This window comes from Brachyhypopomus gauderio, chromosome 7, assembly GCF_052324685.1.
Source record: "Brachyhypopomus gauderio isolate BG-103 chromosome 7, BGAUD_0.2, whole genome shotgun sequence".
Classification (NCBI taxonomy): Eukaryota; Metazoa; Chordata; class Actinopteri; order Gymnotiformes; family Hypopomidae; genus Brachyhypopomus; species Brachyhypopomus gauderio.
In genome coordinates, this window is record NC_135217.1 from 13,221,810 (window position 1) to 13,359,903 (window position 138,094).

General features: G+C 42.7%; 14 protein-coding genes and 4 non-coding genes across 35 annotated transcripts in view; 13 read left to right on the forward strand and 5 right to left on the reverse strand.

Annotated features, from left to right (window-relative positions):
* Positions 1 to 2,333, forward strand: part of LOC143518938 (ubiquitin carboxyl-terminal hydrolase 2-like) — a 7,927-nt gene extending 5,594 nt beyond the window's left edge. Inside the window, exons 10-12 of the mRNA XM_077011868.1 lie at positions 168 to 275; positions 471 to 591; positions 1,155 to 2,333. Coding sequence (XP_076867983.1) covers positions 168 to 275; positions 471 to 591; positions 1,155 to 1,239 — 314 coding nt within the window. The 3' untranslated portion in view covers positions 1,240 to 2,333. The remainder of the gene's footprint in view (positions 1 to 167; positions 276 to 470; positions 592 to 1,154) is intronic.
* Positions 2,334 to 8,793: 6,460 nt separating this feature from the next.
* Positions 8,794 to 26,353, forward strand: tlcd3a (TLC domain containing 3A). 2 transcript variants are annotated; one of them, XR_013132315.1, is made up of 6 exons: positions 8,794 to 9,384; positions 18,748 to 18,834; positions 19,886 to 20,105; positions 21,512 to 21,607; positions 22,267 to 23,865; positions 24,627 to 26,353. XR_013132315.1 is itself a non-coding variant. In XM_077011883.1 (5 exons), the coding sequence occupies exons 1-5, from the start codon at positions 9,263 to 9,265 to the stop codon at positions 22,573 to 22,575; spliced, it is 834 nt and encodes a 277-aa protein (XP_076867998.1). In that variant the 5' UTR covers positions 8,794 to 9,262; the 3' UTR covers positions 22,576 to 26,353. The 2 variants fall into 2 exon arrangements, 1 of the variants encoding a protein (XP_076867998.1); XM_077011883.1 differs by having other exon boundaries at positions 22,267 to 26,353.
* A 594-nt stretch (positions 26,354 to 26,947) lies between these two features.
* On the reverse strand, positions 26,948 to 29,303 carry timm22 (translocase of inner mitochondrial membrane 22 homolog (yeast)). The gene is made up of 4 exons (XM_077011884.1): positions 29,017 to 29,303; positions 27,785 to 27,981; positions 27,466 to 27,538; positions 26,948 to 27,375 (listed from the first exon to the last, which is right to left on the reverse strand). Exons 1-4 carry the CDS (start codon positions 29,273 to 29,275, stop codon positions 27,299 to 27,301), a joined length of 606 nt encoding a protein of 201 aa, XP_076867999.1. The 5' UTR covers positions 29,276 to 29,303; the 3' UTR covers positions 26,948 to 27,298.
* Positions 29,304 to 32,714: 3,411 nt separating this feature from the next.
* Positions 32,715 to 38,004, reverse strand: ptges (prostaglandin E synthase). Its single transcript, XM_077011896.1, has 3 exons — positions 37,437 to 38,004; positions 37,131 to 37,213; positions 32,715 to 34,209 (listed from the first exon to the last, which is right to left on the reverse strand). The coding sequence occupies exons 1-3, from the start codon at positions 37,542 to 37,544 to the stop codon at positions 33,960 to 33,962; spliced, it is 441 nt and encodes a 146-aa protein (XP_076868011.1). The 5' UTR covers positions 37,545 to 38,004; the 3' UTR covers positions 32,715 to 33,959.
* Positions 38,005 to 39,005: 1,001 nt separating this feature from the next.
* usp20 (ubiquitin specific peptidase 20) lies at positions 39,006 to 60,098 on the reverse strand. 2 transcript variants are annotated; one of them, XM_077011887.1, is made up of 27 exons: positions 59,701 to 60,098; positions 58,145 to 58,249; positions 57,824 to 57,877; positions 57,557 to 57,619; positions 57,319 to 57,453; positions 56,855 to 56,957; positions 56,578 to 56,647; positions 56,307 to 56,420; positions 56,018 to 56,096; positions 55,044 to 55,491; positions 54,656 to 54,802; positions 54,423 to 54,535; positions 54,138 to 54,310; positions 53,329 to 53,423; positions 52,298 to 52,331; positions 52,112 to 52,157; positions 51,834 to 52,014; positions 51,560 to 51,686; positions 51,302 to 51,471; positions 50,950 to 51,031; positions 50,692 to 50,800; positions 50,156 to 50,258; positions 49,275 to 49,343; positions 49,008 to 49,166; positions 46,180 to 48,826; positions 40,247 to 40,326; positions 39,006 to 40,159 (listed from the first exon to the last, which is right to left on the reverse strand). In XM_077011887.1, the coding sequence occupies exons 2-24, from the start codon at positions 58,223 to 58,225 to the stop codon at positions 49,012 to 49,014; spliced, it is 2,751 nt and encodes a 916-aa protein (XP_076868002.1). In that variant the 5' UTR covers positions 58,226 to 58,249; positions 59,701 to 60,098; the 3' UTR covers positions 39,006 to 40,159; positions 40,247 to 40,326; positions 46,180 to 48,826; positions 49,008 to 49,011. The 2 variants fall into 2 exon arrangements, with proteins under 2 accessions (XP_076868002.1, XP_076868000.1); XM_077011885.1 differs by having other exon boundaries at positions 39,006 to 40,326.
* Positions 60,099 to 60,156: 58 nt separating this feature from the next.
* c7h9orf78 (chromosome 7 C9orf78 homolog) lies at positions 60,157 to 63,816 on the forward strand. The gene is made up of 9 exons (XM_077011890.1): positions 60,157 to 60,376; positions 60,684 to 60,743; positions 60,933 to 60,984; positions 61,136 to 61,206; positions 61,322 to 61,399; positions 61,476 to 61,673; positions 61,833 to 61,969; positions 62,294 to 62,392; positions 62,861 to 63,816. Exons 1-9 carry the CDS (start codon positions 60,297 to 60,299, stop codon positions 62,953 to 62,955), a joined length of 870 nt encoding a protein of 289 aa, XP_076868005.1. The 5' UTR covers positions 60,157 to 60,296; the 3' UTR covers positions 62,956 to 63,816.
* Positions 63,817 to 63,892: 76 nt separating this feature from the next.
* Positions 63,893 to 68,504, reverse strand: med22 (mediator complex subunit 22). Of its 3 annotated transcripts, none has more exons than XM_077011892.1 (5): positions 68,382 to 68,504; positions 67,930 to 68,079; positions 67,753 to 67,833; positions 67,278 to 67,486; positions 63,893 to 64,492 (listed from the first exon to the last, which is right to left on the reverse strand). In XM_077011892.1, the coding sequence occupies exons 2-5, from the start codon at positions 68,056 to 68,058 to the stop codon at positions 64,315 to 64,317; spliced, it is 597 nt and encodes a 198-aa protein (XP_076868007.1). In that variant the 5' UTR covers positions 68,059 to 68,079; positions 68,382 to 68,504; the 3' UTR covers positions 63,893 to 64,314. The 3 variants fall into 3 exon arrangements, with proteins under 3 accessions (XP_076868007.1, XP_076868008.1, XP_076868010.1); XM_077011893.1 differs by having other exon boundaries at positions 68,388 to 68,479; XM_077011895.1 differs by lacking the exon at positions 63,893 to 64,492 and having other exon boundaries at positions 65,064 to 67,486; positions 68,382 to 68,503.
* Positions 68,505 to 68,519: 15 nt separating this feature from the next.
* Positions 68,520 to 71,514, forward strand: rpl7a (ribosomal protein L7a). The gene is made up of 8 exons (XM_077011891.1): positions 68,520 to 68,538; positions 69,190 to 69,310; positions 69,553 to 69,702; positions 70,033 to 70,173; positions 70,423 to 70,502; positions 70,789 to 70,919; positions 71,113 to 71,182; positions 71,357 to 71,514. Exons 1-8 carry the CDS (start codon positions 68,536 to 68,538, stop codon positions 71,459 to 71,461), a joined length of 801 nt encoding a protein of 266 aa, XP_076868006.1. The 5' UTR covers positions 68,520 to 68,535; the 3' UTR covers positions 71,462 to 71,514.
* On the forward strand, positions 69,397 to 69,469 carry LOC143519800 (small nucleolar RNA SNORD24). The gene has a single exon (XR_013132542.1). It is a non-coding gene; the product is annotated as a small nucleolar RNA SNORD24 (small nucleolar RNA).
* LOC143519799 (small nucleolar RNA SNORD24) lies at positions 69,827 to 69,899 on the forward strand. Its single transcript, XR_013132541.1, has one exon. It is a non-coding gene; the product is annotated as a small nucleolar RNA SNORD24 (small nucleolar RNA).
* LOC143519798 (small nucleolar RNA SNORD36) lies at positions 70,580 to 70,652 on the forward strand. Its single transcript, XR_013132540.1, has one exon. It is a non-coding gene; the product is annotated as a small nucleolar RNA SNORD36 (small nucleolar RNA).
* On the forward strand, positions 70,970 to 71,041 carry LOC143519797 (small nucleolar RNA SNORD36). The gene has a single exon (XR_013132539.1). It is a non-coding gene; the product is annotated as a small nucleolar RNA SNORD36 (small nucleolar RNA).
* Positions 71,508 to 74,280, reverse strand: surf1 (SURF1 cytochrome c oxidase assembly factor). Its single transcript, XM_077011889.1, has 9 exons — positions 74,083 to 74,280; positions 73,747 to 73,816; positions 73,324 to 73,445; positions 73,164 to 73,246; positions 72,890 to 73,081; positions 72,722 to 72,794; positions 72,327 to 72,489; positions 71,915 to 71,996; positions 71,508 to 71,821 (listed from the first exon to the last, which is right to left on the reverse strand). Exons 1-9 carry the CDS (start codon positions 74,143 to 74,145, stop codon positions 71,755 to 71,757), a joined length of 915 nt encoding a protein of 304 aa, XP_076868004.1. The 5' UTR covers positions 74,146 to 74,280; the 3' UTR covers positions 71,508 to 71,754.
* A 4-nt stretch (positions 74,281 to 74,284) lies between these two features.
* On the forward strand, positions 74,285 to 77,224 carry surf6 (surfeit 6). The gene is made up of 5 exons (XM_077011888.1): positions 74,285 to 74,554; positions 74,672 to 74,781; positions 75,242 to 75,436; positions 75,541 to 75,623; positions 75,843 to 77,224. The coding sequence occupies exons 2-5, from the start codon at positions 74,688 to 74,690 to the stop codon at positions 76,551 to 76,553; spliced, it is 1,083 nt and encodes a 360-aa protein (XP_076868003.1). The 5' UTR covers positions 74,285 to 74,554; positions 74,672 to 74,687; the 3' UTR covers positions 76,554 to 77,224.
* A 285-nt stretch (positions 77,225 to 77,509) lies between these two features.
* Positions 77,510 to 83,023, forward strand: kyat1 (kynurenine aminotransferase 1). 4 transcript variants are annotated; one of them, XM_077011900.1, is made up of 14 exons: positions 77,510 to 77,611; positions 77,967 to 78,058; positions 78,169 to 78,227; positions 78,422 to 78,569; positions 78,738 to 78,887; positions 79,090 to 79,176; positions 79,310 to 79,435; positions 79,591 to 79,711; positions 79,914 to 79,990; positions 80,396 to 80,485; positions 81,017 to 81,203; positions 81,695 to 81,771; positions 81,870 to 81,956; positions 82,252 to 83,023. In XM_077011900.1, the coding sequence occupies exons 2-14, from the start codon at positions 77,984 to 77,986 to the stop codon at positions 82,309 to 82,311; spliced, it is 1,344 nt and encodes a 447-aa protein (XP_076868015.1). In that variant the 5' UTR covers positions 77,510 to 77,611; positions 77,967 to 77,983; the 3' UTR covers positions 82,312 to 83,023. The 4 variants fall into 4 exon arrangements, 3 of the variants coding, with proteins under 3 accessions (XP_076868015.1, XP_076868013.1, XP_076868014.1); XM_077011898.1 differs by having other exon boundaries at positions 77,559 to 77,615; XM_077011899.1 differs by having other exon boundaries at positions 77,569 to 77,815.
* A 103-nt stretch (positions 83,024 to 83,126) lies between these two features.
* On the forward strand, positions 83,127 to 95,928 carry prkaa1 (protein kinase, AMP-activated, alpha 1 catalytic subunit). Its single transcript, XM_077011897.1, has 10 exons — positions 83,127 to 83,343; positions 86,069 to 86,210; positions 89,214 to 89,307; positions 89,619 to 89,763; positions 89,921 to 90,008; positions 90,160 to 90,384; positions 90,499 to 90,648; positions 90,823 to 91,171; positions 91,863 to 91,989; positions 92,520 to 95,928. The coding sequence occupies exons 1-10, from the start codon at positions 83,247 to 83,249 to the stop codon at positions 92,825 to 92,827; spliced, it is 1,725 nt and encodes a 574-aa protein (XP_076868012.1). The 5' UTR covers positions 83,127 to 83,246; the 3' UTR covers positions 92,828 to 95,928.
* Positions 95,929 to 96,490: 562 nt separating this feature from the next.
* On the forward strand, positions 96,491 to 110,210 carry kank1b (KN motif and ankyrin repeat domains 1b). Of its 9 annotated transcripts, XM_077011904.1 has the most exons (14): positions 96,560 to 96,628; positions 97,077 to 97,159; positions 97,258 to 97,758; positions 97,876 to 97,918; positions 98,284 to 98,364; positions 101,534 to 104,053; positions 105,049 to 105,151; positions 105,430 to 105,564; positions 105,682 to 105,769; positions 107,264 to 107,483; positions 107,774 to 107,916; positions 108,279 to 108,479; positions 108,693 to 108,791; positions 108,915 to 110,210. In XM_077011904.1, exons 5-14 carry the CDS (start codon positions 98,328 to 98,330, stop codon positions 108,969 to 108,971), a joined length of 3,603 nt encoding a protein of 1,200 aa, XP_076868019.1. In that variant the 5' UTR covers positions 96,560 to 96,628; positions 97,077 to 97,159; positions 97,258 to 97,758; positions 97,876 to 97,918; positions 98,284 to 98,327; the 3' UTR covers positions 108,972 to 110,210. The 9 variants fall into 9 exon arrangements, 8 of the variants coding, with proteins under 8 accessions (XP_076868021.1, XP_076868017.1, XP_076868016.1 ...); XM_077011906.1 differs by lacking the exon at positions 97,077 to 97,159 and having other exon boundaries at positions 96,491 to 96,628; positions 97,683 to 97,758; XM_077011902.1 differs by lacking the exon at positions 97,077 to 97,159 and having other exon boundaries at positions 96,521 to 96,628.
* Positions 110,211 to 112,563: 2,353 nt separating this feature from the next.
* LOC143518961 (SWI/SNF-related matrix-associated actin-dependent regulator of chromatin subfamily A member 2) lies at positions 112,564 to 119,502 on the forward strand. 3 transcript variants are annotated; one of them, XM_077011910.1, is made up of 6 exons: positions 112,564 to 113,009; positions 114,927 to 115,156; positions 115,504 to 115,612; positions 115,854 to 115,955; positions 116,476 to 116,608; positions 118,233 to 119,502. In XM_077011910.1, the coding sequence occupies exons 1-6, from the start codon at positions 112,926 to 112,928 to the stop codon at positions 118,382 to 118,384; spliced, it is 810 nt and encodes a 269-aa protein (XP_076868025.1). In that variant the 5' UTR covers positions 112,564 to 112,925; the 3' UTR covers positions 118,385 to 119,502. The 3 variants fall into 3 exon arrangements, with proteins under 3 accessions (XP_076868025.1, XP_076868026.1, XP_076868027.1); XM_077011911.1 differs by having other exon boundaries at positions 112,566 to 113,009; positions 115,507 to 115,612; XM_077011912.1 differs by lacking the exon at positions 112,564 to 113,009 and adding an exon at positions 113,396 to 113,600.
* The last annotated feature ends 18,592 nt before the right edge of the window (positions 119,503 to 138,094 follow it).

Consider the following 138,094-nt stretch of genomic DNA (forward strand, 5'->3'; position numbering starts at 1 on the left):
ACTCTGCTAACCAGGCCCAAGCTGCCAGCCAGCGAGGTGGTCCTCCATAGTATAAGTATAGTGTGTGTGTGTGTGTGTGTGTGTGTGTGTGTGTGTGTGTGTGTACAAACGTGTGTGTGTGCGCGCGCCTTTGTTTGTGTCTGCCCTTGACTCTTCGTCTGGCTCAGATCTGAAACGTTTCTCAGAGGCCCGAGTAAAGACCGCTAAACTGTCCACCTTCGTCAACTTTCCCATCAGAGATCTGGACCTGCGCCAGTTCGCCGCGGACAACAGTGGTAAGTAACGCCGCCTTCCAGTTTGAACCCCCACCAGCCTTAATTGCCCGTGACAGAGCACCTTGTCATTTACTAACCCCAGTCTACAAACAAACCTTCAGGAATTATATTCTACCCACTAACTTGACTCTCCTCCCCTTCTCCCTCCCTCTCTCTCTCTCTCCCTCCCTCTCTCTCTGTCCTTTCCCTCTGTAGTGAACGCCATCTACAACCTGTACGCCGTGTCCAACCACACGGGCACCACTCTAGGCGGCCACTACACGGCGTACTGCCGTAACCCTTCCACGGGGGAGTGGTACACCTACAACGACTCCCGGTAAGTGCTGCAGGAACCCGGGCCATGATGTCATCGCTCGCCACTGTGCCCAGCAGGTGTCTCTCCAAGGACAATGTGTCCTACTTGGCCTGCTGCTGTGTAGTGTCTCATGTGACAGAAACTTAAATGTTGTGGTCCAAGCTCGCCCATATGCAGAAGGTTGCAAACGATCATCACGCATTTTTAATTATACGTTAATGTTTTTGATGTGTGTCCTATTTACGGCAATTACTTTAAATTTGACACACAGATCTTACAGGTTGCCGTATGCATGATTTTTAAGGACAGATGTATGTTAAGTAACTGCTTAAAATTTGTTTAACATAAATTTTCTTGTTCTATGCCACATATTTATATGTATATAATGTGTAGTTATTATAGGGTTTCACAGACCATTTGCATATGGGGAACATTAGCAAGCATAAGCTCAATTTGATGCTGTATTGTAAGCATTTCTACATCTGCAGATCACTTACCTCTCCCCCCCTCTTTCTCCCTCTCCCTACTTCCCTCCCTCCCTGTGCCTTTCTTGCAATCTCTCTCTCCCTCCCTCCCTCTCTCAGGGTGAGCCCCATGTCATCCAGCCAGGTGCGGAGCAGTGACGCCTACGTGCTGTTCTATGAGCTTGCCAACTGCTCGCGCATGTAAACGGGCCCCATCTCGGCCTGTGTGAGGACCCTGATGCCTGGGACTTGGCTACAGCCGTTGGCTGCTAAAGGACACTACAGCCCTGGGGACCAGCGCCAGGTCCTGGGCCTACGGGTGCCTGCCCGCGGGCCTCATCCTGGGAGGGAGCTTCAGTGGAGGCCTGTGCTCTGAGCCCCGTACTGAGACTGTTTCAAACGCGAGGTCATGGACAAATGACTCAACATGTAGTCAGATTAAAGGTTTAGGCCTGCTAATTTCTCAGAAGCCTGGGACTTGATTTTGAGACACGGCCCAGAGAGAGCATCCATGTAAGGGCTTCCCCATCCTGTATTATGCCACATGGAGATTGCTGCTGTTTAAGGGTTGGGGATAAACAAAGAGAAACTGGAACACTACCTCTCATAACTGAGTGGGACTGTACGAGTGTGTGTGGGTGTGTGCATGGGTGGTGTGTGTTTGCACGTGAGCGTGCAGACAGATGTCAAAAATCTCTATGCACTATTAACCTGGAGCTCTCTTCTGCAGGCGGTCACCACGACAACATGCATTAATTTATTATCATTCAGAGGGTTTTATGTTTTACACTTGGGTTTTTGAAAGTGGGTCGCAGTTTGACCTCAAAACTTTATGACCAAGGAAATATTTGTCGCCCCCTGGTGGAGAGATGCTACATGCAGCTTTGCAGGCACTTTGCAGGCAAAAAAAGAACTGGTTTATCTACTGGATTAATTTTTTTCTACCATGGCATTCAGCTTAATTTGGAAAAGAGCTTTCACAGCACAATAAGCCACCTGGTGGTATGTCTGTGTGTCCATTTTATTGTTTCTATGTGTGTATGCGTGTGTGCGTATGTGACTGCATATATTTTTATTTATGAAGTGCGAGTAGTGAATGTATGAACCCGAGTTGTGGTGAGGCAGCCAGGTCTGTTTATATGGAGAGGTTTCAGAGGACTGAAAGTCATGTGATTCATACAAGAGAATCGCGTGCTTCATACAGGCGAATAATCCCCTTCATGGGGATCTGCATAACAAGTACCTTTTGACTTTTTACAAAGTCAGATAGTTCAATGTAAATAAATGAAATAACTTTAACTTCTCCAGCTTTTTGGTGTCTCTCTCTTCATATTTTTTTCTTTTTTTTTACTTCATCTTAGGTGTTTATTCTAATTCAATTTGCAGACCCGTCCATAGTCTGACTAATATAAAAGCTACCACAGGGGGGAGCTACTGCGTCCTCGGGCATACAGATAAGGGCCAATATGTCCGTACTGTACACATGGTCTTGTGTGGGATCTATAAGATACACCTATCGTGACGCTAAAGGCGGTTCTTCGTGCTCAGAAGTTATTTGATTTACAAGTTTTGTATAAAATTTCTCCATGTTTCCAATGGCGTCTTTCATGAAATCTGCAGGTGATTTATGTTTAGGTACTTGTTTAGGTACCGTGTTTGTTTACACAAACAAAAACACACTTACGGACATATATAGCGTATCTAGTACAAGTACAAGTGCACAAATGTGTATTTATAAGGGTGTATATATAAAATATAGCGCCAGGAAATGTTAACACAATGTACACGGTGTACAGGTTTCTGGCACAACGGGTGATGTGAATTCAGAGTACAACATCCAGCAGTAATGGACCAGAGCCGGTGGAACCACGCCCAGACACTGAGGGGATGTGCACATTCAATCCCTGTGAAAGTGTGTTGTCTTTTGTTGACTGTTGGTTTTGTTAGGCATTACTTCTGACGGTTTCAACCACTGACAGTTAAAAGATATCAGTGAACTGAACTCAAACTTTTCCTTCTCTACAGCGGTGGAAGAACAAGAATGACGTTAAACGTCATCTAGTTCAGTTCACCATTTTGTCATTTTTAAAATACATTACCCATGGTGAGTTAATATAGTGAGGAAATAGCTGAGCTATAAGCGGTGTAAAGTCCTTCTAGGTATCCGGTTATGCAGATTTAATGGAGTTGGCGGAGGAACTCAACTGCACTCTCACGTTGAGGCGCTTTACCTCCGCCTCGTCATTCAAGTTTTCCACTGCGTCCCCTCGCTGTGGTCCAGCCTTCTAGTCAAGCATATGAATAAATCACTGAATGCTGCTTTCATCACGCTTTGTTAGATTTCTAAATTGCTTCCACGCTGGTTATCCAGTTAGGCTTAGCTATGGTCTGTTTGTGCCCCTTAAAAGAAACCCTTACGCCCCTGATTACAGCTATAAAACGTAAATCAGCCTGCTAGGCGTGCAGCGTAGGCAGAGTGGAGCAGTGCTGTATCCGCTCAGTGGAGAGGTGAACAGCACCGTGACCTTGGTGTTGCTAGCACCTCGCCCTACCTCTGCCAGGTCAGCTCCAGGAGTATGTACACATATCTGGACGCTGCAACAGAGAAGCCCAAAGCCAAGACGGAGCAAAAATTAGGGATCTGTAATCTGTGCAAGCGCGGCGGTCCCAGCGCCCTGTGCTTAGAGGCAGCGAGCCAGCGTAGGGGCTAGGCGCACGAGCGTCTGCGCGTGTGTGCTCCGAGTGACTCTGCAGATTATGTTACCAGACGAGGACAGATGATCTGTTCGTGAGGAGAGGAGGGATGGAGCGAGCTGGTAACCCAAGCCTCCGTGCATTTCCCGATCTCACTGTCTGCAGAGCGGCGCGACGAACGGCTCTTCTTCCCACCAGACCTCGCTATCCACCAGCTGCTCACACGCAGGAAACACGCTGGAACACCATGGCACAGTGCTCAAAGTGCTGCTAATGTTACCTTGGTATAGATAATGCTTATGTGAGTGTGTATGTATAAAATAAAACTGGAATAATTCATCTCCTCTGTTTAACAGTAGGGTTTGTTATTACACTATCTCTGTTTAGAAACTTGCTCTACGAGGATAAGCATAAATATTTGATGCACTGTTTTAGAGAGAGAGAGAGAGAGAGAGAGAGAGAGAGAGAGAGAGAGAGAGAGAGTCCTGTGCAATATTTCTGGGTTCTTTTGTCCTTTGATAAGACTAAACTCAGGTCATTGTGTATTCATGTAGTGTTCTGCTTTTATGCTTGGAACTGGTGCATCATAAAATAACTGGTGCTTTTCTGACATCCAGTATGAGACAACTCCAGAAGTATTGGCACCCCTCAAATACTAGGAAAAACTATATAAATAAAATGAACAGTGCATATAATGATTGAAATTATTATTTTTATTATTTTATTTGGATAAATTGGTTTCCAGAAATAAATAATAATATTAGAAATCACTCCTACAACAGTGTTTTATTTAAAAGAATAATGTATGCTTTCAAAAACATGATTATTTCTTAAATAATATATTAATACATTTATTTGTATATTTTACATGAAACCAAAGACATTTACATCTGTGGGTTAAAAAAAAGTTGTGGGAACTTCAAATTCCACGGGCAAGTGCTTCCTCCATTACCAGAAACTTTTTGGAGATGTTTTATGAAGGAGACCTTTCATCAGAGTAGCCACGCACCCGAGCTCTGCACAAACTCATTGGCACCACAAATGGAATAAAGTGATGTGGTCACATGAGACAGAATCTGAGCTGATTGGTCATGCACACCATAGTCACAACAGAAAAAGACCTGCACAGAAGGAAAAGCACCTGATACCCACTATCAAATATGACGGTGCCTCACTTATGTTGATGACTTCACAGGAATGTTGTGAAAATCAGTGAGAAAATGAATTCCACTAAACAGGAGATTTTTATCACAGTCTCTGTCTACCTCTGTCCAAAGGCAGAAACCTGAAACCGGGATGTGAGTGGATCTGTCAGCAAGATAATGATCCAAAACACATAACATACCCACACATTAAACACCCACAGATATGGTCACTGGCACACAAAGTCAAACGCTTGCAATGGCCCTCAAAGTCTAGAGATCTGAAACCAAATTAAACCTATGGGGTGTACTGAAGGGAAAGAGTAATACCAACAGAAGCAGAAATGGTCTGGATGGACCATCTCACATGTGTCCTCCAGTCTTGTTATGCAGTAACATCAGCTAATATTGATAATATTATTTAAACCTATGTTTTTTTTATTTATGTTTCTGGGGAAGATATTTTTATTTCAAATATAAACAAAAATATGCAGCTTTAGTTTAAGTCAAATATTCCATGTGTGGTTTATTTAATTTACTAATTTTAACTTATTTTCATGAAAGGAATCAAAAACCCACTGACTGGCCAATACATAAATTATATACTCTTAAAATAACATTACAAAATCCAAACAATTAGCAAAAATTACACAACAAGATCAGGGATGCAACATTTAAACATGAACAACATTCAGAAAAAAACATGTAGAGTTTTGTCAGTCATGGCGTGGTGATTAGGGAACTGGTCTTGTGACCGGAGGGTCGTGGGTTCGATCCCCAGACCTGAGGCCATGACTGAGGTGCCCCTGAGCAAGGCCCTTAACCCTCAATTGCTCACTTGTATAAAAATGAGATGAAAATGTAAGTCGCTCTGGATAAGGGCATCTGCCAAATGCCATAAAAGTAAATGTAAAATGTATGTAAATGTAAAACTTTCAAATTCATGCAAAAATATGTAAAATTATACCACTAAGTCTCATACCTTTATTTTATTATCATATAAATCAATGTCAATCAATCAATATTAACTGAAATAATTACATGCATATTGCAGAATAAGAACACTTCTCTGCACTTTGTGTCATACCAAAGAACAGATATGGCACCCTCACTTTTCAGTGCAAGACCCTGTGTTAGAACATTCTACAGTGAACAGTGCCAAAGCTAGCCCAGCCTCCCACGGAGCGTCAAGCCTGCAAATATCCCTCCACCTTGTGAACGAGAGAGATATTTATAGAGAGAGATTTATAGTTCCTTACCAATCAAACAAATCCAAAACAAATGGTTAGAGTAGGTGCTGCCAACATTTTTTAGAAACATATCTGCTCAGTGACTTGACAAAACTGTGTACCAGTTTTACACAACTCTATACCACTGTTTTACACAACTCTATACCACTGTTTTACACAATTCTATACCACTGTTTTGTTATCTCATAAATGGGAAGGTAATATTTGATGCATAAGACAACATGCTCATAAAAGTATTTTTTCAATTAAGCTCTCAACCGGAAATGAATAGTCAAGCAACTGCATATTCTGGATATTGTGCTACTTTACTGTGGCCATGAAACCTCGGTTTATGAGCTACTGAACTCAATATTTATAGATGTTGGACACCACCCCCTTATTTTATCCAATTTCCTTTTATTTTATGTGTGTGTATTTGTATGTCAGCGTTCACTCTGGTGAATTCGCTATGTGCCAAAACCAGTGTGGGCATTGTCAGTTAGTCGTGTGTGTGTGTGTGTGTGTGTGTGTGTGTGTGTGTGTGTGTGTCTCCACGACTCACACAGTATGGAAACCCCTGTGTTATTCACCGTTGCCACCTCCTACAGCCTCAGCTGGACTCAAGCCCACTGTCCCTGGCTCCTTCCTGCCCCCGCTAAGATGGGCCTGGGAAGGCAGCTGGGTCTGTCACCCTTGCCAGCACCTGAGAGGCAGTGGCAGCCACACACCCCTCGGCGGGTGTCCAGTGTGCTGGTGGGATTTACCACTGTGTGAGTGAGAGGTAAGAGAGTGCAAAAAAAAGCTCCACCAACGTGAGTCTCAGAAACATCCAGTATGATAGTTTAAAGTGTGCTGCCGTAGCACAGTGCTTATCACAACCCTAGTGATATAGTGCAGTTTTGATTTATATAACCCTAGTGATATAGTTTGGGTTTTTTTTATGTAACCCTTGTGATTTTTTTGTTGAAACATTGCATTGTGTAGGAGTTGTCAGAAAGTGCATTGGCTGTTGCCAAACATAGTGAGCATTGCCAGTGTTGGGTATCGACGGGCAACCACTGGAAGCAACATTGATGGGCTTGGTGCGGTTATACACTAATAGCAGCTCAGGCGTGTACAGTGACTAAAGAGAGACAAACATGGTGTACCTTCTAGATGTCATTCTGTAATGGAGATGAAAGGCAGATCATACCAGGTCATACCAGATCATACCAGATCATACCAAACAGAAATAACAAGAAAAGATGTACAGGTGTCCAGACAAAACTCATGCAGACAGAACGTCATTCAGGAAGAAAAAGTAGTATTCACTCTCAAAACAACAAACACAATACACAAAAATCACTAACGTGGTTCAGTGAAGCAACCACTTCAGGTCATCCCTTTACAGAAATCGGTTTTAAAAAATTCAACAAAATTATTTATAAATGAATGTACAGGAAATTCACATTTGCACACCCAGCTGTTGTAGAGGGAGCTTCTTCGACTGCATGTGACCCTTGCAGTGGTGTGACATTTGACCTCTTCCCTCTGCTGGTTACTTGCACACGAGCATTGCATCTCTGCAAAACAGACATGCGATTATGGTCATCAAAAGGTCTAATAACTCACCCAGTCTCAGTGATACTCTTCTGGGAACACTTGGATCACCAGGTTCACTGGGCTGACCTTCCGCAACACAATAACCGCACCCTATTAGGTAGCCGTAATCTTCTAATACTGTGTACGTTTACATAATGATGGATGTCCATTACTTCTACCCCACTGTTTTGAACCTAATTTCATATGCATTATTTAATAAACTACTTTACACATAAATTATTTAATACCTTACTAAAATATACTGATGTACAGTTACAATTATCATGGTTCAGGGGGCTTTTGGCCATATATAAATATATAAAAAGATTCTTTTGTATGTAAAAACATACATATTTGCTTCAAAGCAAGCAATAAATAATTTGTTACGGTTTACCTTTATTACATTGTAGGCCTACAATATGTTTTCACATTGATAAATTATTGTGGGAAAAGCATTAGCAAAAAAGTGAATATCAGAAAAATGTAAGATAATTCCTGGAGGAATACATTGATGAAATAAAAATGTTAGCAAATATTTCTACCTGATTAAGGAGAGTAGCACCCAGAGAGTTAACATAAAATCTGACAGAATTTATAGGTGTTTTATGTACACTTATGAAGTGGTGTTGTTATTCACACAAATAAATCGAAAACAAATAGCAGAAAAACAGAAAAAGAAAATTTCCTATATAGTACATTTATTTATTACTTACTACTCATATTAATATTCAGAATATACGTTGGATATCAGTTGAATTGCACTTCAGTTAGCAATCCATAATCTAACTGATCCATGATTGCACTTCAGTTAGCAAAAACGTTTAATATCGTTTTTTAGGGTGGAAACCGTGAAAAGCTCGTCAAAATGCACCTCTGGTTCCTGTGAGAAGGGCCTTCGGGCTGCAATTCTGACTGAGGCGGGTAACTCGTCTACGATGCCCTCAAGCGCTGATTTGGGATCCCTTTAAACTTTCACTTTGTGATGACTAATTTTAGGATTTGCGAAGGGGAAACTGGCTCCAGGTCAGTATCTAAAGGGAGGTTTTAAGCAGTGTGCTATTGGTGTATGCCTTCAGATGTACACCTAGATGGCGCTCTCGAGTAAAATGAGCGGTGACAGAATTGCCACAAACCGCTAATACTCCAGTCTGCGTAGGACACAACAGGAATTAACAACGCTCGCCGAGTGACGGAACACCGTCGCCTCCAGAGAACTTGTCGCCTTCGGCCACTTCGTGTGTGGGAAAAACAAGGTTTTATTGAAGGATTTTAAGCGAATTGTAGCTAGTCAGCCGGGACGTCATTGTTTCTCCCCAGAAATGATATGTAGCAAGTTACTATGCTAAGCTGCTTGCTGGGCGCCGGGTTTAGGCAGGAGTGAAGACCAATCAATCCCCGGATACCTCCCCCGCTACTTCACGTCCACAGCGGCGCTACACGGCGAGGAGAGTGCGGTGGGCACCGGCGTCCGAGTGTGGTGGTGCAAGCCCTCATGCGCTCGAGTTATCGTTCAAAGATAATCACCTCCTGCTGAATTGCACATAATAAGGGTTTTCGACAGGCAGACTCGGAGCCAAAAACGATGTGGCAAGTGTTGGTAAGCGGTGTCGTGGTGTTCCCGGGTCTGTTTTTTGCTTTTCGAAAAGTACTCCCGTCTATTTTCAGCCGATGGACCGATGCCGACGTCGTGCTAGTCAGTGAGAGGTAAGTTTTGGTAGCATAAAAGCAAGCTGTTTAGATTCGTTGTTTAAACACTCTTTCTTGCCTTATTAGGCCACATTATTTATGTGCACCTCAGACTGCACGCCATATATCCAAACCTGTAACAATCTGAGGCGCCTTCGTTAATTTATAATAAGCAACAGTTGATGCAATAAAGTTAGGCTCCTTATGACTTTCCTCTATAGACCTTCAATATGATGACACACACAATTATTTTAATCCTTTTGTTGTGGGTATGTCAGTGCTGCCCTATCATCTTGATAATCTCTCTCTCTCTCTCTCTCTCACACACACACACACACACACACACACACACACACATTAAAGCCTTAGTGTTTAGGGTTAAGGAACCTGAAAAAGTTTGGAGAGTCCCATTACTAGCCACGAGCCGTTAAGTGTCTTGTTTGCTGTCTACTGCTTAGTGTGTTACTTATCTAGAGAACTGCCATTTCTCAGAGTGAAATGGTCGCATTATTAGTTGGAGTAACTGCAGCTTCACTCACTCACGTATTCAGCGCCCATTTAGCAGCTCGCGACCTCATTGGCCGAACGTGGTCGAATGACCGCGAGGCGTAACCCAAGTGTGCTGTGTGTAGCTGCGTGGAGGGTGGGGGCTGCACACTGCGTGGTCACATCATCCGGACCGACCCGCGTGTCTCATTAAAAAGGCGCAATTATAACTGTACGAGTTCGGCTCTCTTGCAACTTCAGCCTTGGAGCGAGAACGGGGTGTTTGGGAACGTGCATGGCTTGTATGCTGTAGGATGGAGCTCTTATCAGAGGCCATGCATGCAGCTGCTCAGACCTCTGTGTTTCTCTACAGATAGAGGTCTTGTTTGGGTTTGAGCAGCTGCGATATGTAGCCGAGAGATAAGATGATGCTGACGCATACAAACAAACACGTTGTGCATATTGTTACGCTGTTTCTGCCTTGCCCGTTGACAAAGCTGCCCGCCACCAGGCCCATTTTCAGCTTTATTGTACTTCATCCTCGTGCGTTGGCCTGGCTTCGGAACACAAGCCGACTGGGCCCTCCGTGGCTGTTGTTAATCTAATCGCCGCTCACCTTGTGCGACCATAGCAGCTGCATCCGCTGTTCCGTTCGCAGCTACACAGCACAATTCTGTGCATTGCTTCGGATTAGGATTTGATGACGGGCTCGACTTAAACCTGCGAGCACTGACTTGGCCGTTTGGGCCCTGCGCCTCTGGCCATCTGCTCGTGTCCACGTGGTTTTAACGGGACTCAGCGTTCTGTGAGGAGCATCGATCAGATGACACGAGCCGTTTGAGTGGCGGGGGTGCCCGACTGAAACCCTAGAGTGAACAAAATGGAAAAATGCAGAATTCAATCTGGTTGTATGGGGGGAAAAAAGTTTTTCAAGACTGGCTGCTGTTTAATGAAATGAAAAATAATAATGCATTGGTAAATGTAACGAATATGCATCTATAATGCTGTTTGGCGGATGGTGATTCCAAAAATGGAATCACCATTTAAATTAAATCTAAATTAGCCCCGACTTCCGTGTCTTTACATCCCGTTTTCCCCTTTCCCCTACTTCTTGCTGATTCTGTTTGGCATGGCCACCGCTTTTGCCCCTTCAGTCCAATCCGGTCGGCACTGTGGGAAATTGTTACCATGGGTACTGCGTTGAGTGCTTCGTCCTGTATGCACAGCAGCGCTGCACGCCTTTGGGTCGGGCCTACTGTTAGCCTGAGCTGGTACTGCTAACTCCTGCAGCAAGTCTGTGTAACCCACAGCTGCTTACGTGCTGCAAAACATCAGTTTTGATTTTAAAAATCTGATTTCTTCGTGTTTTGTGTTGTCAATACGTGTTTGTATTGTCTGACAATAAATCAATTTTTCAGGGAATCTTTCATTAACTAGATCACATGGCTCTTTGTGCCACAGAGAGGTACAAATACTTGTCCACTCCTGTGCAGGCTCATAGCCATAGCAGCTAGACCAGGGGTGGGCAATTAATTTTTACAAGGGGCCACATGAGAAACCTGAATTGTGTCAGAGGGCCACACAAACGAAAATGACGTCATCGCGGTGGCTCCGCCCACATCGTGCGAACTTCCGCGAACGGCGGAGGCGTTTATACTTGCCGCATCACATTCTGTGCAGTGTTGTCTGAAACGATATGTGTTAGTGTAAAGAAACACCCCTCAAAAACAGGGGAAGGAACATTTACCTGACCAATTTTAATGTTGCTTTTTGTTTCAGATTTGAAAAGTGCTGGAATTTAGGCTAAATGCTTGAAATTGTAACTACTTCGTTTCACAACAAATCTGTCTGACTGAACAGTTTTCTTGTATTACGTTAACAAATACGAGCCTCTTGTAATTCCAGGATGAAACATGAGAAAGCGAAGACGTTAAGACGTTTTGAAAATAAACCACCATTAAATAATGTGATTAAAAGCGAATTATTTCGAGTATATGTATAAATATTTAACTTAAGTTTAACGTGCTGGGAAATATTGAAATGGACCTTGAAAGTGACGTACAAGTGCTTTAATTCCACCTTGTAAAGATGTATAAACCCTGCAAACATGACTTTGTTCTAGTGATGTGTCGGTCGCGAACGAACCGGTTCAAAGAGCTGGCTCTTTTAAGTGAACGACGAGAGCTGGTTCCCCTCTAAGATCGAGGCGGTTCCCCTCTAAGACACCCCCCCCCCCCCCCCCCCCCCCCCCCCCCCCCCCCCCCCCCCCCCCCCCCGGTCAACAAAGTACGTTCGCCTCGCCCTCAAATAAGGAGTCATTTGGGAGCCGAAGGAGCCGTCTCTTTATGAGGAGCTGAGCCAAAAGATCTGGCTCCCTAAAAAGAGCCAAAATTCCCATCACTACTTTGTTCATCGACAGCGCGCGAGGCCCTCGCACACGGGCGGAGTCACCGCGATTACGTAATTTTCGCTGCGCAGATCCTCGCGCCGCATCAAGTATAAACCAGGCTTAAACCTACCTTTAAATCACTTCTACGGCACTTTCAAGGTCCATTTCAATATTTCCCAGCTGACTCAGTTTCTCTCTAAGCTCGGTTTCTGGAACGGAAAACCCTGAGTTTTCGTTAACTCTGAGTTTACTTACCCGGTTTCATCACTAAATCCGCTTTCTGGAATTACCCCCTGTTCAGTCAGCTATTTGTTGTGAATCGAAATACAGTCACAATTTCAAGCATTTTCAAGTACTTTAGCCTAAATTCCAGCACATTTCAAACCTGGAACACAATGCAACATTAAAATTCGTCACGTAAATGTTCCGCCGTTCGTGGAGGTTCGCGCGCTACGTTCATTCGCGAAAGTATAAATTCAGCCTTAATTTGTCGCTGATCACCTACCTAACCCTACTGTTTCTTGCACAGCTCACACACGCGCACGTACGTCCACACGGAATTAACACAAACATAGCGATTTCAAAATAAAAGCATCACAGTTGTATTGCACGCACGACATAGATATTTGTTTCATTTATGATTGACCTCTCGCGGGCCGGACAGGGACGCACAACGGGCCGGATGTGGCCCGCGGGCCGTGGTTTGCCCAGGTCTGAGCTAGACTAAGGGAGGGGAAAGGGAGCCAGATATCCGAATGGAACGCAGTCGCGAGTGGATTAGACCCACGATTCCACCTAAACATCATGCATGCGCCATAGACCCCCTGTGCTAAGCAGGACGGGGGTTTGGGGGGATCTGGATGACCTTTGACCTGGAAGTAGAGCCAGTCCTGGCCCTTGGACCAGTTTTGCATAACTCTGATAGAACTAGGTTTTATGGAGTAGACTGGTTTTCTCTAACATTAGAGTTTCTAATATTAACTCTGCATGCAGTATTCCATGTGGTTTTTTTGTTCCTCTCTGAACATGGCTGTGCTTTATCAGGGTCAGAGGAAGGTTGTTCTTTCCTCAGAGTTCAAAAAACAGGAACGGGACTATTATGGAAGTGATAATGAAGATACACATAGTCTGGACATTGACAGTGAAGTGTTGTTGGCCTGAGAAAGGGGGGTGGCATATTTTCAGGCCCCTGTATGAATTATATTAGTGTGTGTGTTGAGTGCCTGTCTGAGTGCTCCAGAGTGCGCTGTTAGTCCAGACACAGAAAGGCAGAGGGAGTCTTCAGACCTCTCATAACGTTCACCGACATCTGCCTCCTCACAGCGGAAGGAAGTAAAACACAGAGTATGGAAGTTATCAGAGAGAGCGACAAAGTGTGAGAAAATGGCTGTGTTTGAAAGCTGGACGTTTGTAGAGAAAGGGAAGAGATAAGTGTTTCAGTGAGAGAGACACTGGTGACAGGACCTCTCAGTAGGGGTGGGCGATATAATATCGTTCACAAAAATACCGGTACATTTCTTTATTCGATAGGATTTCGCTATATCGCGACATTATGACGTAAGGATGCAGGTTGTGCATGCAGCGCGCAAAATAAACATGGCCAACAGCGGAGAGAGCAGCAGTGCTCACACTGTGAATGATTTAGTTCCTAAACGAGGAGCTACATCAGTAGTGTGGAAGTATTTCATGAACAGTTCACGTTCAAAGTTCACAATTTTAATTATGAACTAGTTCAAAGTTCAGTTCATTTTACTTTTTTTCGTGAGATATTCAAATACTTTTCACGATTTGGCTGTTGCGCAATCAAGGGGCGGACACAAATGCGAAGTAGATAGTACAATCTCATTAGATTTTATTTCACATCTTACATCTGCAGACGACACGCGAGTGGACCGCGAATGACGTGGCATGATGAATAGAGAACTAACGCTTAATACACTAAAAGGCAGCGGAAATGACAAGGGCACAAAACTAGACCAAACAAGAGTACAACTAATTGTTACATACACTGACATGAACACAAACACGGGAAGCAAGTAACGGCCATACATGAACATGAAGTCTAACAGAATATACATGTATTGCCAGGCACGATATCACGTTAGAGAACACGGAGACCAAACATGAACTGAAAACCTAAAACACTACGAACCTGAAAATGGAGCAGAGACTTTAACCATACACAAACACGAAGCTAATCAAAACCACGAATCACAGATAAGGCGTGAATACCGTGCACACCCAACTAGGAAATAAAGAAACGACAATGATCCCCAAAGGTATAGTCTGGACATATACACACCAACTAGGAGATAAAGAAACGACAATGATCCCTGAAGTTATAGTCTGGACATATACACACCAACTAGGAGATAAATGATCCCTGAAGGTATAGTCTGGACTAGGCCTGTGTTGAAAAAATTGATTTTCCGATTCAGAATCGATTCGCATATGATGATCTGATAATCGATTCGTACGTCCAAAGATCGATTTTTTTGTGAACTTTTAACCCCGCCTCGTCACTGAATTCACGCAGGCGTGCTCGGTCTAACTAACTGTAAAACGACTTGGCGTCGGACAGTGACGGTAACGACGATAGTCAAATCGGCAATCTAAAAACAGAAGGACAGTTTATCCAGTGTCAGTGACTATTTACAGTTAGTCCATATCACTGACAGTTTACCCAGTGTTTTTACAGTTTAAAAAAGTTTAAAATGCTCTTGTAACGTTGGGCGCAAGGCGATGGACGAGACAGAATCCTTTGCACTTTCCAAATCATTACGTTTATTACATTTACCGAAGCGCAGACAGGGCACATAAAACACGTTTACATAGAACATGTGTGACTCAAACAACGAGCACAGGACGCTGCGCGAACGCACATTAAGTAGACAAACCACACAAACCCCACGTGATGACGAGACGAGCCACAGGTGAGGATTATCACAAGACGCACCCGCACCCACGGAGATACACAGACGCAGGAGTAGACGTTAACGTTAACACACGCCCAACAGGGAGGGGTCGGGGACCGTAACGTGAGAGTTCTGTTCTTATACTCTCACTTTAAAGAAAAATACACGTTTACATTTTATACTTTCAGTTTATTAAGTGTGAGCACTTTTAAAATAAAAATGCATTTGGTAGCAACAGCTTTTGGGTGACTTCTTAATTATTTCAATCATAATAATAATGCACTGGTTAGTGTCCCAGTAGGAGTCCACTGTTGCAGATATAGACACCTCAAAGATGTCCTCTGTTTATTGTCCTGGATTACCTTTCTTGAAGGTAGATTTATGATTACCCTTTTCACCAGTCTTCCAGCCATCAGTAACTACCAACTACCAGTAACTATTTGCTGATTAATATTGATATAATACTAGTTTTAACATGTTGCTTCTGTACATAGTCAGGAAACAGCTCAAATAAATACATTTTTAATAACACTAAACCCCGAATTGGATCGAATCGATTAAATCGGATTAAATCGAAATAAATCGATTCTTAATCTTCAGAATCGGAATCGGATCGATTCTTGGAATTTGAATCGATACCCAGCCCTAGTCTGGACATATACACACCAACCGGCGCAACGCGAAGTGAGCGATTTGAGCGACGCGAACAAGTTGAGCTTGGCTCAACTTTATGCAAATGAGCAGTGACGCGCGGCGGCGACTACCAATCAGAAAGTATGTTTGCACCCTCCTCCGAAACCGCACCTCTGACTTTGGTTCCTACTGATTATTTGATTGCAAAATGGAGGAGAGATTAATAGTGGCTGTCTCTGGATGTCCCGCACTTTACGATGTTTATTTTTGGAGGGAATACTGTTCATTTGTTAAAAAACATCTGCAATAAATTAGCGTATACCCTATTATTGGTTATGATTTTTTAAAATTCCTGTTTGATCTTCGGGTCTGGGGTAAAAAGTAAAAAAAATACATAAACATTTTAGGTTTATATACTATATGTGTTTTATACACACACTATGTTTTGTACACGCACTCCTTTATAATCGTGTGTCCTGTAATTAATAGATTAAAATAAATACTGCGTCCTGCTTTAAAAACATGATTTGCATATCTGTCACGTGCTGCATGCAGGCGTGATGTTGGACACGCCCCCACGCGACGCTGGCGACTCGGCGACGGAGAGCGATTTTATCGCTTTCGGTGTGAACGCACAGTAACACGGAACAGCTGAAACAGAGGGGCGTAACAAGAACAAGGAAAACATAAAAACGACGAGACTAAAAGGGGGCGGAGCCAGACGTGACAAGTACAAGCTAGAAATCACTATACGTTCTTATATGTGCTATGCCTACCCCGCTCTGCTGCAATTCATCACGGGTAACGTCGTGCGGAAGCCAGTATGTTATTAACTAGCCAGTATGTTAACTATTCTCATGCGGACACTACGTTGCCCACAATGCATTGCGCACACAACGTCAAAACCATTTCTGTCTGGTGCTGCATGATTTAAGCGGCACCAGCGAGAATACAGGAGGGAGGAAATTTCTCTCGTTGCGTTTCAAAAGAGAAAACAGATGTCACTCAGTTTTCAATGGAAACAAATTCCAACGTTCATTTACAGTGATGTCTACAGTTCATGACACATAATGTGAACTAATTCACGTTCAAGTTATTAAAAAATGTGTTTCGTTCAGTTCAACGTTCACGAAAAAATGAGCGTGTTCAATGAACGCATTCTTTTGAACTCGCACAACACTGAATAGTGAATTTACTTGAGTTTCTCTTTTAACAACTTCCGCCCTGTCCTGCCTCTCTTCTTCACGCAACTCATTTGGGACGTAGATTTGACTTATTACTTTGTTATTACCTTTTGGGAAGAAAAAATTTCGAGATATATATCGTATATCGCCATTCAGCTAAAAAATATCGAGATATTATTTTTGCTCCATATCGCCCAGCCTTACCTCTCAGTCTACCCCTCCGTTTCCTGACGGGAGGATGAGGGAGGCCATACAGACAACAAACCCAGAGCACAGGGCACCTTTCCCCCTCAGCCCCGCCCCCTCTGCTTCACCACAGGCAGAGACATACAAAGAGTGGATTGTGGAAATCCGGGTCTCATGACAATGTTCAGCCTGCAAATCTCCATGGACTGGTGTGTGTGTGTGTGTGTGTGTGTGTGTGTGTGTGTGTGTGTGTGAGAGAGAGAGAGAGAGAGAGGAAAGCGCCATTCATCCGGTGACCCACTCGAGCATAAGTGGGCAGGCCCAGGTCACATGGCTGCCATTGTCATGGCAAAGGACTGTCACTACGGCGACACACTGCTGCTCTCCGACCGTTACTGTCATTCTGTTTGTCTGTAACCATGTTGTGGGAGAAACGCACAGCACCCCAAGTGGATCACATCTTCTATTTATGTACTCCAGCCTTCATTTGTTCATTAAATGGCCCTTATCATGGGAAAAATAATTTATCTTTATTGAAATTAAGGGTTTTGGAGCAATATATTAATATTGATAAAGTTTCAACACAGTGTTCACTACTCCAGTTCATATAGACCATTTATGACGTCTGAGCTGCAAAAATGGCCTGTTTTGCGATCAGTGCTTCTCTGATGTCACAAGAACATACTCATTTACATAGCTCCGCCTACTCAGCCTACAGCTGTTCAGTTCCACTCACTTACACTGCAGTTTTTAGGTGCAGTGCAGTTTAGCTCTGAGTGCTTTTTGAATGAGAAGCAATACAGGGCAGCCAATCAGAACCAAGCTCATTTATCTTATATCTGTCATAAGACACATTAACGAAAACAGCCTGTTTAATTCTAAAGAATAAACGGATGATTGGAAAATGTCACATACATTTAAATAATAAAAGAGCCATTTTAGCTGGGCATAAAAGGATAATATATAATAAATTGTAGGATATTTAAGTTATTTATTCACACATTGTCACTGTCAGATGGGGTTTATTTGATTTTTTGCTGTAGCATTTGGACCTTACACCTTACGGGCACATATACAGGCCTTGTGGGCTTTCTATTCCTGATGTGCATTTCAGGCATTACTGACACTGATATGGTAATGGAATATGTAGAGGGTGATGTAAAACATTTTGAAAATGGTTTTACCAGAGCTGTTGCTAGTCTGAGCCACCTCTCTCTCTCTCTCACTCACTCACTCACACACACACACAGAGGAGGGGAATGTCTCTCCTATCAAACCTTGTTAGCTTTGTAGGCACTTTGAGGATTCAGTTAGCACCTGGGCCCTTTACTGCTTTCACTGGCGTCAGTAGTGGAAGGGTCTGTTTGCGTGTGTATGTGTGTGTGTGTGTGTGTATATATATTTATGTATGTATTTGGGGAAATAATGATTCTGGTTTGTGGGAATTGATGAGTCAGCCAATAGTGTTATCATAGTTATTATGCAGTAATTAGCACTGTAACTAGCACAGACTAGTTTTGGAATGAACAAGACTGTGTGCGTGTGTGTGTACATTGAATGGGAATTAACAGACATATCTCCACCCCAGGGTGATCTCCTCCATTCATGCCATTATGGCCACCGTTGCTGGAATCATCGTCGTGTACTCATGCAGCAGCAACGTGATAACAGACAGGTAAGCCAATCATTGGGTCTGCTATACTGAACCTGTGGAAAGTATACGCATACCTTCTGTCACCTACACTAGGAGAAATTACAGTAATTTACACCACTTTCGACTCCTCATCGATTCTGTGTAGCTAACCTCCACCGCACATGTGAGTTCCACGCATGCACACACATGCCTTAGTGTTTTTAGTTTGTGCACGTTAGATTAGGGTTATTGTTGAAAACCCATGTGCAAACAAACACCCTACATGGCCCCATGCTGTTCACTGTGTGTGCGCGGCGTGGACCCAGCAGGTCATCGTCTGTGGGATTGCAGAAGTGCTCAAGCCCTCACGGCCAACTATATCATCCTGTATACTAGATCATCCTGTAATCATTGAAAAGATCACCACTCACCACTAATCTGTGTGCTCATGCGTTTATGTCAGTGTGTGAGTCTGTGTCTGTACGACCGGAGGGCAATTAGTTGATGCATATTATATGAGGGGTTTTGTACCAATAAGTCTACACACCACAACTGGGATCTGCAGATCACAAATTTCCACTAATGTGTGGGAGGGTGTGTGCACATGCATTTGATAATATACCTTTAAGGAGGAATAGTAGATATAGATATAGATGCTCAAATATGGTGCATTCAAAGGGTGTGTGTGTGTGTGTGTGTGTGTGCGTGTAGGATTTGCCTATACAGTTTACTTGTACAAGCATCTTTAAAAACATTTTTTGCTATGTGCTGTTCTCATAACCAAGTGCATTATTTATTATGCAAGTTTGCTATTAAGCCCTCCCTGTGTGTATGTGTGTGCGTGCGTGCATGTTTGTTTAAATATGATCCAGTGAACATTACTGTGAGGAGGAATACTGTGTTGATTCCAATATGTTTATTTATGCAAATGAGACAGCTGTAATAAATAAACTGGCTCAGTACCAATGTTTAGAAAGACATAAAAGCATTTGCATGACTGAGCGAATTAGCACATGGTTTTTATAATTTACTATTCGTTTGTTTTTGTTTGTTTGTATTTGCATCGTGACCTTGTACCCGGGTTGTTTTTCAGGCACTGGCTCGCCACTGACTTCGTCATCTGGTATGGCGTGCCCTATATGTCATATGACATTTTTGCCATGTACCTCAGCCACTATCACCGCTTCCGGGTCAAAGGCCACAAGGACCATCAGGGGCACTCTCTGAGGACGGTCAGGTCTTTTGTGCAGAAGGAGTTCGAGCTGGTCCTTCATCACATCGCACTCCTCACCCTCCTCTTCCCTTTCACAATGGTGAGAGATAGATCCAAAGAATGGGGTGATGTTTTTCATAATTTATAGAAAGTGTATACATTTGTCCTTTTCTGTTAACATCTGGGGTTTCACCAATGAACACATGCATCTCCTGCATCTTCAAAGTCTGCCATGTTGTTGGTGCTTTGGTTAGAAAAATTTGATCCACAATCCTCTGCTTTGATCCACAATCCTACTGTGGGATTAAATAAGCCCAAGGAATTGTGTGCAGCTCTATCCAGAAAGTTAATTTCAGGAGGTGCCTGTTCTTGGTCCCATCAGGATCTGATGTGCAGGAGACACATCACAGGGACAGCTGTCTCGCTGCCTGTGCTGGTGGACACAGACATGTACGCCCATACCTGCACAACCGTGTAATGTTGCAGCAGGAGCACACCGGTGTGGAGGAGACATGTGCTTTTGTTTGGGACTGCTCTGCTGTCATTTGAGACCCATGGCTCCATTATTTACCTGCAGCTGATCTTACACACACACACACACACACACACACACACACACACACACACACACACACACACTCGAGGAGAAATGAGCACCTTTCTCTGCCGACTTGCTAAACCGAAATGCACTAGCGCACACATTTTAGATGTGTTCACGCTTAAGCTCAAGAAATCTGAAACCTTTCACCATTAGTCCATCTCGCCTTTCATGTGCACACAGCTCTTCTCAAGTGTTTAGACTTGCATTACCCAGAATGCACATCTTCAGGGATTTTAGGGATCGGTTAAACCTTTTCCGTCTGACCTTCAGTGATGAACCTTCTGTAATTTTTAAAATTCATTCTATAACTGAAATCCAGTCAATTCTTACATTTGCAGTGCAGTGTTGATCAAACACGGTTAAAGTCTGGTGCTATTGTAATTCTGTAATTCACTAAGCGAGTGTCCGTCTACACAGAGCAGTCTCAGATGGTGGTCTAGGGTTACACTGAGAGTGGTCACTGTCCATTGGCTGCTCCAGCTTCTCATTTATTCATCACCTCGCCCTCTCTGCACACCCTACACACCTGCGTGTGCACACACACACACACACCAGTGGCACACAGACACACGATCTGGTCACGACGACTTGACTTCTTAGTCTCTTGAATCGTGCTGCTGCGTGTGATGGCCACCGTGCGCCCGTTGGTCTCCTGTGCCTGGGTGGAGGTCCTTCTCAGGGCGGAGGCTCTTGGCGTGTAGCTCCCAATGACCTCTGAGCTGCCCCAGTCCACTCCACCTTTCCACTCCGTCATCGCATTACAGCTGCCAAGGGTTTTAGGGGCCAAGAACTCTGTGTGCTTATAAGCCATGGGTTTATATCCATACCATTTTTGCATTGTGATCTGTCTGATATTGGAATTGTGTGTGTGTGTGTGTGTGTGTGTGTCTGTGTCTCTGTCTCAGTTCTTCAGGGATGATCAGGGTGATTTCTTTATCGGCTGCCTCTTCCTTACAGAGATCAGCACACCTTTTGTTTCACTAGGAAAGATCCTCATCCAGGTAACACACACACACACGCACGCACACAAAAATAAGTTGCACAACGCTTTTTGATGATTGGTCACTCTAAACTTACTCAGCTCAAGATTACTTGTTAACCGATCTTTGTTTTTACAAAGAGTGTTATCTCATACCCATACACACACATTATAGCGCAGTGTGTGTGGCGGGATCTGTGTACATAATTAACCTGAGCAGTCAACCTGAGAGTCATTCTCAGAGTGTTTTCTGCTCAGCAGTCAGAATGCTGCGTCTGCACATGCCTGAGAGAAGGTGCAGGCTGTCAGTCTGTTCTGTGGCCTGTTTTTAAGGCGTGTGTACAGCCATCGCCAGGATACAGATGGAACACACAGCACACCTACAGCTGATCGCTCCCTCGGCTGTGGCCTGCGATATTTCTTCTCCCCAACACACCTCTTTCTTCTCCGTTTTCTTTCCCTTTTCCCTCTGCTCCTTCACTTCTCTTCATGACTGTATTTCCCCCACACTCTTGTTCTTGGCTTTGCGACCGGTTTTTCACACAGCGCCCTCTTGTGGCTCACTGGGACACTGTCTTCTGAACTGCATCTCCGGCATTGGTTTCATGTACCGTTTTATACTATTTTATTCATGCGGCAGCTCTCTCTCTCTCTCTCTCCCTCCCTCCCTGTCTACCACAGCTGGGTAAGCAGGACTGCTGGCTGCACAAGGTCAACGGTGTCATGGTGCTACTGAGCTTCTTCCTGTGCCGCATCACGCTCTTCCCCTTCATGTACTGGGCGTACGGCGCACACTACGGCCTGCCGGTCTACGCCGTGCCCCTGCACATCTCGCCGGCGGCCAACCTCGGCAACCTGTGCATCCTCAGCCCGCAGCTCTACTGGTTCGTCCTGCTCTGCCGCAAAGGCTACCGGCTGTACAAGCGCAGTGGGAAGAGCCGCGGCACGCTCCCGGCCAATCAGCTTTCGGACCGCGCCAAAGAGGAATAGGGGCGGGGGGGATGGGGATGGGGAGCTCCGGCTGAACCCCCACGTCGCCACCGGCAGCTAGGACACTCCAGCATTGCTAGTAGCCAGACTGCTTCTGCTATTACTTAACATATGAAGGGACTGCTAGTGTTTCTCTCCGACCTGCATAACACACACATAGACACACACACACACACACACACACACGACTGTTACAGTCCTGCAATGCTACTCCTGATTGGAACATATGCCTGGGTTTGTGGGCCAGGACAATACTGGGACTCTCCCATTGTCTTTATGTTTATGATGGGCAGATATGGGGAGGGGGTTGGAGACGAAGGGAAAGGACACTTGGAGGGGGGGTTATAGGTGAAGGGGCATGACCCGCTCCCATCTGTTTCAGTACCACGGATTGGAAGATTCAGTTTGGTATAATGTCACTGGAATTCTGTTTTGATTTCCTTATTTTATTCTTCCAACCCCTTAGATGTTGCTATGTGGTGCCTGTGAGGGGTTCTCCAGTGATATATGTATTTAGGAAGATTCAGGGTGCATGGGGTGAGCTGAGATTGACAGACAGCTGTGTGTGTCCTTCACTTCAACCTTTCCTAGCACTCCTTCCTAGACTCTTACATGTAGACCTTTTAACTGCATTATTTAATCTTCCTTTCCCATTGTTTGGCCTTACTGTCATGGTGTCTAGTGGCAGCTGTATCCTCAGATACAGCTCTGCTGTTTCCTTTATGTTTATGGAGAATCGTGGTTCCTTTGACGTTGCCACAGGTTACTCTGCTGTGATTCTTCACCCATTCTTCACTCCAACCGCTTCATGCCATTTTACCCTATACAGAGCTTTGAGTCCTCTAGTCCATAAAAGGGCAGAGTGTAAGGCCTCAAATTAGCTGTGATGGTACTGACCAAGGAGTAGGTGACTTGGGTGAGAGGAGTTAATCGTCAAGGGTGGGGGGGGCGGGGGCGGGCACGATCATCTCAGGGCAAGAGTTAAAGCAATAACACTAAGCTATCATAGAATTACCTGCTTGTACATATTCTGTTTTCAGGCGTGGTGGTGTTTTCAGGGTCGTTTTGCTCTCTCAGAAACTAAAGCTGTGCTGCAGATCCAGTTGGTGCTCTGGACCATCAGCTGAGCCTCCAAGCTGGCACTGGGATTCACATGCAGAGGCACAACAAGAAACGAGCTGTGGTGCTGCCCCCTTTCAATGAGCCAGTGGCGGCTGACCGGCTTTACAGGCGATTCTGTGCAAGTTCGCTTCAGCGAGAGTATGGTACTCCAAAACATTCTGAGCAAATGTAGGTCATTACATTATACAGACTATGCTGTTTTATTTCGATAACACCTAGACTCTTCAAAGCCCTTTCTGCACCAACTTTATGAAATTACACATTTCTTAAGCAGGACAGCTTTCACGTGTCATTTAAATACATTTCTAAGGAATTTCTATAGGAATACTTTGGCACCTAGACTACGCCCTGCAACAAAGGTCTGGAGATACTTTTGTCTGATGTAGTGTCCGTCTTGGACTGGCGAGGGGTTATACTGCTATACAGTTTTACTCCACCTGTCCCAGGCAGCCCGTTTCCCATGATCAGCAGAGAACAGGTCGTGTTCTCGCGTCATCTTATCGCTTCTTCCGTTGGTCATTTAGTTGCTGCTGCCTCTGTTATGGACACCCGTCCTGCGCAGTGTCTTAGTTCTCCTGTTCTTCCCTATTCACTTCTGAATCTGCATACGTAGGCCAGTTTTTCTGTTCCCAGTGACGAGACCCCTTGCTGGTGCTTTCTCTGTTACCTCAGATTTAGGGCTAGTTTATTGAGTGCACATTAGGTCCAGTCCTCTACAGAGACCAGATGCAGTCTGGGAAACTGTCCCCTTCTATATCATTCAATTTGCTGTGCATAGTAAGAAGACAGTCAAATTCCACTTACATTCATTGAAATAAACCTGCATATAAATGAATATGGATGAGTGAGTGAGGCCCTTGTATGTTCTGACTTACTGTCTTATGGAAGGTCCTTTTGTGATCCTCTTTCATTTGACCTTTGGTTTGTAGGTCAATGTGTCGTTTAAGGACAAAAGGTGCCCACACCTTGTCTGTGCTGCGATTCACAAATCATACACAAAGGAGCGTTGAATGGGCGCACATCTCAATGAAGTCTGTGTTCCTGGATGCAGAGTGTCGAGGGTGGCTGTGAGCTTTCTTCCTGTTAGCCGGCTTCCTGCTGTGGCCTTTAGCATCGGTCTGGGACCTCACTCAGCAATAACGTATGACTGTAGACCGAGCTGGACCCGAAACACAGCCCTGCTGCACTCCCTCGATCCACACGTTCCGGCAGTGCACCGTCACCAGTGAGATGGTCGAGTTCGAGAGGGTGTAAAGGTATAAAGGCAACCAGTGTCTTCCATGGTCTACCTCTTTGTTCCTGCTGCAGTTTGAGTGAGACGCTGGTACATCTCTGAAGGTCTCCCCCGTTCCATTGCATCCTGGGGCTCAGTTCTGTGATGTTCCTTCTAGTGGACGTATGGTCTGGAGGTTCCCTCAATGTGCCAGGAACCTCATAGTAAATAAAAGTACTGTATATACATGGATGTCAGTGTTAGTTGGTTGAGACTGCCAATGCAAAGTTAACAGTGAGGTACCGTTTTCAGGGCCTGAGGTGAACCAATGGGAAAAGACAGTTGCTGTGGTTACAATTATCCACACTTGACAGTAGACCTCATCATATTTGGTTGGAAGGTTCTGTCCATTTTGAAAGACTAGTTGAGGCAGTTTGATTGTTTTTCTCCTCTCTATTCATTTCTCTATTAATTTGATAAAACAGGGACAGGACAAATTGCAAATTTATGCTGCTCGTTTGGTTTAGAAATATTTTAATATATGCTAATCTAAAAACTTATTCTGTCCTAGTAATACATTATTTTTCTTTCAGACATTGTCCAAACGTAAAATTCTAGATGCGCATATCAAACTGAAAGTGCCTTGTATTTAATATGTTCACATTATCTACGCAAACCTTGTATAAACCCTTGTATAAACCCTGCTCAGCCAGTGTTCACAAGTTACAAAGTCTGTTTTGAACATGAAGGGCAAGCTCACATTTTTAGAATCACATTTCTCTTGCCTTGCTGGCTCAGAAAGGAATGAATGGGCAAAGATGAGGGAAAATTGTTAGGCAAATCTGCCTCGTTTGATATGTTAAAAGCCAAATCTTGTTAAACCTGATCAGTGAAACTATCAAAAAATAAAAATGAAAAAGTCTTGAAAGAATGAATGTATCGATACTAAATATTTTATTTTAAGCCAGCAACTTTAATCTTGATTAAACCCACAAGTCTTAATCATTTTAAAACAAAAATAGATGTAACTAAATTAAACCCAAAAATGCATCCGTTTTCTGAACTGCTTTCTTGTTCTTTGTGGCAATATGCACAATGTTTAGGGCTGGATTACCTATGCAGCCAATGGCTTAATGAGTGAATTTACTAGCAATGCATGAAGGCAGAGATAGACTTTGCCATCCTACTTGAACTACGGTGCAACAGCTTCCTACTATGCAAGATGAAGACCGCACAACAATGGTGTGACGGTGTCTTCAAACGCATTCCTCTCTTCACAGATCTTTTCTCGCTGGTCCTATTCAACTGCACTATCCTAGAAACAAGTATGAAAGGGAAGACATGGAAGTTCCATGTAGTGGCTGTGGGCACAAGTAAAACAAACATTTCTTTTCTTGCGGGTATGCATTTACTCACCGTTTCTTCATATTGGGTCAACCGTTTCACACACCAATCCTAATCAGCAACCCTTTAAACACTCCACTCCTCTTATTTTGATAACACTCTGATTTTTCAACCATATTTATATAGGAGATTTGATATATACATAAAGGTTTTTGTTTGTAGTGTGAATATATTATAAGAAGTGTATTGTTTGAAAGATTGGGCAATTGCATGAAACTAACAACTAAGTGGGATGAATTTATTTTTTCAATCTTGTAACTCAAGACACCCCTTTCAGACAAGTAAATATTATTTGCTGAAACTGAGTGGCTGCTTGGTGCCTTTTTTCCTTCGGGCGTTTGAGACAAAATGCATTAGAATAAAAAGTACAGAATTCATGAACATGTACAGCATACTGGACTGTTTTCTAAAGCGTAAATGAGAGGCAGAGTACCCAGTGGGCACCTCTCTACCATTTACCCAGCTGTACTTACTTTACTTAACCAGATAGTACTTGCTTTTACAAGTCCAAAATGCCATTATTCATTCACATTTTCACTTAATGCTATGATGCCTCCGCATACAGCTTTATCCGTTTGAGTTGTATGGTATTTATTAGTTCATTTACAGATCTTTCCATTTATGAGTTGAAAATTCAGTGTATCCTTTAATGGACGATCCTTTATGCATCAGCTAAAGAATATTCATAACATCCATCACTTTCAAATTGTCTTTTTTGCCTTACCTCTCCAGTCACCATGGCAATCATGATGCAAGGTGAAAATGGTTTGTGTATCATGTGTAGATCAGCATTCTTAAGCCAAGGGGCAGTTGGTAATGCAGTACTAACGCCTACAGGCAGGACATGTCCACATGCTCAAACACACACAATACACCTGTCCCAACTGGTCCAGTGAGGAAGTTCTCACAGTGAGATGACCGCTCATGGTAGCAGGAGCGTCCCAGTGGGACAGCACCCAATCGGTGAGGAGGTCCAGCAGACCTTCATCGTAGGTAGTACTCGATGGCAGCTGAGAAAGCCGCGAAACCTCCACAGCCCAGAACCCCAGCCTTCAGCCCAGCTATGAGGAACGAGGAACCTTGGTGAAGTTATGAACAAACTGCCTCTAACGTAAGATAAAAGTTATAAAGACAATTAAACCGATTCCTACCTCTGAATCCAATTGCCCCTCCAGTAATACAGCCGCTGTATACTGCATTCTTCCAATCGGATTTACCACGGTGCTGACACAGAAATTACATCTACATGTTAATACATACGAGAGCCACTAGATGGGGCCGTTTGCAACGCTGCCATCATGATAATCCAAGATGTTTTGTAGACATTTTGCAAAATACATAATTGGACATAAAATTGTAATTAGGAAATAGCTGCCAAAGTCATGCTTGAAGCTACATATGCATTTGTGGTTCAAAAAGCATAAAAGCAGGGCAGATGGACAAACAATAGTGATGGTTAAAAATACGTACTGATTCTATGATGCACTCTGTACACGAAAACATGGCTCCAACTATAGCAAAATTTTTTGCATAAGACATTCCTCTCTGCCCCATGTCTCTCAAGACTTCTCTCGCTGTGGGAGTCTTCAGTGGGTCTTTTGGATCAAACCCAACATTAGTGTCAATACCAGCTGTGAAGACTCCAAAAGCGCCTCCTAGCACAAAGCCTAGAAGGAATAAAAACAATGTAAATTACAACAAGTAATTCCAACAAATGCAAATTAAGCTGTTGTTAACAAACAAAATTATTGAATTAGGGCTGAAATGATTCCTTGAGAAACTCAGAAAAAACTATGCATAATCTTTGGATCAAAATTTCTCTTCCATATAACTTAATCCACGACATTCCTACTCTTATTGTGCCTTGCATGAAAACTTTACACATAAAACATAAGACATAAAGAAACTAAAGCTAAATACCAGACCTGGGAGAATACAACAACAAATGTTCAAATGAGGCGACACTGTGTTCTAATGTAGAAGTGTGGGTTAAGTGACCAAAAGCATTTTTTGCATATTTTCTTGAACCATTAGCAAGCCAAAGTAGGAAATGAGTCAATGAAAAAAGGAAATGGCAAATTACAGTAGTATCTGGTTTATATTTTGAAATAAAAAGATAAATTGGTGATCTACAATCACAGCATCACTACATCAAAATATTTAACAACTCTTCCATCCACAGATGTTACACACATGTTGAAAAAAATGGAAAAACTGACTTTGTAATTTGAAATGAATTTGATTTTTTTTCCATGTTTTGCATTTCAGAAAATGTTTTATGTCAAACTCAGAAAGCACTAAATTACGTTTCGCTTTGAAATATATTTTAGGCAGCTTTAGCAATGAAAATGTAGATTTTTACAACCGATACAAATCTGTTCATTTGAAGAGTCTTATATTCTCTTTTGGATATTTATCATTGCTATTTAATAAAGGAAATCGATGTCATGTCCGATTGCTCGATTAATCGGCTGAGCAATCGGCCGAGAATATTCGATTACTCATATAATGTATCGCTGTAGTCCTACGTTGCACAGTCCAGCTAGTCTAGCGTTCATTCGCCCCCCAGCATTTCGAGCCGTGCTCTTCACCTCTGACCATGTCCAAGTTAGTAACGTGTTTCGACATCATTTCACATTTCAGATGCAATTATTAATTCACGTCCATCCGCAGCTTGATATCCTATTGTCTCTACTAATTACCTCCAATACATGCCAGCGCTGCTTTGAAAGCACAACTTTCCATTCCCCGTTCAATCATTTTCTGTTCGTCTGTTTTGTGTGGACTCGGTAGGGCCCCCATAATACCGGGCCTCAGGTCTTTAATTTGTCTCTTCTCGCCGATAAGATGTTCCAAAAGAACACTATATTGTAGATGTACATTTTCCGGTGTAGACACTACAGTCGACTGACCAGAACTGCTCGAAACAGACGTACTGCTACTACCCACGGGCGCCGCCATGATGGTGTGCTCTGACAGCCTGGTAAATATGACAACATAATATATTTCTCGATTCGAGAAAGCATCAAGTGAACATCACAATTCGTCGTATAACTAGTGACAACTACATAAATCTTATGCCTTATATGGTAGCGTTAACTGGTGCTGTGATTAATAATTTTATTTACCATAGTTTATAATTTTATTTTATTTTATATTTTATTTTTACAACTGCAATAAATTTACAACCGCCGCAGATTCGCCACTGTTGAAGTACTGACCTTGTGCGTTTCACGCGCCCCCTGACGGTCAGTGGCAGTTATTGCAGTGACTCGGTCTACGCGTCAAGGAATATTCAGATCGCTAGATACTGGTTTTGGTTGCAGGCATGTTACATTTTTAACGTGGTTACAGAATACTCTGATTAAACCAAGTGCCTAAAACAATACTGTATAATTCATAATTAAATGACAAAAGGGTTTTTTTCATGTTTTCCCTGAATAGTTGGTGGAGTTCGACATCTTTGCATGGGCCTGGGTGAGTTTACTCTTCAGTTTGTCCAGTAGGGGGTGCTGTATACGAAGGGTGGGGGTGCTGTGTTCCCATGAAACAAGCGTTTTTTAATCTCAGCCTATGAGCATTAACACATACAATGAATTACGTATGTGTTCAGTTCTGTATTACTAATGATAATGTGTTACAAAAATGTTGCAATAAGATTGGTCTATAATGTAATTCATCAACAAATGTAAAAAGTCAGAAAATATATTGTAAAACAACCTTTCTGAAGGTCTGACTGTAAACCAAAGATTGATTGCTCAGCTTCTGCTCAAATGCACACAATCTGTCTAGTGAGGTCATTGTCCCTCTCCAGTGACACTGTCCAGTTGTCCAGTCACTGTCCCTCTCCAGTGACACTGTCCATTCATTGTCTCTTTCCCTAAAACACTGCCTAAAATGCTCAAATTGACCATTCTAGGATGGCAGCACTGCTGACATGTCTGACCGAACCCCTCCATAATCTAGAAACAGAAACAGTGCGTCGGCCATTTTGTAACTCTGTTTGAATTCTCAGTGATAAATAATGAACTATATGTTGCACTGCAAGAGATAGTGGAACATTCTTATTTATTTATTTTTATTAACTCTACCCAAACTAAAATAACACAATTAAAGGTAAACAAGACCCAACTACACTACAAACACTGGCATTTAGAGTTTGACATTTAAGCTAACACAGAAAATGTGAGAAGGTTCACTCGCTCCAGACTCTCCGTCTCTTCCTGGCAGTGGCTGCCACTGCAGTATAAATGTACCGTCATCCTTAAAGTCTTCTGGCTACTCAGCTAGTCCGCAGGCTGCATCAGCTGTTGTTCTACTGATTAAGGTTTTTATCAGTCATGAGCAAACTACTAAAAGGAATTTTCTGGAAGAATTTAGCAATTCTCTTTTATCTCAAGATTAAAGCCTTGGCCACGTTTAGGTGAGCTTTTTCCTGTTGGCTGAAGCATTGCTAAAGTAAAATCAAACATTGTAAATATGAGTGATTTCAGTAGCTCTGCATGACAGTAATAAACCCAGAAGAGTGTATGTAGAGTCAAATGTAGCTGTAGTTACTGGTTGATGCTGATGTATACAGTTAGTTAATATTCCACCTATTACACTGAATGGAGCTTACTCATCTACTCCTACAATGTCAATGGGATTATTAATTTTAAATCATGTTAGCAGTTACGAAGTAGAATGTTTCTCATCCTGTACGTCGGCAGAACTGGTTTGAGCTGCAGTGGACTGTGAGAAGCAAACCCTCATTTTCGAATGGTGGTAGAATAGAGTGTGTAATTATTTGATTTGGATTTGTGGTTGAGGCACGAGGTGAGGTGATTGGCTTGACTTCATTTCCTAAATGAGAATGATGCACTTCCTGTATCCCCTGCTCTGCTCATCGCCTCACCACCTACCTTTGTGTGTTGGTACTTTGGACAACTGTCTGTGGGAAAGCATGGTTCTGGGACTACTACATGGGATTAGAACATGACTTCTACAAATCTGTAAGCTGCACATGGCAACAGCTCATGATAACTGTAATTTCACACACAGGTGGAATTTTCTAAATCTCACAGTCCAGTTATCAGGGACCTCCAGTCGATCCGCATTTTTACACTATCCTAGTTCCATATGAAAACAGGAGCAAGGAAAACTTTGACCTGGTACAGGCACATTGAGAGCTGTGATAAAGTCAGCGGCGTGTTTACATCTATATTATTGCAGTCATGGCCTGGTGGTTAGGGAACTGGTCTTGTGACCAGTCGTGGGTCGTGGGTTCGATTCCCAGACCAGTGGCCATGACTGAGGTTCCCCTGAGCAAGTGTGAGATAATGAGATAAAAATGTAAGTCGCTCTGGATAAGGGCGTCTGCCAAATGCCGTAAATGTAATGTAAATATTAGCCACTGGGTGGCAGTGTTGGATAAGCCCTTTATAAAAATGAACTCATGAAGAAAAACCTAGTCTAAAATGGGTTGCCGGCTTCTGGTTCGTTTTATGATGCACGTTACATGGTCATAAGACCATCACAAGACAAAATGCATAATGTTGCATATACAAGTGTGAACATTTACTGTGAAAGATATTTCATTCATATTTATTTAGAGAAGATTTAGTACAGCATTAGTGCATCCTACAGATAACCTTGAAACAGTGAGCTGTAACAAAATCTAAAGAACAAATATAATGTAAATAGAATTATCTGGATTTTTACTTTGTTGAGGTCACATGGGTATGTGCAATAAATCCCAAACCTGTCAAAAATGTCAACACCATTTAAGAAGTGTTTTAAACTGTACTGTCAGCATGAGAGTAGATAATGGTAGTTTATAGCATGTGTCGTGCATGGACTGTAATTACTTAAACATGTCATCTGGTAACTTGAGATTGAGGATGTTGCCCAAGATCCTTTTCTTTTTTATTCTTTTGTGTCCTGCTCCTTCTTTGAGGGGAAAGAGAGAGTGTGAGAGAACATAATCTTCATTTAATAATAATTTCATTTTCTGTCTGGGGCCTGACACTTGAACACGCCAGTGTGGATGCCACAGGCGTGTTCTGGCACATCCGTGTGTAGGTACTCTCCCCTGAGGAGGCTGAGCGTGCAGGTCAGTACCTGCATGACACCAGGGCTTCACATGCAATCTCAGAGCCGAGCACTTCCTTTCACACCAATGTGCAGTGATAATGCTGCATCTACCCCTCTGCCTACCACACACTTCCCCCAGAGCCACTAACAGGGGTGTGATGATAACGTTACACAGAGTCGCTTAGATCATGTTAGATATCTACAGCCGGGTCTCTAGCATAGGGTTAGGGTTAGTGATTTAGTGATGCTGCAACCAACAGTGCTGGAGAACAAGTTTGTAAACTTTGTAAAGTTTTACATTTATTTAGAACATCACTCTAATCAATGCTCAATCAATCAATCAAAGTTTATTTGTATAGCGCTTTTAACAACTCAAGTTGTCGCAAAGCAGCTTTACAGGGTTTACAAGGTTAACAATACTATGGGTCCAGAACCCTAATGAGCAAGCCAAAGGCAATGCTAATGAAATGCAATAAGCACTTGTGTTTTCATCATAGTTGTAGTAATTGTAATTGGTGAAAGGCCTTCACCATTGGTGTTTGAAAAGTGTGAACGTCAGCTGATGGATGCATGGAGGTGTTCTGTCACTATGCTGCCTCCTCCATCTCCTCCATCTCCTCCATCTCTTACTCTTGCATAACTCCATGGATTGTTGGTATGCGGTGCACAACCGCTTGATGAATTGGTTTTGGTCCAGTTAGGCTGTTATCTACCACCAAGGCAATACTCATTTAACCAACACCGACAGCACATACACACACACACACACACACACACACACACACACACACACACACACACATTTACAGTGCCTGAGAGCCTGGATAATATCTTTATTATAAACATTCATCTTCAAGTATACATTTGATAATATCTTTGCTACAGAAGTAACATAATTCTAAAGTAATCTTAATAATTTAATATGCAAATACTCTCTTTAAAATACTGCCCTACAGGAGCTTGTCATTCCATTACTAAATGGTGGTAGTATTAAAAGAACCCAGAACCCTTTGATATGATACACATATTGCAGTCCAACACTACTGTCACACAGTCCAACATGTACTGTCAGTACAGTTTGCCTGTCAGTCTGTTTATGGCAAAGACAGCCCCTGCTAACCACTCTGCGTGCTAATCCAGGCTCACAATGACAGGCGGGACTCGGAGGGAGAGAGAGAAGCTGGTGTTTGTGATACAAACAAAGCCCTGTTATACGCTACAGTGCTTCTGAAAGGCCTGGACCCGGCTTGGCTGAAGCGCTGATGGACCATCCTGTCTAGGAGTGGCGACCTTTGCAGAACGAGCTTGTCGTCTGTGAAATGACCTTTAATGTGCATGCACGTTTGAAAACGACGGAAACACAGCTGCTTTATAAACAGCAGGTACTGGAGGAGCAGGTGCTGTAATGTTCAAACCTCTGACCTGATATCTGTAGCCTTCATTTGGATCTTAACACTTCAGCTTGGCCTACAGGTGAAATGTTCATATTTGTGTTCCTTACAGCCAGACAATGATGAGGAAACTGGTTACAGGCTGCAGTCAACCCTGCATCTGATGCGTGCCCTGGACGTTGTCATGCATAGGAAGCCATGGCGACAAGTATCTGTATCACCATGGAGATGCAGGGCAACTGGGCAATGGTGTACGCCACCGACCGCATAGGTGCTCTCAGGGCCAAGAGGTACGCCGCACTGTGGACAATGCGGGCCATGAAGAAGAGCAGGAAATGACATCGTGCTATCAGCAGGGACGGCTCAGTGAAGGAGTAGATGGAGCCAAGGAACAGGAAGGGGAAGATGTTCTCCATGTCATTGAGATGAGCCCTGAAACACAAGTGCATTACCTGTAAGTACACACGGATACACAGTGACGTGAAGTCCGAAAAAAAGACGATGGAAACTAGAAAATACGTAGACAGAAAATTGCTCACATTCCCCTTTGAAAGGAGATTACAACACACATGGAATCATTCACCCACTTGCAATGTGACCCAGAAAACTATCACATCTGGCTTAGATCAGGGGGTTGATTATGAATTGACTTCATTTGCCTTGTGGCATTGAGCCCAGATGTTAAAGTTTGCAAACATCAGGCAGACTAAACTTTTACTCAGTTCAGTTTACTTTATACAGTCATTTGCAGGTCACTCGCACTACAGAGAAAGTGATTCTAACCCTTAGGCACTGAACATAGTGCTCAGATATGGTTGTCTTTTTGGTGAACTTCTGACAACTCCCCGTGGAATTTCATGAGGCTGCCTTCACACTACAGACTGGTTCAATACCATAAAACCCAACATTAAGAAACTGCACACACTCAGAGAGGCCCCACCGCAGTTCCTGAAAATGTTCCTTATATCACTCTCCTCTCACTTTCAGGAAAGGAAATGTCTCTGATTCACTTCCTGTACCCGTTTCTTAAACAGACCTCAGATAGATCAGACTGGTTTATTACATTTACATTCTTACTCCATGCCCATATTTTAAGAGGATGGAAATATGCATATTATCTATTTTATTAGTCTCTAATTTCCTGTTTATTATTTATCCATTTCCTGTTCATTATTTACCCATCTACCATTTTTCTCTAGTCCCACATATAAGCACCTGATATATGCAAGTGTTCTTGTCCCTCTTACTGTTAACAGGTTGTAAGTACCCTTTAATTGCCCCCCTGCTGCATGGACTCAGGTACCTGCTCCTCATTTCTAGAAGGTTCCTATGCTAAAGTAATGCAAGACGGGTCATGTGTCTTCAGAGGATCCACTTCCCCATCAACCCACTGACATGCCCAAAAAAGAAATCCTTAAATGTCCTTCTACAAAGACGTGGTGAGCCATGTTGGCTATTACAAACATTGTGGACAGCTGCAGTACCCAGTGTACTTGAACCCTTGCAATTACTTAAACCAGAAACCAGTATTCATTCCACACATGCTACAGTATGTGTGTGTGTGTGTGTGGGGGTTTTTTTTTAAAAGCTGGATTGCAGCTTATTAACAGAATTTTTTTTTCTTGTATCTCTGTTGTTATGGTTAGAGTTACCATTGAGTTTCAGAGATAATGTAATGCTAAGATCAAGCTTATGAACAATATCCTATCAAGTGCTACAGTCCATGTTAGTGACACCAACCTACCTGTTCAGCTTTCTCCTATCTCCATTAGTGAAGCCTGGATGTCAGCAGCAAAACAAATAGAACAAGTCCAAAGAATTTACGGCTTTGTTCAGTTTGTCTGACTCAATGGAAATGGATGAGCTTTGATTGACAGCAGGCATGAGCTGTATGTTCATTGCTTTAACTCAACTTTAATGTAGTAATTCTATTCATGACTACTATCAGTATTTTATTTTTATAGTGTTTCAAGGAATGATGGTGGTCTCCAGTGAACAGCTCTTTTAAACTATGTCTTGTAAAAAGCTGAGCTACTATCTGAAGCCCTTTATAGGTTAGTTTCATAGACAGGAATGTGCACCCTCATTTTTATGCATGTTTTTCTTTTTAAAATACAGAAAAAAGAAAGGGCTACACAATAGCACAAGGTGGCGTGGGAACATGGCTGGTAAATCCTTCAGCCTGCCAACGGGAAATAAAGTGACTGAGTGATAATAGAAGTTAATAACAGAGGACAGAAGAACGGAGAATGGAGTCTGCTGAAATCTGCTCAAATCCTCTGTAACTGAGGAAGGAAAGGCCCGGGTTTAACCCACCACGCTATATGGAGGTGTTTCCCGCCTCTGACATGAGAGCCAACACAAATATTAGCCTTTGCTTAGATAAGTACTCTAAATGATTTTTGTTCACCTATTATTTGCTGGTACCGATAAGCATCTATCCATTATTTTTTATTTGAATTTTAGGATTATGTATTTAGCCAATCAACATCGTTTGTTCAGCAAATTATTCCCTTATAATCCAAAGCTTCACAGCAAAACTTGTGTGGAACATCTGAAGCATTAATATAAGTCCAGCCAGGAAGAGCAGGAGCAGATCCAGAATGTTCTGCTGCTCATTCCTCCTTCCAAATGTTCAGCCCTGGCCTCTTATTGCTTCTGGACCCACGGGTCTAAATTCTTCCAAGCATGCATGCACAAACACACACACACACACAAACACACACACACACACACACACACACACATACACACACGCACACGCACGCACACACACACACACACACACACACACACACACACACACACACACACACACACACACACACACATTCCCTGCCTGGACAGCTAAGTGGAAATGTAAAACATACAGATGTTCACTTGCTGTGCAATGTCTGATAATTGTCTCTCATAATTGTAACTTTCTAACTTTTTATAAAACTGCTTCTGTCGAGATGCTGCATGAAAAATAGTAGATTTTTTCCATAGTTCTCTGAAAAAAGTTTTTGGAACAGGTAGAGGGTGAAAAGTTTTTGTACATGAAATATAATGTACACACCACACATAAATCTTAAACAGCGACCAATTTAGCAAACCACTACATTTACAATTCTTGAAATGATCGGCATTGAATGACTTAAAACGTTTATGGATTTTTTTTACTTTTAGCATATTCTATTTTGCATTAACCATTAGAAACGTCTTTCCCCTGCTGCGATGACTACACTTCAAGTATTCCTTCTGCGTTTTCCTGCGTTGTACAGGCCTTACGTAAAAGATTTTTTGGAAAGAGCGGTCGTTTTACATACCAGCAACGAGTGATAAACATCTGGTAAAGATGTTCACTTGCTTACCTTCTGCACCGCTCCACGTCCGGGTCTGTTCTGCAGAACCGATCTCCTCCATGCCTCGCAGCGTCCTCGGGATTAACAAAAGCCTGTCCACACATATGAGAGGTTCCATGTCATGAAAATATTCTGTTTGACAAACCGAACAGAATTCTTTATATCCCTTCTGTACGTGTAATTATGGGCGTAACATTGCAATGCCTTCTGGATTTGAGGTGCTGCGCAGGGCACATAATCTAACTGAACTTGCTGTCAACTAAACTTTTCCATGTTATGGTCATATTCCGTTTTTAAAAGCATTTCCACTCTTACCTTTTTCCGCAGCCTTAACTGTCCCGTGATGATAGCGATAATGTACATCTTCAGAATTAACAGCGTGCTGTAGAAGGCGAAGCAGGAGAAGACGGGGCTCCAAAGCATGGTGTTCTTATTGTAAACTGTTTATGAAACGTGAATGATTCCGTCGTCGTTTTATAAGCAAAGACTAACTGGGCAGTACTGACTCACCATTGTTACTTAGCAATAGTCCACACGTAGTGGGTCTCCGGAGACCACAACTTGCACTGACGAGTTTCCGTTTTTCCCCTCCTTTCTCCTGCGCCTCTCGCATGTTGTAGTAATTTCTCTGTTTCCACATCTTAATCTAAGGTGACTCAGATTGGAAATGTGGAAAGTTTCTGAACCATTGGGTAATGATTTTTTTGCCAGCCCAGTTCAGTGTGTTGAGATTACGGTAATTCCAAACTATCTTTGTCTTGGCCGTATTTTAAGGCTGAAAAGTTTTAAATAAAAGCGGTTTCTGCAAAGAATACCTTAATATCACGTTAAAAAGTTTAACAATCACCGATATGATATGTTGTTGTCCACATAAGAGCTATAGAGTGCATAAATGTTAGCCTAAATATTTTAAAGCTGTTAGAAGCTGTCATCAGATGATTTGGAGACTTCCAAATTTGGAGATGTTGCGTAAAACGCAGTGCATACCAAAATATTAATTACATTACATGGAAGCAGGGCCGGAGTGGGCCCCTTTTTGGAGTTTACACCCACTTTTTTCCATGAAGGAGGAATTTGAATAAATGAAACATCCAACCGGTCCAAACTCGAGATTGGCATGAACACCGGCCCACTGGGAATCTCCCGATTAGCTAATCCGGCGGAGGCATTCTGGAGTGATAGAGGGATTAGGCTATATTCCAACCACATAATTAGCCAATGAAACATTTTATTATCCATTTGATTAGGTTTTCGTGTTTAGATATTAAGATATTAGTCTGGGATTATGATGCGCGAATGGTTACCAAATCTTTGTGTGATTTTCCTGAAGTGACACATAGGGTTTATGAGTTTGCCTGTGGTCTTCCTAAAGGCAGGATGTAAGCAATCGTGATCCATGTGCAATTTTGTAACATTCTTCAGCAAGACAGATCATGCAATATTTTTGAATTTATCAATTTATTCTCTGCCTCCCGGATGCGGGCTGGCACCAGCAGGGTAGCATATTTTACGCATTTACCCTTGATGACTAAGATATATACCTGACATTAAAAAGATGTTGCTCGCATATCCTTGTGTTACGTCCCAAAACTCAACTCATCGTGCACAGCTGTTTGCATATTTCAGATATAATATCCATTATTAATTTACCACGGCAGTACTTGGCTGTGATTTCAGACAAGTGTATTATGATTGCTGAGAAGACAGCTTGAACTATCACATTGCTAATCAGCTCCATTACTTTTATTAAATCCACGATATATGGAATATACAATATATTTTAGATTCCTAAGCTTGAAGACAGAGAATGAGCACACTTTAGGAAAAGGTAACCAGCATTTTTGTGGTTGGTTAGTGCAAATAATACTCAGGGCACCAAAGGAATTCACATGCTTGTTAAATGTTTATATAACATATGCTTATAAAGAAATAACGTCTTCCAGTGCTCTTTCCTCCCTTACGTATATCATAAACAAAGAAGATCGTTCTACGACAGAACATTTTTTGAGTAGGCTACATGCATCCATGTATGCTGTGAAATAACAGCCGTCAATCGTCTATTCCAAAATAGTCCGATGAGGAGCTTGTACTTGTTCCGTCGTCGCAGCCGTCGTCCAAATCCGAGAGATATGAGGTACAGTGCGGGCCGGCCAGTCTGCGGTAGTCCTGCAGCGGGACTTCAGCAAAGCCGGTGAGGTCCATGGCTCGCGGAGCGGCCTGTGAGGCAGACGCGTTCCAGCCGCCGGTCAGCCGCGTGCATATCGCACAGCCCATTGCTGCGTTCAGCTTCAACCCAGCGTGGTCGTCACATAGGCACCCCAGACATGATCACGGGCAAATGATCTACTTGTGCCGGCTCTCAGACAGTGAACTTTTCTCAGGGAACGTTTCAGGCTGTTCACACATTTGATTTGAAAACAACAGCAAAGTATTTTGGCACACGTTTAATCTTGAGGCCAATTGCATCACATCGCACTACACATATAAAGGCTCTGCTTACTCTATAGGTACCGACTCATACCTGTAAACCATCTATTAATGTCAGACCTATTAGCTTAACAAATGCAGTGCTTGGATTTGGACAATGGCATTTGTCTAACATGTGGCAGAAGTGTTTGTTTGAGGAGAGCAATAGCAGTTCCCCACAGGACAGTGAGTGAATGACTGTCTGCATGTGTTCCAAGCAGACAGAAACCTTTGGAATGTGTTGGTGTGACTGTTTGTTAGAAACCTGGCGAACCCTCGCCTGGGGCTAGTGACTATAATAACATGGCACAGAGAATAAAGTAAAGGAGGAAGTGTCTCAGGTGTCTGTGAATGGCAGTTCATGTGTTATAGGGTAATGATACCACGCCCAGTTCAGCTTTGACCTACACCACTGAGGAGGAACCGTAGCAATCTAGGTTCTTTAAGGCACATCTGCCTTTAAAGGTTCTTCAAGGAATATCTGCCTTTAAATGTTCTTCAAGGAGCATCTGCCTTTAAGGTTCTTCAAGTCTATTCAACCACTCTGGACAGGGTTGTGTTTAGCTCCAGTCCTTATTAAACAGATTATATGAGTCAAACTAGTTATGACAGATATCTGAATTGCCAGTCATGGAAGATCCTTGAAGGAATGTGCTGACCTGCAGCGTCAGTTGCTTGAATATGCTGCTGTGAGCTCTAAGGTGCCATCAGCTCACAGTCATTCAGCTTCCTGGCCTGCCTGTGGAGAGAATGGTGATACTGAGCTCAGTCTCTGGTTCTCAGGGTGGGATAGCTGGTTCCCAGTATCAGAGGTGGAAAAGAGTAAAACAAATTACAGTTCAGTAACCCCTTATAAGCCCACATTTTAGATTGTTATTTCCTGGAACTTATTTTGCACGCTTCTGATACTTACAGTGTAATCTCCAAAGATTCCAGGTGAGTAACTGCAGTATACTGTAGTAAAATATGTAGAGATAGAAACAGCCTTTCATAAGCTGTGTGAGCTGTCTGAAATGTCCTGTTCTCTCGAGATCATGTGTAATTCACTGTAATTTTGACACTCTCAACACATGTATGACGCGCAATAGTAACACTAGCTTTTGCCCTACACCTATGGCACTTGTGATTGGCTGCTGCCTCACACACCTGATTTATTTTGCTTAGGACTTCTAGGCCACTGTATGATTTCGAATAAGAACATGTCAAGAAATGACTTTAAAGTTTTTAAAATGAGCTCCTAGCTGGCATGTAGTCTCACGCTGCAGACCTCATAATGGCAGGCTGGAGTAGACAAAAAACCCAAATGCACAGCTAAAGAAGACTAATGTATTAATATACATATAGAATATACGTATATTAAATATATAATATACAGAGGATTTTCTCTGTACTTAAATAACCAGGAACACACTCGATTCCAAACACCAAACCTTTATAGTAAACAGTGGGACAACCAAATTTTGAAAGTTGGACACAATATTTGATTTAAACAGATTGCGGGGGCTGAAATAACCCAATGTAATGCAATTATTTTCTTATAGATTTACATTTAATCACATTCTATTTACTATTTCATATTTATCATGGCACCTAATCTCAGTAAACAATCTACAGTCACATAAATCACATATGTTCTGGACATGTCTGATGGAGCCATTCTTCATATATCTCACACTTTACCCACTCTTATCTTCTTGGGATCCTCTGCCACTCATGTAACCCTGTGATCCTCACAGATGTCACCGCCCTCTCTTCTTGTGATTGGCTCATTACCAAATGTGTTTTCTTTGTTTGTCATATGATTTTGTGATTGCTGGTTTTAATTTTACTATGTATGAGAAGTATTAATCACTTGTAAGGTTAAAGGTAGGTGGTTTGGACCACTTTCTTGTCTGGCTTCTTTGCCTGGTGAGAACAGAGAACAGGTTAAGAAGGACAGAGATGTGCTCTTCCCTTTACTCTTCAGTGTCGGTATCTGTCAGTTGGACAAAGGCATTCCGGTATGACCATTTCTGCCCCAACCCTCTATCAGCAAATGGGGGTGGTGTCTCTGGCCAGTGTCATGTCTGTTGTCAGAGAAAGTTCAAACAGTTCAAGTATTTGAAGGACTTGTCAGCTGGTTGGTGACAGTGGGTTATATTTGACAGATTCCACATCACAGGACATTGAAGGATTTCATAAGCTGCAGGAACTCCATGTTGTACACTTGACTGTCGTGCCAGCCCAGGGGTGTGTGTGGTCTAGGGTCTGCTTTGTCAAGCATTCTCACAAACTGCTTCCCAAATCCAGAAGTTCACCAAAGATCCATCTATTTTCCAACACATGCACAATACATGCACAAAAAAGAATGCTGGGGAGATGTTATAAAGCCTTCTGTTTTTCACTTTTGCATTCAAAATGGCCACCTGTGGCCCATAATCCCCAGCAGCACTGAAGGGAGCTAGTGCCACGATGGCCTCACCTTTCTCTTCTGATGTGATTTCAATACTTGGTTTGCCCACCATCACGCTGGCTTTTGAGGACAAGAAGTGGTCTTGTCTATCCAGTACTGACTAGCTTGTTTTGTTGTCAAGGCAGTTCCAAGGCAGTTGCCACTGCAAAGTCGGTCTTAGGTTTCTGTATATATTTGCAGTGCAATGGGAAACCTCTACTGGCCGGGGGTTTGGGACCTCCTGTGCTAAGATAAAGCAGGCTTCCCACCTGGTGTGTGTTTAAACCCTTTCACTTGAACTTTGACCCTGTGCTGTAGCGAGCTAGCAGCCATAAGTTTGGCCTGCTCTCTTCTACAATATCCTTCATTTCATTCTGTCATCATCTCATTCATGTAGGACTGCCTCACCTGGTCTTCATTCTTTATTAGGGTTCACACACACATAGTGTGGGAACCCTATTGTAATTGCTGGTATTTTTCTTATTCTTTTGCCCATTTTTTGACATAAAATGCATCGTGCAGCCTAGACCGTAATGCCTAGAAAACCCAATCTTGGCAAAAAGGTTCAGTTACCTCCAAGGACCAGATTCCCATACAGGGACCCCAAATTGGCCTGATGGTGGCGCTATAGCAGACCATATTGACTTTTTGTCCATATCTCCTACACCGTAGGTACTAGAACCAAAATTCCAGTTCCTATGCATTCCTTGACTAAATTCAATAGGACAATTAATATACAACCATTAAGCTCCGCCCACTTAGATTTCGAGTTAATTTGCATGATGTGCAAAATCACACACATCTTTGAGCGCGAACTAGTCCCTGGATTTTTCACATACGTGCACATATGTGGTATCAAAACGTTCAGAAGAGTCTGAGTCTAGTTTAAAATGTATCCAACAAAAATGCTAATTTCTTCACTACCTAGTCAGTATAAGCCAATCAAATGAGGGGGCGTAAATTCAATAGTAAATTTTGCACATATGGAACTCTAACTTAAGAAAACTTGCATGTAATGAGATGGCACTTCACAGACAGCTTCCGTGTGAGGGTCTGGGGCAGCTCGCAGTGGTTGCCATACCTCACCTGCTAGGGGGCGCTATAACATGCAAAAATTTGCCCCATGCACTCAGATTGGCCGATCCACATGAAACTTGACAGACATCATCTATGGGCCTCTGGAAACCAGGTCCTAAAGCAGACATGCCATACTTCCAAAATGGCTGACGTAATCGGCCAATCAGTGATCGGCACGCGTTTGACAGGCTTACCATTGGTCGATCTGCACGAAACCTCTTGGGTGTGGACAAGTGCACGCCCCCTATGACATAATCCAGCCGGGTGTCGATTGGCCACTGGGGGGCGCTATTGCAAAAAAAGCAAGTGTATCCCCTACATAATTCCACTTGGGAACATGCAATTGGACTCTTTTGATTCCTTGCAGTAGTGCGAACAATTTTCCCATTACATGTCCTATTAAAAAATGCACAGTTTATTTACAGTTAATAATAGTTTGAAATCATCATTTTTCATACTCCTCCTAGGATTTTCATACTATCATGTCAAGCAAAGTCTTATAATACTCTACAGAGTGTGAAATCAAAAAACAACCCAAAGATTTTGAATTTGAGGACACTTATACCTGCTAAATATTTTTTTAATGGACAGCATCGATACATATAATATTCATATTCTTAAAGCTCTTTCATATTTTACCCAATTCTGACCAAAATGCACAAGCCCATTCAGAATCCCATCCTGAACAAATTTGTCAAGTTTCATCTAAATCGGTTATCGTATGGCTCTACAGTGCAGTATTATATACAATGCATAAGAATGCATGTAAAGTCCCTCTGTCACCTTCTCCTTCTCACACGCACGCAAGCTGAAACTCACACTCTCAGTCTCTCTCACACTCTCACCCACATTCCCCCTCCCATCTCTGTGCCCTAAGTAAACATTGCTCTGGCTACCTAGATCTCTCTGTGTCTATTAACCAGGCACACACACATACAGGCACAAGCAGGCCTTCCTATAGCATTCACAATGACACTTCCCTAGCCATACCCACCCATATCTCAGTGACTAACACATGCTCATACAAACTGATATTTGGCTTCTTTTTTGTCTCTCTCTCTCACACAAACACACAGACACACACACCTTTATACCTATATGTATGTATAGTTTCTATGTATACTTATGTATGTATGTATTAGTATATGTTGTCATAGTTTCAGTACATACACTACCACACACACACACACACACACACACACACACACACACACACACACACACACACACACACACACACACTTCTACCTAAATGTATGTATAGTTTGTATGCATATCTGTCCAGTCATAACAGTCATGTCAGTCCAGTCATGTCAGTCATTTCAGTCCAGTCATATCAGTCATGTCAGTCCAGTCATGTCAGACATAAGTCATATCAGTCATGTCATTACAGTCATGCCAGTCATGTCACTCATTCCAGTTATGTCAGTCATATCAGTCATATTACTTTTGTTCATCATGCCAGTGATGTCATTTCAGTCATATCAGTTATGTCAGTCATGCCAGTCATGTCAGTCATGTAATGCCAGGCTTTGCAGACTACATTCATACTTTGAATACACGGGCAGTCATGTTAGGCGTGCAAGGTGTGCAAGGAGTGAATTAACAAAGCATAGTCTCTGGCACCCTCAATCTCTCTCTGTCTGTAATATACAGGCCCAATCATGTATAGACACAATATAGGCCTTCCTATATTGTTCACATAGATGCAGCCCTAGCCAGATGTGCTATTTCTGTGTCTCCCTTTCTGACACACGCAGATGTCATCACACACTATCTGTAGAGCACACACTGGCCAAACCCAAACAGCTTCTTTTCACTTTTAGGTCTAAAGGACCTTTTGGGCTTCCTTTTGCCTATTGAGGCCAAAATATGCCTATTTGTGTGTGAACCCGCCAATCGCCGCTTGCGGCTATATTTTTGCCATTGGACTCTGAAATATTTTTTTCAGACAATGAACTACAGATAATGCAGATAACACAAAAGCATACCTAACCAGTAGCCTAGACAAAATACTTCTATGATTTGATCTCACATTTTATAGACCAGAACTCAAATCTATGATCAACAACATACATTGCATACATGGTATATTGCTTGAGGAAGTAAGGCTAAATCAAATTCCTGGGCAGGATTTTTAGCTTTACAGTCTGAAGTACAGGTGTAGAAAATGCACACCTCGAACATGTAGCGCAGGGTTTTAAACACCTCTGGTTGTGATGAATCTCGCCACTGAAGCCAAGCATTAAGCATTAGAACGCAAAAGATCAATTAAACGCAAATCCCAAATCGCCTTGAGCGGAAGTAGGCCTACCATTTGATATGCTTAGAGAAGTTAAATGTTTACTACCGCATGTTTTTATAGCGATAATTTAACGGAAAAATGATCTTGGTCATTGGAGCTCCCCAGTTAAGCGAAAATAAAGTCAACGCATTACATTCACATTACAAATGAAATGGAAGGAAAACGTGTTTAGACGTGAACCAGTACTCTAGATATGCGATGTAAACATGTACAGAAATTTGGGAGGTGGGTTAAATTATTTAAATTAAATTGCACATAAACCAATGTCAGGGATATCAGTAATTAACATTAAAAATGAAGATGTGCTGCCCCACGTTTAGCAGAAATTAATGCCCAAACTGAGGATTCTACCATTCAGACGTGACGCTATTTGAAAACCATGATCCAGTTTTTAATTTATCGGTATTTGTCAACATGTCTACAACACAGACCGTAAGGTTTCTGATATACACAACGGTCCCGGGAGATAGGCTTCAGTATATTCTATAGGTTACAAAACCGCAAAGAGAGCCAATATGGAGGGAATTACATTCAGCTAATCGGTTGCCAGGCATATTTGATCACTAGGATCCAACAAGGTGCTGGTCTAACAGGCCTGTAACGGAGCACACACCCTTCTTGCAGAAAGCGCCCGGAGAGGTTTCCGTTAGCCACGCCAGCGCTGCACGAGCAGCTGTTTGCCGGAGGACAGTGGGAGCAGCTGTACACGCCACCGGCTGCGCGAGGACACACAACAGCCTGCTAATAGGATACTGATTACGTTAAATACAAACACTTACTTTGGGAAACTGCAGAAGACCAATGTCCAGCCGCTGACCTCTCTTATCTCGGCTTCCCATCGTCTGCCTGTAAAACGGAACGGACGGGACTCGAACCTTGATATCACTACTACTCCTGTCTCAGTGACAAGCGGGAGCGCGCGCTCACGAACGCACGCACGCTCCCGGCGGGGCGACGGTGTGGGCCGCGTGCTGCGGAGCGTTGGAAGGGACCGCAAAAGGAAGGAGAATGAGAGAAGGATGTAAGCGTGACGAATAAAGGATGGAGATGGGATTAAGGTCGGATGCTAAGTTAGAGGCTGAAATCTCTTTACTGGGATATTTGGAAAGCAATGGTAAAAAAAACAACAACAGTAGGCCTATATTTCCATGATATGCCAGATATAAAGATGAGATAAAAAAAAAAATAAGTTGTCATTTGTATCAACACTTCAAAAGCAAACATTCAAATCGATGGTACTTAAATATTCCAGACAAATCAGACAGTGTTGCACACCTTTAATAAAAACGTGAGATATTACTGGTGCTTGGTTATTAGAATGTCTGAACCTTAGATGCTTTTACACGTTGTTCTCCTTTGGTAACGTTTGGAAATAAACGAGGTGAAGAAAGAACAGGCTTTATTAGTTAACTTGTCAAGTGCACAATACACTTGAGAGACATTTATACACTCAGAATCTGAGACTGGAAAAACAACACCAGCACTAAGCTTGCAATGTGAAATGGTGGCAATTAACATCACAAGCATTAACAGACTTATCTTTGTTCCGATGTTATTTATCATTGTTGTTATTATTATTAGGTTTTGAATACCAGCTAGCAAACCATCAAGCTGTCAGTAACTGGTCCACATAGCACAACCTTTTGCTCAGGTTTATATAAATAAAATTGTGAAATGAGTAAATATTGAAATATACATGATTCAAACACGGATGGGACTCACAATTGGATCAAGCTGATACGACAGTGATGTACGGCTTGTTTCATCTATCCAACACTTACCCAACATCTCATCTGAGATGCACAATATCATGTTAACATTATATTCACCATCATCTGTAGCTGATTCGTCAGTTTGAACTGAACCGTATAATCTCCTCGAGCTGGTCCGCCTCCTTCCTTCACCTGATTGCACATGCCCATAACTGATAATAGAAACCCAAACTACCAATCAAGCGTCTAGTAATGTCGGGTTGGGAGGGGTCTGGTGTGACCAGGTCAATGGTCAACTTTGGTAAATTCAACGATGGTAAAAGGCAGGGTTAGACTGCCCAAATGTCTTTGTCCATTTCCACTGCGGGAAGCAAATTTTTGGACGTGTAGGCCTAACAGAGTCACCAACAATAGTAAATGCTGCCATGCAAACAAATATTCACTGGTTCCCTTTCACATTACGGTAACCTGGACCAAGAACGTGTAGGACAGACTACTTTAAGAAATTAATATTACAACGCAGGCCAGCTGTAAAAATGACATGTATCTCTGTGACCACCAGAGTCAGTTACAACTAAAGCAGTATGTAATATTTCAAAGGTGGCAGCTATAATGAAAATCACTGTTATTCCCTAAAATGACACCTGCCAAACCAATCTTAGTGAGCTGACAAAAATGGGTGGGAAGAGATGACATCACTTCCCTTACAGTAAACTTTAGATTTCCTATTTCACTTCTGATGTAATATGTTTGATATAGTCTGGTTCATCTTGGTCATGTGAAACATAAGTGCACATGGAATAGCATTCAACATGATCGTGCCACCGATAAATCAAAAATGGTTCAAATAAGAACTTCGCCCAACACCTTGACATGACTTAGAATGACTCACCTGAAGTGCAGGTTATTAACTATTGACTGCCAAGAGGTTACTATACAGAACAACGGCATTAGTTGCTATTAGAAGGAATCAATTTGAGATTGAGGAGTGACTCTTGATCAGCTGTAGCCGACACTGAACCTGTTCACATCTGACGTCAAGGTGAGCTCCAGAGTCCCTTTTAATACGCAGCTATTTCCAGTTTCTACTGGTTTAATCACTTTACATTAAATCCTAAGGAAGTGAGGCTTAACAGTCAGAAGACATGGGAGGACTCCACCTATGGCGGCTGACTCTGAGAGGATTTCTCTGGCTCCTCTGTGTGTGGGTTGGGGCAGTGTGTTTGCAGAACGGGAGCGCAGATGAATGCAGAGCCAGCTTCAAACATACAGTGAGTAATGCTGCTCTTTTGGAAGTCTGGTCTGCTAAATCTCCCTGGCAGTAAGTGTCTACAACCTATCGCGTCTCCTCTAGGCCACATAATGCATGTCAAACCCATCTCCCCTATTGTCAGAGAGCCGGTGTGTTTATATACACATGTATAACAGGAAAATTGGTAGGGGGTAGAAATAAGTTGTGTTTTTGAGCGTGCTGTCAGGGGCATTGAGGTAAAGGGAAGGAACCCCATTCTCCTGACCGTATGAGTGGGCTTACTCTGCATTACTGTCCAGTACAATCACCTTCTAGTCTTCTACTCTACCAGCTGTGCGTTACTAGACGTCCACGGGTTCTACAGGTGACGGGCCGCGACATTGGGGGCTCGCGCCTGCCGCTTGCGTGAAAAGCAGACGTACACATGGCGCGAACACGCTGTTCCACATTCCGGACATCCACCTACACAGGAAAGGTGAGAGGATTAGGGAAAGTCTACACCAACTACTCCTATTCAGGAATTCAAATTTCCAAACAGAGGAAGGCAAGTCAGCACTGCCAGGTATGTGCCATGGAGCATGCACGCTGAATTATTATTCTGCATTTTCCTCGCCGTGCCTACGGCCGCGCGGGGGTGTCTTACTGTCTCAGAGGGCACGGGTTTCCGCCTCGATCTTCCTTTCCCCGTGGCCGCTGGGGTCGGGGGGGTTCACGCTCTGCCGTGCGGAAATCTCCGGCCCACCGCCGTAAATCCCCAACAAGTACTGCCACGTCTCTGCGGAGATCTGTCCGTAGTCGGCCCCTGCGAGCGCGCGTCCCGGGGGGGGGGAGAGTTATTAGTGCTGCTGGCTACAGCAGAGGGGCCGGTGCATTTCTCCGATTTGAAGCGCGTACATCGAACCAGCCTCACCCTGTTTGAGCTGGACGTGGCCGGCCTTCATCACGCCGATCTTGCTGTTGTCGATCGGCCCCGGAGGCTCTTGAGCGCATGATGGAGGGAGAGAGAGAAGAGGCAGAAAGGAGATAGAGGGAAGACATGGGCAATGAGAAGGGACGAAATCAAGAGGACGGGAGGCTGTTTTAAGCAAGGAGGAGGCATAACATATGTGGGTGGTCCTGGCAAACTGGTGGTCTCAAAATGTTTGCATTATGGAAAGGGAGTGTGTGTGTGTGTGTGTGTGTGTGTGTGTGTGTGTGTGTGTGTGTGTGTGTGTGTGACTGTGTCAGAGCAAGAGAGAAATTCAGCAGGGACGGCAGTGTTTGGAGATAACAGTGCGGCTGCTTATAGTTCACTTAAGAAACGCCGATGCTTCTGCCTCCTGGGGGCCTCTAGGCACAGTATTCTAGCGCAGGGTATAGCCATACAGAACCAGAACTAGACCTATATTCTCACATGCAGTGCATTTGAGGCCTAGCAAAAACCAACCTGCATTCTTCACATTTAAGAGATTCCTGCTATAAAGGCACTGAGTGAGAAACCCAAATGCCCTTGTTGCTCTGATAATCTTCCAGTTCTTCCTATTATTACTTTCAGTGCTTCCTGAACATAACTATATCTATATTAAAACATCTCCTAGTTATACATCCAACAGTAAACCACAGGTGGACTGACGTTCAGTCGGTCAGAGCAGCCATGTGCGCTGGTCCCGCTGACACCCGAGCTTCAAGGGCACTGCACACTCTTCCTGTGGCTGTGCAGAGGAAGGGCCCGCTTCACTAAACACGGGTCCTGCTGCCCCGAGGGCCTTCATGGCGATTCACGCGTGACCGAGATGCCGTCGGTGCGGGTACCGTTGTCTTTGCCCTTGACGAAGCTCTCCCACTCCCGGAACCACTGCATGCTGATGCACAGGATGACAGCTGGGGCTTCCTCAGCCTGGAACTCCTTATTGAGCTGGAGAGAGAGAGAGAGAGAGAGAGAGAGAGAGAGAGAGAGAGAGAGAGAGAGAGAGAGAGAGAGAGAGAGAGAGAGAGAGAGAGAGAGAGAGAGAGAGAGAGAGAGAGAGAGGGAGAGAGAGAGAGAGAGAAAGGGAGAGAGAGAAAGGGAGAGAGAGAGAGAGAGAGGGAGAGAGAGAGAAAAGAAACCAGAGATATGGAAGGTTTATCTGATCCTTTCCACAAACCGAGGAAAACGTACACAAATAGATGGAAGACAAACAAACACCACATACTCAGGCATACAGTTTCCCAAATGTGTTTGAATAGGGGTGAGTGTACACACGTGAGAACATTCCTGTGTTTATGTGTGACAACGAGACAGTGTGTGTGTGTGTGTGTGTGTGTGTCCTCTTCCCCTCACATCCATTCTAAAAGCACTCTTCTCTCACCTTGATGAACGTGTCGATCTCCACCTTCCTGCGCTTAGCCACCGCCTCAATCTCCACTTGGCAGATGGAGCACACATACAGGTGGTTAACGGCGGGCCCGCCCCCGAACCTGCGCCAGAGGAAGCCACATCCGCGTTAGTCCCACCCACCCAGCCCCCCCCCCCCCGAACCTGCGCCAGAGGAAGCCACATCCGCGTTAGTCCCACCCACCCAGCCCCCCCAATCGAGTGACACTAGTGTGACTCAGTCACCACTCACCTGTTGTAGAGGTATTCCCACACGTTCTGGGGCAGGATCACAACCAGGTCGTCGATGTAGTGATACTTGTTAGGGGGGATTCCTGCAAAACATGGCAACTCCCGTGAGCATCTTTTCAACAACTTAAAGCAACTGGATATGAGATTCTGCTTTTAACGATGAAATATTCCAATATTCTTCCAGTTGCATCTAAGTTTTGCTAAAACCTATTAGGTCAATGCAAGCAAATTTCATTAAAACATCAAAGACAAGTGTGACATGGATGCTGAGTAGGGGTGTGTGTGTGTGTGTGTGTGTGTGTGTGTGTGTGTGTGTGTGTGTGTGTGTGTGTGTGTGTGAGCTACATCTGTACCTCCGTGCTGACACAGGAAGGTATGGTTAGAGATGGGTCCTGGTTCAGTGAAGGTGTTGAATTTGTTGAGCCATTCTCTGGAGATATAGAACTGCAGGAGACTGGGCTCTTTCAGATTGGCCAGAGCTATGACCTTCTGTCTCTCCCTCACCGACTCCTCACTGCTCTTTCTGAGAGAGAGAGAGAGAGAGAGAGAGAGAGAGAGAGGATTTTAATGGGAGGTCGGGTCTCTGGGGTCCGTCTGAACCGATCCCTCACCTATAAAAGAGCACGTAGGCCTCGGCGTTCTGCACCACCGTTTCGTGGACCTCCGTCACGTACTGGTCATCAAACTCGTACCACTGGCCGTTAATGACGTTCTGACAGTACGCTGTGTAGTGTCCACCTAGGGAAAAGAAAAGGACGCCTCAGCACGCTGCGATCTAGCGCCCTCTGGAGTTTGCAGTCACCCTCCAAGACACCTGCATCTCACGTTCCCACTACATTAAACAACTTTCGGGTTCTGAGAAACGCCAGGAGGGGTCGGACTCACTGCCTGCGGTGCCATGGTGACAGATGACGGAGAGCAGGTCGTAGGTCGTGACCTGCGAGGAGCTCTCCTTGGCCAGGAAAGGTCGCAGCTCCAGACCCTCCAGGGGGAAGGAGACATGGCTGCTGATCTTGAACGAGTACATCACCTCATGGCGGAACCGCTTCAGGTGGACACACAGAATCTGCGGGAGGGAACGCAATGTTTAAACTGGTGTGGCTCTCTCAGCCTCAGCAAGTAATAATACATTTTTTTTACCAAGATCGAAAGGAGACACTCGCCTCTGGTAGCCGCAGGACTTTACAATACTTCACGCCATTTCTCAACCTGCGGAAATGAACAAATTCATTTTGTTTTCAGATGTTCTCACTTTCTGACAAATGAACGTTTAAAAACGTTCATTTGCTACATTAGTACAGTAAACCATGATTACAAAACGAATGTGTTACGTTTATGGAGGCACTCACTTTTTACACCGCTCACAGCTGTACATGTTGTCCCCTTAAAAGAAGAACATTCAGAGCTTTAGAGGCATTTGGTGTGAGAGCAGACAAGCAGGGCAGAGGTGTGTGGTAGAGCAGAGGTGTGTGGTAGAGCAGAGGTGTGTGGCAGAGGTGTGTGGCAGGGCAGAGGTGTGTGGCGGAGCAGAGGTGTGTGGCGGAGCAGAGGTGTGTGTTAGAGCAGAGGTGTGTGGCAGGGCAGAGGTGTGTGGCGGAGCAGAGGTGTGTGGCGGGGCAGAGGTGTGTGGCGGAGCAGAGGTGTGTGGCGGGGCAGAGGTGTGTGGCGGGGCAGAGGTGTGTGGCGGAGCAGAGGTGTGTGGCGGAGCAGAGGTGTGTGGCGGGGCAGAGGTGTGTGGCGGGGCAGAGGTGTGTGGCGGAGCAGAGGTGTGTGGCGGAGCAGAGGTGTGTGGCGGAGCAGAGGTGTGTGGCGGAGCAGAGGTGTGTGGCAGGGCAGAGGTGTGTGGCGGGGCAGAGGTGTGTGGCGGGGCAGAGGTGTGTGTTAGAGCAGAGGTGTGTGTTAGAGCAGAGGTGTGTGGCAGGGCAGAGGTGTGTGGCGGGGCAGAGGTGTGTGGCGGGGCAGAGGTGTGTGGCGGGGCAGAGGTGTGTGGCGGAGCAGAGGTGTGTGGCAGAGGTGTGTGGCGGAGCAGAGGTGTGTGGCAGAGGTGTGTGGCGGGGCAGAGGTGTGTGGCAGAGGTGTGTGGCGGGGCAGAGGTGTGTGGCAGAGGTGTGTGGCGGGGCAGAGGTGTGTGGCGGGGCAGAGGTGTGTGGCAGAGGTGTGTGGCGGGGCAGAGGTGTGTGGCGGGGCAGAGGTGTGTGGTAGAGCAGAGGTGTGTGGCGGGGCAGAGGTGTGTGGTAGAGCAGAGGTGTGTGGCGGGGCAGAGGTGTGTGGCGGGGCAGAGGTGTGTGGTAGAGCAGAGGTGTGTGGCGGGGCAGAGGTGTGTGGCGGGGCAGAGGTGTGTGGTAGAGCAGAGGTGTGTGGCAGCTGGAGTCTGTTTCACCTTTGAGCTCATCAGCAGCGAAGAACGCAGCCAGACAGTCCTCCAGCGTTACCATGGGACCCCAGAACCAGCTGGGGATGCAAGACACTACGAACCTGCACAGGACACACACGTGTGTGCGCACGCACGCACGCATGCACACACACACACACACACACACACACACACACACACACACACACACACACACACTTTAAGGGAAAGACACTAAAATTATTTTAATTATTGTACCGTCTCTCATTCTCTGTTTTACCTCTCTCACTCAGTCTCACCCCCATCTCTCACTCCCTCTCAGTCTCACCTCCATCTCCCACTCCCTCTCAGTCTCACCTCCATCTCTCACCCCCTCTGTCTCACCTCCATCTCTCACCCCCCCTCTGTCTCACCTCCATCTCTCACTCCCTCTCAGTCTCACCTCCATCTCTAACCCCCCCTCTGTCTCACCTCCATCTCTAACCCCCCCTCTGTCTCACCTCCATCTCTCACCCCCTCTGTCTCACCTCCATCTCTCACCCCCCCTCTGTCTCACCTCCATCTCTCACTCCCTCTCAGTCTCACCTCCATCTCACCCCCCCTCTGTCTCACCTCCATCTCACCCCCCCTCTGTCTCACCTCCATCTCTAACCCCCCCTCGGTCTCACCTCCATCTCTCACCCCCTCTGTCTCACCTCCATCTCTCACTCCCTCTCAGTCTCACCTCCATCTCACCCCCCCTGTCTCACCTCCATCTCTAACCCCCCCTCTGTCTCACCTCCATCTCTCACCCCCCCTCTGTCTCACCTCCATCTCTCACTCCCTCTCAGTCTCACCTCCGTATTGAATCCATGATGTAGGAGATCCAGCCCTGCGTGGCGTAGGTGTCTGTGCACACCCCCGTCTTGGCCGGCGTGCTCTGGTGTATGGAGGAGTGGAGCTTGGCCAGGTCCTCCTTCCCTGGGATGGGCAGAGACAGATCCTGAAACGTCTCCACCGTGGTGGACACCTGGAGAGATGGACAATGCCATTAATGTCCCAAACTAGCAGTGTTTTAGGGTCTTATGAACAAACGTTGGTGCTGCCCTCTAGTGGTCAGCGCTGCATGCACCCTCACTCACCCGGTCGCATGTCAAACACTGCACCAGGCTGAGGATGGAGCCATCAAAGATGTCTGAAATTACACTGCGGAAACGGGGCTGCTTCTTCTTCTTGGTCCCCAGGGGCATCTGAGCTGTGGGTTGAACAAGAGAGTGGGGCTGTGGGAAATGTAGTGTGTGATAAGAACTACAGAGTGTTTTAAGTTGGTCTGGTGTAACAGTATGTTTATAACACTGAGCGTAAATGTGAAGACCTTTCTTGAAGGTGTAGGCAGGGCTGGCTCTCAGTGGGCTGGACCTGGGCGGGGTGCTGGACAGTTTTGAGTGAAGTTCCTGCACACTGTGGGCGGGGCTACAAGGACGGGAGGCGGGGCGATGCATGGAGGCCTCATTATCAGGTTCTGCCAGAAGAAAACAAGAATCAGCTACTATATGAGTATATCTCAAGATACTCAGGTCCTCTTGGTAGAAAACATTACTTAATCAGCTCTAACAGAAATTATTCCATAAGTATTATGATGCGAATGTGCTTCTTTATTCTAAAAGATTTACAAAGCAGTAGAACTGCTATAGCCAAATCCTTTCATGTGGTATGCAGTGTAACTGGCTGTGTAAGGCCTACATGTGTGAGTGTACGTGTACCCGTGTGTCCGTCAGATCGTCCAGGCCTGGCTGGCCCCGCCCTCTCCCCGCCCCCATCCATCTGCTCGTCCTGTGCGGCGGTGTCCACATCGGCGTCCTCGTCCGGCTCGGCCGTCCTCTCCTCGCTGCCCTCCTCTCTCCTCCTGTCCTTCAGCCTCTCCTTCTCGGAGATCCCGCCGCCCACCCGCGGCCCCGCGCACTCGTCCTGGATCAGGAGCTCCGCCTCCCCTCCGCTCGCCCCGCCCCCTCCCCGCTCCCCGTCGCCCCTCTCGCTCCCCGAGCCCGAGTCGCACGAGAGGAAGTCGTCCTCGGAGGGGCTGCGATCGCCGCCGCCGTGTCCCCGTCCGTCTCGCTCGGGGTCGGCATCTGCGGCGCTGCCGACGGTAAGAGGTTCCTTCAGTTCCTCGTGCAGCTGGTCCATCAGACAGCGCAAGAACTCCTGAGTGTCCTGCAGGACAAACAGCGTGTCAACTCCCTGCCCTGACACGCGTATGGGAGCCACTGTGTGTCAAGCAAATGCTGACTGGCTATCTGGTAGTCACGAGAAAATAATCAAACCTGACCCAAACCAAACTAGTGAGAAAACCAAAAAGAGCAGACTGTGGATCCGTCATCAGAAGAGGTTCAGCATTACATTTATATATTCACACGAAGCTTGTGATGATTTTCCCTACACTGCCTCCAGTACTCAGTTAGGGTTTTAGTCATTCTCTTCTCAGATTGTCTTCTTTGCTCATTTCTTGCACATTCTGATTGGGACGCTGCCCTTCTGTGAACTGCAGACATTTGAGGATGCTGGCTGACAACTATGGGACATCTGCGTGTGCATATCTGTGAACATGTGCAGAAGTATAATCCAGGCTTTAGTGAGAGTGTGTGTGTGTACTGAAGAACAAGTTAGTGTGCCTACACATGCCAGATCTTGGCTTTGTGAGAAAAACTGTGCTTTGCGCTTTTGTGAGTTCCTCACAAACCTGCTGAGCGTAGCCTCGAAACATAGGATTCACCAGTTTGATGCCATGAAACAGATTAGTGGGGACCACATAACTGGGCCTAGACAGAGAGGAGAATGACACAGAACACAGAATGAAGCAGTAGACCATGGAGCTTAAAAAAGGAGACTGAAAGAATGAGAACATGTGGGTCAGAAGGTCGCAACGCCCATTTATTATGATGATCGGTCTTCATTAGAGCACCCAAATTAGAGCCCTTATTAACCCTAGGTGAATTGTATTACTCTTGTGTGTATGTGTTGTACTCTACCGTTTCTTGTGCCAGAGCTCAGAGATGAGTTTCTGATAGCTTTTGCACAGTGCAGGCTTCTTATCTGTACGAACCAACCCACTGCAGTCCAGGAAAAACTGAGTCAAAGGTGGGCTATAGTAGGAAAGAGAGGGGAGGCACACGGTTATCATCATACGTTTCAGGCGCCTTTCAAACAGAATGTAAAATGATCTGTTGTTGAATTCCAATCTATCAGGTCCAGTTTGTTCAGCTGGGATCCCTAACGGAGGATCAGCGGAGGGGAACCGACCAGTTGGACAGGGCCTGCAGGGCTGCGTTCATGTAGCATGAATTTCCGATGTTCTTCATCCCTGTAAGACCTGAGGAAAAGAACACGGGTAGAGGAACAAATGGTGTGGGTACGGCAAAACCAGGAGGAGCATGAACAACTCTCTCTTTCACTCCCTCATCCCTCACTTCACCTTCTCTACATTCAGTATAAATCACATCTGCTTTCAGGAACATCCTGGGTACAGGAGGTAGAGATTTTTTAATCTAAATGTACATTTATTACAGGGTGTCCCTACCTCGTGGCTTCAGCTCGTCTTCCTCAGACTCCGAGCCGTCTTCGTCGGCCACGGCGATGGGCACCGCCTTCAATGGGTGACACACGTTCTGGGGAGGAGGGTCCTGGGAGGGAAATTAAATCAAAATGCTACTTGTACATCAGCACCATGTAATGCCACCCACCTCCACAAATGCACAAATAAATACATAAATAGTCAAAATAGTCAGAGAAAAAACATGCAAGACTTCCTGGTCTTTCATAGCTCTTTAAAATGTTCTTAATTGGGGTTTTCAGAGCAAATAGCATTTGGAAGTCTCACTGAAGGTGGTAGTTACAGGTGTGACCTTTTGACATGAACGCAAATGATGAAATGATAACTTTGTTTTTAAAACGATTTCATATTTGCAGATGAAGGGCACAAAAGAAATAGGAGACATTCTAAAAAGCCTCACAGGGGCTCAGGCACAGATGGGCAGCCTGTACCTGGTCAATCACTTTGTGGCGATGAGTCACCATCACTGGCACCATGGGCCTCTGCTCCAGGAACACCTCCCTCTCACACACGTAACACCACACCCTGAACGTGGTCAGGTTCACCGTCAGATTGTGCTTCTTCACCTACAGACAGACAAACAGATAAGCAGTCACCTGGATCGCTTAAACAGCACCGAAAGGCAGGCAGAGCAATGCATGAATGGCCACGTGCATTGTTTGGTGTTACCTGTGCGTGTGTGGTGCTGTGATCTGAGTAAGACTCTCCACAGCCTACATAGGGACAGTCACACTATAGGAACAAGAAAACATTACTTATCAACAATAGCAATATGATAAATTCTATTTGTACTTAAGTGCTAGTGTAGTGTGTATTATATATAAGCGAAATGAAAGTACAACATAGCAAAATCTTAGACAAACTGTGGCTATGTCTTCAGTGTGTCAAAGGCCAAATATTTACTTCTAGAACCAAAACCTCCATTTACTTCCTCACCTGCAGACATGCCCAGAGGTTGGGACCGCCCACTCCACATGATTGACATGTGCCCTTAAGCAAAAGAAAAGCAATGGATAACACTGAAATTTATATCACATCCATGCCCTCTGGTTGGATCACACTGCTGCTGCTTGTAGATTAAAAAAGAACTTGATTTGAAGGCTTCAGTACATTTGATCCATGTTTTTGTAAATACTAAAACATTTCTAACCGACTGAGCACTTGGTCATGGCACCTGTCTCCTAGGAAAGGGAGAAGAGTTGAAGACGAAAGATCTGCAGGAACTAATCCTTTAGGAACTACGATGAAATATTATACCTTGGATTTCTGTAGAAGTTCCTCCTTGGTCACTTCACCTATGGAATCCAGGTGAGGGCAAACATCTCCGTTGTCCGTCATCTTGTGGTTCTGATGTGACTCAATCTAAATGGAGAAACAAAGCACCACGATTAAAGAATAATGTCGCATGACAGATCATCTGTAAGAACTCGGTCTAACTATACTCCAGTATTTGGAAAGGCACCATGTGGCCAAAAGTATGGGCACACGCTTAATTAATGAGTTCAGACGATTCAGCCACACCCATTGTAACAGGTGTATAAATTCAAGCACCCAGCAAAGCTATTTCCATCTGGCAGTAGAGCAGGTTGTAGTGAAGAGCTTGGCCACTTCAGTACGGTGCTGTCATGGGGTTTGCCATAAAGTTAATTTACAAACATTTTGCCCAGCTAGATGTTCCCTGGTCAAATCCAGTCCTACCATTGTGATGTGGAAGCATTCAGGAGCAACAACACATTGGGATACCAAGCAAAGAGCAGGACAGCTGAGTACTAAATCAATAATTCTTGCCTTTCTCTGAGATATCACTCATTACAGTGTGCCAAACTGCCTTGTTTATGAAATTGCCTTACATGGTGGAACCACTGTAAACAACCCTATGAATACTACACACAATGCCAAGCACTGGCCGGAGTGGTGAACCCTAGTGACACCACTGGATTCTGGGACAGTGGAAATGTGTTCTCTGGAGTGATGAATCATGCTTCACTGTCCACCAGTCTGGAGCTAATCTGGGGTATCATGGGATAATGCACTGGGCTTGTCTTTCACAGTTTGGGCTAGGCTCCTTAAAATCAGTGAGGGTTAATGTTAATGCTACAGCATTTAAAGGCAGTTCAGTCAGTTTAATGCCTCCAACAGCAGTTTGAGGAAAGCCTGACATCAAGATGTCCACATACATTTGGCCACATAGTGTATGATACATTACAAACAGTGTGCACCCATATAGCAAATGGACGCAGGCGTTACTTTAAAAGTGCTGTTTCATTCGCCTGGCATGGTTACGTAGTGCGGGGAGCGATGAGCACTGGAACCATAGACAGCTTCCATTTCTTAATGACACATGACGTGGGCTACTATATGTCAACATGTACTAACAATTAATTACGTGACATAAAAGATGGAAGGGAAATATTTATATCTGGTATATCTGGTAGATATTGCTGCTCCTGGGTGATGACACTGATAATAAAAGCACACTTGAAAATATAAAGCTAGCTACCTAGCCATCTAACCAGCTATGTCACGTATACGTAACTACGAGCAACGTTATTACTAATTAGCTACGTAGCTAGCTTAACCAAACCAGCTATGTTTGACAAAGTAGCCACCTGTGCTAAACGACCAACTGGAGCTTTAGCTCACCGAAATATCTTTAACCTGGCTAGTTATTTACCAACACTACCCCAAATCCCTTTAAAACATCCAAACAGCAAAAGCCATTAGTTAGCTACCCAGCAAAAGCCTCTCGTAGTGAACATAAAACACGATGACACTCGTCCTCAGACACGTCGTATGTAAGACGGAGCAGTTACCTCCTCAGCGCAAACCGTCGAAACACTCGTACGCGCTCATTTTAGGCCAAACGTCAGATTACTTTAGCCTCCTGTAGCGCTGGCCAGCTAACTAGTTATCTAACCTAACGCGGACTAGCAACAAAAGCGAAGATGCCCCAGCCCGCTCCGCCTCCTCCCGGCGGCGGCAGCATGGTTTACGTCAGGCATGTTGTGCTCCGTGTCAGCTCGCTGGCATTCGCTGGAGCTTCGCCGTCGTTTCTGTCGAGTGAAATGTTGTCTACTATCCCACAAAACATGACTTTGGGATCATTTAGGCACATTTCAAATTAATACGATTAATTATCTATATATGCAACGACCTAGGATCGGCCGTATTCACTTCTGAATTTACAGCCATCAGTACGTAACGAAAGTATGACAGACCCAGGATCAGTTAGTTTGGGGGGAACGAGACTCATGCGGAACCAAATGTGCACGCCGTTGTTTTGGGGGAAGCGGCACCAAGGCGGACATTGTTATCGTAACGCATACAAACTGCTGCAGGAAACGTTAACCTATCTAGCTAACGGCTAAAGTTTGAAGAACCTTCGAGAAATCCAACATCTAGCCTAATCATGCCAGCCGGGAAGAATTTCAGGAGAAGGAAAGAGTCTTCAGATGAAGATGAATCAGACGATGTAACTGCTGAAGTCAGGTGGCAAGCTTTAAATAACTGCTACAATCAATAATCTAAAACTGCTATAACTATAATCTATAACTGCTAGCTAACTAACCTTGTTAGCTAAGTTAATTAGGTTAGCTAATTACTTTCCAAGTTTTGCTAATTACATTTTGCAAGCTAGCGACGTAGCTAACAAAGTCAGCCAAAATGTGGTGCGTAACTACAAAAATCTAGATGAGTTAGTTAGATCTGGTTAATTAGCTCATTGAGAAGATCGCACTGACACAAAGTGATCGTGTGTTATTCTCTCTGGTGTTTGTTTTAATAAATTCGACCACAGAGCAAAACTGGATGAAGCAAAAGAGCTCCAAAGTTTGCGGAAGAGACAGAGCGGCGTGAGGTAGGAAACACATCGAAAAAGCAAGCCTAAGCTAATATAACGTTAACCTTAAAACGGTAAATTAAACCTTTTCGACAGTGGTTCATGGATATGGCATGTACCACTTACTTAAAAATGTTAATATGTGCGACGGGGTTACGCAGTTCGAGCAAAATAATGTATTGACATCGGTTGATCTTTTTATTACAGTTTAGTATCGTTGTTGGTTGGAGAGAAGCTACCATTAGAGGCGGAGATAGAGGTATGCGTACTTTATGTATGAATGCATCAGTTTTACGTTTGGTGGTCTGTGTTTTTTGGTTGTTGTGTGTAAATGTATCGTTTATGCTTGATAATGTGTCAGTGGTGAGGTGGTTGAGCGCTCTCTCTCTCTCTCTCTCTTTGTGTTTTAGGATGATCCATTTAAACTTAAGACCGGAGGTGTCGTGGACATGAAGAAAGTTAAGGACAGAAACAGAGATAGGCAAGTACCTACATAGAAAAACTGCTTTCAAGCAGTTGGTCTTCAGGCTTTTGTTTTGCCACCCATCATGGAAGTAAATGTATATTAACATGGCTGTCCCCACTCCCCCATCTAGGATCGAGGATGAAGACGACCTGAACCTGGGGACCTCTTTCTCTGCGGAGACGAACAGAAGAGATGAAGATGCAGATATGTATGTATGTTCAACTGACTCACACTCCGCTGTTGCTTTTGCTGTTCTATTACTGAAATGGTTTCCATCCATTCAGGATGAAGTACATTGAAACAGAGCTGAAGAAAAAGAAGGGATTGGTAGAGGCAGAGGAACAGAAGGTGAAGGTGAAGAATGCAGAGGACCTTCTGTATGAGTTGCCGGAGAACATCCGTGTAAACTCTGCCAAGAAGACAGAAGAGATGTTGTCCAATCAGATGCTCAGCGGCATCCCGGAAGTGGACCTGGGAATTGAGTGAGTCTTGAATATTTACCTGTAATGCTGAAATACTGTTTTGTTCATTCACAGGTTGTCAGAATCGAAAGATTGTGAGTTTAAGACAAATGTGTATCACATGTAGCTTAAACCTTTATAAATGTATTCTAATGTGCCTTTTTGTGTCCCGTGCTTCAGTGCGAAGATAAAAAACATCATCAGTACAGAAGAAGCCAAAGCGAAGCTGATGGCTGAGCAGAGGAACAAGAAGAAAGACAACGGCACCTCCTTCGTCCCCACCAACATCGCCGTGAACTACGTCCAGCACAACCGCTGTGAGTGCTCAGTGCTCCAACACGTCCCCACTCACGTCCATACGCTCTTCGATATACTCGCACTGTGTGTGTGTGTGTGTGTGTGTGTGTGTGTAAGTAAACGTATAGCTCTAATGTATTTGCAACATTGTGTTTATAACACTCAAACAGCACTTTGTTATACTTAAATATTTTTATATCTACAAATAGTTAAAAATGTGGACATGAACATACTTTTGATGAGCTTGAATAATACTATATTTATTTAATAATAAAAGTACTGTCAAGTTAGTCTTTTTCTCAATTTAGTTATGATGCAGTAGCTTACATTGTCTCCCTCTTCAGTCTACCATGAAGATGTGAACGCACCCCACAGACGTCACAGAGAGGAGCCTAAAGCCAGGCCATTGCGTGTAGGAGACACAGAAAAACCAGCACCGGAGAGTAAGAGTCAAAGTGCACACTGAACAGTGGGACAGCTTCACACACGCCTTAGTGTCTGATCTTCCACCACTCTTTAAATCTGAAGTTGCAATGGCTATAATGACACATACTACTCCTATTAGTTAGACAAACTATAGAGTCTACACTTTAACTATAGAGACTGAATAAAATACAATAGAGCAATTGATTACAAAGAGAGCCTTTTCATTGTTATATTTCACATACAAAACACAGCCAACGTATTTTAAGTTTTGACCAGACTGGATAATTTTTTTCCAGGTTTGTGTGTCAGTTCCTTTGTTTATAAATGTTTTCTAGAATAATTGAGTGCATATGCATAACTGACATTTTTGGTACATTTTCTTCCAGTCTCTGTTCATTTGGTGTCTAGCAATACATTATGGAGAGTCATTTAATAATTCATGATGTTCCTGTTATAAACTGTTATACTGTTCATTTCCCTCCTAGAATCACCACCCAACTACCGCAAAAGACCAAACAATGAGAAGGCCACAGATGACTACCACTACGAGAAGTTTAAGAAAATGAACCGAAGATACTGATTTGAACTCTGTGACTCTTTGAACTCTGTGATGCTACATTTGACTGCCAGTGAGCAGCTGTGAATCTTCAGTGTGTTCATTAGCTGAAGTATGATACCAGTCATGGAGCTGTGACAGAATGGTCTTCAGCAAACACTTCTAAATAGTGCTGTTTATCCAGACAAATTCGCTGTACATCTTCTGATTGTTATTGTTGGGAACTATTCTCCAGTCTGCACTCTTCAACGTAAAAGTTGTTACCATGATGTCCATTTTTCCAACTTGTAAATATACACATAATAATTTGTAATGTACAAGTTCATTGGGCATGCTGAATGTTCATAGCATCAAGTTTCTTTCCGCTTAACGTAAAGGTACATTACTTAGAATTTAATTAAAAACAACCGCTACTAACTTCAATACAAGAGTAGTTGTTTTCTACATTTGTGAGCTTTTAATAAGAGCTGTACTGACATGCAGCTCTCTGAGGTCTGGACCGTAAACCCAAATTACAGTCTTGTACGTTTACTCACTGCTGATTGGTTTATATCATACAATGCAGGTGTTTTGAATCATTCACCCTCACGTATTAGGTATCATGAAACCAGGGTAATTCTGTTTAACTACTAGCGTTCACAACATCCATGTCTGGAAATTTGATGCAGGGTCTAGGATTGAAGACCTCTGGCTTATATAGTTTGAACAGGATGACTGTCTAGTTTATATGGTTTATGCTACATACTGCACCTTTAAATTATATTATGATGTGAATGAATTTTTTCTGAATTGTTCTACTTCAATATGCAGAGCTGATGTATGTATTTAGTGTAGCAGCTTTCAGAAATTGTATTGTTTTTTAAAATAAATTTCTACAACAGTGCATTTCATATCGTCTCCTACATCAACAGCTAAACAGAATTGAGAGTCATTTTGACTTATTGATGGAACTTCACATTACTTACTTAAAATGAACTTTATTTATGGATGTAACTACTGATGAAGTAAAATCTTTAGTGTCAAGTTGTATTTCAATGAAAGTATACATGAATTATAAGATATTTGCTTAAGTAGCAAGATAAATCCATGTGTTAAAAATAAAAAATATATAGTATAAATGGCTAATATTCTTGGTGGGCAGAAAAACAAACACTTCATAATACTGAGGTCAGAGAAAGGAATGTACAGTAGTTGGACACAAAGCGGTATCGGTAGAAGTGTAGAAACTCAGTGTTGGGTTTTTATATTTGGCTCATGGATTATTTGAGATTATATTTCGACTGCAGTTTTTCTTTCATGACAACATGAAGAGCAGAGCTCATGGTAGCCAGTGAGTTGTGATCAATCTGAAACGAATGCTCTGTGCTTTTATTATTGTTTTTTTTATGCTTGCTCATTTGTGCCACCTCCGTGGCCGTTGATCGTATCCTGGGCAACAGGTCGTTCCGAATCTTCTGAGCTGGTTTGTGAGGGATCGGAGGTCGTTGCGGGTGACCCCCAACTGTCCCGACGGCGAAACGCCTCACAGAGTGGCAACTCAACACCGTCCCACTGTCCACAACTAGAAACGTTACACACACACACATTACTCACATGCACACCGAACAGCAGGCCCGTGCTCCTTCCCTTCTAAAAAGATCTACTTTCAGTAAGGCTTATTCTATAACAATGCATAGATAACCTTAAAGACTCAAAATATAAATGTAAGGGGACCATACACAAACACACAGAACAAAAGTTAAGCACAAGAGACAGAAAGCAATAGAACGGTTAAAAGACAGAAGCAGTTCAATCTATGCGTATATGGGACTGGACCAAATGAATGCTAATGAAACCCTAAGCCTTGACAAAAACATAAAGAATATAATTGTAACTATATCTAGGTTTACTAGCTAGAACCCAAAAGATCATTCCTAAATCTAAGCTCATAGTAGTCATGTTTTCTGCAGTCTTGAGTGATTAACAACTTTCTCATGTGCTATTGTACAGCTTATTAAATGTTTTTATGGCATTACTGCTTAGCTGACAGAAGCAAAAGCTCAGAACAGCAAAGAATTCAGAAGTCTAAAGCAGAGAGAAAGAGATTAAATAATTGAATGTCCTGGGAAGCCCAAATAAAAGGACACTAAAGCTGTTCTCTTTCCTCTGTTTTATTTGTAAAGTTAATAATGACCAAATAGCCTGTGTGTGGAAGGGAAATGTAATACATTCCAATACATTTTGAACAGTGACCTTAGCTTAGGCTTAAGCTATTCTGTATAAAATGTAGTGATACAATGTTGTTTCCAGTCTATACAAGAACTGATGATGAAAAAAGTCATCACTGCTTAAAAAAGAAAGGATAAATTTAACATTATGGGTTTTACCAGTGCAAATTATATTTAAAATGTATAAAATTACAAATATTTTCATTAATATTATCTTACCAAGACAAAGTTACAATCTCTAACATTTTATACATAACATTTGTAGAGTATTGCTAATTTAAGTCAAGATATTGTTTTAACAAAATTGAATACAAACCATCAAATTACAATAATTTGTCCCCCAAAAACCCAACAGTTTTGTAACTTTGTTAAGGATGTCCCGATCCAGCTTTTTGAACGTCTGATCCGATACCAATATTTATTTGCACTTCCGATCCGATACCGGCCTATCCGAGCATGTATTAAAGTTTAGTTATTTAGCCAACTTACTTTGTTGTCAAACTCATGTTGAAAAGCGTTTTACTCTTGATAACAAGTAGCCAGCTGAATTAGGTGCGTTTGAATAATATACAATGGTTGGTAAGGAGAAACTGACCTGTTTATTTAGCAATTAATAAACTCAAAATAGACAAAATAATAAATAAACAGAAATGGCATCAGTAAACCAAGGCTTAAAAAGCCATAAGTGCAAATAATATTGTAAATTGTATTTTAAAAAGTGGCAGTTTGTCACGCTTCGCAAACATTTCTGCCAGTGTTAGTTGTGTAGGACCTTTTTGTCTTCGGTTTTCTTTAGAAACTCTTCGTGTTGTTTATGGTGGTATTTCGCTAAATGTTTAATTAGATTGATTGTATTAAAAGTTCTTACAGCTTTACCACCATGCTTGAATTTACTGTGGCATATGTTGCACTCTACCTCTTCGTCTTTGTCGTCCTTTAAGGTAAAATAATCCCACATAACATCAAATTTACATGGCCGTCTTAATGGTTAGGACAGTGGTTCCCAAACTTTTTCTGCCGTGCCCCTCTTTAGTAGATGAGAATATTTTTGCGCCCCCCCTACACACACCCCCCTATATGGACACGTTTTACTTCCAAACTCCGTGCCCCCCCCCCCCACCCCCCCCCCCACTTTGGGAACCACTGGGTTAAGAGATGTCGCTGAGCTAAATTGGGGAGACGCTATGCTCGTGTACTGAAGGTGTGCTGGAAAAAAAAACCGGATTTTACTCTTGCTGGCGAAAACACAGCAAAAACTGGAATGGATTATCTAAATGGGTGCAGGTCGGACTTAAAAAAAAAACTGGATCGGGAGTCTGGATCGGCATTTTCTCATGCCTGCCAATCCGATACAGATACGCATTTTTTGCAAATATCGGCGGCGATATTTGGATCGGATCGGGACAGGCCTAAACTTTGTAAAAGTGTTTTGGTTTGAACCTCCTGATTTCAGTTTATAAATAACTCTCTTGGTGGACTACAACATCTATTTGTCCAATCCATCACCATAACATATATAAAATGTCTCAAATGTATCAAAATGTCAATATTAAAGACAACATAGAATCACTATAACCTGTAAATTACCACTACATATATATTTATGGTAAGTGTTTACCCTCCCTTCAGAGCTATAAAAACTTTACCTTGAATATACTAAAATCTCCTTTAAAAGGCACTTTGTGCTCCATTTCAGTGCATCAGACTGACTTCATTGATTCCTTTAAGGATATTCAAATTTATGTTATAACTTTGGTACATGTTCATATCTTAAGCAGGTATGGTGAATGGTCTAATATCTAAAAACAGATTGCACTCTACTATTCTTTTGGGTCATTTATATTCTGATATAATTATTGGTCACAATTAAGATTTCACTGTATTGTAGTATTGACTGTAGTATCACTGTGTAGCACTGAGTATCACTGTGATATGTACATGAAATTGTAGTATTTGTGCAAGAGTACAACATGCTAGTTTCACTGGCCACAGATGGGTCTGGAACGCTTTCTGAGGTTAACAGGTTTTATCGGGGAAATGTTTTGCTTTAGGCACGTATGTATTGCGCGAATATATATGTGTGTGTATAGGAAACTTGGCTACAGGTATTAGGGCTCTCTGGGGGGAATCTATTTGTACCTGGATGAGTAATACTCTTCCTCGAGCTCGTACAGGTCGATGGCGATCTCATCGCGCAGAGAGATCAGCTTCTTGTCGCATTCCTCTTGCAGCGCACGCAGCTGCTGGTTACGCACGCTAATGGCCTCGTTTACCGACGGAAAATCGTTCAGAATCAGGAACTGCTTCAGATCAGAGACGAGCTTCATTAGGGACTCACCAGCACGCACCTGATTTCACACACACACACACACACACACACACACACACACACACACACACACACACACACACCCAAAAATTAAATCAAATCAAATCAAATATATTTTATACACACACATTTTACTAAGCAATAAACATCCAATACAAGAGTGATTAATGTTTATTTTTTTAGTTATTATTTATTAATATATTTTTATTACAGCGTTATAAACTGAGTTTCCAACCAAGCAATACAATATAGGAAAAGATAATTAAGGACAATAAGAGTTCTTACGATGTTGGCGGCTCTAACGTGCATTTCATAGTGGTCCTGCTCGGCTTGCGTTGCCCTTGAGACCTGAGTTTCATCCTCTACCTGCATAAATGATTAATTGTATTTTTCGCCTCTGCAGAAGTTGCTTACTCAAAATACCAAAATTAATCAACTGATAATTCTAACATTTATAACTACCTTGGCAGTTTTGATTATCTCCGTGAAGTTGTCCAATATGGACCTGATGTCATCTTTAAGTCTCTTGTTGTAGTTCTGAAGAAGCGTCTCTTTACTTTGAGGGAGCACCCGCTGTGTAGCCATACTCATCCGCACCGTGCAATCACCTCACTGATAACAGGAACACAAGTTAGAGCCAATGTCCTGCAAATCTTACAGATGTAAATCTACAGTTCAACTGATAGTCATACTCAGGACCAATCGGGTGTACAGTGCAGTGTTAATCCTGCAGGTAGCTAGCGTGCTATGTAGCTCTACAACTAGCAAACCTAAACCAAACAAGAAGTGGCATGTTGATACTATTTCTACGCGAAACGACCGTTACAAAGCTAGAGTAGTAACACGCTCATTTCTTATGTCCCTAAGATACGAAAAAACTAAACTCAAGAAAATAAATGTAAACTTAAACTTACACATACGTGCATTATATAGGCACACTGTTGTGCATAGAAACCGCTTCTTTTTTTTGTCTTTTTTGTTCTGTCCATTTCTGATGACGTAATTTCCAAACGTCGTAGCCCTTAAATTACCCACAATCCTCTCCTCTTCCTTTCTGTCCGAACCAACATGGTGAGGGTCTATTTTTACTGACTAGGGAACAAGCGCTTTTTAAATCCTGTAACATCTCTTGTTTAACGTTGAATATTTACTGTGAAGTAATACGCATAGAAAGTAGATTAAGCATACGTATTTTGCTAGCCATTATTAATATGAACTAAAAATTGCAACTTTAAAAATATTAGCCTTTCGCCTGATGTTGCTCGTACTCTGCGGCGCCATATCAGTAGCTTGTGAATTATAACTGGTCTTATACGTGTTGGCGCAAGACACCCATTAAGGTTCAGCATTGGCTGTCTGCAGGCTTGGGTTATGATAAGTAGAGAATTCATTCAAATAGTTAAAATTTTATTTCTGAAATTAATTTGCTTCGTAAATTTGCTAGGCCATCTATTGGCAACGAGACGGAGCAGCTAGCTAACTGGCTGTCTTGCCGGCTAAGTAGCTGTAGCTTAGCTGGAGACATTCATCTTTGAGTAGCCTTGCCAGGAGAATGGAGTAGGTTATTTATCGTAGATACTTGCTGTCGTAATAAATACTTCTTTGCAGCGAGTAGTTGACTGACTTGATATTTTGTGGGATATAACTAAATCCTTCTATCCTAGCAACGTTTTGTCGATTTTGTGTACAACGCCGTTTATAAGTGTTTTCTTCCTTCCATAGCCTAAAGGGAAGAAGGCTAAGGGGAAGAAGGTGGCACCTGCCCCTTCTGTAGCCAAGAAGCATGAGGTCAAAAAAGTCGTGAACCCCCTGTTCGAAAAGAGGCCGAAGAACTATGGCATTGGTGAGTGGCGATTGAGTTATTGGATTCGTGTCCAACATCCTGTTCAAGTCCAAGGTCAAAAGTTGGTCCAATTGCATTTAAAGTGGTGCAGATGATGTTAACGAATATTTGCTATCTTACCAGCGATGCAGACAATCTTCCACCAAGATCGCTGATGCACCCTGACAAAGTCTTTTATGTGGATTGTGTGCAGATCATTTGTAGCCTTATAACGGTGTTCTCAAACTCTCCGCGCCCACTAGGTCAGGACATCCAGCCAAAACGGGATCTGACCCGGTTTGTAAAATGGCCACGGTATGTTCGCCTGCAGCGCCAGAGGTCCATCCTGTACAAGCGCCTGAAGGTCCCCCCTGCGATCAACCAGTTCACCCAGGCACTGGACCGCCAGACTGGTAAGAGACTTCTTGTTTCCAGTCCAGCACTTGGGCTTAAGGGCCCAATTAGAAACTAGATACAATTCTGTGTATTGAAGCATCTGTTGAGCAGTATCCTACAAATTCTGACATGTTAAAGCTGTGCAGATGATGTGAAGAATATTTGCTATCTTAATAAACAGTGTTGACACTTTTCCACCAAGATCACTGATGCACTATACATGTCCCTATAATTCCTATAAAATTGGTACAAATATTTGTGCTTTTGCTGCTGGTTTAATCTGTGTAATCTGACGTGTACAAAGCACATAGTCTGTGTGTTTAAAGGGCCGTTTGTCTGTTCTCCAGCTACCCAGCTGTTCAAACTGGCGCACAAGTATCGGCCCGAGACCAAGCAGGAGAAGAAGCGCAGGCTGCTGGCCCGTGCTGAACAGAAGGCGGCAGGGAAGGGAGACACCCCGACCAAGAGGCCCCCCGTCCTCCGCGCAGGTGGGGAGCAGTTCTTCTGCCCTCTGGTTCTGCACAGGGGTTTGGCTGCGTAATGTGTGAGGTTAGGATGGACTGTAAAGGAAGTCGTCTTTAACAGTCAGAAATGGGGGGTTACAAGATGGACAGTATTAGATCTTGCACTACTGTCATACTGGTAAATATGCAATTTGCTCTGGATAAGCTCATTTGCCAAATTTTGTCAATGTAAGTGGGGATTGTTCCAAGTTCTCACTTTCTTTCATATCTCAGGTGTGAACAGTGTGACCTCACTGGTGGAGAGCAAGAAGGCTCAGCTGGTTGTGATTGCCCATGATGTGGACCCAATCGAGGTGCGTGCACTTGTCCTTCTGAGAACCATCTCGTCGGCAGTTGGAACTGCCATGATGTTAAATCGTGATGTGGTCGTCTGCTATGATGTCTTGAATTTCTTCACCTGAATTTATAATGAAGACCAAAAAATGTGTTTAACCCTGAGCAACGACCACATTTTTCTGTGAAAAATGCAAATAGACTGACCTAGCTGGTTTATTTTGCCGGTGCCAAGAATGGCAGTGTCAGTGCTGCGTAGTATTGGTTTGGGTTCTATACAGTAATCGGCTCTTGCATTTGTTGTAGCTGGTGGTGTTCCTGCCTGCTTTGTGCCGTAAGATGGGTGTCCCCTACTGCATTGTCAAGGGGAAGGCTAGACTGGGCAGACTAGTGCACAGAAAGACCTGCACCTCAGTCTGCTTCACACAGACCAACCCGTGAGTGGCTTTCTGCATTTCCCACCTCGCAAGTTGCATGCATACCTCTTTGGCTATGATGTATGAATTTCTTCACCTGAACAACCGTGTGGTTTCAAATGAGCTTTTTAACCCTGAGCAAAGAGGTTGCCATATTATTCCAGCGTTCACAATTTATGGTTCGGATTTATGATCATGAGTTTCCTGCCTGTAGTGAGGACAGAGCTGCTCTTGCCAAGCTGGTGGAAGCCATCAAGACCAACTACAATGACAGATATGAGGAGGTTGGTTCATCAGCTGCTGCTGTTTTACTTACTTTTTTTTTTTTTTTTTTAAGCTGTTGCAAATCCTCTCAATAAGGCTTATAGTTTTAAAATCTAACAGGGTAACCAAGCCAATTGTCTGACTTTTTTTACTACTGAAATCTAAACTTGAATGAACCTTTTCTCTCCCGCCAGATCCGTCGTCACTGGGGTGGGAACATCATGGGTCCCAAGTCTACGGCTCGCATCGCTAAACTCGAGAAGGCGAAGGCAAAGGAGCTGGCCACCAAACTGGGCTGAAGTAGCACACTTCTGTCTGTTTATTAGTAAAACAATAAAACAAAAAGACATTGGTGGTGTGATTTTATTTGGTAGCTATCTGGTAACAAGCATTTCAGTATTTCTATAAGAATCCCTGAATTCCTCCATTATAGTGAATTTAGCAACAACCATTTCAGTGTTTCCTGGCTGTACAGGTTTCTCAAAGGCACAAAACTGAACATGTTGCTCCAGGTTCCATACTTGTCCAGTTGTAGGTTTGGGGCAGATGAAGGTGTAGAACATCAAACTTGGGACACATTGCTCCATTTCTTTCATAGGGTAATGAGCTTGATGAATTTGGCATACCACATGTATGAAGTAGCAGCACACAGTCCATACCTGTAGGCACAAAAAGGCAAGAAATGAAACTTCATGCCTGGGTGAAGTTTGCCTCTTGACATCTGATGGCTGTAGTATAAATTGCTGACTCACCATGTGATGACGTACTGCATGTGTTCATTGCGCACTGATACTCTTGTCTGTCCTCCTATTGGTCCTCCTGGTATTGTGCTCTCTACATGGAAATTCAGGAGTTCTACCAATTATTATATTCTTACCGACAGCTCCACATCTCTGACTGGTTTACTAAAAGATAAATGAGGACCCCAGTATTTACAGTGAAGCAACTGTGTCTCCATTAATCATTTCTCTGTCAGGTATACATTCAAATGATTACCAATCAGGGAGGAGAACCCTGCTCCACTCGCCTAGGCTCTTCAGGTTTGAATCCCTGTACATTCTTTCCTGCTAAGCAGCTTGTTACTACTTGAACAGTCCTTGTAAAAAGACTGATTTGAACATAACACATACACACGTATAAAATTGTAATTGCGCAGCAGCTAACCAAGAACAGCATCGATGAAGATCTGCTCAGAACCAGTGGCCCTGCTCATGGCCTCCAGGTCACGGTAGTGCCATCGGTTAGCCTCTGTGTCATTGTGAGGGACGAAAGGCTTGCGTTGCTCTGTCAGTCGCACAATACCCACCAGGTCCACTTCTTCTTTCACCTTGCAAACAGAACGGGTGATTACAATGCAGGTATAACAAGTCTACCAAGGATTTTGTAGCTGTAAAATACTGGTGAAACATGTATGTAGATAAAAAACTCCATTTCATGTATAGAAACTAATATGATTAAGTTAAAAAAATAATAATGAGGCATCGAAACATTTTTGACAGAACACTGTCACTTTTAAGATGGTGAGACTATCGTTTATTCAGGAAAAAATTGTTATTTACCTGACCCTTCATTCGGGTTTCTGGTCTAATTTTATTTCTGGGAACATAACCTCTGTTCACCAAGATGGTAATCCTGACAAAAACAGACATAAATAAAAAAAAATCATAAAATGGTCCTTTGATTTCAGGTCTTTAGAAGTTAGGCTCCACGAGTGAGAATGTACACACCCCAGATCAGAGCAGTAGAATGGTGTGACGACGTTAGCGCCACTGTCCACGCTGGAAGACAGTCTGCCCGCCTCACGAGTCTCCCTCTCTGGGTCCACTGGGGAGCGGGGCAAGATGTACAGCTCCTGAGAGTGATCAAACCTCCCACGCACCTTGACACGCCGGTACTCCAGCTCTTTCACCGACACCAGACTGTGACACACACACACACATAAACTGCATGATCACACTGCATGATTATGAAAATTGGCAGTGTTTGGAAGAGTGCACGCACTCAGTGGGCAGTGGAATGGGATCTGTGGTCGTTAGATCGTGGAGATCTTTGATCAGCTTCAACTTCCACTGCCTGCGCTTCACCTAAAAATGCACATGAATGTTGTTAGCAGCAAACACTTGTGATTAGTGTGACTGAATAATTACATCAGTGAGTGTACCTGCCATGTTCCAAGACCAAAGGTGGTTACAGGGATAAGAAGCAGGAACCACTTGAGAAAGGAGTCTCTCTCTGTCTGTGTGGGGGCAGAACTGCACTGTCCACTCACATTAATACGTTTTACTGCAAGACACAACAGACTGAACTAAGAGACAGACCTTTGGTGTCGTCCATTTTAGTGTTCCTTATGGAGGAATTCAGATAAAGAATATACTATTTCTTAATTAGAAAATACATTTCAAAGCTAGCAGGACTAAATCACTAAATAGATTTGAATTTGAACAACCCTCTAATAAATGCATAACACATTTCAGCCCTGCTTTAATTAATACAAAGAATTTCTGATCCCAGTCGAAAACGGGTAACCTTGACAAAAATATTTTAAGGTGAGAATTCTGAACATCAGTCATATATATATTTTTACCATCTTCGCGTTTGAATAAGACCCGTCGCGACCTGTCGAAGAAACTCCTCTTGGTAGTGACCGTCTGAGCCTAGAAATAACAGTAACAGTGACAGTAAATAACATGATATAACACGGAAGGATTTGTTAAGACAATACTGGTTACTCTCAAATGACCACTGACAAACAATATGCGAAAACAACGGTGTAATACATAAAATAAAGCTCTGCTGAACCTAATTACTGTGTAAAGATTAATAACGTTAGTTATCTACCATAACCTAGCTAGGTTAACTAGTTAGCTTCTTAACCAATAAGCTAGTTAGCTAGATGTTTATCATCTGAATAGGAACTCACGTTGATTCGAATTATCCTACGGCTGTAATTACATAATGTCAGCATAAACTTAAAGCTACTCATGGTCACACAAAATGTTGAAATTTGGTGTTGCAAATCCTCTGGTTTATGTGTCTGTCGTGGAAAATAAATATGAGATTAATTAGTCTGCATAGTTCAGTGCAGTGTGTGCTCAAGAGGGAATGTTTTCACTGTAACCCCATCCGGTAAGAAGGCTCGTCGCGCATGCTCAACTGATCTTAAACCCACGTGCATTTGTCAGCCAAATAACTCACTAGCTGGTTATTTCTGAGTTGTTCTACTTTTTAATGTATATAGTTTGCTGGTGGTACATCAAAACTTTCAGAGGTGAGGCCGAATTACACGTTGAACTGAAAGAAGACGTCACGCGATGAACCACAGACTTGTATGTATAGTCTCACACAGCACTCGGTTTGTTCGTTAGCTTCCAGGATCTCGCACAGCCACGCAGGTAAACATATCAACATATAATTATAATGCAACAGAATACACACACCAAAGATCAGAGCAGTAGCACGGTCAACTTCCCAAATTGACAAATGTTCATAATTACTTTGTTTTTATTTAGTTCAACTTTGCCAAAGATGTCCAACCTTGCAGCCAAGTATGACTACCTGGAGAAGCTGACCCGCAAAGTGATCCATCCTCAGAATAAGGAGCCTAAAAAAAAAGTCTATGGTAATGATCGTTTCAGTTGATTGTTCATTGTTCGAGCATGTACATTTACCTACCTCCGTGAGTACACTGCCTCAATGTAAATGCCCTGAAGCACCATATTAACAAAGTGTAGTTGCTCTCAAATTCAGTAAAACAAAAATACAAAACATCAAGGTTTAGTATATTGAGTTATTGTGTAACACACCTGCAAATATTCAGGGCAGCAAGTGTCCACTGGAATGAGTGCATTAGTTTATGTACCTCAGCTTGAGAGTGCAGGAATGAGATCTGTGAAATGTTAGAATAAATTTGCACAGAGCTATTTAGTGACTGTGCTCCTTACAATGTACTATATAGACAAAATCAAAGAAGGCCCAAATAAGGGTGTTCTCCAGTAGTACCAGTCACTGATTGAAAGAGTTACATTTACTTTTGAGCAGGTGCTAAGTGTCTGTGCATGTGACATTATTTTGCTTTTCAGTTCCATTTCGTGGTGGTGGGGACAGAGCAGGTGGTACGTCCAAGAAGAAGCAGAAGCCGGCAAAGGAAAAAAACATCAGTGCAAATGACAAGAAGCCAAGGACCTTTCAAAAAGCAGCACAACAACAGACCAGTGCAGTAGATCAGAATGCTCCACAGGTCAAGGTTCACAATGGGAATCAACAGAATACTGAAGGTAAAACACATGTACATATTTGGTGATCACTGAATCACGTATTTACTCGATCTGGACTTGCATACATACCTGTTAATTAACATATTTGGTTCATTTGATTCAAGTTACAGAGTCAGTGGAAAACTTTAATGCAGTCGATATTTTAAGGCAAAGACTTCACCAGAAGATTGAGGAGTCACGTGGGCAGGTACATAAAGTTACAAAGGAAAAGACGGGGCCAAAGCCCTGCATCCCTGCAAGTTTTCTGAATACTGCTGATAAGATCAGGATGTATCTAAGAGTGTAGATTGCCTTCTTTTCGCAATATGATCTGTCCTTTTAACATAGATTTTTTTTTAATCTCTTTCCTGTGTGTTACTTTATATACCTAACTTTTAATCCTTGGCCTTTTTTGTTGCCCTGTTAGGGCCCTCCCAAAGATCCCTCCTCAGAGGAGGTGCAGAAAAGACGAACGAAACGTAAACTGGAGAGGGAGCGCAAAAAGCGGAAAAGGAAAGAGTTCCGCATGAAGAAGTTGGCGGAGAGTGCGTCCACAGAGGCAGAAGGAGAGAACACGGCACCACAGATGCCAGTGTTGCAGGACAGTCCGGCCGCAACGAGTCTTCCAAAAAAGGACGTGAACACGATCATCTTCAACAGGGTGGAGCTAGGGGAGGCCTACGTGGAAAAAGGGAGTGTGTTGAAGGAGAAGAAGAAAAGGAAGGTGAAAGGACTGCTTACTCCCCTCACAGGGAAGAACTACAAGCAGCTTTTGTCTCGAGTCGAGGCGCGGAAGGCTCGTCTGGAGGAGCTGAGGACGACGGATGAAAAGAAAGCCAAGAAGGAGGAAGAGAAGATGAAATGGACCAACGTTCTCTACAAAGCCCAGGGCATGAAGATCAAGGACAACGAGGAGCTGCTCCGCGCCTCCTTGAAGAAGAAGGAGAAGAGGAAGGCGCAGGTGAAGAAGAAGTGGGCGACGAGGTGCCAGAACGTGGTAGAGAAGATGCAGAACAGGCAAGACAAGAGACGCAGGAACCTCAAGAGGCGCAAGGATGTCAAGATGGAGAAGCGTAAACAGCGGGCCAGGAAGAGAGGCAGGGTGCTCCCAGAGGACCTGAAGAAGGCTGCTGTGTAAACAAAGGGAGAGGACACAGAAGAAAACTAGCGAGAAAGAAGAATGGCAAGAGATAAAGAAAAACATTTTAAAAGACAAATTGAGAATTGTAGCAAAATTATAACGTTCTATATGGTGTAGGAGTGAGTTTGGAAAGGATAAAAATGTACTATTAAAAAAACATTATACGGTTTATATTGTGAAATTTATGGGCAAGTATTAGAAAGCACCAAGAAGCCAGAATCTCTGCAGTGGAAATGGTTGTTTTGTCTTTATTGAACATCTTAAATTCATAAAACAATATGGACTCAATTTAAATGCTAAATTCAAGTGTTACAAAATTTAACACAATTGAGTGTTCCCTTTATTGTCCCTATCCTAAGCCCTTCTATACATTAACATTTTAGTTTTAAATCACTTTGTAGTGCTAAGTTGATCTGATAAAAAGGTGTGTGCCCTTTTGTACACTTGTGACTTATTTTATGTATTTCTTTAAACTGTTTTTTGTTATTGGAACTCAGGATTTTTTCCCCCAGAATTGAAGCATCAACATTAACGTATGGTGGCATGCAAAATTATTTTGAGTTATATTTTGTTGTTGTGGGGGGTACAACAACAGCATGTCAAAGAAAATAGTTATCATAACAGTAATAAATGAGAGGTTCCTGTGTAGCCTTCAGGACATCTACAGAGATTGCCTGTCTGTTGTTGCCATGTCAGCGTATCCTTGCCAGAATATTGAGAGCCTTAAAAGGTGTCCGATTTAGCGACGATGCTCTATAAAGGAAAGCCATTTAATATATATTTTTTATAAATAATATATATATATATATATATATATATATATATATATATATATATATATATATATATATTAGTTAAATATTTAGATATAAATAAATGGAATATGATTTTTGTACTTGCACTGTGTATCAAGTGGTACTGATCTTGTGCACTTATGTTGAAAATCCAACGCGCTCGGAACAACAGTCTCCGCCCACACCGGAAGTTGTACACACAGCAGCTTAAACGATGGAGGGCGTGATTATATGACGTCCTTAGCTGCCTGCAGAAGTAGTGTATGTAAGATTGAGTGCAATGTACAATCTTTTATTCAATAGATTTCTAACTGGCTATATTATGATTAACCTGGGCCTAGGAAGGACACTGTCGTCCCATTTAGGGCATTCGTATTATGTTTGTGACCATTGCTCTCAAGACTAACAGTTAGCTAGCCACATAAGAAACTTGTCTTAAGAGTAATGTTTTGAAACGTCTTTAAGGTATTTCGTTATCTAGTTTCGTTTCGTTATCTAGCTTTACACTCAGAAAAAAAATTGTCATTGCGTTGGTAGACGACAAAGAGCTGAATATGACAGTGGTTTTAAATGTGCGTCCAATACACTAATAAATACATGTTTACTTCCTTTAAAGGTACCTACTATCTACACATGTTTAGAAGAGTGTTGATAAATTGGTCTTCGGGTTGGAAAGGATCAGTAATTCTCACGAGCTTCCACTATAAGGTATGTGCATAAAAAAATAAATAAGCTTTTGACCGTCGTTTGACTACTTAAAGTCAGATATCGCCTATTAACGTTTAACTCGCACGTCGATGCTCGTTCATCTCATTCAGAAAGTCATGGCCCGTCAGCTGCACGCGCGCAGGATTGAAGGAGTCGACAAGAACCTGTGGTAATTATTTAATAACTAAATTATGTACTGTAATTTACATCTTCTTAGTCATTTATTATCCAGAGATCAGTTAGTTGCGCCGTTAGAACACATTTTGCTGCTGCTGTTTTCTAATGATTCAGAACAATATAGAGAACGTTAGTTGTGTGTGTGTGTGTGAGTGAGTTCTAATGCCTTACCGTTTTTTCTGCCAGGGTGGAATTCACACAACTAGCTGCTGAATACAAAGTGGTGAACCTGGGTCAGGGATTCCCTGACTTCGGCCCTCCAAGTTTTGTTCAGGAGGCATTCTGCAACGCCATCTCTGGAGGGGCCTCTATGCATCAGTACACACGGGCCTTTGTAAGGGTCTTTTTCTGTCTTAAACACTTTAATTTGCTGTCTTAAACACAGTTTAATTTGCATCACGAATTTTGTTAAGGCTAGACATAAATAAAAAAAAAATCAGTGCTTAACCGGTGTGTGTATAAAGCATCCCCTTTTTAAGGAAGAGTCCAATGTGTCTTGCAGGGTCATCCACGTCTTGTCAAGATCCTTGCCAAGTTTTTTGGGAGGATTGTGGGCCGGGAAATAGACCCGATGGAAGAGCTCCTGATCACTGTGGGAGCCTATCAGGCTCTCTTCTGTACCTTTCAGGCTCTGGTTGATGAAGGCGATGAGGTATGTTGAGCAAGATAATACTCATCAAGAAATGACTGATATTCCTTCAAAATTACACAATGTCCTGAACATGTACTTTTTGTCTTACTGACTTTGTAGTGAAGTTGAACATATTGAAGCATCGTTATCAGTGGTGTGTTGCCATTCTATCCTGCTGTCCCTCTTTCATTCTTCTTTCTCATATTTGGTCTGTGGCCCCCAGGTGATCATAGTGGAGCCTTTCTTTGACTGCTATCAGCCAATGGTGATGATGGCAGGGGGAACACCTGTCTATATACCCCTCAAACCTGTGAGTATTTACTTTCAAAAGCTCTAGGATGCAATAGGATTACCTTTTTGGTGTTAGACAGAAAATGTTTGCACATGCATGTGAGTATGTGCATTTGTGTTCATGTGTGTTTGTGTGTGTGTGTGTTTTACAGAAAAAAGTCACTGGTCCTGCTTTGTCTAGTGCTGACTGGGTATTATGCCCTGAGGAACTGGCCAGTAAATTTAATTCTCGCACAAAAGCCATTGTCATAAACACACCTAATAACCCATTGGGCAAGGTGAGTGGCTATGACAGCTCATTGAATTAGCATAAATGTAATAGAAGTGTTAGGAGTAAGCCTTAAGCAGTGAATAATATAAAGATGAGAACACTGGAGAAAATTAGTTTGAATAGAAAAAAAGTGCCCTCACCCCAAACTCTTTTGATGCACAGGTCTTTCAGAGAAAGGAGTTGCAGATGATTGCTGACTTGTGCATTAAACATGATGTACTTTGCATCAGTGATGAGGTGTATGAATGGCTCACATATGATGGAGAACACCATGTTAAAATAGGTATATGGTTTTACTAGAAACACACTTTTGTCACTTTTAGTGTGATTATTGTATTTCAGCATATATATCACATACTTCAGTTGTTATTTTTACTGGAAGTCCCAGATGTTGGGATAATTTAGTGTGATGCAGTAACTGAGGGATACAGGAATGTTTTGGATCTCTGACCTTTCGCCTGTTGGGTGATCTGCTTCCACTGTAGCTAGCCTTCCTGGCATGTGGGAGCGCACAGTCACCATTGGGAGTGCAGGCAAGAGCTTCAGTGCCACAGGGTGGAAGGTAAGTCAGCGAAACGCATGAGGCCACCACGCCTTTCGAGAAAGCCTGCCATCTGAGGGGCGCTCTGATCATCTCTGCATTTGGTTTCTTTTGGCGTTGCTGCCATGACAACTAGGGGGCTAAAGATCTCTAATAAAGATCTCTAATCTCCGTATTGGAGGCATCTACCGTGGATCTGCTGATGGCTTTTTTCACTAGTGGCCATGGTTACAAAATAACAAAACAAAAGTCTTTATCAGACCTTCAAACTTGAGATATTTTATGCACTCCGTTCCTGATCTGTCACATCAGTAACACACACTGTCACATTGTCTCCTTAACATCAGAATTCTAGGTTAGTGGAGAAGCTATTAAGGTGTCTAAGCTCTTCTGCTTGAGCCTCCCAGTCTGTTGTGTTTCTTCCAGGTGGGCTGGGCAATGGGTGCAGGGCACGTGCTGAAGCACCTGAGAACCGTGCACCAGAACTCCGTGTACCACTGCGCCACTGCTGCTCAGGTACGGCACCCTCTAGTGCAGGGGTGGCCAACCCGTCATAGACCAAGAGCCACTTTTCTTACTGTGTTACGGCAAAGAGCCACATCGTACATGGGCGAGTGTAGATTGTTGAGCTGGGGGGGGGGGGGGGGTGGGCGAGTGTAAATTATTAGCTGTGAAGACAGTCAAATGCTTGTTTTCCACCACGCCGGTTTTAAAAGTATTAGCGGCTTGCTAGGCTTGTAAACTAACCGCGCACCACGAAAATGTAGCAGTGTGTCGCCCCGTTTGTGCAGGTGAGCCCGCGGACCGGCTGGGGAGCCGCATGAAACCAGGCAAAGAGCCGCATGCGGCTCGCGAGCCGCGGGTTGGCCACCCCTGCTCTAGTGTGTCCCACGACACGTCTTGCCACGAGGAACCTCTGCATTTGCTTCACTGTGCGTGCGTGTGTGTGTGTGTGTGTGTGTGTGTGTGTGTGTGTGTGCGTGTGTGTGTGTCCTTCTCGTGCTTCTGCTGTATATGAAATAAGTTGCGCTAATGGTGGTTCTGCAGGAGGCGGTTGCAGCAGGCTTTCAGAGGGAGTACGATGTGTTTGGCACGGAGGAGAGTTACTTCAGGCAGCTGCCCGCGCTGCTCCATGCCAAACGCCTCAAGCTGGCCAAGAGTCTGAGGAGTGTGGGCCTGCAGCCCGTGCTGCCCCAGGGAGGCTACTTCATGATCACAGACATCGCTTCTCTCAGTGAGTGCTCTCTTGGACCTTTGCAGCAGATGCAAAAAAGGCTGAAGTGTATTAAAAGCATATTGCAGGCTGTCCGACAGCCGTCCTGGGCTTGAATTAACACTCAGTGTTGTTTTGTCTCCGTTCAACTCTGTGCAGTGTGGGGCTGCACGGATGCTGAAAATGAATGTAGGAAATGCAGTTATACCTTCATTCAGTGCCACAGCTGTCTGTAAAATATTTTTTTAAAACGGTCCCTGAAACTGAACAAAAGTTAGCAACTGCATTCATTTATTTATAGTTGGCTATAGTGGTACAGGTCTCCAATATAATAAGCAATAAAAAGAATGGAAAGTAAAACATGATATTCTGTAGGAAATGCTGATGCAGTGAACAATCCAGGAAAGGGAATTTGCATCAATTAACATTGTGCAAATGACACTGTGTTAGAGGGCAACTTCAAACCTCCATTCGTTTGTTGACCTGTTCCCTAAAATTTTATATATCTGTAGGGGTTGACTTGAATGACCCTAGCACAAAAGACGAGCCCTACGACTACAGATTTGTCAAATGGCTCATAAAAGAAAAGGTGAATGCAAATCACTTGGACAGATATTGACAACACCAGCAGTGCTTGTGGGCAGTTTTTTTTATTAACATGAATTGGGCATTTGTATGTGTCTTCAGGGTTTGGCCACAATCCCCGTGTCTGCGTTTTATAGCCCGGAGCACAGAGAGGACTTCCAGAACTACGTTAGATTCTGCTTCGTCAAGGTGATTTTATTAAGGACATATCAAATAAATCAAAACAATACAGAGAAATGACACTTGCACCCTAGATGGTTTGTCTCTACAAGTTTGCATTTCCACATGTTATCAGGATCCACTTAAGCATATTGCCAGCACTGCACTTTCTTGTCAAAAGTTATTTAAATGACAATAATGTGATAAAATGGCCTTTTGTCATGGAGGATGATGCGGCGGATGGGTTGTATCTTGTATAAGTCAAACATTAACTGGTAACCATTGGCTAAATGTTTGCAATGTCTTTTATATTTCCTGTAAATAGGAGGACTCAACCTTGGAAGCAGCAGAAGATATTCTTAGACAGTGGAGCATCAAAAAATGATTGCTGATCACTTTTAGAAAACAATGAAGCTAGCAATACTTGATGACTGGAAAATTCCAAATCCACATATTATTTTTAACTCTTTCATTTGTCAGATATGTGCCATTGTGTTCCCAAAATGACATTTACATAGTATTTAATCAGAATATATTTTATAGATTCATATTAGTTCATATAGGTAAATGATCCTCCTAATTTACTATTTTAGCATTTGGTGTAGCTGCAGGGCCAGCAGATGTCACTTGTGTTAAGATGAATGTTAAGTAACTAGGGTGTATGGTTTTCCCCAAAAAGAGAGTTGCATTAAACACCAATGGAGGTTGCTTTGATGCACTGACATGTGTTGAATATAAATGTACTTATAGTATGACTGTTTTTGAACAGATATACAAAGCTGAATTTATTTTAGCTACTTTTGTTGAATGACTGCCATATGCAAGCCAAAGATTGCTTGTTGGTGAACACAGTTTGAAGTGAAGTCAGTTTGTTTGTAATAGTGTTTATTTATCAAATACTTACTGTTAAAATGAATAAAACAAGCAGTAGATTGAAAGTTTAAAAGCCTGCAAAGGCCTGTGCCAATGAATTTGTGTAAGATGCGTAATTGAACTGATTTAATCTACAGAAAACCTTGAAATTACTCAATTTAACGTGTGTATTTAAATATGTACAAAAGTGAACGATTAACATTAAACGAACAGTTCTGACTGGTTCCCGTTTTTATGTGGTCTTTATATCAATAGACTCCTCTTTTTCGCTTGAAAAGTGACCGGGGAGGGGACTTTTATTACACCCGGAAATTGTGCGTTGTGTTTCTAGTTAGTGATTTTAGTTTAGATTGCAAGTATGCGTGTGCTTCGCTAGCTGACTGTGTCCGTCCGCGTAGATTACAGCGCTGCTGAGCCCGCCGCTTCAGGTAGGGCATTTGTAGGAAGATGGCGACGGACAAACCTAAACATGAAGGCAGGGTGAAAATTGGACATTACATTCTCGGAGACACTCTGGGAGTAGGGACATTTGGGAAAGTAAAAGGTAATTTCCTCGTGCCGTTTGCGTTTTGTGTTTTACCCACTTCACCGACGAACCTTAATTGCGTTGCCTAACAGGATCGCGGACGTCAGTAGGAAATAGTAAATTAACAATTTAGCGTTAGCCGGCTAGCTAGCATGCCGTCCAGCTAGCCTGCTTGGGCGTTTATATCGTTGTGATATCGTTAGCTATTAGCCACACCGCTCGGTCACTACATATGCTTGCTAATAAGTCCGTTTCCCCGTTGGTATAGTGATAATAAACTAGCTAGCTAGGTTACCAAACTTTATATTGATTCGTGTTTGTCGACATGTATGTAATTCGATGCACAGTGTAATGTTGGCTAGCTAACGTTAGCTATTTGTTTCATATTTTGAAGCTTTATGTAGATTTGGGTTTTAGCTTTGCGGCTGTATGTCTCAAGACGGCCGGTGAGCTTGTCATTTACTGTCCTGGCTGGCTCGCAGTTCTAGCTATCTTTATCTGTCTTTTATCTTTTATTCTCATTGCTAATAACGTCTTTGCGATTAGCAGTACGTGTTATCCCAGCTAACAAGGGACACTCTTAAAACTTGTCTTTTGCTAACTTGGCTAACTCGACTTTGCTAACCCAACTTGGCTAGCCACCAGTTTAACTTCAAAACTGATTTGTGTGCCGAATATATGGACGTGGTTCTGTAGCTGACAGGTGTCAACGTTTCAATGAAACAAATCACCCGTTCGCTTGGCTAGCGAACTTCATCAGTTCAGGTATTTTACTTGATATGACTCAGAAAAGCAACGACCTGTTAGTCACGTATCTTGTAACGTCCCCGCTCTTTGTAACGCTGGGATAACCCGATATTGATTTTCTTGCACGTCCTTTAGCTGGGGTAGCAAGGATAAAGTCAAAGGGGTGTCGCATCTGAAAGCTAGATAGGCAAGTTAGAAACATTAGTTATGACTAAAAGTCCGCTGCTACTTAGCTACTGACTCCGCCAGCTACTCCAAAGAAGTCTTGAACTAGTATTCAGCGCTGACTTTAAAAACCTTTTAATGATTAAACGGTGCATAACTATTTACCACTGTAACAAGTATCCTGGACCTACAGTAAAAAAAATTGGTACGCTTGAGCTAGTATGTGTAAGGCCTACATAGATAAGCTCTTTAAAGTATAATGTAGTGGCCAAGTATTCACAAGTCTAACAAATTTTCATGACCTACAGTAACAGTTTTTACACGCTTTTGCTGCCTTTCGCTGTGCTGCATTTGCAGGCCAACAAGGATGATCAGTAGTTGAACCAATAATGTTGGAGTTTTGTTTAAAAAACGTTGATTGTGACTCTACAGTAAAGGATTGGCCCAACAAATATTACCTTTTAATTTAAGGTTATTTTCAGGGGTTCCAAGTATACTTTCATGAATCGCACAGCCGGGTTCATAGGAAATGTAACAATTTCCCGTTATATTCTACTAAAGATGTTTTGTGAACGCAGCCACAGTTGCGCATTTGGCTCGGTGTCACATAAAAACCAATGTAATTTATTGTTAATTGTTATCAACATTGCCCGTCGGTCACAGCTGACCGTTCTCATTTTGTTTTGGAAACAGTAGTTTGTCATTGCCTGTAAAATCAGGCAAATAAATTACATGTCCTACTTTTGGCACACTTGGAATTGAACGAGCTCAGTGCCTTGCAGTGTGCTGGGTGAGTCATTTTAACTGAAACATTTAGGATGTCTGCTGCAGAAATCACTGTCTGTGATACTTACTCTCTTGCACTCTGAAGAGCAAAGATACCTTAATTTGTGTATGTAGCCTTTTTATGGCTAACCTAACAAGCTAGAGTTGTTAAGGCATGAATATATTGAGTATGTTTGTCTAGTTTTTTCAGATATTAAACATATTGGGTGATGTTGGTTTGACTGTGATTGTATTTTTCTAGCTGAATCTTGACATGGAGAATCATTAGTAGCCTAGGTGTCTGATGTCTACATGTAAACTAGTTGTCTGAGCCATAGTCATAATAATAATAATAATATCGGAAAACAATATTTGCATATAGAATTTGTCTGATGGGTCTGCTCAGCAATAGGCTCTGTTAACTCTGGGCCTTTTACTCTACTCGGTGACTCACTCGCTTTGGTTGACTAGATGCCAGATTAACGCAGTTAAATGACTTCTGGTTAAATCAGTATGAACAATTTGTTCCCTTTCTTCCTCTTGTACTCAACTTATCGGTCCATGTATAAGACATTAGAAGCATACTGCTATACGGAATGCGGTAATTGTGGCTTTTTGTTATTACCACATTGTTGAAAGCAATATTGCATTAATGGTTTGCAAAGAAATGTGTGTTGTATCCCTTGTTTTTAATGTTGCAAGACAGTAACTCTTCCTGTCTGAGTTAAGGCAGCTTGGCTGATTTGGTATTCTTGGGTCATACGATCCTAATTTCTCTCCAGGGTTCTCATATCTACTCCCCACATGTTTCTATTTTCTGTCTTCTAAATCAGTTTGACTGTTTAATGCCAACATTTTACATTTTCTTATTAAAAAATTATATTTTTACTGAAGACTTGTGAGATGTGGTTCCATTCAGTTATTAGTTTAACATTAGTTAAAATCAAAAGACAGTGTCTTATCTCGGGGTAACTGTCCAACACGGAGTTTCCTTTAAATATATATACTTTAAATAAATGTCTTGCATTTTCAGTCTAATTGTTGTGTGTCTCCCTTTTCTCTGCAGTGGGTCAGCATGAGTTGACCAAGCACCAGGTAGCTATAAAGATCCTCAATAGGCAGAAGATCCGCAGCCTGGACGTGGTCGGCAAGATCCGTCGCGAGATCCAGAACCTCAAGCTCTTCCGGCACCCACACATAATTAAACTGTGAGTAGCAGCGTTTCATTGGCTGTTCAGTTTAATAGCCAGTTCCCAGACTGGTAGAGCTGGGTTTAGACAGAACGGCATTTGGATTGGATCAGATCCGCCTTTCTTCTTTGAGCGAGTCGTTTCCTGGTATCGCCTCAAACTGTCAACGTGTGCTTAAGAAACTGTTTGGTGGGAGAACTCATTTGCTAATATGACTTTATACAGCGGGCTTTGCCTCTTTCTAATCAGATCTCTTCTGTCACTTGTGCTTCCTTCACACTCACCTTGTGACTCTCACCCACTCTCTCTGGCACTCTCTGACTCATCCACTTGGTCACTTTAAGACAACCCCCCCTCCTCCCTTTGCCCTTGCTGATTCATTGCTGCAGTTGAAGTGAGCTTGAACCCTGCTGAATATGCTTCTTGAGGGTTTCTATGGCATATCATGTTCACTTTTGGAGTGTTTTTGAAACATTAGTCCTCGGCTGCCCTGTTGGTGGACATCTTTCAGTTTGCCTGCAAAATACAATGGAAAATGTTTTTTATTTTTTGTTGTTCAGCCAAGATGTTCATCTGTTAATAGAATATTTTTGTTTCACATTGTTTGTGCACAGTAAAAAAAAAAAACGTTCTCAAACCTTTTTTTCCAAATGAAATCCAGGCTAGCTGAGCAACATCAAGGGGGACTTTTTAAAAGTCTAATTACAAACCGCAGCTTGCCATGGTTGCTCCTCGACTTCATTGAGAAGAACGGTCCACCACGTCCCTCAGTGGAGATGAGGGCATCTCCTCTCATGGCTGTGGATTTCCGAGGTTGTATCCCCAGTGACCAGGCTAGTGGTTTTCCCAAGGCTCTTCAAAAGAGGTGCCAATGGCCCACATGCAACCGCATGCAGATAAAGGGCAGCAGGGGCCGTTTCTTTCTTCTTTTGTGGACTTGAAACAACAGCTTTATTAAAACGATATACACGATTGCTGTGCACTGTGCAAAATAACGAAAAGATCCAGTCTGTAGCAGTCGCATAGTGCAAGTCAGGAAACCCTACGAGATCCATCAGACAAGCCCGGCAAAGCAAAAACAAAACTAAAGGACTCTGTCGAATAAAAATACTGCAGCAGTTTTACTGTTCCTAGGAAAAGATTTGTCATAGATGGAGAGCACCACCAGATACAACGGCCTCAAAACCACCAAACGGTTACTTTACCGTTGTAAAAAAATGCATTGTCTAAGTTTAGTGGGGCTGCACAAAAGGGCAGTTGTGCCTCCGTGCCCTTGTTCAAAGCTGTTCAAGACAGCCAGCATGGTCCCGAAATAATTCATCTGATTATCAAGCTCATGCATAAAATATGGCACTCATAAATACTAATGGCCCTGGTTGGAAATTGATGTTTGCACAACAGACCTATCATGTCTCATCTTTTAGTGTCACTCACCCTTAGCTGGCTAATTGTTTGTTTTGGTAACAGACGTTCCAGCTCCTTACGAGGGGAGTGTGGGCAGGGACGTTTCCCCCGACCCTTTTTACAAAAACGGCAAGAGAGCATAATAAACTGCACATAAGCGTTCAGTGTTGGTGTCCCCTCAACTCGATGCATACGCAAGTGTGTGTCTCGGTCTGAAGATGGTACATGGGTACATGAACTACCGCATACTGGACTGCCATGTCGACAGACACTGTGCCTAATGTCCCGCAGTTACCACTGTGAGCACAACTTTTTCCATTCTATGGCTAGGTAACAAGAAGCCTTCATTCTCTCAGTCGTTCTGTGAGCATTATAATGAGGTTGAAGTAGAGAGTTCTGATGGTGACTACGTCATGACTACAGGTTCTTGTTGGCGTTCTGCTGAGTTTCTCTCTGGTGTTGTTGGAGGTGAACTTTTCACTGGTGGCTTTTGTGTAGCCAGAGTGTTTGGGCACACTGCATTTATGTTTATACACCTTCCTCAAAGGAAGGATAGTGGCTCAAATGCCTTTGCAGATTGAAGAGCCCTGCCCCCTAATATGGAATGAGATTCCAGCAACTCCTCAACCCTCTGCAGAAGAGTAAGAGTGTGGCGCCACAGGCCGATCCAGAGACCGTCCTCCTGACACAATTTGCTAGTCAACCTCACTTTTGTGAACTAAATCCCAGAATATTTCAGCTCCTCCGAAAAGGCCAGGTTTTCTCCCCTCACCTGACGTGAGCAGTACCTACGTTCCTGGGAGGGTTCCAAACTTGGTGGTGCTCATTTTCATCTCGGTGGCTTCATGTTCTTCATTCAGAGTCCATGTCTGAGGTACCGCCCCAGCAGCTTCTGAGAAGATGCCATCTGCAGATAACAAAAATACCGCCTGCAGCCCTCCATACTAAACACCACTCCAGCCTCGGTTGTACGTGATATCCTGTCCATGAAAACCACAAATGGAAGCAGCGGCGAGACGCACCCTTGGAGAAGCCAGACGCCAACAGTTCACGACTCCAACTTTAACGCTACAGCGCACACACGGCTCTGATTACAATCACACAGGGACCGCCCCTAAACAGTGACCCATATACCCAGTCCTGCATCGCCTACCCAAACCTATGCTGTGGCACATGCCTTCTCTACACATGTACGCTGGGTCGGTACCATCCCACAGTTCCTTTGTGAAGGTGTGTAAGAGAAGTGCTGGCCCGCCGTCGTTACTCCTGTATCTCTGGTACTCTTGGATGGATTCTCCTCACCAGCACCACAGCACAGACTGTTCCATGGAGGCGGATGAGAAACAATATGATATTGTAGAAGCAATTGTAGTACTGATCTTGTTTTATCGTAGTAATAATAGTATAGTAATGGTATTCTCACATTACCTGCCTCATCACTTTTTGGATTTCATGTATGGAACATTGCCATTACATTGCAGTATAATACTTCAGCAGTTTATCAAATTGATATTACATCCATATTGTACAGTGCTTGTGTGTATCCACTGTAGTTTGTTTGACATAGATTTAAGTGTTCTACAGGAACTAATTCTGTTTCTCCTTGTGTGATTACAGATATCAAGTGATTTGCACGCCAACAGACATATTTATGGTTATGGAATATGTATCTGGGGGAGAGCTTTTTGACTATATCTGCAAAAATGGCAAGGTATGACTTCTGATAATTTCTGTAGTGCATTTAGTTTTTACACTTTTTTTTGAAAGACTCTTCAGTCAGTAGTATACATAAGCATATTTGAACTTAAATTTGCTGATATTGAAGTACTCTTGACACTTTTTTGTCTCAGTCTGTAGCAGTAGTAATAGTTCATCCCTTCAGTTGATGAGAATTTAGTTTCCTTAGAGGCAAGCATGGGACTGGCACAGTGGCCACCACCGCCGCTGCCCATTCTAGTGGTTTACGCAGGAGACATTTTGAGGAGATGCATGTCTGCGTGAACGTGCCCATTCTCCCACCAGCTGGACGAGAAGGAGAGCCGGCGTCTGTTCCAGCAGATCATCTCTGCTGTGGATTACTGCCACAGGCACATGGTGGTACACCGGGACCTCAAGCCTGAGAACGTCCTGCTGGACGCTCACATGAACGCCAAGATTGCCGACTTTGGTGAGAGGATGGGGAGGGGGAGACACACACTTGGAGAAGGTGTTAATGAATGACACTGGGCTGCTTCCGGATCCTGAGGAGTTTCTGTATGGTGACTGTTAAATGTGTTAAAAGTTGGTCGAGCTCGCCGCAAACCTGCCCCGTTTCTCCCGTGTAGGTTTGTCGAATATGATGTCAGACGGGGAGTTTTTACGGACGAGCTGTGGCTCCCCTAATTATGCTGCTCCTGAGGTCATCTCGGGCAGGTAGAGTGTTCGGCCCCGTACCAGCCCACGTCACCACTGTTCCTCTCCTGCACCTTGTGCTGCAGTTACCCTGGTTGTTCATGCTTCTCCTCCTTGTTCTCTTGCACCCTATGTCCTGTGGACCGACGGCGTCTGGGTTCTGGCCACGCAGGCTGTACGCAGGACCCGAAGTGGACATCTGGAGCAGCGGGGTGATCCTGTATGCGCTGCTGTGCGGGACGCTGCCCTTCGATGACGACCATGTGCCAACGCTCTTCAAGAAGATCTGTGATGGCATCTTCTTCACGCCACAATACCTGAACCCGGCTGTGATCAGTCTCCTCAAACATATGCTGCAGGTGGACCCCATGAAGAGAGCTACCATTAAAGAGATCCGGTGAACGAAACACACACACAGCGTTGCTCATATTTGAGCTGCTCCTCTCACTAATCCATATATTTAATGTGAATAACATTTTGAAATGTGCCTTTGTTTCCTTTCTCATTTCAGACAGGACGAGTGGTTTAAGCAGGACCTTCCTAAATATCTGTTCCCAGAGGACGCGTCTTACAGCACCAACATGATTGACGAAGAAGCACTGAAGGAGGTGTGTGAGAAGTTTGAATGCACTGAGGAGGAGGTGCTCAACTGCCTTTACAGGTATGTGTGTGTGTGTGTGTGTGTGTGTGTGTGTGTGTGTGTGTGTGTGTAGGGGGGGGTTTATATCGGAGATGCATAGATTTCAAAAACATGGCTACGAAGTGCTACTCTTCCTTTCCTCTTTCTTTGCTTCTTGCTGTCTGTGTGTCCATCTCTCCTCCTCTTTGCCTGTAGCCACAATCACCAGGACCCGCTAGCAGTGGCCTACCACCTGATCATAGACAACCGCCGTATCATGAGCGAGGCCCGGGACTTCTACCTGGCCACCAGCCCGCCCGACACCTTCCTGGACGACCTGCCGGCGCACCACGCCATACGGCCTCACCCGGAGCGCGTGCCCTTTATGGTGGCCGAGGCGCAGCCGCGACCCCGCCACACCCTGGACGAGCTCAACCCGCAGAAGTCCAAACACCTGGGCGTGCGCCGCGCCAAGTGGCACCTGGGCATCCGCAGCCAGAGCAGGCCCAACGACATCATGAGCGAGGTGTGTCGCGCCATGAAGCAGTTGGACTACGAGTGGAAGGTAAGAGCTCGTTTTATACGTTATTACCACAGCAATAATACAGTTGGATTGTGGGATTGTACAGTGTTTTGGAGCACAGGAGGGGATCTGATTCGGCATTAATGAATGGCTCACGGTTCTCTTCCATAAACATTAACAGCATCGTGTTCAGTAATTCGCTTGTAGGATGTTCGTCATCTTGCTCCAAGGGTTAATTTCCACCTAAACAACTTTTGGACTGTGGGTCCTAAGTTTCTGGCAAGCAGTATAACCGGGGACAGCAGAACACGCCACACTCCCACATGCATGGACGCACCTGGTCCGCAGGACTTTAGGAGAGCTCACTGGCTAAAGTATTTGTCAGATAGAGGGTGAATGCGTCAGCAAGATTTTAAAAAGGAAGTCGGTCTCGGATGTCTCTGGTCTTCCTCTGACGTTCTCTGCTTCTGTTATCAGCACGAGGCGGCACTCTTGACAGGGGTCACAGTGTTAACTGCTGTTTTTAAAAAGCTGTGCACACAATCCCGCCGGGGCAGCTGGGAGCCTTGATGAGTCTGAGCCCAAAAGAGAAAAAAAAATTTTGAAAAGAATTTTTTTTCCCTCAATGTGGAAAATGTGCTATAATAAGAATTCAGCAGAATCAGAACAGTTTCATTTGAATGAATGGCTGGCCACCAGAGGAACTTGAGTTGTCTGTGTTGCGGGTTGCCAGGTTGTGAACCCCTACTACTTACGAGTGCGGAGGAAGAACCCAGTGACTAGCATGCAGACCAAGATGAGTCTGCAGCTCTACCAGGTGGACAGCAGGACCTACCTCCTGGACTTTAGGAGCATAGACGGTAAGTCATCGAAATAATAGGATTGGGCTGTTGGCTCCCCACCGATATGTCCAACCAACATCTTGAATTCAGTCATGAATGTTGAATTAAAAAACATTCTGGGAACTGATTTCGGCTGGTAAATGATGTTCAGAATTGTAACCGACAGCACTAGTTTTTGTTAAACAGTACTTTACTTACCAGTATGATTCAGGAGTCATGATTTGGTATCGGGACGTCATTGTCAGGCAAAGTCTCTAAAAAACAAGTTTATTTCTTATTAGTGCCAGCCAGGTGGTCTGATTGTTCAGTTCCAGGACGTGTCCATATTTACATTCCTGCACGTGGTTTTTTTGTATTTCATTCAAACACATCATCAAAGCTTCTTCAGTGTGCTCTCTGCTGATGTTGCGTGGATGTTAATATTGGATGATTTTATCAAGCAGGCATCATTCTTGTTCCTCGTACTGTAGTTGAACACGTTTTCTTCTTGCCATGAGTGAACGAAGCACTCGTCTGTCATATCTCATTCTTCCACTCCTTCTCCCTAGACGACATAGTGGAGACAAAGTCCGGCACCGCCACGCCTCACCGGTCCGGCTCGGTGGGGAACTATCGGACCGCCCTAAAGAACGACAAGAGCGAGCGTCCCGAGGGCGAGGACGGGCTGAAGGGGAGCGGCTCTGCGCCCTCCACGCCCCCGGTGCCGGGGGGCAGGCATGGCGACAGCTCCCTGACATCTTCTCTCACCTCCTCCGTGGACTCTGTGGCGGGGGAACCGGGTCCGCCCCGGCCCGGCAGCCACACCATCGAGTTCTTCGAGATGTGTGCCAACCTCATCAAGCTGCTGGCGCGATAACTCCCAGCTCCTCTGGCACCCTGCCTCTCACTCTCCTCTCTGTCGTTTTTGCCCTCTCCCTCTCTTGCACTCTCTCTCCTCCTTTCTCCTTTTCTTACTCTCTCTATCCCCCCCCCCCCCCCATATCTTGAACCACTTACACAGCAAGTTTCCTCTGTTGTATTGTCTCACTCTCTTCTCTTTCTGTCACTCTTTCTCTCTCTCTCTCACTCTCTTTTTCCGAGTGTCTATAGAGCAATAAGTATGCCAACGCATGACTCGAGGCTCCATGCATCCCACGCACATGAGCAAGCTAACTGGTCTGTGGCACTGTGATGGTCAGTTTTCCTGCTCGTTTGATTGGTGGATTGGGAGGTTGAGACAAGGCGGAGATATGGCACGAGAGAGTGATTGGGGTTGTTTTTTTAAGCCACAGGCAAGAAGGGTGAATGATTGCAAAGCCACTTTATAGTAACATAGTCTTTTAGAGATGGTTTTACAGTTATTGATGGGTTTAATAGCCCGTGGTTTCCTAACAGAGAGTAAAGTGAGGTGATGTCTGTGCTTTTCAATGTTGGAGTTAAACACTGAGCTAGCTGTACTGTACACAATGGCACCACAAAGAGGGGGTGAATGAGGCAGAAAGCACATTTGCACAGGTATTTCTTCACGTTTCTGCTGGCCAACATTTGAATAAGCATGCAGTTTCAGACAGGCCATGCTAATGAACCGGCTAATGGGAGGGGCCAACTCGGTGAGCTGGAACCTCAACTACGGAATAGTGGGCCAATCTGAGGAAGTGCAGTGGCTGCCTCAGCCGTTTGATGAACTTTCATAGTGGGGTTTTTTTTTTTTTTTTTTTTTTTAATTAACATTCACTGATTTTAAAACTAGGTTATCATATTTTCCCCCGTGTAATAGGTTAGCATTTCTTTCCATTTCTCACAATTTTACATATATAAATATAAGTATATACAGAATAAAATGCATTTGAATATATTTATCAGTGCTTTAAATGCAATGGTAGTTTATATTGAAATAATGATTAATGGACTGAGAGTTTTTTTAAGTGGTGTTGATCATTTTGCTGTATGATGTTTTATTCCACACTGCTCTCTAGTTTTGTTTAGATTTTTTGGTAACTTTGCAGTTCTTTTACAAAAGCGTTACAAAACAATTCCACTTGAAAAATAATTACATGAAAGATTGACTGAATTTAGCTTGTATTCTGACAAAAAGCCCTGGAGACCAAAATATTGTCTTAAACAGGAAACTGATAGAATTCTGTTCTGTGATTGAATGGACGTTAATGTTTTTGTGATGTAACTGCTGTAAAGTGCTTTGTTTAAAGTATTAGCACTGAATTGAAATCCACACACCCATGAGCTATTTTAATCATTTCTGTAAATGAGATGTTTCCCCAGGAAGTGACAGTGAACAGGAGATGCCCTTAACAATAGATTTTTGTATATACGACCTTCAGGAGCAAGCACCAGAGCTTTGATTTTTTTTAAATGTAGTTTCTACCATGTTCTGCTTGTCAATTGGCTCAAATCCACAGTGTACTAAATTGGCAGATGAGTTGGGCCTGGTGGTGATATACTTTCAGAACAAACGCGAGACTTACTAATTCGTGACTGTGAATGCCTTTTTTCATTCACTTGCTATTTTCATTGAAATTGAGGAAAATACGTTCCATGCATATCTGAATTTGGTTCTTGTCATAATAAGCAAAAAGTGCCCTAATAAGAAGCACATTTGTATTTAAAACATTAAACTTGGACCTAGAGCTGGGCAGTACATCAACCAATCACGCACACACATGACTGTCATTCATACAGAATGGACTCGTATTTTGCTTTAGTTACTAAAGTGGTAGTCATTAAAGCAAAAAATAAAAATATGTGGAACTAAATATCTCCTGTTTAATACGTAATTAGATTTGTTTACTTGCCTTTAAGACGTAATTACTTTTAGTATGTGGTTCCCCCCTAAACTGTTTTATAGCCTATTCAGATGTTCCTAACCAATCTACAAACAATTCAGCACAGGACCAGTGTTATTGCCCACCTACCTGGAGGGTAATAATGCTACCTGGAGTTAGCACGAAACCATACCAACTTATGAAATGCAGTGCATAAGAAGCCCTGTATAAAATGATGCCATTAATTAAATGCATAAATGTATTTAGCAGGTCAGAGAAAAAACATTCGTGTCTCTTCTGTTAACATCTCACAAGGTTTATTTCAGTGTGTCTTAAATTCACTGTAGTCACTCAGATGTTGCATAAGCCTAAATGAAAGTTTAACTCAATAATGTCTTGTTTTATTTTACAAAGTGTTTCGATTATATTAACCATGGTAAGTCCTATGTTTAACTGGAAAATTAACATGGATTCGATTTGTCAGTGACCTGAAAGAGGGTATTTTGTCAACTCCAGCTGTTGGTTGATCCACAATGGTACTGTACTTTTGATGAGTGCATGAGTAACACCTAGAATATTACATGTTGACTGTTGCCATCGAACTAAATGACGAGTCATCGCTCACATTTTTTTGTCTTGTTGACGAATGAACACCAAATAATGAAATTTAAGTCGCAGAGGTGTGACCAATCATTAGATGTGATGACTTTTGATAGGTATTTCCCCTGTGCATTTATCATTTAATCTACATCAACAAAATCTCCCACCAATTGCTGTTTAATTTCAGCTTTTGCACTGAAAATCAGTGATGATAAACCCAAGGAGGCCTCTAACCAAAGACACAAGTAAGAGAATTATGACAAACACCATGATAATAAGGATTTGATTACTGTTAACATCAGTCATTAGGTCTTTGTTTTTGCAAAGGGAAAATAATTCCACTAGCAGGGTGTTTGTCTAAAGAAGCAACCAGCTTGGTGTTTGTCTGTATGGCCTGTGGTTCCTGATGTAGCACATTTCTAACACCTCTCAGGTGGAGAATGTTAAGTGTTTTTGTCTTAAAACTGGTTCAGCAAAACCTTGTTGAAAATATAAGTTTGTGAACGGGACCCAGTTTTCGAGGTTGGCTAATGTCAATTTCCTGATCATGTCTAAAGAATGTTTTACACACAAATGCCTAATAAACTGCTAAATGGCACTGATTGTCTTGTTTTTATAAAAGAAGATTGTACTGTAGTAAATACAATTATCCACTAAAAATACATTAATATGGTGACGATCATGAAGTTAAAAGGTCATGAGTATTTCTTATAAACCGTTTTTGATGTGTGACATGAAAACCCATTTCATATTCGCAGTGGTCAAATCAGTAAATTGAGCCACCTCGTGCTGTTTGTCTCACTGATTTTGAGTAATGGCAGATGAATAACCACTGTACTAGCCGTTTTGGATTTTAAACTAAATCTTTAGCCTAAGGAAAGCATGTCCTGAGAAGGTTGTCAAAGTATGATCACAAGATTGTACCCTCTTTCTATGTGTGTGTGTATACGTGTGTTTAACAAAGCAGATTATGATTAATTCTTGTTGTTTACCACTAAGATGAGCACCAAAAAAGAGAACTTTGTAGTGTAACTGTCGTTGTTTTAATTTCAGGAAAGTTATTTAAGTATAACCAACCATTTATCATGCTTATACAGATCATTTGGTAAGCATAACTGAGATCTGCGTACCTGTACGTAATTGCGTAAACACTAAGTTCGCTTCACGCACGCAACGTAGATAGTGCAACGCTCGCCAATTTAAGTTTCTTAAGGCGTCACTTATGACTAGACTGTCAGCCAGAATGTCTGTTCTACGGGATAAGTATTTCGAGTGCGACTGGGTGGAAAACGTACGAGGTATGTGGTCTTCATTCTGAATATCTGCGAGTTTTTTCCTATCCTCACCTTCACAAGATCAATTCACTTGGTTACGTAGTCACTGTGAATAGCCTGTATCGAGCTCACCTGCAGCGCTGCGTGTAAATGTCAGTTTTTAACTCGTATTTATCAGTTGCGATTTTATGTCTACATATCTACAGTAACTAGAACAACTAAAATGAAATTGCTACGAATATCATCAAAGACCGACATTATAAAATTACTAAAGTAATTGTTAAAACCTAAAGAAGAAACCTTAGAATACGAATGGGTTAGACGTTCCTATCTGGCGGACTCTTATTACACAGCCAAACTGCAAATTTAACAGTAGCCTATGCAGTAACCACGCAGTAAGATGCCGCATATGAAGAATCAAACCAAGTGTAAAGTGCTTTTAAAACTGTCAGTGGATTCTGCTTAATCCCAGTACCCTTAGATCACAGTTTTCGTAAAGAAATAGGAAATGTGCTGGTTCCTCCTGGTTTATGGTGACCCTCCAGGGAGTTCCAGGTATGCTCTGTAGCCCATTAAAACACAGGCATAATAGAAACCCACAGGATACGATATTTACGAGGACTTACGAGGACAATATTTACTGTTTCCGGAAGGTTGCATTCTCACCTGGGATTTACACTCTGGAACAGGCCAGAAGACAAAACAACTTTTTGTACTGGACATGATCGCATGGAAGGAATAACACGAGGATCTGCGAGCTGTGTGCAGCACTTTCACCCAAGAACTTGCATGATGGTGCTGTTATGTGAATAGACAAAACGCATAACAGCAAACCGCACTCGGTAACATCTTGATCAGATAGTCTTTCTTCTTCTTTTTTTTAATTGTTTTTTGATGTCAGTATCCTCAGGGTTATATATAAGTCACTTCAGATTAGTTCTGCCATATTGGTCCATTTATAGACTGAGAGAGAGAGAGAGAGAGAGAGAGAGAGAGAGAGAGAGTGTAGCTTTCCTGCTTTCCTGCCTAGCCTTTCAGCTGACACAATGCATTTCCTGAAGAGAGACTCCGGTTTCAGATCTTATTCTGCAGTGGCAGTGCGGAGTTCTCCCCATCACCAGGTCCTCTCTGTGTCATCCTTCAACACCATCATAGTGAGTTGCTGCTGTAATCTGAAAGAAACATTTACTGCCTGTACAAGTGTGGCACTGTAAATGAAGCAGCTGTAAAACATATCTCTGTGTGTCTGTCTGTGTGTCTTCAAAATACAGGTCGTTGTTGAGTCAGAAAATGAGGGTCAGGACCATCTAACAGGTTTATCATTTACATGATCTTGTACAAAACAAAATAAGCTGCCATATTGTTAAATGCTTGTAAATATCACTGAAGATGCACAGTAAAAAAGCTATAGTTACATCTATTTTATTATGCTAATTTTACACAAATGGCCCTAGCTGACTTTTAATTTGGACTAATGTACAAAAGTCCCAGTACCTTGTCAGTTTTCATTATCAGTGCTTTATGTAACCACTAGAAGGCAGCACTAGAGCAAGGATAATCAAACAGGTCAGACTCAGATGTGCACTGAACTCCAGGACCAGAGCATGGAAAATGCTTTATGATGAACATTATTTATGTGCATGATTTATTTTTGTGTTGTTTTCTATGTGTCCACTAAGCATCATAAATACGTGGTGTGGGTGCTTGGACTGGCGGCTTCACCATGGCCCAAGATGGCTACGTCTACATGAATCGAACAGGTTGGCAAATGGGTTTTCCATGTCTGTACCATTTGAATGAGGAGTAAACTGAATTAATAGAAAAGTGGTTATGCATCTTGGTCACATAAAGTATGTGTTTGCATATCTCTCTGGATTTCTTTGAGAGGAGACAGTCATGCTGTGTAGTCTGCAAGTTTCTGGACACGCCCTTTCAGGTGTAGTCTGTAAGTTTCTGGACACGCCCTTTCAGGTGTAGTCTGTAAGTTTCTGGACACGCCCTTTCAGGTGTAGTCTGTAAGTTTCTGGACACGCCCTTTCAGGTGTAGTCTGTTTCTGGACACGCCCTTTCAGGTGTAGTCTGTTTCTGGACACACCCTTTCAGGTGTAGTCTGTTTCTGGAAACAACCTTTTAGGTGATATAATCATGCCAAGATTGCCTATGGACTGAAGCAAATTGAATTTAATGAAACCTTGATTCTGGGACACCCCAAAAGTTTGTATATACATCTAAATGAGAACTATGGCAATTTTAATACACAGACCATTTATATATCATTCTTTAGTGGGACAAATTGGGGAAAATTAACGATGTAAAAAGTGTCATGTTTGTATAATTGGATGATCACTGATGCCTGGCTGAAGACGTTGCCAGATGAGGATGTTGATGACTACTTCCTTGGTTGTGCTCTCTTGGATGGTTTGATCAAGTGTTCCCTCCATGCTGTTCTTCTCCATCACTTCCTCTTTCCACTCTGGCACAGTTTAATCTGCTCATCTGTCCAGAAGATTATATAATTGTGTGTGTGTGTGTGTGTGTGTGTAATATATATATATATATATATATATATATATATATATATATATATAATTACACACACACACACACACCCATATATAATATATATTAGTTTTGGTCCCCCCCTGAGTCTTGGTTCCTTTCAAGGTTTCTTCCTCATGCTCATGCTCACCCTTTGCTTGCTCACTGGGGGCTTGGACTCTTGTAAAGCTGCTTTGTGACAATAGCTGTTGTTTACCTTGAATCTTCTTCAGACTTGTATATTAATTAAAATGGGAATGCTGTGTATACAAAAAAATTTAAAAAATCATTCCCTCACTGCTCACCAGATCTGCATGTACTTGCTCTCAAATTAAAACAGTCATCATGTACCTGAAATTCAGTGTCATGATTTCCTTTCAAATGCAGTGTGCTGAAGGATATAACCTTAACAACAAAAACTTGCCACTGTCCAGCCGTTAATGCACTAAAGTGTGTACACAGAAGATCTTGGTTTTGCCATGCCGATTCTGTCGGTTTTATTTTTAGGTCTCACTGTGTTGGATAGTTATGTACTTCAGATGAAGTTGTAGAGTTGTGGAGAGATGGGAAGAAGGAGTGAGAGTGTGTTAGAGGAGGAGAGTGGTACACTGAAAGTGCAGAGGGAGGAGAAGTTGGAGGAGAACACAGAATATAGGGAAACTGTTTCAGAGACCCAGAGATCAGCCACTGGACTTACTTGGTTATTGCCTAGGAAATGATTGTAACTGTGGGCTACACGATTTGACAGGTGAGCACATTTTTTAAATGTTCTCCATAAACTTATTTCTAGCTGAATTGGTCTACAAAGAAAAAACCAAACGCTTTACTGCTGAATGTACCTAAACAAAGTATTTCTGGTCTGACTGGTTGAATGACTTAAAGTACATTTTCAAACTGAGGTTAAATGCATAAAATATACTACAGTTCATAGGCAATAAAAACAGTGCATGTGTATCATTATGTATGTCAGTATTTTATGCAAAGTAGAATTTTCTTCCTGTCTACTTGCTCTGGTATTTATTTCATGCTTCATGCTTAGCTTGTTATCACCTTGATATTTCAGGAATTGAATTTATTTCCAATCTTAATGATCTCATCTCCTGTCTTCTTCCACTAGATCAAAAATTTTCACAGGTCAGTGTTATTCTTCTAAAACTTAAAAACAGCAGAGAACTTACTTAAATGGTCAAATAATGCTGTGGTTTGTAGGTGTACTGAATGTGATAAAGATTCTATGATGACTATAATACACTTTGGAGACATTGGTTCTTACAGGGGTTATGAAAGCTGTGAAATTCTATAAATTATCTGAACAGAACTACTCGGTAGGAAAAGTATTTATATACATGTTTACATATACTATGTTGCCAAAAGTTTCCACTCACCTTCATTGCCTCACATATGAGCTTAAGTGACATCCCATTGCTTATCCATAGGGTTCAATATGATGTTGGTCCACCGTTCAACTATTCTGGGAAGCCTGTCCACAAGGTTTAGGAGTGTGTTTATAGGGATTTTTGATCATTCTTCCAGAATTTGTGAGGTCACATACTGATGTTGGACAAGAATTCCTGGCTCTCTGAGTTCCTTTCACTGGAACTAAGGGGCCAAGCCCAGCTCCTTAAAAACAACCCCACACCGTAATTCCCCCTTCCACCAAACTTTACACTTGGCACAATGCAGGCAGACAAGACTTGCCGTTCTCCTGGCAAGCGCCAAACCCAGACTCATCAGATTGCCAGATGGAGAAGTGCAATTTGCCACTCTAGAGAACACTCCTCCAGTGCTCTAGAGTTCAGTGGCGGCGTGCTTTACACCACTGCATCCAACGCTTTGTATTGCACTTGGTGATGTATGGCTTGGATGCAGCTGCTTGAACATGGAAACCCATTCCATGAAGCTCTCTGTGAACTGTTCTTGAGCTAATCTGAAGGACACATGAAGTTTGGATGTCTTTAGTGACTGACTATGCAGATAGTTGTCGACCGCTGTGCACTATGAGCTCCAGCGTCCACTGACCCCGCTCTGCCTATTTACGTTGCCCACCACTTTGGCTGATTTGCTGACATTACCAAACACTTCCATTTTCTTTTAATACAGCTGACAGTTGACTGTGGAAAATTTAGGAGCGAGGAAATTGCACAGGTGACATCCTATCACAGCTGGAATTCGCTGAGCTCCTGAGAGCTACGCATTATTTCATAAATGTTTGTAAAAAGTATCTGCATGCCTAGGTGCTTAATTTTATATACCTCTGGCCATGGACGTGATTGGAACACCTTATTCTGATAATTTGGGTGAGCAAATACTGTTGGCAATATAGTGTATGTGTATGCATCTATTTTTTTCATTCATTTTTGATCTGATGATTGCATATTGCCTCTGGAACAGATACATGTGAGACCAGTGCTGAAACCTTCCAGAGTTCTCCTTTCTACCTCGCAACACCATACAACTATCAACTCGATCTAGACTTCCTTAAGTACGTGGAAGACATTGAAAAGGGCAACACCATTCGACGGCTGGGTTTTTCCAGGCGGCCCAGGGCCAATCCAGTCTCTGAAACACAGAGTGGGGTTGAATGCTCCCATGGGGTCTCTTCCAAATCACTGTCATCTGGGGGCAGCAAGGAAGCTCGGAACCCTGCTACCATCTCCTCCTCTGCCTGCTCTTCTATCAATCAAAGAAGACCCCCGCTTCCTCCCTCCTATTCCTCACCTAAATCTACCTCTGAAGCTCTTGAGCATTCTAAGGCCCGACCTACTTGTCAGAGACCCTCTGAGCGGAAGTCTCCTCAAGCCACAACTCAGTGCATTACCTCTAAACCAAACCCTCTAGTAGAGAGGACCTTGATGGAGACTCGTAGACGTTTGGAGCAAGAGAAGGTATCATCGCAAACAGTGCCTCCAGAGCAATACCCTCGCCGTAGACTAGCTAGTTTTGGTGGCCTGGGCTCAAGTGGTACATTTCCCCCACGTAACCAGATACAGACAGCTTCTAAAGTGACCAAGCTAACGGCTGTTGATCAGACCAGTCCGAGTGCTTCCCCACATGGGGGCTCTTATAGAATCAGCCCCGTGAGCTCTGGCTTGACTACTCCTGTGACTAGTATCAGCCCTTTGCACCTGCAGATGGTTAGGGACCAAATGGTTGTGGTTCTGGAAAGGCTGAGAGAGCTGGAGGAGCAGGTAAAGACCATCCCTGTGCTGCAAGTTAAGATCTCTGTCTTGCAAGAAGAAAAGCGACAACTAATTGGTTTGGTGAATGATCAAGGTGGTCAAATTTTAAGGTCTAACCTAGATCCAGATTTGCAGGGGCTTTTCAGGAAAAGAGCGCATAGCACAGGCAACACTTTGCAGTTTCAGGAGATTACAGCCAATCCAGAGAAGGATGAGGGTGGACAGAGGGAGTTCTCTGAGGAGCCAGAGGGCTGGGAGCATGGCTCTCTATCTGGTCTGAAGGAGTTCAGGCAGCTCAGTGCTGAAATGCAGCTTCTTGAGAAGAGGATCCAAGATGCTCGTCTTACAGCTCAAATTAATTCAAATTCGCATGCTAAATGTGGGAAGCCGGAGGTTGTAGCTGATGACAAGAATGTGTACAGGGATAGCAAGGACTCAGTAAGCTCCTGTATGGATGTTGGTGTAGAAACCAGACTCGATACACGGTCAGCAGCTGTAGGTGTTACCGAAGCTATGCTAGGTGTGGTGTCAGAAACTGAGTCAGAATTAGAGATGCAACAGCAAACTATCCAGGTTCTGATGGATAGGACGCAAACTTTAGAAGCAGAGCTTAAAGAGGCCTTGCTTAAAGCGGAAATGTGCAGACTGAAGAGTGAACTACGGGAAGCAGGAGCTCGTAACCGTACTGACAAGGGTTCGAGTGCACAGCCCAAGATGCAAAACGCGGCATCCCAGATGGAAGTGCAGACGCAGACTGTTGGAGTTGGAACCCATATCCAGCTCATACATGCTGCTGTTGGAGGAGGGTCACTGCGAGATTTTAATACTGTGGGGGTGATTTGCAGGCCAGACACCAGAGATGTAGCCTCTGGTCCAGATGTAGCAATGGAAATATGGGAGGTGCACAAAAGAGTGGAGAAAAGGGATCAGTGTGTAGGGAAAGGGTATGTGCCAATGGAGAAGATGGGGAAAACAAAAGTGTCTAGTCGAACTGTCGGCTGTGGTGACTGCACAGTAGATGTGAGTATCAGCATGGTGAAACCACTTGTTTCCCAGGGAACGGTCACCGATCCTCTTAGAGACAAAGACCTTGGTGTGGTTGTGACACGACAAACCAGGTCTCAACAAACCACCACTGCTGTTCATACTGTCTCTCGCTGGACCAGCACTGAGCAGCTCCTTTTATCTGAATCCAGCACCAACACGACAAACACGATTACTCATGAGAGACACACCAACACTGCACAAGTAATCACCCGAACACTCGCCATTGGTGATGGGAAGGTTAGTGACCGAGAGACCGCCGTCAAAGTACGCTCTGTTGGAGTTGGCACTGCTGTTCACACAATTGAAAGTGCGATTACCTCAAGGACCCTCAAGGTGACGACTCGTGACACTGGCACTGGATTGGCTAATGTTAATGAAAACTTTTTGGTTGGACTCCGGACACGGAACATCGCATGTGGTCCTTCCCGTTTACCAGATCCTACCACAACTCGAAGCGTAGCAGTTGAGGTGGGTGATGGGAGGATCCGGGCCGCAGACGGACAGGCACAGACACCTGTACAACAGCCACACTTATATACCCAGTCAGAGCTGGGACTTGATCATTATATTGATCGAATGCAGAGGCTGATAAAAGAACAGCAGAGTCTGCTAACTGACAGCCATTTTGACCAGAGAGAGGAAGTCACTCTTCAGTCCCAGGACAACCTATGCACACATCACAGAGGTAATGCTACATGTGTATGCATGTGTGTCAAACAATGAGTGCTTATGAGCTCTTTCTTAGAGAAAAATTATAGTTATTACTGACCCAGAGTTTTAGGGATTGGGCAAATTCATGCGGAGTGGATCACGGAGTCTGAAAAAAAATTTCAAAATGTGGCCATAAAGATCTGAGTTTAGAACAAATAATCAAATGGGACATTTTAATAGTAAACAGTATATTTATGCATCTACTTGATCATATACAGCTCTCTAGTATACTGTACCTTAGATGGATATGGAAGGAGAGGGGGACAGCACGATTTTCTCTGAGGTCCTACTTTGACTTCATTCTCTAAGCAGTGGAATGCAGACAGGAGGTGGAAATAGCTTTCTCTGGTTTGCCTTTTGGCTGGATGAGCCCTACACTTAGCATACTTTGGCTGGCGTTGGGGTTTGGAGCATTCTCATGTCCCATAGTCCTGTGGTCTGGTGCACACAGAAAATGTAAATACAGTCCTTCCTTAGTGTGGTTTCTGTGTGCATGGTGGAGGAATTCCACTGCTCCACTGCTCTTATGTGTAAAAGGCAGGTGTTTCTCCACTCATTATAATTTCTCCTTTGATTATAATTACAATTATCTTATGATGTTCAGATGAGTTTTGGACATATTATGAATTAATTATTCAGAATGAAACATTTCATATTTTCCCATGCAAACCAGAAAATATGTGTATAGATGTGTATATAAGGTATATGTAGAGATCTTATTAACATTAAAATGTGTAGTCTAAAAGTGTTGTCAGTAGTTGATCATTGTGGTCTGAGGAAGAGCATTATTTAAAAGTTTTCCTATATGAAAGCAATCTTGCCCATGTGAAATATTTCTCATGCATGTATTTCTTGGCTTTCATAGAAGAAGATAACAAGTGTGTTAGTAATGGAGTGGATATGACTGTTTTGGACTGTTATGGAAAATAAAGGTCCCAGCTTCCTGGCTTTTGTTTTTAATGTATTCAGGTTCACTGCGTGATGACGTGTCTCTCAGGTCCGACATACGGAGGAAGGACCTCAGACAGAGTTCTGCAGACAGCAGGAAGTCCCTCGCGTCTTTGTCACCTGGGTGAGTATGTGGCTCTGTATGGTCACTCATAAACTTTAGTTCTTCATGTCCAGTTCTTAATTCTTAATTTGATCTTTCTTGTGGTTGACGTTGCTTTCAAACTGTAGCTCATTAATGTTTTCATGCCTTGAATGTCACTCTGAGCCCCGTCTTTAGGCCGCCGTTTATTAGCTGACCTGTTTTTGAGGACTGTCCTGAAATAAGAGACCAGAGGACAGCTAGGTGTTCTAGTATGTCCCTAAAAGCCGCTTCTCTTTAGCCCTGTGTGTTGGTTGTAGGTTTGAGCACATGACCATTAGTGAAGACTCGTCTGATTTTGAGGAAGAGGAGGAGAGGAAGAGAAAGAGAGAGCCACAGCTTGAAGAGGGTCCCAAAACCAGCACAAAGCCTTCAAAGATGGAGAGAAGAGAGAGGTTGGCGCAAGAGGAGATGCGTTCCCGTGAATTTGTGTAACTGGCTGTAAACTATTTTAAGAACTGTCCAATCCCACCCTCTATTCTGTGCCACAGACATTTTCTTCTATTGTTTAGGTATGACATGAGTGAAAAGATGCTTTTTGCCTGTCGTGGTCTCAAAGCTCACCTAAGTGACAGCAGTTCTTTATCCAGCAGAGAGCTGGTGAGTTTTCCTCCAAGAAGGGGAAAAATGTTTATTAGACCGTGTTGTTTTTCCATAAAGGCATTTTAGTGTTGGTTTTATGCTGTTATTGGCTTGCCATTAGGGATAAAGGAAATGGTTCATTATATAATTTTAAGCTCGTTATTTGATACTTTTAATCACTGTCTTTGGAATGTGAACTCCAAGGGAGCCAGTGTCTCTCAGAAGGTGCTTTGATCTGAGGGTGCATAGCAACAATTAACCCAACTTGTAATTACTGTTTTCCCCAGTCCCACTTTTGCTGTGTGGTCTCTCATGTTATCGGCTTCGATGTTGTCTAGTAATTTCCTCCTCATTTCACATTTTGGTTATTCCTAAAATTCTGTGGCTTATAGTAAGTGTGTAGAAGCTACTTGCTGAGATGCTTTCACTGTGGGCCTACTCAAAATCTTCATACTTATTACCTTTATGCTGCCCACACAAGTGAAAGCAGAAGGTGCAGTGTTTTTTACTATGCTTATAGAACAGTTTCAATATCTGACCTTTGAGGATCATTTAATACAGTAAATCCTCATTAGCTTGTAGTGTCGCACATGTCCATGTGTATACATTCTCACACCAGAGCAACAAAAGTCTTTTTCATGGTTGGTATACGCAGGTGCAGGTGAAGGATCATTACCATTTGCCTGTTTGGGTCCTCATGCATTACGGATGAGAACAGCTGGAGCCTGTGGAGAGGGCCCAAAAATGCCCACTGAATGCCACCATTAAAACAGTTGGGGTTTCACCCCAAGAATACAAATGCATTTGTTGGGGAATGTGGGAGCAGGCAGGTAGAGGCTTCTATCAGCTGAAGGCCATGTGATGGCTATCAAAAAGGCCATTAAACAGCTGTGAGCCATTTACTAATAATAAAAAGGAAAAGGTGTTGATGAGGTGAGCTTAGTCAAGGTAACCGCGGTGATATGATCGTTCAGTGTTGGAAATGGACGGCTTTAACGTAAACATTTCGCCTCGTGTTAGATTTGAGCTGGTCGACTTGAGTATCCTTCATCAGGTCATTTTTAGGGTTTCAGAAAACATTTGTTTGGCAAGGGTAAGGAAACTGGCTTGCATTTGAGCATGTAAAAAAATGAAAGAAAAAGAGTAAGAATGATGGAAGGGTGTGTTTGTGGTTAATGACCCTGGACAGCTAAGAATGGAGAAACCAGGATCAGCCAACTGGCACATTGGCATCTATATTTACTTGCTGTCAGCTTTATCCTGCAATTACCAACTGGCCTGCGCAGTTCAAGTCCTGACTCCACAGTTTGGGGAATTTTGTGGAGCTGAAAATTGTAGTGCTTCTTTTGGCTAATTGGTCAGGAGTTCTTCCGGACAGAATATGGCAGCTAGATTTATCTTCATTCGTTTTATTTATTATAGTTAAAATATTAGGAAACCTGTGTGTGTGTGTGTGTGTGTGTGTGTAAATATTTTTGTATGTTCTCTTAACTCCACGTGTCTTTCCAAAAGCGTTCCTGCCTGAACACGGTCCAGCAGGAATGGTTCCGTGTGTCCAGTCAGAGGAGGGCGCGTCCAGACGTGGTCGAGGACTTCCTGCGCGCATGCCGGCGCATCTCACCTGCTGTGCTGAGTCACGTGACCAACATGGCCGATCGCAATGGCAACACGGCTCTCCACTACACCGTATCCCACTCCAACTTCAGGGTGGTCCAGGTCCTGCTGGACGCAGGTATGTCTGCCGCTTCTTTGCAAGTATCTGGAAAATTCTTCCCATGTGTTGAGAAGTTAACTAGCTGGTGTCACACCATTGTGAGTGGACTAATGAAGGTTTTCTCCTTGCAGATTGTAGATTGGTATAAATCTTGGTTAGAAGTTGATGCCTAAACTCTGGTTCAAACCTGAAAACATTATGATCCTGGCTGTTGCCCACTGAAACACAAGGAGAATATTTCAGCCGTGGTCAGTTAGCAGCGTGGCTGTGTGTGTGAACTGGATATGTGTGTGTGGCCGGATGTGCAGGGGTGTGTAACGTGAACCAACAGAATCAGGCGGGATACACTCCCATCATGTTGGCTGCTTTGGCTGCCGTAGAAACACAGGAGGACATGAGCGTGGTGGAGGAGCTCTTCAGGAAGGGAGATGTCAATGCCAAGGCCATCCAGGTGTGTGTGTGTGTGTGTGTGTGTGTGTGTGTGTGTGTGTGTGTGTGTGTTTCTCCATTCCCCTGTACAGTTATTTTACATATGACTATCATTTATTGCCTGTTGCTTAATGTACGGTAAACTGTATGTATGTGTGTGGACATGTGTATGAGCATGTATGCATGTGCATGTATTTGAACATTTGTGTGTGTGTGTGTGTGTGTGTGTGTGTGTTTGTATATTTGTGCATGTAGGCATTTGCATTTGTATGTTTGTGTGTATGTATTTGTGGGTGTGCGTGTGGACGTGTGCATGTGTGCACATCTGTGTATTTGTGCACGTGTGCATTTGTGTTTGTGTGTCTCCCATGTCTTGTGATGTAGGCTGGTCAAACCGCTCTCATGTTGGCGGTCAGTCATGGTCGTGTGGACATGGTTAAAGTTCTCTTGGCTTTGGGGTCAAAGGTCAACATCCAGGACGACGAGGGCTCTACTGCCCTCATGTGTGCCAGCGAGCACGGCCACGTCGACATTGTGAAGCTGCTGTTGGCTCAACCAGGCTGTGATGCCACGCTGACTGACAATGTGAGGAGACGATTACCACTCATGGCAACACCAGTACTTTAAGGACTTAGCTAACTCATTCTGATATGTGTATCACACTGATGGGGTGTGTGTGTGTGTGTGTGTGTGTGTGTGTGTGTGTGTGTGTGTGTGTGTGTGTGTGTGTGTGTGTGTGTGTGTGTGTGTGTGTGTGTGTGTGTGTGTGTGTGTGTGTGTGTGTGTGTGCGTGTGCAGGACAACAGCACAGCACTGTCAATTGCCCTGGAAGCAGGCCACAAAGACATTGCCATGCTATTGTATGCGCATGTGAACTACGCGAAGGGCCAGCCTGTGGTACGTCTTACCCAGAAACACGGAACTCTTCAGCAGTGTCCTGTGAAGTGTGAATACGCTGTTCTTTTCATCCCTCAGTTCTAAAGACTTTGTGGGTGCGTGCGTGCGTGTGTGTGTTTACAGGGAGCATCTCGAAGCAGGACCCTGCAAGCTCCACCTGAAAGAAGTTTTTGTGATTGATTACCTCCAGTCCCAACACCATGTAGCCAGTTTAGTTGCAGTATTGCAGTATGAAGCAGGCACCAGAAACTAAGGTTATGCATGCTTCCACCGTTTGGAGGAGCCAGCAACTGGAAACAAAACATGCAATACAAGAAAAACTTTTCTTTTATCTTTAAAAAAAAATTTTTTTTATTTTTATTTTTTACAGAGTTGCACTACATTTATTTTGCATCTAAGCCGTTCCAGTCTTTCCCAGTCACAGTCATCATCAATCAGCTGAGAGCTAAACTTTACAGCATGGTTTTGGAAACCTCCTGGATACTCTTCACCCGATAATCGCGCTGTTGTGCAATTAGCACTCGCGTGGTTTAACGACTTCTAAATGAATGAAGCAATGCTTTCATACAACGAATCTCTGTGTTTAATTACCAGATTTGTGGTATATGGTACCTCTGTTGTGAGAGTCTGTGAGACTGAAACTGAGTTCTTCACCCAGTAACAGCTGCTTCCCTCACAAGGGTTATTGTGTAACAAAATGCACTTTTTCTTTTTCAAGATTTTAATCAAACGATTTACGGTTCTCACAGTTATCACAGATGTGGATACATGAGCTGTGCTATATACGGCAAAAATTTAATATACATTTTGACTTTTTTGATGTAATATTTGACATTCTTGATGACATTTTGACATGATTATTGTCATATTGTTATTTGAGCAACTTGCATGTGACATTTATTTTACTGAAGATTACAATTTAAATTACTAAAGATTTCAAGATCCAGTAGACTAAACATTTTCTAGAATACCGATTGCACCTTTTACATCCTTAGGAATACAGCACCTTTATTTATTTTACTGCATGTTTCATGACATAAATGAATCTTAACTATGATTTTATGACACGTTATCAATAAAGATAATTAAGGTTTAAAGTGTCAGTCCTGAAATCAACGATGCCCAAGAAACACTGCTGCCACCTGGTTGCCAAAAATGTGAATCTCTTTAAATGCACCTTGGTGTAATAGAGAATATAGCGACATCTAGTGGTTGACAGATTAATTAAACACTCAGACCATTTGTGTTTCTAATGTATACAATTGAAATTCACCTTTCCCACTTTCCTCCAGTAACGCTCCATGCTCATACAGGCGTAAAAGGTCACACTGAAAGCGTTAGACGACCAAATGCAGTGTTCTTCAAAACATTAGCATGTTGTTCTTAATGTCCTTTTGCTTATTTGGCATTTATATAACTGACCAATAAGTGAAACCCTTTGATTCACTATAAATTCCTCAACACCCCAACCACCATATATATATATATATATATATATATATATATATATATATATATATATATATATATATATAATATTCCATACAGACACTATAAATGCTTATAAAACCTCTGAATTTAAGTATCCTATGACTCGTTTGTAGCCAAATTCCAGTTCATTTCCTGTTGGAAAATGTACCGATTATTACTTCATTCAGGATCAGTCCCATGTTCACTTCATATCGAGTAGAGGAGGCAGGAATATGGTTTGTCCTTTTTCATGTCCTTCACTTTGTTTATATCTGTGGGAGATTTGCCTTATCTCTGTAGTCTTTGGCTCATTCACAGGAAGTCTGAAATGGTACGGTGATGACGCATACTGTAAGAAACACCATATAAGTAAAGTGCAAGAAGAGAAAAACAGGGGATATTAATAGCCATAATCTCTAACCATACAGGCGTCTAGGGGGGTTCAGCTTGCCTATATAAGAAAAGAGAAATCTGTGTGTCCCCGTTCCTACTGCTGGTATGTGTCCTTGTATTTGCCTGGACCATGATTATTTATGTATGTGTGTATGCATGTATGCATGTCCTCATCTGCTGTTATCTGTGGAATTTTCTTTGTAAGTCAATGCATGTGTATATTTAGCTTATTGTTTGTGTATGCATTTCTGTGTGTGTGTGTGTGTGTGTGTGTGTGTGTCTGTATAGTGATGGAATGCTATAGCATTACAGCACTGTGCTCTCTGCAGCCAGTAAAACGTGGTGTTGCCATGGTAACTGACCGAGATGTTTTACAGAAATGCCCTAGTCAATCAGACTGGAAAGTATGAATATGAATTATATCATTATGACAGCATGTCTCCATATCACAGGACACACTTCTGTGTTTTTCATGGTCAATATGGGCTGCTAAGCGGGGCTTTAAAAATTATGCAGTTTCTTGGAATATAGCTACATTAATATTTGATCATTGAAACAATGTTCTGTCCTTGGTGCTACAACTGTTGCCATGGCAAATCTGCAATAAAAATGTTCTCTCTGCAAAAAACCACCTCACTCTTTTTTGTAAGTGATGGTGCTGCTGATGAAGACGAGCAGGAAGAGGAAGAGGATAAATATAATACTGCAGATGCGAAAGGCAGAGATCTCAGCGCAAAACCTGAAATTCTCGAAGCAATGAGGAAGATGATGATGATGATTTCACGTGCTTCTTAATCGGCTTACAACACGGCACAGCGTGTTTAAAGCTCAGATTAGTGGTATGACATCATCATCATAAGGAGTTGGATGCCAAGTTCACATTCCAGAGTGAAATGATGCAGAACGTTCCAGACGGAGATTCCGTTCCTAGCACCTCTGAACTCTCACACAATTCTATTCTACATAAGCAAGTTCAGTCTATAAAGTTTTACTGATTTTTTTTTTGGCTGCATATCTTTCCCGAATGTGCAGTGTTTACAAACAAACTCAAAAGCTTCCAGAGCTCCTGATTGGCTTGCCCCAACTGGCAACGCCCATGTCGACAGACACGAACAAATGGTTCATCTGTGAATGGTTCTGGTGTTCTGGTGATCTCTTCTACCGTGATGGATTGTCAGACAGATGATGAACAAAATGCATGTGATTCCATCCAATGTGGGTCAATGAAGCTGCGTTTTCTGTAAGATTATACATGCTGCTTTTAATGGAGGAGCTCATGTTGTAACATTAACTTAAGAGCCGTTGTCATGTGTTGATGGCAATGACCTTGGGAAAGCAACTCATAACAAACCATGGAACACGGATCATCCAAATCCCACTTGAGGTTCTCTGGGTGACACTCACATACGGCACGAGTGACGTTCCACAACTGATAAAGTGTCCCAAGAATGGTAATCTTATTGAGGGAAACATTTTTGAGAGAGACGGATCAACAAATATTGACATTGTTTTAACTGGAGGAGTGGGGGGAGGTGGGGTGGGGTGGAGTGAGATGGAGGCACAGTCACCAAATATGTTGAGGTTGTTCGATTTCAAGGATTTTACAAGGAATTATTCTATGACATAAGTGCCCAGAGACACAGAGCATGCAAATACAGCCATGTGGCCATGCGAAAGGCAGAACGAATCCCCGTAAAGTTCTTCGGATCCCTCTCAATACCAGCGCACGTTGCGGTAAACCATCTGCAACTGCACACACACACACACACACACACACACACACATGCACATACACACATAAAAACGAGCCTGCTACTTTAACAGCGCAACGTTTAAAAAGAAAGAGGGAGTGAGAATAAGAGAGGGAGAGGGGGAGGATGAAAAAAAGAGAAAGAAATCAGATTGCGACAGTCGATATTAAAACATGCAGCGAGAGAGAGAGAGAGGGAGAAACAGAGAGAACTCAGCTCTGGGCCTTTCCACAGGGACAGACAGCACTTCACTGGCAATTCCACTCTCTTTTTCTCTCCCCTTCTCTCTCTATCTCCGTCTCCCTCTCTCTCCTCCCGCTCCCTCTCTCCTGCTCTCCCTCTATTTCTCCCCCCTTTCTCTCTCTCCCTCACTCTCTCTCTCTTTCACTCTCTCTCTCTCTCTCTCTCTCTCTCTCTCTCTCTCTCTCTTTCTCATCATCCCAACGCCAATTGATTTGTGTATGAAAAGCCGGGCGCTTTCTCGCCCCCTCTCCGGCTGTGCGTTTTGAAGGATCAGCTGATGAAGAGACTGACTGCGCGCTGCAATGCTGGCTTGCTAATTCTCTCGCCTCCAGACAAGCGGCAGACTGGAGTCCACGGTCAGGTAAAAAAAAAAGGAAAAAAAATTCCTCCTTCCCTTTCTCTCCTTCTCACCCTCGTGCCGGCATCCTCCCTCTCTCGCCATCCCGTGAACGGAGCATGCGATCATGCCAGGCTTCGACACACGGTCACACAAATGGAGAGAGAGAAAGAGAGAGAGAGAGAGGGAGAAGGAGAGAGAGGGAGAGAGAGAGGGAGAGAGAGAGAGGGAGTGAGTGTGAGAGCGCGTGTGAGTGTGTAGGTGTGAGCTGTGTCTGATGAGTAGGGAATGTTGCCCAGACGAATCGGTTGTTGTGCGGATCCTGGCACCTTTTTTTTTTCTCCTAGAGGTTACAAGGACAGGACGGCGCACACACGCGGGCAGACAGAAGCATGCAGACACACACAAGCGTGCATGCACACACCGTGCACACATGCACACCTACTTGTGATTGTCAGGCTGCTTTTCTTGTATGTCACAATAACAGTATGTTGGACTTTTTTGCTGGGGACGAAGTGCTGCATATTTGACATGTATGCAGGGTTTTTTTTAGAACAGGCACCCTAAATACGGTCTCTTTTGGCATGGTTTTGTTCGACCGCTGTTCTGATGCAAGTATGTTCACTGTGTATTTATATGAGCGGCTATGTGTGGCTGTGTGAGTGTGTGTGTGTGTGTCGTTGTGCGGGCGTACATATGCATGCCTGCATTCCATTAAAATGCTTCTGATTATTAGAGCTCTTCTGACATGGTCCCCTGGGGAGAACGAATGAATGTATTCCATGTGTGTCCTTGTGTCTTTGTGTATCCTTTCATATTTTTATTGTTATTTCTCTGTGTGTGTACATGTGTGTATGCAATCCAGACATCAATAGCTGGCACTCCCCACATAGCAGCTTACTCAGGATCCATATTTTCTTCTCCCTCATGCTTCTCACCGCCTGAAAAAGAGGGGCTGCTGCATGCATATCACTGCACTTTAATTGCCTTTGTGTAAAACATGGTCTCGGCAGAGAATGCTCACACACACACACACACACACACACGTGCACACATGCACACACGGGGGAGAAAGAATGCTTCCCTCCTTCTCCTGTAGACACAGGAGCCAAAATGGGGAGAGAAAAAAATAAAACCCAAAGGAAAAAGACGGCGGCTCGAGGAAGATCTGAGCAGAGTAGCCGAGGGAGAGAGTCGGGTTCTTTCATGCTTACCTGAAGCCCAGCTAGTAAGATGACTAGAGAGTGATGGCGACGTCTGACTAAACATCACAGCTCCATTGTTTTAAGTGTTTTAGGAAAGCGAGCCGATACACGTCGAAGCGTTACTCTGAATGTCTAGCTTATTCCTCTGCTGTGTGAAACACAGCAGTTTCATGGTTTCATCCCTCAGTGGATGGTTGTTTAAAGTCTGTGGGACATCAGAAAGAGCTGCTTTATCAAATATTAACTCAAAGTGAAATTAGTCACTTTTACTTCAGGGATTTGGGGGCTTTTGATGCCTATCCTTGATGGCAAATATGTAATAGATGCTGCATTAAAACAAAACAACATCAGTAAGTGAATAATTAAATTAAATGGGGATAGCAATATTTATATATATATTAAATTAAAATATTAAATGCAAATATTTACAAAAGGTGATTTTAATTTCAACCTTCAATAATCAGAAAACGTAGTTAAGCAGAAGCATTTGGTATCTGGTATCACTGTTAATTCTCTGCCTCTGTAATGATTACACCATATCCATTATACCTATCCATTATCCATTATGTAGATTATTTGCTAATCTTAAAATGTTATGCATATAATTAAGAATTATTCACAGCTTTTAAAGTTTGTCACAAACTTATTCACAATTATGTTCCGATCCCCTTTAATCCCAATTACTCCCAAATCTCATATCATTATTAATTATTCCCTTTGAATTCTTTCTTTGTAGTCTCAGGCTGTCCAAAAGGGAGTGGCTGAGGATATGGAGGAAGAAAGCAGTTTGAAGAAGCGTAAAAGCGATCATCAGGGCAACCAGGCCCCTGAAGCTGGACAGGAGACAGTCGAGAAGGTGAAAAGGCGACGAGGTCGCCCTCCTGCGGAAAAATTACCACCGAACCCGCCGAAACTTACCAAGCAAATGAACACTCTTGTGGACATGGTCATCAACTACAAAGACACGTATGTCTTCTAAAATGAGATACCACCCATTTTCTGTAACCACTTCCCAATGTGTCCAGACTCTCATTCCACGCCCTTGTAACTACACATGTTCCCTATTAGCTCCAATGTAATCAACAAATAATTCACAACAGTTACCAAATTATATGCCGCAAATTGATGAATTCTTTAAGAAGAATAATGAGCATTTTAAGGAGTTTAGACTTGACCTTAAGGGCTTACTGAGACATTAAATAGTGCACAGGCAGTGCGAATTCTCAGTGGCTGTAGGATTATTCTGAGATATTAAAAGACAAACACTGCTGTCTTTGTCTGTTTGTTCTGTTCTTTTCTTCATTACTGTCTAGCAGATTGGGCAGGCAGATCAGTAAAGGTTTTGTGCAGCTGCCCTCCAGGAAAGAAGTACCAGAGTACTATGAGCTTATTCGCAAGCCAGTGGACTTTCGGAGGATCAGGGTAACCTAAAGCCTTATAACAATGTCTTCCTTCATTCCTTAGATTTGTCAAAGTGATTGCATTATCACATTATTTTGTCACCTTATTCACTAAGTTTTAGACACTAGACACTTACCTGCAATTGATATTAGTGATTTTATTTGCACTAATATCTGTAGTTTCATTTCCCAACTCAATCATCTCAGGCACATTAGTTACTGGAAAGTTATTGGAGACTATAACTAGTCTTTTGTTTGTGCAGGAGCGTGTGCGCAATCACAAATACAGGTGTATTGCAGACTTGGAGAAAGACATAATACAGATGTGCCACAATGCTCAGACATACAACCTGGAGGGATCTCAGGTGTGCCTCAAGTACCTCTGCTCGGACCATTCAGAGTTGCCATGCTTGCTGCAAAGCAATCGTTTTGTTGTTTTTTTTTTGAGTGAATAAATGCAGTGGTGATGTTCATTATGTACACTGGGCCAATGCTATGAGGACTTCTGAATAAAATGATCTGGACAACACATGGGTCCACATGTCAAGAACATGTGCCAGAAATGTGACATAGTCAAACATAGTAGATGCTATTAGGCTACTACAAAAGCATTAATATTTATGTCAGCAAATGTTTGTGCATTTGTGCATTTAACCCACAAATCATTTTGAATTATTATCCATACTTTAAAAATCTTGGTAGTTAACATTGGCCAAAGCAATGTTAAAATGCATGACTCACAATAAAAAAAACTACAATAAAATTACAATTACAAAATTACAATAACACTCACAGTGACTGCTAAAAGTCCTAATATTGTTGTGGATAATTGTTATGCAGAAATGTATCTTGACCAGTAAGTGTACTATTTCACCACTGTCTCAGATCTTTGAGGATTCGATCGTGCTGAAGTCAGTCTTTGAGAGCGCCAGACAACGGATAGTAGAAATCAACCAGGACGACAACGAAGCAGTCGGAGGCAGTGAGGCAGTTTGTGCTGACCATTTAAATCTACAATGTAAGAAAAAACACACTGAAATTGCTCACTATATGTATCTTATACTTTCCCTTCAGAATTTCACATTTTGTAGACACAATTGAAACACATTTGGTAAATGTTTTAGGTCACAGTACTGTGCATGAACAAATCCTTTCAGGTTTGCTATTTTGCATATGGTTTTCAGCATGTCGGGCATGTTCTAATGAAATACTATAGCTACAGCCTTTGGTTAGGCCCTCTCATGTAAAATAATGAGGAGACGTAGAATGAATGTGACTCCATAACAGGAACTAAAATGTATCGAGTTCTGAGCTGCTTCGTCTGTATCAGATAGGACTGCCTTCAAGGGCCAGTTCTTTTCAGACTACAAATGCAGCAAGACTTTCTAGTAAATTAAGCTCAGGCTGTGGCAGTATTTCTTAAGAGATGTTCCTGCGCCTGACTGCACGACTATTAATGATGGTATGGAAATGCTATTGCAATAGTCAGTTTTCGCAAGCCATGCAATCTGTTAATTTATTGACTAGCATTTTTACTGACTTGAAATTTGTTTGACTGCCATACCAGCCAAAATGTTTCCCAGATTTAAAGCTGATATAATATAAATGTAGTTACTGCACCAGCCATTTAAATTCCTCACTGTCTACTATGTAGTGTATGCCCTGCTTTGGCATAAACACAAGCTGCTTTGGGCTATACAAAGAACTTTTTGAATCTTAATATGTGGTAAGTGCTTCATTTCAGTTTTATATTTGTGGTTCTCAATTTTCATAGTTCAATTCACTTTTGTTTAATATTGAAGTAGTGTAACAGAGGCAGACGAACCTTTTTAAAACCTCTGCTAAACACAAAGGTCATTTTATGGCCACTGAGGGTGTGAGTGCCCTCTAGTGTTGAAGTTGTGCACATGCACAGCCAGATTCAGGCATTCTGATGTCATAATGAACTGTGTGACTGCTTCAGTTTATCTGGAAACAGCTGTGGGACTAACCCACATAGTCAACCAGTGAATTCAGAGACATTTGGTTGAACAACACAGCCTGACCTACCTTCCTTCCTTCCTAATGAGATTTTGAGACATGCACATTTTGTCAAGGGACAGAATCAGTTTGCAATAACACTGTGTTTGTTTACTTTCTCCTGGAATGTTTGATTGAAACAAAGTCAAACAAACATGTGAGTCTCAAACAAACATGTGATTCCAGATTTTTCTTGGTTTTTTTTTTGTACTGCACAAAAGCCTTTGTTATAGGTTGGTATGAGCTTGCCTCAATCAAATCATTATAGGATGAAAAAAATGAACGAGGGGTTATCACAAACTCTGATACTATCACTAGACAGGGATTCTATCCCAAAACATGCATGTCTCAAAGTCTCATTTAAAATTGCATAGTTACGTCCAAATTCTTACTTGCATCAATCACTTTTCTAGATTCAGACCAGAGTGTGGGTGTTGCCTCAGCTAGCATCTCTCACACTGTTGGTTCTCTCCAACTATATCACAGGCTCCACAGCTACTACATAAATGCCTGCTGAAAAAGCATTCATGTCTCTGGACCATTCCTATTAACGAAATGTGTTTAAACGTATATCTTTGTTGAAGACCATTGAAGCCAATGATTTTTATGACATTCTCTTGCAGTAAAATCGGAGGCCACAAATGCCAAATTTGACAAGAGCAGGGAGAGATGTAGAAGCACTGCGGCTAACTCCGGCACCAAGGTGAGGGCTGTTTACAGTGACGAGGATAGCACGGAAGACCAGAGAGACAACACGGGCCTGGAGGATGGCTGAATCACATCTACCTGCATACAAACCTCACCCCCTCAAACATGTTGCTAGCATTTGGAAGTCAATAAGCCCATCCATCACTTATGTTTGTGTAAACTGGTCCAGTGCTCCTAAAAGCTCCCAAAGTTGTTTCAGATTTGTCCACAGTTTCTAGTGGATATATATACACATATATACAGGTTACAACATAATAAACCAACATTAAGAATTAATACAGTAATTAATTAATTGAGTAAGATAATTCAACATAACAATGCAAAAAAAAAAAAAAAAAACAAAAAACAAAAAAAAACATTTCGTTTCATTTTGCAGATTCAGAATCATGGTGGACCTGTTGAATTAGAGAAAGGTTGAAATGACTTAAATTATAGGGCAAATATACATCTGAGAGTATTCCAAATGTGATATCCAGGATATCAGTTCAAGTCAAAAAGAAAAATGAAAAATCTGAATCAAAGCAGCTTGCTTTTCCAGAATGCACTCCAACAATTTATAGGAAATTACCATAGTGGGCTTGTTTGAGTAACTGTACTGATAAATGCCATGGAAACAGTCAAGTGAGGATGGGCCAACCCCAATGAGACAAAACAATGACCTTCCAATACATATTTGAGTAAACTGTCTTACTGAGTTACACAGTGTGACCATTTGAATTGAAACAGTCCACTCCCATAACGGTGCAGTCACTGTTCCTCAGCTGTTATCTCTTTATTTCAGATATAATGTTTCTATTAGTGTGACTGTAAGAACATGGGTACCTCCCCCACCCTCCCCCCTTTGTGCATTTTTAATCACAGACTGCAAACATTTTTTGAGAACTGTGTTGAAAACTGAATCAAATAGCACCTCATATTTAATCAATCAGTGTCTTGACTATACGAGTATCAAGCTCGGTCTTGTCTTGGAGCATGATGTACATTGCTGTATGGACACTGCCCTCAGAGAGAGGCGCCAAATGTTACCGTTGTCTTGCGTGTTGAGTTTTAAGGGGTTGGGAGAGATGATGGCTTTATAGATAGATTTTGAAATAATGTTTTTAAGGTTTATATGACATGAAAGTGCAAAGAGGTTTGATTCAAATCATCTTACTTGATAATAAAATTTTTTATAAATACTCTTGACTCTGTGCATCAGAACAACTCATTTGCTGTTTTACTCTGGGCTTGTTTTTGTTTTTTAAAACACAGATATCAGACTATTATCGGACTATTATCAGACTTTAGCCTCTGTGGCAAAACCAATTACCTCTCAGAAACATGTACTTGATCATTATGTTATAAAATCATCCAGTTATCACTTCATTTTTCATTTAGGTCATTTAAAAATGAGCATCTACCAATCTATGACTCTGCCAGTCTATGACCCTGCCACTGCATAGCTGCACACCAGTGTAGACAAGTGTGCATAACCTCACTTGCTACTTTAGTCATTTTGGCCAGTTTTAATGTCCTCTGTGTATCTATCATGGAAACAGATAAACCAATGCTTGAATTCGGCCCCCAGCCGTCTTTTCAGTGAGGATCAGTATTGCCATGCATGTGCACAGCTGTTTTGTACCCAGCATGCAATGCACCAAGTCACTTTGCCTGAATGTCAGGAAAGGAGTGGGAAGACTAGACCGCCCATACACAGGCTTTATATCCACATCAGTCTTACATTTACAAATGGAAGGTATGAATAGGTCATAGTCTTTTTGTACAACTCCATTTTTGTGAAATCCAGTGAAATATCCCCAGAATTATGTAAGTCACACAGATTGCTTGTGAGTTTGGTTTTGTTGTATCTTCACATGACTGACAGCTATGTCAATGAGACAGCTGAGGTCTTTTTCATGTTTTTTCCCCATAAACAGTATTGTTACCCAAACTGAAGCCTTGCTTGTTGATTTATTTTGTTTGGCTCTTCATTTTCTTCTCATTGTGGGCTCTTCTTCAATTACATTTAAGGTCACTTTGAAGAGAACTAGACACCAACGAATCACAGTCCATTCATGAACGCCATGGCCACCGCGCACCAGTCTGCCAGCAATGACTCCCAAACTTCCAAACTTTCCAGCAAGATCCGTATGAGCTCTCTGGCTCACTGCTGGTCCCTATTTAAGGAGCAGCTGTCTCAGAGCCTTCCTGTCAGCCTCCAGACAGAACCAATAAACCTGTGTAAACAGAGACAGAATGACCCAGATTTAACCAACATTTCTTTGTAGATTTTTACTTTTGTTCTTAAAGCAAGAGAAGCAGGAACAGGATCTCATCACTGAAAAGTGGATCAGCAAATCGGAAAGAAATCTTTATATTATTTATTATTATTATTAGTAGTATTAGTAGTAGCGGCAGTAGCATTAAATCCACATTTATGTACATGAACCTTCCTGTTTTCCTCCTGGTTTTGATTCAGATGCTGAGATGTTGTAACCCCAGTAACCCCCAGAATCTTCTGTCTAATTGTATTATGTATGCACAGTTTCTACTCCAGTTTTGCTCACCGTTTGCTAGTCACTTACACAAACAACACTAATACTAAACATCTGTCTCACCGTGCATGTATTTTAACATGTACTTCCAGTAGAGGGAGCAGGTAAGCTTATTTTCAGAGTTGGAGAACAGGTGTAGCAATCTACATGCTCATGTGCAAACATTAGTCACAGATATAGTAACCAACGCTGGTTACCTTCCACAATGCATTGGGTCATGTGCTATGGTTATGGGCAGCAGTGCAAATACAAACTTTCATCTTGGACTGCTGTATATATATAGGCTAGGATATACCACACCAGGTAGGACCCTCAGATGCAGGCTGAAATCATTCAGCACATCACGACGAGATGCAAGATGTTAACAAGCTGCGAATACATGGAACACCATAACCAAGTGGCCAACATTGTATACAGAAACATGGTATACAGAAACATCTGTGCCAAGTACAGACTGGATGCTCCAAAGTCAAAGTCGGCTACACCCTTGAAGGTGGTGGAGAATGACCGAGCTAAGATCCTGTGGTACGTCCAGATACAGACTGTCAAAATGCTAATGGATAACCAGCCAGATGTGCACCAACAGCAGAAGATGGCCATAGTGATGGACATAGAAATACCAAAGGCTGAGAGATGAGGTAGTATAAAAGCACACTAGAGGCTGTTAACACAGGGAGAACGGCTCCAGAAAGTCCTATAGGAACAACATCCAAGTTCTCTGTATAAAAGAGTGAAGTCCTGGGAACAGTTAAGATATTATGTAGGACCCTCAAGCCCCCAGGTTGAGGGACAAAGAAACTGCCCAGGTCAGGATGTGGGACAAGAGATGGGGCAGGGCATGAGACAGAGCATAGGGCAGGACATGGGGCAGGATACAGGGCAGGACACAGGGCAGGATGCAAGACAGCCTGTCCTATGGGCAGGCACTATAATTTCTCACATTAAAATCTACTACATAACCAAAACATGTCAATGTCATTGTAATCACGGAGGTAATTCATAATACAAATAGTTATGAATTTGTACTGATCATAGTGGTCAGCATATAAGGACTATGCTGATGTTAGCTTGCCTTGATCTTTAAACATATTACTGTAATAATGTCACATTTTGTAGGTTGTGGGCAGGTCTTGTAGCACTGAGCCAATGAAGCTCTGTTGTATCAGATCACCCAGGACAACGTGAGCTGAGCCATTTTACTTAATAAAGTCTTCAGGTTAGCAATGGAGGTTAGCAGACTGTCCAAATTGACCTTGCATGAAATATTTCTGATGATTGCCTTCCTCTTTCTATGCATTTCTTCACTGAGCAAAGTATAGCTCTACTGCATACTAAGCATGCCTTATTTAATAGTTACATAATTCAGTAGGTGTCTGTTCTCTGTTACATCATATGCATCTAGAAAATTACCTGTATTGAAGTACAATAAACTGACAACTGAGAATATCTGCATATTTTAGTCTAAAACACACATGAACAATTTTTTTTCAAAATTTTAAAATGAGGCTAAAACTCAAGTAGGTTGAATTAAAAAAGGTAATTAAACAAGGTATCTGTTCATAAATGGGACACGGCCTGCAATGAGGTTTTAGATGTTAGATGCTTAGATGTTAGCAGGGGCCAGTAGAAACTAGATGTATTTTCCTCCAAGCAATTGTGAACCTGCCTTCTCCTTTCTCACCCCAGTTCTATTGGTGCCGCATGTCCAAGGTCAGCATCTGTGGCAACCTGGGCTCACAAGCCTTTCTGCTCCCAGTGGCCTCTCAGGCAGACCACCTGTCATTGGAGTCAAGCCTGCCTTTGTACTGGGCCATACAGAAGAGCAGGTCATACAGACTGTATGAAAAGTGCCACTCGAATTGATGAGAGGTCTTGTACTGTTTACCCTCAAGCAGCTTAGTGTCATAATTTTGCTAAGCATCATTCATCCAGTGTTGTCTTGCAAGTGTCGACTGTAAAGACCTGTTGTAAAGACCTGACCTGTTGAATTTGACACTTTAAAATCCAGCTAGATAACAGAAGAGATTCAAGGAAGACTCCAGCATCGCTATAAGGCTTTTCACCACCAACACATCCCACGGCACAGTATGATGGGTCTACCAGCAGTCATGGTTACCTGATTACCTGACTTATTGAGTGGTCCAATCAATGCACTTTAAGTACAAGACACTTAAAACCCAATCAGAACCTTTCTAATTAAAAAGTCAGTCAACTCTGTAGCACACCATGTGGCGGTTCGAGACTCGGACAAAGACAGGAGGAATATTTAAAGAGTTCTCGGTAGTGAATGACTATTTGATTAGATGAGCTTCCATAAATAATAGGCTTATTTGATGATAGAGTGAAAGATTTTGTCACCAACAGTTTGAGATGAAAAGCTACATCTATAGAGATAAAGCCAGGGTAAGGTAATGTCATACACTCCGTGCTACCGTACACTGTCACGATACAGCCCCAGACCCCTCCCTTCAGGCCTGCGTTAACGTAGTCCATGTCTTTATATGTACTTCTGTGGGTGTGGTTGTTTGTGTGTGTGTTCACTCGTCTCTTTAGTCTAATGTGCTGCGTGTGGTGATTGTTACGTTGTGTACATATTGTGTGTTCGTCTCGTCCTGTGCTCGTTTATGTCTCATCCGTGTTTCATATTCATATGTGTTCACGCATATTCGTCTCTGCATCCTGCCTTCCTCGCACCGTGACATACAAATATTAATTTAAACGGCTTGAACTAAAACATTATGAGCCAAATATGACCTGATATAAACAGTATTTTTTTCACCACAGGTCTTTATTCTTTTTCATTCACCAGTCTCTTGTTGCCAAGAGCGTTAACCTGAATTTGTGCCATCGGATAATTTCATCATCTCTAACAGCCGTCATTTTATCATCAGTGTCATTCATCCAAATCAACCAGGGCCAGGCTCATGCTGACAACCGATGTGTATGGAGTGCACGGTGATGCATAACTGCAACGGCACCGATACGCCACACTACAGTTCTGCTCCAGCTCTCATTTTCAGCACACACGTCTTCTGATACCCCAGTTCCCATCAGCGTCTCTATGTAGCTCTAAGTAGTCTCCATGAATGCCGTCTGATATGCAAAATATGTTCTTTTAACTTACACCTTTCATTTAATTTAGCTTTTATTACACATTCTTTCTGTAAAGCACTGTGAATTTTTTATTCTTATTATGACCGGAAGAATGTGAGAATCCCTTGTATATGGTGTTCTGTGTAAGCCCTTGCCAACCCTTGACACACGTCAACATGCTGCTTTCTGCATTTTCAAGTCTTATGCTAGGGTAGAATAGAATCAACCTTGTATGTCAGATGGTAAAGCACAGAGTGAAGTGAGGCAGGGAACAGGAGCTTAAGTGTGTGGGGGAGCTGTATCGGGAGATGGATACCGGCCCATTTAAGGACACGCTTGCATTCTCGATTTGGCTGAAAGCACTTTGCCTAACTGCAACAGCGTAATTGACCAAAACAGACCATGGTAACTCATCTAAAGCAAACCACAGCACATAAGAAGTGACAAGGGGCATTGAAGAAAAACCATGTCTTGAACAAGGGTTCTAGATTTTAGGAACGCTAAAAAAAAGAGCTCAGTGACCCAGCTAACTATTATGGCACATGTTATTTTACAGCTTTACGCAAACACACACACTCACACACACACACACACACACACACACACACACACACACACACACACACACACACACACACACACACACACACACACACACACACACTGTTGTTCACTATGCACTTCTGATTAGGGCCCTAATTCTGCTGGACAAGTGTATATCACTGCTCCTCTCAGTCACCACTGACACCCACTCTACTGCAAGTGCCCCTGGAGGAGATACTCACTGAGTAGATACCCCTGGAGGAGAGACCCCTGGAGGAGAGACCCCTGGAAGACAGACCCCTGGAGGAGAGACCCCTGGAAGACAGACCCCTGGAGGAGAGAACCCTGGAAGACAGACCCCTAGAGGAGAGACCCCTGGAGGAGAGACCCATTTTTGTGGATGGGCAGAAGGGGGAAGGTAGGACAAGACCACACGTTTCATGACCGTTAAACCTGCAGTGTTACTTTCACCCTTTGCTCAGTTTCAATGTTAGAAGGGACACACACACACACACACACACAAGCACACACACTTTCTTGATTTGCTATCTTGCACCTTCCTTTTCCAACGCATGGTGTCAGCTCAGTGTGATGCAACCATACTCAACTCGATCTTGGTACATGGTGCTTCACTGATCACTGAAGTTGACCTTGGGATGAGAGAGGAAGAGACACATGGAACAAAAACAGGGGCTGACACAGTGACAGGCACAGTCAGGGGGAGGGGCACAGACAGAAAGGGCAACGCTGGGATTCAAACAGGGACAGACACAGGCTCAGACACAGACACAGGAGGTTCCCCGCTGCCATGGCAGAAACCTGATGGGGACTGGACTCTAGCGTGTCATACAGAGTTTGGTGCACATCTTGGACTTAAGGAGCCATGCACCTTCAGGACCACCTTGAGTCACTGGAGGGTTCCTCAACATCCATCTCCAACTCAGAGAAGCTAGAGGGGACCTCGGTGAAGCCCCCTAGCCTGGAGTCCCAGATCCTCCACGTCCTCAGAGTAGCACTTACTGCCCAAGTGGTGTGACTCAGTATCTGAGTCCGGACCTCAGCTTATGCTCCCAGTAGATGTAGGCCAACACAACACAGGGCTGAGTTCTTCTGGGGGAGTTGTCTCTGATGGCTCGGTCTCCGGTTTCTACCCACTTTTCTCCTCGTCCTGTGAAACGGGGAAACCTCATTTCTAGTTGACCTCTTCTCGGACAAGCAGGTCATAAAGGTCCCGGCTGCGATAAGTCAACCGGTCATCTACCTCACTTCTGGGGTCCTTCCCCAATTGTATCGACGTGCAAGTGACAAAAGCACCTTTTCTGGGCTCTTGTCTGCGCAGAATGTCTGGGACATCCCTAATTAGGGACGTAGACATAGTGTCAATCCACTGAGTAATTCTAATAGAAAGATTAGAGGTTGTGTTAATGTTAGATTGTTACCCAGCAGAGAGAAATCTCTCCCTTTTCATCTTCCTGTGTAGTTTATCTCTACAGATATGTGTTTGCCTCTGTTAGTTGCTCTAATGAGTGATTTTAGTAGTAAAGTGAAAGAACAGAACCCTATTTAAACTTTCAACACGTCCACACTCCCATAGTCTACAGCGATCTAATTAAAATGATTAAAATGTAATTTCAATGCCACATGAAATCTTAGAAACAAAGAGAAAGGAGTCCGTCAAACACCCCCCCCCCCCCATCATGGCTTTACAGCACTTGCTGCACGCACCTAAAAACGTCACCACGTCACAAGAGCGAGAGGCTGGACCTGTTCCAATGGAGAGAATCGGCTTTAAACGACAGGCAGAAAGGCATCGCATGTTGATGAGGGCGTACTCTCTGTCGAGGGGCTCTTTACAACAACGGCGTATGAAGCAGGTTTCAGATGGCTGCCTGCGATAATTATGCCATTTATTTGAAAAGCTTGATGGCTTCGTGCTCTGCCTTGTTTACGACGCGTCACGGCTCTCCGGCCTCCGAGAGCAGCGTGCAGCCGCTCTTGTGTTTCATTCTCCAGTTTAAAAGCAGCAACAGCAGCAACAACAACAACAACAACAAAACGTTTCCTTTTGTGTAAAGGAGAACACGTTACGTAAACTCAAAAAACAACGCTTGGATTACAAAATGACTGTTATGTGACCTCACTTGTTTCTTTATTTATTTGAATATTTGTTATTGAGCCGTGGTGTATCCTATAAAGTAGAAATACAGGAATGATTAAACAGCACAGCCAATAGCCATCTGCCGTACAGACAGAACTGCCACACGTAAACCGATCCAGCTGTAATCACTTAGTGCATGGCTGCAAAAAGCAACCTATTGCATATGTGTTTCCATGTGTAGCTATGCACTGCCTGTTTTGGCTTATGGCAGTTTAAAAATTTCCCTATAAATATGACGGAATTGACCAGCAAACAAAATAAACATGATATAATTGTGCATGTTTGCTATAATATAATGAGTTTATTATTACATAAACATATACATGCATTTTAGATTTTAGAGACGCTTAATCTAAAAATCATTTCAGATTTTATAGAAGATTGAAAGACTTTAATATGGACGTTTAGACATACAGGTGAACTTGACAATCCCGGTGCCCTCCTTGACTAGTAATGTATTTGTGGGGGGAGAGAGAGAGAGAGAAGAGAGAGAGAGAGAGAGAGAGAGAGAGAGAGAGAGAGAGAGAGAGAGAGAGAGAGAGAGAGAGAGAGAGAGAGAGAGAGAGAGAGAGAGAGAGAGAGAGAGAGAGAGAGAGACCAAAACCTCACCCCAACCTCCACGATCAAATGAAATAGATCTCACTGAAGTCCTGTATTAGAATGCCTTTTAATTTTTTACAGGACCACTGGCCAATGTGATGAAATGCTTGTGTCATATCTTGAAATTTGAGACACGTCTCTGCAGGTCCTGCTTTTGAAAGCAGTTGTAAGAAGCAGGTATTCTAATTTAAGCAGTTCCATTTCCCAACCACACTGGAAATGGAAACCAAACATATATTCACAATGCTGCCTCCTTTAAGTCTAAAGTTACACAATTTATATTCTCTTCTGAATAAATGGTACTAGACATCTGCTTCCTCCAACTGCAACTGAGACACACATATAAAGGAACTGACAAGATGACTAAAACATTATCCTGGCAGATTACTTTGGTTGGCATAGAATAGGTAGTGAAATGTCCAACTTTGTTGCAAATTTTAAATATCTCATGCTACTTGGAGGTAGCATGTCCAACAATAATGTCCTCGTTCAGTTCTCCAATTCTCAGTCAATATGCGGCTGTTTTTGATATAGAAACTGTTCCAAGTGAAACCATGGAGGAGGTTGAATTCTGACAATATGTGAGTGTGTGAAGTGCAATTTCTTCCTGAACATGTGCTGCCTTCCTTTGATACAAGTGTTCTTTCAAAAGATTTATGCAAAAACCATGAGTTAGGATAATGGGTTTATGCATATTATTCATTTATATATAATCTATTATTATTTACAATCTTATGGGCCCTTTCATATACAGAAACATTTTCAAATACACCCTTTCATGATCATGCTACTTTATTGCATATGTGGCTTTTACAGAACTTTTGCAAAAAGAAAGGGATAATTATTGGGATAATTCATTAGCAAACATTTACCAGTAATGTCACAATTAGTTGGACCTGCCGGTTCATCCCAGTGTAAATCTTCTTGGGACACCTGATGATAACTGTCCTATTCTACAATGGGACATCTGAAGATTGCTGTCCTTTTCTACAGAGGGACATCTGCAGTCCTGTTCTATGGTAGGTATTCTATGATATCCAAATTGTAAACTGTTTAATGAAGGAAACAGCCTGTTTAGGAAAATGATATATTTCTATGTTACAAGTTTCTTTCAACACCAGCTAGCCCTCCAACAGACACCCACAACTTCACATCTTTAACTTATGTGTTAATAGAAAAAAACCTGGAAGGATTTATCAACTCCTGCTGTAATTAAACTAAACCAGAGAGACTCCAACCCCCAGAATCCTTCACTCCGGCACCACCATTCCTCATCCCCTGATTACTAGTAACACATAAAATTTGTACATCCCTAAGACACCCAGGTTAGACACACGCACCCTACAACTACTAGCTGAAAGATTATGGTGGGAGACTGTTGGTGGTTGTACACAGGTATGTGGCATCATGTTTCATATGTAAGACTCCAAAAACTCTCCTGGCAGGAAAACTCCCTTCACTCCTAGTACCCAAACGTCCTTGGATACATACATCTAGCCCTATATTTTGTTTCGGACCTACCTGAATCCATTGGAAATTCCACTATTCTCACTAACGGATCACTTTTCTAGAGATCTCAGATGCATCCCATTTACCAGTCTCCCCACAGCTTTTCACACTGTGGCGGCGTTTCTTCATATGTTTTACAATTTTGGAATTGCAGAGGAGGTTCTATCAATTCACCTCCCAAGATTGGTCAGCCTTCTTTGAACATTGTTGGAGTGTCTGTAAGTTTAATGTTGGGTTATCATCCACAAATGGTAAACCAAGAACTGGGTACATTTGTTTTAACAACCCTCATGATTGGGCATGGCACCACCCCTGGGCAGAGAAGGCACAAAATGCACTTACAAGCTCTATCACCGGTCTTAACCTAGAAAAAACATTCAAACATTCAATACCTTTGCATTGTGCTGACACTTTTCTGTCTGACTACGGGTGGTAATAAAACTCCCATTTTAACATCTGTGTCATGATTAGCCCCTCCCCCAGCTCTCATTCATGTATGTTTTGTTTATTTTGGCAATGTTTCATGTTCAGATTCCCTTAATGATTTGACCACTGCTTGCTTTTATGACCCTGAGTGCAGAATGCCTTTTATTAAATCTTGCTCTTCTCTGTATTTGCGTCTGTCTGTTCACTCCTAGATGCCTGTGGTGTTGTGCAAGTATCTGTAGCTAGATTCAGTATCCTAGTATCCTGAAGGTGAAAATGCAACCTCTATTGCTTGTAGCTCAAGTGGGAAAATATGCTACATTGCTTCTGGATTCAAACCAACCAATAATAAACAGCAACACAATATGATTTGCTTTAAATAAAATCAAGGTTTCATTATCTATTGCCATTCTTTACCTAAACTGAGAACATGAACAAAAAAGTCACTAAACCCACAGAGATTATTTTTATTGAATATCATGATCTCTGTGGTACCAGGAGCGTGTGTACATTAGGGGCTGGAGGGGCCTGGCCCCACCAGGTGTCACTGTGGATGCCCCAACAGCATCACTGACCAATACATTCCAAACATCTTCTATACAAGCCAGTACGTCTCCTTGCAGTCTTCTTTGGGTGAGTATGGGGCCGGCCCGTCAACGTTTGGCTAACCAAATAAGCAGTTGAAAATGCTGTGCACATGTTCAACACACTTCCAATAACGAGCTGTGGGACATGATTGTGTCAACCCCATGCTTAAAACATCCAATAAAAAATTATAGATTTACAAATGTCTACATCAACATGTTTGTTTAGATAACATTGTTTATGGTACTACTACTACTTGTAAGGATTCCCAGGTATTGCCAAGAAAATATTATCAATCAAGTCGACAATTTAAAAAATGCTCAATTTAGTACCTAGCTGTTAGGACAAAAAAATTGAGATTAAACATCACCAGCCAAAGGATTTTTTCATCTTTCAGTCTAATGATTGGATGAAGAGGGAAACATGGCTAAGTGCGAGTGTAGCTAAAAAGTCACTCTTCTGTTTTCCTTGCCTGCTCTTCGGTGGGAACAATACGTGGACTACAAAAAGGTTTCAAGGATTTGAAATGTCTTTCGGGACAAATAACCAAAGTAACGGTTCACATGTAGAAAATGCTGTTAAGACTAGGCTTTCTCAGAAGGGCTAATATTGCAGCTTAAATTGATGCCACTCACAGATGTGCTATTGAGCTCCACAATCAGCAAACAGTAGATAACAGGTATGTTCTTGGTAGAATAATGTGCATTCTTATTAGGATTTATTGAGCAAGCAGTTTTGTGTGTAGTTCCAGCAACAAGTTGGATATGGCCTAGAGTTTATTGTACCCCACGAGGCTTTCTGTGCCTAAGACGCCTCTGTGTGATACTAACAATTCAACTCTGATCTGGGGTGTTAGAACAAGCAGTAAACAAATTGCTTGATACTTTAAATAGACCTATGGTGAAAATGATTGAAACTGCTAGGTTGCTGTCACGGCTAGCCCCGCCCCCAACTGTCAAGTGTACCATTTGTTTTTCTAGGAATGTGTCTATGTTTTGGTTTCCCATGTGTTTCTCTTGCCCCGCCCATGCCCACCTGTTTCTAGTTGTTTCTCTTGTTAGTGCAGTGTATTTAAACCCTGTTCTTTGTCTTGTTCTGGGCTGGTTTTTCAGTGTGTGAATGTTGTTCCTAGTGTATCTTGAGTTACTATGATGTATTAATTTGTCTATATCTGGCTGTTAGTAAGTGGAACTCTTTCTTGTTGTTCTTTGTCTGTTTAACCTGTTAGTTATTTCCACTTTATTTTATTGTCAATTGTGTTTTTCACCCCAATCAAAATGTGTCCTCCACATTTACCCATCTGTGCAGAACACACACACTAGTGATTACTAGGGGGCTGTGGTGTACTCATGCCCAGAGCGGTGGGCAGCCCTAGCCCGGCGCCTGGGAAGCAGTTGGGATTAGGTGACTTGCTCAGGGGCACCTCGGTCATGGCCTCAGGCCTGGGAATTGAACCCACAACCTTCCGGTCACAAGACCAGTACCCTACCACAAGACCATGACTGCCCCAACTTGTACTCTGAGTATACTACATCTTTGTCTGTACTTTTTTTTTTTACTTTTCCTCATCAAGCATAGGTGTCTACATGAGAACTTGTACTATATGTTTTTAGCTCTGGTTACCCTGGTCGCCCTCTAAGTACTTGCCACTTGTGTGAATGAGGTAGGTTCCCTGGTGAGCTGTCCATGGCGTGCGCACTAATCGCTTCACTCATCCAGCTCTCAGACTGTTGAATCTGACCCATGTGAAAAGCAAGTCAGACGCCTAAACATAAATACTGCCTAGCAACAATTGTGCCATAGCACACAATTGAGAACCGCAAAGAAGGGATGGTGGACACTGAACAAATGCACTCGGTCCTTAGTTCCCTATGTCTGTGGTATCCACTGTTCTCTGTCTGAACAGGCTGAATGGAGCTAGACCTCAGGTGGTGAGATAGGGATGCGCCACCTCTGCATTATCCTTTTATTCAGTTGTACTGGGTCTTTGTCCTCAGCTTTCATTTAGACATTTCATGCTGAAGACCCTCTGTAAGAGGGGTCTCAGTGCACTTCATTCAAAGCTTGGAAATTTTTTTCAAAGATTTTTATGCCTGATGTAGACCTTAAAAAGCCATAATAATCTCATACAACACATTTGTCAATGGCAGTTGCCTGATTAAATCTTTATAACACACAACATAAAAAACTATACAAATGGATATATTTTAAACCCACCTGAAAACCAAACATGTTTGCCATAAAGCATCTATTTCTTATTTGATCTGCATCGAGTTCACCATCCTCACTTATTGCACTGACTTTGTGATACACAGAGCAATAGCATTTTACACGCTAGACTACATTTTTGCCAGTTGCAGCATATCTAGGTATTGGCAATACACTGCAACTCTAATGCATTGCAGGTTTTATTGTGAAGACACATTAAAAATGGCTAGTACACTGTGATGGTATACAGTAGAAGTACCTTATTTCAGAGCTTAGGTATCAACCCCCTGTATGACATGAACAATATGTGCTAGTCATGCTCTCAGGGTGATATTACTTGTATAAAAAGGTCAGAGTCTAAGCACATCAAACTAATAACCTGCAGAAAAAAATGCTCCCAAAGTTCAGTTGCAAGATTGTATTGGTCAAATTCCTGAATGCAAGATTATTGATCATCGTTACTGATCAAGACAGACAAAATCTTGGCTCCAGGACTGTGAGATGAAATGCGTACTGGCTGTATTTATTTTAGATACATTTAATACTTCAAATATTGAATTAATTGAATTATATTACACAGGATTATTGTATGACTATTTGCAACAACAATGACAACACAGTCTGGCTAGGACAGAAATAGAGAGAGTGTCATCAGAATTCTGTGTGTGAGTTGGGAGTGGAATTAAGATGATTAGGTAGTAGTACATCATTTTCTCTTTATCACATCAACAGCTCAGATCATCTTCTATGTTCAGACAAATCAAGGATTCAATAAACCTGGCTTCGTGTTTTTGTGACTGTGGTGCTGATGTCCCTGTTCTAAGCACCAGCACCCATCTGGACCAAATTAAGCCAAGTTCTGCCCAAAGCATCTGCCAGGCTGTTATGGAGCACAGAACAGTAGTGTGTTTCTTTCCTGAGTTACGTCATTAAGTAAAACACACTGGCTTTGGCATGCTTGCTACCCAATGAGTTCTTATAATATAATTTTATGCAAAATCCACTTAAAACAAAAACGATGTAACAAAAGTTTATGAAATTACCAAGAATGATGAGGTTGCCATTGATGTAATTTAATGATGAGATTGGTGTTCCGAGAAAAACAATTTGAAACACTTCTCAGTTAAACGTAATTGTGTAGCTGTAGGGCTCTTTTTTAATATATGTGATACTTGTAAAAGGTTAAGTGCACGAGAGGGAGACATAATAGACAGGGACTGTAAATAGAATATAAATTGTATTTAGGAAATGTTGCTAATACTTTAAAGAAGAATCTAGGACTTTTGTATTCAAGGATAAATGCTTGCCCTCACAATTTAGGTATCATTTCTGATCCGCAATAAAGATTTTCGAAGCATATAAAAAGATTGCTCAATCAAACAAATGCTTTCATATAAGAACAGAGAGGATTATTCATGTTTTATATCATCATAGTTGGACTATTGTAATGCCTTATTTATGTGCCTCAGTCAATGTGTCATGATACAGCTTCAGTTGATTCAAAATGCAGAAGCACAAGTACTTGTGTGAACGAAAAGGCTACACATTACTCCTGTTCTGACTTCCCTTCCTTGGTTTTGAGTCTATTGCATCGTGATACTCCCGAGTATATTTTTGATGTTGGAGCATTGTTCAAATGCAAAAGTCCTCTGGCCAAAGGATGTTGGTAGTTCCAGGGACTAAGCAAAAGCAAAAGGGGGATTGTGCTTTCACAGTTTGCTCTCCCACACTGTGTAACCGTTTGCCTGTGGACATTAGACTTGCTGCATCAAAGACCTTGTTGTAAAATACACTAAAAACTGATCTGCATGCCCTGGCTCTTGAGACTTGAGGTTTGTAGATAATTGTTGTTTTATGTCACTTGTGTGTTTTATGTTCTATTTTACTTGTATGTTTTATTTATTACTTTTTGTGAAGCACCTAGCCTTGCTTAAAAAGCTGCTATATAAATAAAACATAAAAAAAAATTACTTACTATCAGATAGAGTGCATGTATAAAACATTCTATTGGTTTATTTGTTGAGTCTTGTCACGTTAGCCACTATTGTATTTATCAGCATGTGTAAATGAAACCAAAACTAAAACAGCTAATAAAGAAGTTCATTAGGACTACAGAAGCTACAAATAACTGTAGAAGCTCCAGCATTCAGGTTTCAGTCTCCGGCAGCGCGTACCGTTGTATGTCTTATATGTGTTGTTCTCCTCCTCCATGGACCCAGAAAGGGAGTGGGCCAGAATAATTCACTTTCCTATTAGTCATTCACCTTTTGATCAAGCATCCTCTGTATGCTGTATATAATAATGTCCTCTCACTGTGGCCTTAGGTTGGATCACGTTGCCAGAAGAATCCCCCTGCGTGTTTGTAAATCAAACTAATTGCCTCAAAATCACCTCACCTGAAGTGTCTTTTTCTTCACCATACTGAAAGGATGAAAAATAACAATGATTCAGATGGTAGAGATACAGCCTCAAACTGGGATAGACGTTCACAGCTTTGTGTCTCTTGTTAAAGAAACACGGTGTTCGCCTCAAACGAAGTGCTTCAGAAAGTCACTTTGATCAGGAGCCATATATCGGCGTCTAGTTCTACTCTAGCATTAGATCCCACAGCAGTTTGAGGCCAGGCTTCCATTAAAAACAGGACTGCCTGTTTGGTCAGCCAGTGGAGATGTCCAAAAATGTTTATCTTCTAACGTGGTGGACACATAGGAAATACAACAGTAAGCCACAGGTGAATTTATTCACAAGTTTGACCTAAGATTGCCTCATTGACCCCAAATAGTGCAACTGCTCCAATTACTCAGAAAAAAGTGCTACTCTTCTGTAGCGACAGGCAGTGCTTAAACAGTCTAAATTGCGTGTCGTTTTTCAACAGGTATACATATTTCTTCCAAATACGGACAGATGATCCAGGGAATTCAAACATGGGGCCAGAAAAGTGATAATGATGTAATTTTGTTGTGGATTTATTGTGCTTTATGGCTTAGATATGATTCATTATTTTGGGGGATAAAATGTCCCATCACTGTCATCACTGACTGAACAGCACAAGAGGAAATCGATTTCTATCTGTAGTTGCCACAGACAACCTATATCTGCTCAGTTAGGAGTAATGCTGGTTCGTTTCTCATCCCATCTCCACTGATTCCTGTTCCTGTCTACAGCTCTTTCATCACACCCTGAACGGGACCAAAAAAAAGTTACTTTAATGTAATTCATTTATGTGTGTGTACAGAGTCGAATGCTGCCCAATGAACAGTGGTGTGACTTCTATTCACTACGACTTACAAATATGCTCCTCTGATGCCATTCTAATATACAAGGCTTTATATGACAAAATAATACAGAAAAATAGATAAGTGAAAGGCACCATGACTGCACAGAACTAATGGGGCTGACATGATGCTGCATATTCAACTCTCTTGTGTCCTATTCCTCTGCTCTCCTGGTTTTGTTTTTGACTTCTCTCGACAAGTCTACATATTAGTGTCTGCATGTCTCATGCTCCTCATGTGTCTGCATGTATCATGCTCCTCAAGCTGTCTTGTGTTCCTCCGTCTTCCCTGGAACAGGTCATTCTTCTCATTGCTTTCACTCTTTTGCTCACACGTTTTGTCTTTGTTCTCTGTGTCACCATAGCAGTGGAGGAAATGGGCACCATCCTCACTCCCGCAACTGACCTGCCAGCATCTGATAGTGGCAACAAACACAAATTACGACCGCAGCCCATCATATCTCTGCACAGAGTGGTAAAGCACAGAGGTATTCCTCAAACTGCAAGGATTTGATCTAGTTCATACTAAAATTTTCATACAGATTGAACAGAAAGGGATGGAACAGAAAATCCCTTAAACTACGTTTCCTGTTTTTATAACTTAATACAATACATCAAATCAAATTTTATTTATATAGCGCTTTTTAAATAATGCGGATGAAACCTTGAGAGGAACCAAGACCCTTGCTGCTAGCTTTAATTTTGTGGAACGTACACCTTGTCTACAGCTTCTGGAGATTCTGATTACTTTTAAATATTCTGAAGGGGTCGACTAAGCCCCCAAACCTTGATCAATTCCATTTCAGTAATCGTAAACAGTATAGTCACACATGTGAATACCAGTAATATCTGTGTTACAGTGGTGATGAGGGAGCAAGAGGCAAAGAGTGTGTTCAGTCTTTAATCATCATAAGACCTCAAACAATTAAGTCAAAAGCTGACTGTGAAGCAAATGAACACTAAATAGTTACTGGTGTAGATAATGCAGCAGAAATCTAGGCAGACCACAGTTCAGGGACTAGTGTCGTCACTATTAGACATGTAACACTCAACAAAGATGGCAGGACCTGTGGGTCCTTAATAGTGAAAGGTGAGAGTGAACATGAGCAACAGGTGAAGGGAATTAACTAATAATGAGGAGCAAGTGAGTGGGTGGAGTGGGTGTGTGAGTGTGTGTGAGTGGGTGGAGTGGGTGTGTGAGTATGTGAGAGTGGGTGTGTGAGTGGACATGTGAGTGAGTGTATGAGTGGGTCTGTGAGTGGGCGTGTGAGTGGGTGTATGAGTGGGTCTCTGAGTGGGTGTGAGAGTGAGTGAGTGGGTGTGTCCCTCACAGGCTGGGGGCGGCGCTCCCCGACAACAAGAACTTTATACTTCCAGCCCTGATGTAACTGAGAATGGATTTGGTGAAAAGCAGCATCTGTACTGAAAGGATTTACTCCTTATGGGTTTCTATTGGGTGTTCAGCTTGTTTGTCTCACAGGCAGCTTTACTACTTTTGAAATTATTTAGCAATATTCCACTTTCACAGTAGGTGAAAACACAGAAACTATTCATTGTGCACATTTTATGTGACTCAGAAGTACCTAGCACAGTGAGAGGGAATTGCTTGTGATAGCTGACATCATCAAGCTAAAAAGAACCAGACCAAATCATTTGAGTATTGAGTGCATCAGTGGTCTTTGGTCCCCAAAGCCATTTCAGGTTTTATTTTGTTCCAGCTTCAACCACAGCTAGAGTTCCTGAAGGACTGGTGAGTTTACCTCGGCTCCAGCAGTGACATCCCTCTAGCTGTGCTTTGAAAATTGTTGAAAACTGCATCGTGTTCTGCGTACAACCAATACCAAAACATAACCCCTTAGCTGTGTCTATCTGTTATTTGCAACTGCATATACCTGGGCATCATCTTAATGAGATCAAGCAATGTCTGGTAGCTTACTGCCCATAATCACATCTTATGTAAATAGTTGCACAGCTATACACTGCAAGCATGAGAAATGTCTTTTGTCTGCTCTAAGTGGAAGCTTTTGTTTCTGAAGTCTCTCTGGATAGCTTAGGAGATGAATCTGAGCATATAGCCTTCAAGCAGATAGCATAGCTTATCTGTGAAAGTGCCATTAAGGTCTAAAAAACACGACTGACGTGATACGTTTTTAGAAGACGCGAGGTCTTCACAAGAATTATTAGAGGACCAACGTATGCGAGATGAGGCTTTGAAAAGAACCCTTGAGATATTTAAGGACAGTATGTAATTGCTCGTCAAATTTAACTACAGACCATGTAATTTCTTAATCCCCCACTGTCTCAGATCTTCAACTGAACATCTTATCTGTAATTACTCAGACTCCAAATTGTCTCGCAGGAAAAAGTGGGTCTCTCGCATTTTTTACACCTGCAACACAAACGTTTTTTTTGAAGAATTCTGATTAAAACCTAATTTGATTCAATATCAGGAGCTCAGACAGTTTTACACTAAATGTGTCGCTGGACAAGAAGAACATCAGTGACTGGGATTATGAATGGTACTCAGATTATTTAGTCCTTAACTTTTTACACTCATTATTCCTCCATAACAATTTAGGGGTTTAATGTAAATGAGGAAGCCAGATGTTATTTTATTCTTGGTCCTCATATCTTTCTTATATAGTTAGATTTTCTCAAAGAAACTGCGGAACCGTCTAGACTCTTCGGCCTCTGACTCCATGACGGAGTAGCTGACAGCTGTCTCACAGTAGTCTCCCTCTGACTCCATGACGGAGTAGCTGACTGCTGTCTCACAGTAGTCTCCCTCTGACTCCATGACGGAGTAGCTGACTGCTGTCTCACAGTAGTCTCCTTAAGCAGCATGTT

Bases quoted from the DNA above. Each gene is read 5' to 3' on its own strand.
- surf6 (XM_077011888.1), top strand. From the start codon at position 74,688: ATGTCCAACCTTGCAGCCAAGTATGACTACCTGGAGAAGCTGACCCGC. The intron at 74,782-75,241 runs GTAATGATCGTT...TTTGCTTTTCAG, and splicing joins GCCTAAAAAAAAAGTCTATG to TTCCATTTCGTGGTGGTGGG. The intron at 75,624-75,842 runs GTACATAAAGTT...TTGCCCTGTTAG, and splicing joins TTGAGGAGTCACGTGGGCAG to GGCCCTCCCAAAGATCCCTC.
- usp20 (XM_077011887.1), bottom strand. From the start codon at position 58,225: ATGACGGACAACGGAGATGTTTGCCCTCACCTGGATTCCATAGGTGAA. The intron at 57,620-57,823 runs GTGAGGAAGTAA...TTGTTCCTATAG, and splicing joins ACCTCTGGGCATGTCTGCAG to TGTGACTGTCCCTATGTAGG. The intron at 54,536-54,655 runs GTCTTCACATTT...TTCAACCCACAG, and splicing joins TGCCTACACCTTCAAGAAAG to CTCAGATGCCCCTGGGGACC.
- LOC143518961 (XM_077011910.1), top strand. From the start codon at position 112,926: ATGAAGAGACTGACTGCGCGCTGCAATGCTGGCTTGCTAATTCTCTCG. The intron at 115,157-115,503 runs GTATGTCTTCTA...ATTACTGTCTAG, and splicing joins GTCATCAACTACAAAGACAC to CAGATTGGGCAGGCAGATCA. The intron at 115,956-116,475 runs GTGTGCCTCAAG...CCACTGTCTCAG, and splicing joins ACAACCTGGAGGGATCTCAG to ATCTTTGAGGATTCGATCGT.
- ptges (XM_077011896.1), bottom strand. From the start codon at position 37,544: ATGCTTTGGAGCCCCGTCTTCTCCTGCTTCGCCTTCTACAGCACGCTG. The intron at 37,214-37,436 runs GTAAGAGTGGAA...ATGTGTGGACAG, and splicing joins AGTTAAGGCTGCGGAAAAAG to GCTTTTGTTAATCCCGAGGA. The intron at 34,210-37,130 runs GTAAGCAAGTGA...CTTGTGTTTCAG, and splicing joins GACGTGGAGCGGTGCAGAAG to GGCTCATCTCAATGACATGG.
- med22 (XM_077011892.1), bottom strand. From the start codon at position 68,058: ATGAGTATGGCTACACAGCGGGTGCTCCCTCAAAGTAAAGAGACGCTT. The intron at 67,834-67,929 runs GTAGTTATAAAT...TCATTTATGCAG, and splicing joins AGATAATCAAAACTGCCAAG to GTAGAGGATGAAACTCAGGT. The intron at 64,493-67,277 runs GTACAAATAGAT...TAACGTTTCTAG, and splicing joins GAAGAGTATTACTCATCCAG to TTGTGGACAGTGGGACGGTG.
- timm22 (XM_077011884.1), bottom strand. From the start codon at position 29,275: ATGGCGGCGCCCGTGGGTAGTAGCAGTACGTCTGTTTCGAGCAGTTCT. The intron at 27,982-29,016 runs GTAATTAGTAGA...TATTCCTTCTAG, and splicing joins AGCGCTGGCATGTATTGGAG to GCTTTGTGCTAGGAGGCGCT. The intron at 27,539-27,784 runs GTACGTATTTTT...TTTCTGTGTCAG, and splicing joins CAGAGTGCATCATAGAATCA to CACCGTGGTAAATCCGATTG.
- c7h9orf78 (XM_077011890.1), top strand. From the start codon at position 60,297: ATGCCAGCCGGGAAGAATTTCAGGAGAAGGAAAGAGTCTTCAGATGAA. The intron at 60,744-60,932 runs GTAGGAAACACA...TTTTTATTACAG, and splicing joins AAGAGACAGAGCGGCGTGAG to TTTAGTATCGTTGTTGGTTG. The intron at 62,393-62,860 runs GTAAGAGTCAAA...TTTCCCTCCTAG, and splicing joins AGAAAAACCAGCACCGGAGA to AATCACCACCCAACTACCGC.
- prkaa1 (XM_077011897.1), top strand. From the start codon at position 83,247: ATGGCGACGGACAAACCTAAACATGAAGGCAGGGTGAAAATTGGACAT. The intron at 86,211-89,213 runs GTGAGTAGCAGC...GTGTGATTACAG, and splicing joins CACCCACACATAATTAAACT to ATATCAAGTGATTTGCACGC. The intron at 91,990-92,519 runs GTAAGTCATCGA...CCTTCTCCCTAG, and splicing joins GGACTTTAGGAGCATAGACG to ACGACATAGTGGAGACAAAG.
- kank1b (XM_077011906.1), top strand. From the start codon at position 98,328: ATGGCCCAAGATGGCTACGTCTACATGAATCGAACAG. The intron at 105,152-105,429 runs GTGAGTATGTGG...TGTTGGTTGTAG, and splicing joins CTCGCGTCTTTGTCACCTGG to GTTTGAGCACATGACCATTA. The intron at 105,770-107,263 runs GTGAGTTTTCCT...TCTTTCCAAAAG, and splicing joins CTTTATCCAGCAGAGAGCTG to CGTTCCTGCCTGAACACGGT.
- tlcd3a (XM_077011883.1), top strand. From the start codon at position 9,263: ATGTGGCAAGTGTTGGTAAGCGGTGTCGTGGTGTTCCCGGGTCTGTTT. The intron at 18,835-19,885 runs GTAAGCCAATCA...GTTGTTTTTCAG, and splicing joins AGCAACGTGATAACAGACAG to GCACTGGCTCGCCACTGACT. The intron at 21,608-22,266 runs GTAACACACACA...TGTCTACCACAG, and splicing joins TAGGAAAGATCCTCATCCAG to CTGGGTAAGCAGGACTGCTG.
- surf1 (XM_077011889.1), bottom strand. From the start codon at position 74,145: ATGAGTAGCTTTAAGTTTATGCTGACATTATGTAATTACAGCCGTAGG. The intron at 73,817-74,082 runs GTGAGTTCCTAT...TGTTATTTCTAG, and splicing joins GTAGGATAATTCGAATCAAC to GCTCAGACGGTCACTACCAA. The intron at 72,795-72,889 runs GTGTGTACATTC...TGTTTTTGTCAG, and splicing joins TTCTACTGCTCTGATCTGGG to GATTACCATCTTGGTGAACA.
- rpl7a (XM_077011891.1), top strand. The intron at 69,703-70,032 runs GTAAGAGACTTC...TCTGTTCTCCAG, and splicing joins GGCACTGGACCGCCAGACTG to CTACCCAGCTGTTCAAACTG. The intron at 70,503-70,788 runs GTGCGTGCACTT...CATTTGTTGTAG, and splicing joins ATGATGTGGACCCAATCGAG to CTGGTGGTGTTCCTGCCTGC.
- kyat1 (XM_077011898.1), top strand. From the start codon at position 77,582: ATGACGTCCTTAGCTGCCTGCAGAAGTAGTGTAT. The intron at 80,486-81,016 runs GTACGGCACCCT...GTGGTTCTGCAG, and splicing joins ACTGCGCCACTGCTGCTCAG to GAGGCGGTTGCAGCAGGCTT. The intron at 81,957-82,251 runs GTGATTTTATTA...TCCTGTAAATAG, and splicing joins TTAGATTCTGCTTCGTCAAG to GAGGACTCAACCTTGGAAGC.